The sequence below is a fragment of the Diadema setosum genome, chromosome 2, assembly GCF_964275005.1.
Source record: "Diadema setosum chromosome 2, eeDiaSeto1, whole genome shotgun sequence".
NCBI lineage: Eukaryota > Metazoa > Echinodermata > Echinoidea > Diadematoida > Diadematidae > Diadema > Diadema setosum.
Genome location: NC_092686.1, coordinates 37,458,022 through 37,572,730, shown reverse-complemented (window position 1 = coordinate 37,572,730; position 114,709 = coordinate 37,458,022). Strand labels below are relative to the sequence as shown.

General features: G+C 38.0%; 2 protein-coding genes across 2 annotated transcripts; one reads left to right on the top strand and one right to left on the bottom strand.

Moving 5' to 3' along the window:
- Window positions 1-7,152: 7,152 nt before the first annotated feature.
- On the top strand, window positions 7,153-57,653 carry LOC140242367 (thioredoxin reductase 1, cytoplasmic-like). The gene is made up of 16 exons (XM_072322107.1): window positions 7,153-7,323; window positions 23,510-23,570; window positions 37,900-38,117; window positions 39,043-39,115; window positions 41,324-41,392; window positions 41,907-41,957; window positions 43,281-43,423; window positions 49,597-49,712; window positions 50,516-50,741; window positions 51,635-51,727; window positions 52,873-52,949; window positions 53,975-54,128; window positions 54,506-54,613; window positions 55,324-55,419; window positions 56,345-56,479; window positions 56,997-57,653. Exons 1-16 carry the CDS (start codon window positions 7,222-7,224, stop codon window positions 57,057-57,059), a joined length of 1,785 nt encoding a protein of 594 aa, XP_072178208.1. The 5' UTR covers window positions 7,153-7,221; the 3' UTR covers window positions 57,060-57,653.
- A 5,257-nt stretch (window positions 57,654-62,910) lies between these two features.
- LOC140244776 (uncharacterized) lies at window positions 62,911-105,955 on the bottom strand. The gene is made up of 13 exons (XM_072324398.1): window positions 105,872-105,955; window positions 96,677-96,889; window positions 76,216-76,344; window positions 74,695-74,849; window positions 73,147-73,240; window positions 71,769-71,989; window positions 70,596-70,685; window positions 69,694-69,793; window positions 68,698-68,974; window positions 68,230-68,339; window positions 67,706-67,810; window positions 66,771-66,901; window positions 62,911-65,113 (listed from the first exon to the last, which is right to left on the bottom strand). The coding sequence occupies exons 1-13, from the start codon at window positions 105,953-105,955 to the stop codon at window positions 64,729-64,731; spliced, it is 2,094 nt and encodes a 697-aa protein (XP_072180499.1). The 3' UTR covers window positions 62,911-64,728.
- Window positions 105,956-114,709: the final 8,754 nt, after the last annotated feature.

The window sequence follows — 114,709 nt, the reverse complement described above, 5'->3', positions numbered from 1 at the left end:
TACGTTGATAAAGGAGCTTAGTCCAATCAGTGGTGATAACATACAAGCTATTCTGCATGCCAATTGCAGTTGTAGATATAAAATGCAGCTTTGTGTGAAAAATTGATAAAGAAAAAAAGTTTTTGATACTTTTTAATTGTCAGATAAACACTGTACACATTCAAGAAATGGAACAATTACCTCACTCTGTGAATACGTACAAATTTTAGTTATGAAATGCTGCTTCAAGTTTTTAGCATGTCTGAGAAGTGGTGCCTGCAAATTGTGCCTGAAAGGTTGTTCAATTTTTACAGAAGCTTAGATCAAGAAAAAATAGAAACAAAACAAGACATTGTCATGCAGCTGAAACTCAGATAGATTTTATATAGAAGAGAGCCTGTGGCTACTTTGAAATATTCAAAGATATCGAGGGAATTTTGATTTTTTTACTTCCTCGTGGTGTGTATTTGTGGTGATCTCATTTACTATTTGCCAATGGCACACTCAGGATAATAATGTCACTCACTCTTGCTCCTAAAAAGAACTCGAAAAATTGCCAGGTGGTGGGGCTTGAAAAATCAAGCGCTTTTCTATCCCGTTGAGTGTTCTTGTCTGTTGTGGGTAACAGTCTTTCCGAGTGCAGTGTGTGCATTGCTGCAAATAAGATGTACATAACAGAATTTCTATGCAAATTTTGTCTTGCAATGCAGTGGCGGATCCAGAGGGGGGGCGCAACCGGCGCACGCCCCCCTTTATTTTTCGTTAAAAACAAAAGAAATAAAAAGAAAAAAAAGAAATGAAACCCGGAAGTGGCACCAAAAATATTAGTCACGCCCCCCCCCCCCTCCTTTACAGAATTCCTGGATCCGCCCCTGCAATGTGATATATTTCATGGCAGAATCTGTCAAGTGTAGGCATGCAGAACAAAAATACAGCATGAAGAGGATCTTATGATAAGATCCAGACATTTTTTTTTCTGCTTTGTTTTTTTCTGTCTGATTTTGTATATTTGTTTTATGTAATTTTTTCTTGAAGTTTGCAGTGAAAATGCTATGTTGTGATATTTGTTTTAACTTTTACTTGATTTTTTTTTTATTGTGTTTGTATGCTTGCAGCTTACCTTTATAAAAAAATGCTCCTTACCAAATAGATTCATTTATATATATATATATATATATATATATATATATATATATATATATATATATATATATATATATATATATATATATATATATATATATATATATATATATATATATATATATATATATATATATATATATATATATATATATATATACATATATATATATATATATATATACATACATATATCCATGATTCTTACTTCTGCTGAAAACACAATCATTCTCTTGTGAATGCTAATATGTACTAATTTCATGGTGCCATTTTTATCAAGATATTCCAAAAATGAAATGTTACTTTCATTGTGTACCTGTCCTGAATGGCAGCATGTTGATATGATTCTAGGAACTAGGAAGGTAAAGTGACATCATAACTACCAGAAACTGAAAACAATTTGCTTTAGAGTGAGTGAAGAATTACATCATATTAGAGACTGAAAATGATTTGCTTGAACATGATTAGTGTACATTTCAGATGCTGATTTCAGGAATTCACATTCCAAGCAATTCTTCGTTTTTGTTTTTGTTTTTTCCAGTCAGCCTGCTCTTTTCTATCTATGTTCTTCTCAGTTTTTCTTCTAATGCAATAACTTCATTGTCTTTCAGAATGTTGCCTCAAAGTTTTGTGATGTGCTTGATATAGCATTATGTTCTGTCGTATTTGTTGAACATTGTTGTATTTGACCCAGCTCTGTTGTTCCGTCATCAAATCAGATATTTATGTCTAGTCGAGCATCAAATAGGGAACTGTTAAACAGTCAGAAATGTGGTGAAGTTGTCAGTCCCGAGTGTCCAATGTATTAACCATTAGTGTATGGTCATTAATGCTTCTTCCATTGGCAAGGAAAGGGTTAAAGGGATGGTACAGTATTGGTGGAGATGAGAATTGGGCTTTTAACTTTTTGCGAGATACCAAGAAAACACTTATGATATAGTACAGAGCATACCATTTTAAGAGGAATTCAAAGTTTATTTGATGAAAATCGGGTTTGGAATGAGTGAGACATCCAAAAACGAAGTAAAACAAAGCGATCATAATAAAGTGTGGGTCCCACACTTCATTAGAATTGCTCTTTTTTGGATATCTCAGCCATTTCAAAACCAATTTTCATCAAATAAACGTTGAATTCCTCATAAAATTACATGCTCTTCCATATTTCATAAGAGGATTCTCATCATCTCACCAAAAATGTTAGAAACCTGAAATTAGATCTCAACCAAAACTGTACGATCCCTTTAAGCCCTCTGGTACAAAGGTTATAACAAAATTTCCGTTACAGCGAAGTACAAATTCAGGCCTCAACATTATTCCCTCCATGTATTTTATTGCTTATTTTTTCGTCTGTAACAAAATTTTAACATAACAAAAGAAAACTGCCGGTTCCGAGGACTTCATTGTAATGGGAGTCCACTGTAGTGAGCCTCCTGAACTATGCTCTACGATGGAAGGGAAAAGAAATTGGGCTTAATCAGTCTTCAAATATCAAGAAAGAACCATTTTTGACTACACTGGATTGCTGCACCAGTTACCAATTCTTTAATACATTGGATATATTAATTTTTATGTACAAAGTGAACAACTTCAAAACTGAGTGACAGGTTGTTTTGTATAATGTGTTTTACTTGACCACAAGTGCATAGGGCAAAAACAAGCAATCAAAGAAAGATGAATATGGAAAGAGTACAACGTCAGACTCCCCTTCCTCTCGTAAATGTCTGTCCGTTCTCCCAAACTAAAAGCCAAGGTATTGCTCATTTTGATAACTCTGCGTCAGTTAATACATCACAGGGCAAGAGAGATTCAGGATCAAAAAGAAAGAAAAAAAAAAGAAAATATTTGGCATTTCTGATTAATTATTCTTGTTTGTGAAATTTTCAACTCCCAGCAGATTTTTTTTTTTTTCAATTGTATGGATATATGCTTGTAAAGGATTTCGCAGATTGATTAAATTACAGCGGGTTGAAGAAGGAAATGACTTGCCGGTAGTGAAATTTGAAGCCATTGTCACTTTCCTGGGAGGATTGTGATTAAATTTAATCATCTTTGTAGTAGTCTCACTTTTTTTTTTTTGCATAAAAAAAAAAAAAGAAAAATGGCTGAAGAATGGCATTTCATTTCTTTCATGAATGTTACTATATTTCAAGAGAAATTATTAGAAATCATCAAAGAATGTTGGTTATGGCTTTGTTGTGTAGTTTGTGAAGTAATGGCACTGCATCAATCCAGTATTTTGTCATACCTTAGCACATGAATATCATATCATCTTTCTCTGAAAAATTCTTACTCAATTACAACCAGATGCCAATAATTCCAGGCATCTTAGTCAATGCACTAGTTCATATTTACAAAGAAAAGCAGAGTAAACCATCATTGTGTTTGACATCTTTATACACAAGTATGAAAAGCATATAGTATGAAAATGTATGGTGGATTATGTAACTTATCAGTTCTGTGCTTACATACCAACTTCATCATAGTGTGTGATAGGCATATGATGGGAAATAGAATATAAGAATTTACATGAAAAATGTAAATCCATACACTTATGATGTGACTCCATTTAAATCTTATATGTGGTAATGTCTAAATACAGTCATTCAATGTATGCTCAATCTCACTTTTGCTGAATATTTGTGCTGTAAAGGATATGCCAAATGATATTTTAGGTTTCTTAGGTACAGTTCGATGCATAGATTACTATACGTTTTTATGCCTTTTTTATGTACAACAGAGACTAAAGTGCCCCAATTTGTAAACACATTTGAGAAATACATTCCAAATAGAGTATTTTGCTTTTTATAAAGAATACAGAATATATGATCTTATCATATGTATATGAATATATTATATTTGAATAATGTGCCTCCTGCTCCTGTTGTAGACTGTGTGATGTCAATCTTCACTGTGTATAATCAGTTTAATATTCTTCTTGAAATACTGCCATTGTATTGTCCAGTGTGTACATAGCAAATCTGTCAAAAGGATAACAGCATGAACTGTGACAGAAGCAGTAACATTGAACACACTATTTTCCTCAATCACTCAGCAATATATTTGATGATGTTGCTTTCAAATTAGGCGTACATGTGTTGTTTGGGTGTCTGAAATGATTCAAAGATTCTTTCATCCACATCACAAATATTTGTGTAGCATGTATATTTTGAAATATACCTCTTCCTGTGAAATATGTCTTACTGCCTTTAAAAGCTAGATCATTTGCTTGACTATCTTAATTCTACCAGACACAGAGACAGGTAGCTGCTTTTTTCTTCTGAAATGTTCTTTCATCATTACCAAAGGATATTCACTTGTATAAACAAAGGTATATACAGTACAGTGAACACCCTTTTGTTCTCAATGATGGATTGTGTTTTTGTCAATCTGTATACTCCTGTATGTTGTTGTGCAATAATGTACACTGCACAGGGATCCTTTACTGGTCTGTTTGTACATGGCTGTATCTCCGTATCGGTCGTCCTTTGCATAGTGTAATGTGCATTGTGTGTTATGCTACCTTAGAGAAGGTCTATCATACTTGTCTGAATAAAGCAATGACTCTATAGATTAACAATTGTCTTTGATGTGATTTCTTGGCAGTGCATTTGTAGTTTCTCCTCAATGACGTGAGCTACAATACCATAAGAACCTGAGCAGTTCATTTACCTTTTACATCTAGCATATTTATACCTCCGCCACAAAGTGTTCATGGAGGCACTATGTTTTCGGGTGGTCCGTCTGTTCTTCTGTCCTTCCATCCGTCCTTTTGCCCGTCCTTCCATAATCAATTTGTGGACAGTGTATCTTATAAACCAATTGAGGTATGCTAATGAAACTTGACATATGTATGTATAAGTGGATGTAGTTGCACCTATCAACTTTTGGGTGCACATGCTGAAGGTCAAAGGTCAAGGTCAAATTCTTGAAATTTCACGATTTCCCCCTATCTGTGCAGTGACTGATTTTTTTTTTTTTCTTGAAACTATGTGTATTACTGGATAAAGATTCTCTAGGGAAGGTTTGGGCCATGGGGTCAAAGAAAGATTCTCTAGGGAAGGTTTGTGCCATGGGATCAAAGATCAAAAGGTGAAGCAAAAATGCTGAAATTTAGATTCTTTCTCCATGCCTGGGAAATGGTACAAGGTATTTTCATGAAACTTTGTTCATAGGCATGTACTGCCTGACGATGATTCCTTTTGGGAATTATTGGGTCATTTGGTCAAAGGTTGAGTGTCAAAGATGAGGTTGAAGTGCGTAAGTTTTATTACATACATAATGCTGACATTACACTTTTTCCTCATACTTCAGAGGTTACTCGGTGTATAAACTTAAACTAGGTAGACCCTATATACATGCATTACATGGGGTCAAAGGTCAAGTAAAAATGTTGCAATTTTTCCATATTTTGAACAAAGTATTGTCATGAAAATGGATCCTACCATTTATCATATGAAAAATTTGGGCCTTAGGGTCAGTGGCAACAATCAGAACTCAAGTAAAAATAACCAAATTTTAATTTAACCATCCATCTAAATGAAACCTAGTTCAAGGAAAGTGAGCACTTAATTGCAACCGGGACTTGGCACACTTGTGACGAACGTGTCATTTATTTATTTATTTATTTTTTCCAATTACGTATGTGACACTGTCGTCTCACATTTTCAAGATGAATACTCTGGTCCTATTAGGAGAACCATGTGATGTGCAGGTGGTATACCAGTCGCCACAGTAAATTTTCTAGTTGTCTCCACTTTGGTTATAGATTTAAAAATAAAATCTGAATTTGAACCATGCCCTATTTGATCACCAGTAAATATCAAATTGTTTACACACCATGACAAATAATACAATTTTTTTTTTTGAATCAGCATATCTATTCTACATGATGCAATGAACCTAAAATATTGAGTGTTATGACTGTCATTTATTCTGTTTGTTTTTTGTTTTTTTTTTTTTTTTGCATTTTGCATTTTGCATTTTGCCAGCTGATGAAATCTGGAAGTGGCACTAGAAATATAAACTGCCCCTCCCCCCCCCCACTTTTACAATGCAGTGCTGGCCCTGATATGATATATAGGTCTACACCTACATATTAAAGATTACATGGATACAATTGAATAGTTGAAAGTTCACAGCAATTATGTAAATTGCAAAGCATATTGAGCAACTGAGTTTTTGCAACTGTTGAAATGAAATGGCACACCTGTTTTGGCACACTTCTATTTTAAACATTGAATGAATGAACAAACATAAGAAAAGAACTTCAAAAATAAAGAAGAGGCAGTTTCAATTAAGACTAAAAGGCAGCAAAGATGACAAATGTTGTTTTCATATGAATTCTAAATTTCTCTTTTTAATAGTCATTGGAGATATATCATTCAGATATTGCATGCATGTGTTGTGAAATACTAAGATGGGCCTTTGAGATTGATCTTCGCAGTACCCTTTTGACTATTTCCCTCCACTGGCTCACCATTATTGGATGAAGCAGTTTTCAGCAGCTTTTTTTTTTCAGGATAATTATGTTGTAAAATAAGATATAACGTCTCTGAACTGATAATCAAATAATATAAGTCCATCAGTGACAGTAACAGAACTTTTGACCGAGTTGCAGATTTTCAGTTTGGCGCGCTCTCTGTTCATTGGCCAAATCTCCCTAAAGTTTCTCCACATCCATGCTGCACGTGGTATGTTGTGTGCAATCCGTCTAATTTACGTACTCGAACCGCCCAGAAAACTCTACATAAGCTGCAATGCATGCACTGTCCCATCGCGCGCACCCTTCGTCGCCGCGCGGTAAATCTTGATCACATGGAAATGTACGATAGATGCATGCATATTCCGGCCGCCGAGTCTCAGCAGCAGCATAAGCTCGGAGACCGAAGTGTTTGCGTAATATTCGCTCTTCTATGCCAAACTACTGTGCGTGCGAGCTGGTTGGTAGAGATTCTACACTCAATCTTGAATGGATTGCCGCCGAGTCATCGCTCACTACCTTTGAGTTTTACGACTTGACAACTATTAATTTTAGCAAGGCTTGTGTAGCTGGGTGTTGGAGAAGAATCCGAATTTTCGCTTGTTTACAAGCGGGAGAACATGGCGCCCGTCGCCCGAGATTTGCGGGCGGTCCTGCTGGATCACATTCGGTCCAATGATGTTATGATATTTAGCAAGACAACATGCCCCTTCTGCGATAAGGTTTGTATCATGAATTGTGCGCATTATCACTGACCAGTCATATCATAATCAGGTCAGTCAGTATTATCTATTTTGTGCATAATTGTTAAAATGTTTCCGGATACTATATGTTTAGTAGACACTAGAATTTCTATGACAAGTACAATTAACGTTAGTCTTTGTAAATTTGTCGGCTAGGCTATTTATAGGTATCTTTTACAGGGCTGCTATTCTTCCATCGTGAGTTTACATTGTCCTTCAGTTCAGGGACTTGAAAGTTGTGACACTGTGAAAGAGCATAGCGATCACACCAAGGGGGGGGGGGGGGAGGGGGTGTCAAAAGTCGAAGGGGGGGGGGATGTTAACATCCCCGTCCAAATTTCTGCAGTTGTTGGGGATCTTTTCTTATTTTTTCGGTGCATTCTTTTTATCAGCACCTATCCGGTTCGGATGTGTGGGGTAAATTCACCCAGTAGGGTTGGACCTACTAGAATCTACTAATCGACCGCCTAATGTTTATTTGCTTGATAAGAATATTTAACACTGAAATTCACCTAAAAAACTTGACCTACGTGATTGAGAAAATCCAGCTCTATCAAATGCCGTTGTTCCCTTTTCGATTCGAAGTTTCAGTGCAAAAATATCGCCGACGAACTTGCGTGGCCTCGTTTCAGCTCCCCGCGGTAAATCGCGTTTTTAGGGTCGACCGCTGATTTTGCATTGACAATGCACGCAAACCGAGTTGTATTGAACACCGTGTTGTACGAAGCTTTTTAGAAGCCTTTTAGAAACTTCCATAGACATTACATTGTGCTGTCATTACGATTCGGTGAAAATATTCATTCGAAATTTTGTCCTTGATTAAAACCATTAATGAACAGTGAATTATCGCGTTTTCCCACACCATCCTAATCTACATTCAAAGCCAATCCATTTTTATGTGCTTTGCGCGCAGAGAAGAGCATACTAAGTGTTCAGTGCGCGAATTATACGCGGTCGGTTTCAATAAGGGTGGTCGATATGTAGTAGGGCTACTATACCACTACCAATGCCCAGAATTCAGTCACTCTGTCTTTACCTAACGTTAGGCCTACCGAATTCAGGTTTTCTGCAATATTTTTTTCAACTGAAATTATTGTAGAACATACTAACGTTAGACTAACGTGTTAAATCTAGAAAGCTACTAACTAACAGAAGTTAAACGTCAATTAGAAACTGTATAACCAAGGTTAGACTAGTCGCCACTTGCGTGTATTTCCTACAAACTATATAAAATTTTATGCACTCCCGGGTTTGCAAACTAACGACAGGTAGGTCTACCAGTACCATGTAATGTCACTTAAATGAATTATTCGCTGCCCATAGCACGGCAGATATTAAAGGTGCATGGTCCTGGTGTTTTTAGTCAAATGCGTACGCGGGCGCAAGGCGCAAGTTTCCTATAGAGACCTACGCTATTGACTCCTCTTTAACCACTTAGCGCTTACGCTTTGGCCCACTTCCCCGAGTCCGAAGAAGTCGATTCACTGTTGTCAGTGGTCGGATCACAGTTCGGCTCATGATTCGGCTGAGGGGGATTACAGCTTTATATAGCAAACTTCTTTTGTGATGTCATACATTGTAATAATGCACTTGTCAATGTAATGACTCGCCCCACTACCCCCGGACATGGGTGGGTCATTTCCTCGTTTGGTCCGTCAAATTTGTGACCCAGGTGTTCGTCATTTTACCAGCTTTGTCTGTCAAATTTTTGACCGAGGGGTGCGTCAAAATCCCATTATTGTCGGTCAAAATTTTGACCGAGGGGTGCGTCATGGTACGTCACTCGGCTATGGAAAATAACACGCATTATTTTGAACCGAGGGGTGCGTCATGGTACGTCACTTGGCTATGGAAAACTGCACGCATTTTTGCACGTTACCAGTACCGGATACACGTACCGCGAGTGAAATTACAGTGAGCGCTTTCCCGCGGCAAGTGAAAATCAAAGTCGGGAAGCGTTTTGGAATAAGAGGGAAAAATGCTTGCCAGAATCTGGCAAGCAAATAATTTAAAAGCCACCCATTTCTCCTTACATTTTCCCTCCAACAAACCCATGAAATCATGCGTACTCAATCTCAAACCAGGGACTGTTCAGCGATGTAACAACTTAGTTCAACCTTTTAATACTGTCGAACTCTTAGTGCCTATTGCATATTGCGATGCAACACCAACACAGATTGCTATCGAAGAAAGTTCGTTTACGTTCCAATACAATGTGCGTCTAAATGATGTTCTGTGGTGACAAAGGCGAATTTTTGACAGTAAAAGAAGCGGCAGCAGAAGAAACTGCCTGCCGCATGTCATTTTCTGCTCGCGGGATAGCCCGACCAGCAGACGCGCGACGCTGTTAGCTTTCTTCGAACCTCTACGTACAGCGACTGGGCTGTAGTTACTCGCGGGAATGCCGTGGCGTGGTGTGTACCTGCGCTGCAGCAGTATTTATCCACCGGACTAGCAATGCTCGCGCACACACAGCGCATCTGCACACATGTGATTGTCATGTATCGATTGCATGCACAGAATACATACTACTGTACGGAATATCGTAGCAGCAGCGTGATGTACGGTGAATGACGGTACGGTGCTTACAGGGCCATGGTAAGGGAAACTTGCCGAAACTTTTACAAATTATGTTTACGAACCAAAAGAAAATGAAATTGTTTGAATAAAACCTATGCAAAAATCGTTTCAGTATTTATGGGGGTGCATCAAATGTTTCGAGGATGTCTGTCAAAAAAGTGACCGAGGTGTGCCTCACTTTCAACGTGTTGTCTGTCAAAAAAAGTGACTGTGGTGTTCATCACTTGCAGCGTTTTGTCCGTCAAAAGAGTGACTGTGGTGTCCGTCAAAAACCCCGTGTGGTCAGTCAAAAAATGACCATGACGCACCCATGTCCGGGGGTAGTGGGGTGCATCATTACATTGACAAGTGCATAACAAGCATGTACGATTGTATGCACGCACCCTGGCATTTAATACTACAGACTGCGCGATGCGCAGAGAAGACAACAAAGGCAACGTTATTTAGCAACAGCTACACACTTTACTCTTAATGACAGCTCAACTTCGGTAATCTTTGTATCAATGCTAACGGTGATCGGCAGTATCATCAACAGCGCCCTCTACACTACCGGGACTACAAATTGTATGCGCGTGTGTTATACTACTTATTACTAGTACACACACTTCAATGTAGGTGATGCATTGTGCATCATCACGTTTGAAAAACTGTTAATCTGCCACCTGAAATCCATTCGAAATAAAAACATTCTCGCATTAAAATGGTTTTGTCACCTGTTACATATGGTAGAATACATTTGAATTACAATTATTTGTGTTTTTAATATGGAGGAAAAAGGTGAATAAGGAATGTCTTTTGAGAGCAATGAAATCCGTGTGATTCAGCTGATCTCTGATCGCGGCGCCCATTACATGCGATGTGAATGTCTGGCGTCTTTAGGTAGTGGCGACTTAATGGTGCATGCCACGCACGGACGAGAACTGTATACATACCATAGTTACGGGTAAATTCGTTCGCGACCATTACAGCATATTTTTTTGGTCATTTTCCTGATGTTCATTGATTTTGAATGTCCTCACATAGAAATAGAACTTTCACAAGCCGATGTGGGCTGCCATTTTTTTCCAGAGTGTATGTTACCATCGAAAAAATACAAAAAACATGAGAAAGCCAACAGTAACACCGCCACTACTGCAATCCCTGTTGGTGGTCGGTGCGCAAGCCCTTTTCACATGCTTTTGCAATGGGACTTGGTGCTTACTCAATTTTTTCATGAGCCAACACCAACATGAAAGGTAGTGAACTCTGACCCAGTGAGCTTTATTAGGAATCTGCAAACCCAAATATTAGATGTCACTTAACATATTTTTACAGTCTCCCACAATAGGCATAGATCTACAGTATGTCTTAGTCGTCTAAGCCATGTTCAGACATGATATATTTTTTTCATTTACTTGTGTAAGTAGGCTGCAAGGAAGCATGTCATAAATGTGGATAAGATGAATGCATTCATATTCCTAACTTCTAGATATTACCATAAGTGCACATCTTCATCTTTCGTGTATATTGTTGGGATGCAGCTTTACATATACTTGTAATACACCTGTGTATTTGGACATTGAGGATACATGTAGTTCAGCTATGCCATCCAGAGACTTGAAATTAAAATGTTGACAAGGTGTAGGCCCTTATAACAAGACAAGAAACCAAAGTGCAGATGAGTGCCTTTCATGAAAAAAAAAGTCTAGATCATTGCTAATGAGAAACTGCTGAGTTTATGTGAACAATGTATGCTTAAACAATAAATGCATTAGCGTAAGAGAGGGCTTCACAGCGCGTACCATAGAAACTGTCCTGAATCTGCCGAGAAAACTTTGTAATAGCTGGACAGAGATGTAATCACAGAGTGTGAACCGCATGTCCCAGGGAATACCAATTTTTAAGAAATACATAATAATCAGTAGAATTCAGACACTAGTCAAAACAATCAAAGTGACAGTTTTATTTGTGTGTTTGTTTGTTGGGGGGGGGGGGGGAGTGTGAGTTGGCTTCCACTTGGCATATGGTGATATCCTGACATCAGTTTTTATTTGTGAGAATTGTATGCTGACATTGTCCTATTGATGGGACCGGGGCATAATTATTCATCAAATGACCAGTGACCACCTATTTGATTGGTTAAAGGCATCAGCATGGGATGTGATACATTTGATGAATTGTATTTCAAACTGGTTGCCAACGGGATTTATTCATCATTTGACCCTGTCCTTCAAAAATGAGAAAGAGTGGCTTTTACATGCACAAATTCCTGTCTTCTTCAGAAATAGATTTAATGTACTGAATACACCACATGGACATAATAATTGAGTGGTTGTTTGGTGCCATACTTGCACAATAGTGTTATGAAGGTACTAAAAGCGATAAGAAATTTTATCCAATTCAGAAAAAGCGTCAAGATTATGCATGCATATGTGCATGCATTTAGCATGAAAGACATGTTTCTACTGCAGTTCTAATGCACCAATATGTGTACATTGTATACTACTACTAGACCCTAGTTTGTTTGTTCCCTTTCCTTGGTCTGAGTGAAAACCTTTCAGGCCATCACTCATACATCCCAAGTGATTCAGTAGGGAACTGGCCACTTGGCAAACTGTCTGTCTGAACAGTTTTCCTCTCTCTGAGGTCACAGTGATCCTGTTGAAAAAGGAACACATTATGTAATCGCAGGATTTCAGCACTGTTGCACAATACTAGTTTGTAGGTAAATTCAAATTACTTAGTCATTCTCTGCAATGTCCCTCACACCCATGTCTGTGTTTAATAGTAGATTGCAATGTGGTTGTCCAAGTTTCTGCTTTATATTTGCTGAAACTAGTCTCTCAGTGGTATCTAGAATCATGGTCGGAGACAATTTTACAAGTTTAAATCGCAACCTAACTTTTTGTGATAACATGAGACTTTCTAAAATCTAGGAATCTCAGTATAATGACCACACGTGTATATATCCCTCCCCCAATGTCAGTGTTAAATAGTAGATTGCCATGTGTTTGTCCATGTTTCTGCTTTGTATTTGAAAAAAGTATCTCAATGACAGAGAATACATGGTCATACTTGTGAGAGATGATGATGAATACACTGTATTTCAAATTAGTTTCATCCACACTCTTACTGCTGTTTGGTGTCGCCATTGCATCGTCATATTTTCTTCAGTTGGTCATTCTTTCTCAATGAAAAGGTAACCCAGATTCCTTGATCTTTTAACATTTGAAAATGTTATTAGAATTTGTATTTTATGAGTAAGATAGTTTCCCTTCGAGTACTGCATTGAGTCATAATCGGAATACAAAGGAGTGTGTGGGTACAGCTGATCGTAGAATGCACTTGTATGCAGGGTTTTCAGAGACATTTATAATCTTAAGATATGTACAAGTACACATGGTAGACTTAGCGAAAATTCTTCATTCCACAGCACAACACTTGAAAACTTTTTTCTTTGGTGGCCTCGTATGGGCCACTAAAATCTTCAACACGTGAAATTTTGGTGGCCTGAAAAAGAAATGCTGTGGCCTTAGATAAAACTGCAACATAGCAATTGCGACCATTTTAAATCTGGCCGCCAAGAGATAGCCTTTGCTTCTATTTGGTGGCCTGACATTAATCTTTTAGCGGTCCTTAGCCACCATTTATGTCAAGCCCTACTTTCATTGAAAGAGAGAGTAGCTAAAACCTTATGTCAGGTTTGCTGATTTTTAATAGAAACTCTGCTCTCTGTTATCTCATATGGTGTGTTTTGGTTAGAAATCTGTGCAGCTCTTATCACATCCTCCCCTCTGCTATAAAGGTTACTGTTGTCCAACCTCGTTCAATATTTTTACTATGCATCTCTGGACTATAAAAGGGAAGGGAGATGGATGCAAAGGACTAAGCTTTGAGTCTGCAATTCACAGAATGTGGTCGTATTTTTTTTTCTATCACAGCAGCATTCGAGGTTGCCATAATAAAAAGCTCTGTTGGCCTAACTTGTTGTTTGTTGTTGTTGTCTTTCAACTCACTTAGATATAATAATGCTACCATTGAGTGGCTTGGGTTTCAATTTAGAGTCTTTATCCAGGTTTTAATACTTTTTTTTTATTAACTTTGGCATTCAGATAGCTTTGCATATTTGTTGTCTATTAGTCTTTCTAGGATATTCCCATTTTGTAGGAAGGTGCTGAAAGATACCTGTCTGTACAATGAGATATACACATTTTTTTCTTCAATGATATTGCATTGTGCAGTTCAAGAGAAAGTTGCCCTCAAAAGGGAGAGAGCTGTTTGATTGGAAGATGGCCCTCAAATTGCAGTAGATCAGAATTAACGATTAAATTGTACATGTACATGTACTTACGTATGGTGCTTGGCTTGTATCAAAGGGATGTAAAAGAAAAAGACACCTTTGTCTCTTTACCAAGTCACCATTTTCTGTTCTTTGTTTATTTTTTTCCTTTGTATGCAAAGTGACTCAAATCTATGTTGTTTGTTTAGAAAAGAGTTAAGTTTTATGCAAGGAAATTCACTTGTACAGGAAGATACTGTAAAACACGATATATTCACGGCATGAAAATTTCGCGAATAGGAGCTGACGGTCTTTCTCTCAGCATGAAATTTTCTCGGCTTACCCCTGGCATCCAATGCATATTGCGTAGGCAAGAACTTTGGCGAATGTTGCTGCTTGCGAAATTCGCAAAATTGAAATGCACACGAACATTCCTCATTTTACAGTAGCGCCTTCAAAATGGTGTGCTTCACTTTTGATCACTAACGTTTCTATGGAGGCAAAGGAAAATCTTTGAATTTGTCATACTGTTGCATGAGCAATGGGTGTAATCTTTTACAAGCCTGGTAGCTACTATGTTTTCAGTATTACAGAACACGCATTGTTAGTTGACATACATACATTTGGAGTTGTCATAAAATTGCTAGGTTGCTCTTGTGATTCTTAAAGGGAAGGTAAACCCAAAGAGCAATGTGGATTGAGTGAAAGCAGCAACATTAGTAGTACACATCAGTGAAAGTTTGAGAAAAATCGGACAATCAATGCAAAAGTTATGAATTTTTAAAGTTTTGGTGTTGGAACCGCTGGATGAGGAGACTACTAGAGGATATGACGTATGAGTGGACAACAATACAAAGAAAATATAAAGGATATTCAACAAAAATTCACTTTTCTAGAATTATGAAAGAGCAGTGGACCAACCGCTTTGAGAAAGCAGGGGGAATAATTGCTACCCTTAACATATGTCAATATCAAGTTGATGGAATTTGTAATTTTCATGAAAAATGGATTTTTGTAGTATTTTCTTTATATTTTCTTGATATTGTAGTCCACTCATACGTCATAACCTCTAGTAGTCTCCTCATCCAGCGGTTCCAACACCAAAACTTTAAAAATTCATAACTTTTGCATCGATTGTCCGATTTTCTTCAAACTTTCACTGATGTGTTCTACTAATGTTGCTGCTTTCACTCAATCCACATTGTTCTTGGGGTTTATCTTCCCTTTAACCCTAAAAGGGCCGGGGGGGGGGGGGGGGGGGCGGAATCCGCCCCCCCTCGACGTTTCGCACTATAATTCTGTAACGCGAGAAGGCCTCGTCGCGAGGCTTCTTGACTTTCTTCGTTCAAATCTCGCGCAACTTTTGAGACCAAATTTGCAATGTCCGCGCATACTTTTGCGAAGCCATGCCCATTTTTGTAACGGAATGTCACCCCAAAACAGGCACAATTTTGTGCTTTTGTGTACATTTCCTATGGAAAACAGTGCTCTGTCATGAAAGTCATAAAAACCTTATTATTTTTACAATTAATCACTCTCATTGATTAATTTTGTGCTAATTATGGTAGAAAAGTGGTCAGTGACAATTTCCAATGAAAAAACCAAAAAAACACACCAAAAGTTGAAAAACAAAGAAATACATAACAAATTCTGAAAACAATAAAATACATAAGAATTGAAATGAGTCTTGGAAGTTTTTGTGATGTACAATTGTTGAATATGCTAAAACAGATTTACAGATCAAAAATTAGACTCTCAATGCTTTTGATAAGGCTGAAATATCATCTTGAGCTTAATTTGCATAATTAATTAATTAATATTAGAAATTTATTGTTTCAAAAAATCTTACGACACAATCTTGTAGATTATGACGCGGGTCTCACACATGCAAAATTTCATCGCGATCGCACCACCGATGGCCGAGATCTCAGGGGGGGCGGAATCCATCCCCCCCGGTCTGAGCATAGCCAAAAAAGCCCGGCCCCTTTAGGGTTAAAATATAATGTGTACGTTTAAGAAACAGCTTCCTCCTTCGATACATTTTCCTTTCCACTCCATTGAAGGTCACTTTTTGTTTCTATATATATGCATTTGTGCTGTCATTGTTACTGTATAGAGCTTAGATTGTAAACAATAGTTGAGCTTGTTGCTGCATAATTCACTCAGTACTGTAAAACCATTTGTAACGAAACAATTATCTCTTTATTATTATTGTGTTTTGTTTTGTTTTTTAAATGGGAAAACATCCAAGCTTATGATAAAGGGAAAATGCTAAATACTGTTTTAGAGGCTGAAATGCAGATTGTGTAAAGCACTGTGAAAATTTGAAGGCTGCTGGTTTACAAGAGAGATGACAGAGCACAATTTAAATCCTATTGAGCAAGTTCCATTCCACCCTGGTTGCTTTGCTGACGCAAATGGGATCCTTTAGCCGGCACGTTGGACCATTCAGGCGCACTCATCGTGATTAAATAGGACCGTCGTGGAGCGGTAGCGTGTGTGGCTAGAGATGATTGCCTATCATAACTTGACCAAACATGCTCACATCACAAAGGGAGTTTTGTATTTGTGCTATGTGGGGTCAGATTAGATGGGGTGATCCAAGTGAAAATTTTACAAGGCACTACTGCAGTACTTTAATACTGTATACCTGGTTAAGTCTTGAAGTACTGGTACACTTAAGTCTGAACCAGCGCTTTAATAGGCTTCTTCAAATAACTGGCCAGGAGTGTCACTAGTTGTAGTGATTGAGTTGCCCAGCCTTTTGGGGAGGGGGGTCTTTGTCCAAAGAGGCAAGTGATGTCAGAGGAAACTGAAATGGCAACCCCCCCCCCCCCAAAAAAAAAAAAAAAAAAAAAAAACACACACACAAAAAAACACAAAAAACAAAACAAAAACAAAAACACTGGAATGCACGCACCATTGTGAAATTCATAGATTTTTAATGTGAAGAATGTTTGTCGGTGCTGCGTAATTTAGCAGATGAATTAAAGAACCCCAGTCACGAGTATTGTCAGTGTATGTCACAAGGCACAGCACGAAACAGGCTGGCCTGCATGGGGCATGACAGAGCTGCAAGTTACATGTAGTAAGGGCATTCAGTTGCCTTTAAAACTAATTTTCTCAAATAGCCCCAGAAAGGGGGGCCCCTTGCCAGCGCTGCTGACCGATTGCGGGATTACTCAATGCCCATTGTGGAGTTACAGGGGCGCAGTCTTGGAATGGAGGCGTCAGCTGTTTGTGGGAGCAGCATGCAAACTTCCCTGTGTGTTGGCCAAAAGGTCATAGTCTTGTGTGCACAGTCTCCTCTTGGTTTTATATTGCTAAGTACTTGTCCACTCAAAGTCGCCCCTTGTACAGTATTATGACTGTTATCAAGATCCTACATACCTCTGAATTTGCTTGCCCCTTCTGGCCAGGATGTTTCAGATTTCACTGAAGTTGCTTGCCTGATAGGAAGCTCAAGTGACCTAGAGACATTTGATTTTCACATATGTTTAGTTACACACCCAGTATACACATTTATAAACTTTTGCAATTTCATGAAATTTAATATTTACTCTCAGCTTTTGCAATTTCATGAAATTTAATATTTACTCTCAGCTTTTGCAATTTCATGAAATTTAATATTTACTCTCAGCTTTTGCACTTTCATGAAATTGAATATATACTCTCAGCAAACATGATAACGATGATTATCATACTCAGAACTGCCAGCCGTTATCAAGCAACAGACACATACAAGTCTGTTTAGATATTACGATACTTTGTTTAGATTCAGGACACAAAAAATGCATTTAAAGACTCTTCGACCAGGAGAAATTGGAATTATTTCTGTTTATAGCATTTGTGTCATAATCATTTGGTTACTAGGATAAAATAGGTAAAATAGAAAAACAAAAACAGTTGTGCTTCATAAAAATGCAGCCTGTGTTTTAACGTCATTACACATTTTACGTACCCCACAAATCTAATTTCAATGTCTGCACCAGATACTTCCCCAGCATATATATCTGACATAATTAAAAAGATAGACTGTACTCCTAGCTCCCTCCCCTGCTAGTCTCTAATGGGGATGATTGTATGGTGCAGGCAAGAGAGCTATCTCTTTCCTTTCTACCTGAAATCTCTTCCTACTTTCTCCCCAGCTTTTATCATTCTCTCGCAGTCCAAATGCGAGCCAGGGTTTCTTCTTTTAATGGGCCGAGTTGCTGGCATTGTGGCGAGAAATTTCACTCTGCAGAATCGGAATCTAATAATGGAAGTTGGCTTGTCCACTTGCCTGGAAGGCTGCGAGAACCAGTGGATAGCTACTGCTAGCTTATGCTGATGGATACTGGCTAATGGTGCTCAGTTGTGCGGATGAGTGATATATCAATAGTTCGCTTCAGAGAACCTTGTTGTGCAAGTGAAAATATACTCCCTGTCACCATTAGAGTAGCTTGACATATTGTTTTGTTTTGTCTTATGTCTACACACCTCTGAATGACACATAACAAAAATCATACTGGACAGTAGCAAGCATTATATGTCAACATGTGCAGTCTTTAGGGGAAAAAAGTGTGTCAGAGACATTTATTAAAGTCTTGTCTGTTCACCCAACAAATGCAGCATAATCTCGGCCTCATCTATCTATCTATCTATCTATCTATCTATCTATCTATCTATCTATCTACAGTATCTATCTATCTATCTATCTATCTACAGTATCTATCTTTCTGTGTATTTTTGCATGCTGCTGGGCACATGCCATTACTTCTTAAATGACAGGTCCCCCTTCATATATGAAAAGGATTGAGAGAATGCAGCAATATCAGTAGAACACATCAGTGAGAGTTTGAGGAAAATTGGACAATCCGTTCAAAAGTTCTGAATTTTTGAAGTTTCAGTGCTGTCACCGTTGGATGAAAAGACTACAACAACTTGTGATGTCACCTGCGTAGAACAGTATAAGGAAAGTATAAAGAAAATTCTACATGTTTTCACTTTTCTCGAATAATAGAGCACATGACTTGTCACTTTCAAAAGGCAGGTGGAATAATATTACCTTTAACATACAGGTGTACATGTTTATCAATTTAGGGATTTGAGGGAATGTGCACTTAAAAAAAAGAAGAAAGAAGATATTTCATGGAATTTCTTCATATTTTCCTTGTAGCATTTAACAACGTATGTGACATCATACACTGTAGTAGTCTTTTCATCCAGGAGTGACTGTGCAGAAACTTAACAAATTATTAAACTTTCACATGGATTGTCTGATTTTCCTCAAACATTCAATGTGTTCTACTGATATTGCTGCATTCATGCAATCCTTAAAGGTGGACTTGTCTTTTAGAATGGACCAACTCATCATTTTGTCATTGTTGTTTGGCCCTATACCTGGCAAGAGATACAGTAAACATGCATTTATTTTAATAAGAAGCGTTCTTTCCATTATTGTGATATGTGCGAGTCAGAGCTGAACCTGTGTTGACACAGTGGCATAGGGGGTTGTGATGAATCACCCAAAATATAAAAAACAAACAAAAGACACAGAAAACAAACAACAGCACAGGATATACCTTGTGCCTTGTGGTATATGACAGATCCAATAGAGAGGAAGCTGCAGAGAAGCACCCTTCAATGTGTGAGGTAGGGAGTTGCAAATTATTTCTATTTGCAAATTTGTCTATCATATTGAGCAGCTTGTTGTGACCGATTGGTAATGTTTAAAGAGAAAATCCACCGCAAAAATAAATAAACTTCAAAAGAACGAGAAAAATATTCCCTACAGAACGACACAAATGTGACAAAATCAGATAAGAAATAAAGAAGATATGATATTTTGAAATGTCACATTTTTTTTTTTTTTTTGACATTTCTTGACCAGTCCTTATGCCTGCATCTATGTAGATAGTATTTCTCCATGTCGTGAATCATGCAAATTGGACTGTATACTGCAGTGTCAATCAAACACTGTCTCACCAGGGCACCTCCCTGATTCTCACTGCCAGTGAAAACACTGGCATATAAATCCATAGTGTGTGAGTATGATAGTTGCACAGAGGTCCATCTAAACTTAGTCCTGATGGCTATTTTTTTTTTCTCTCTCTCTCTCTCCGTACTGTCGCCCGAATTAATTAACGTGCCCAGGCCTTCCCCTTTGTGAGTGTCAACACATTCTGGTGGCGCAATATTAAAAAGTGAAGCTATATCCAGACCTAGTGTATAACTGCATTTTTTTTTTTTTTTTTTTTAAATCTTAGCCTGGAGGCTAGTGACGTGAGGCATTGCTCTTTCCGGTGGCATGGGGATGGTGGCCTTGGCACTTTACTGTTGTAACACCATTTGATTACAAGATAGCATGCAAACGTGGGCTTTGTAGAGATTTATAGCATCATTTTGCCTCTGCAATTTGTATTAACAGGGAAGGCTGGTTTAATAGACATCAGTCTGAAGTCATTTTGCCTACAGTTGATCAAAGGATACAGTGTCATTTTGTAATTTTGTTGGTTTGTAGTTGTTTTCTAATTTTTTATTTTATTCATTATTATTATTATGATTATTGTTATTTTATTGTTATTATTGTGATTATTATTATTTTATTGTTATTATTATTATTATTATTATTATTGTTATATATTTTTTTTTTTTTTTGCAGGGGGAATTACTGTCAAAGGTATTTGTGTCTGTGTGATTAATTCAATGTAGGGAACTGGACTAACATGTAATTTTCAAGTAAGATAGATTATGGCCGTATTGATTGTGATGTTTGATGACATACGTAGTTCATCATGCATATTTATTGCATCATGTAGAACAACTTAAAATCCCCAGTTGAGCCTTGGAGGAAGTCTAGGCCAGGGCTAAAAAAAGACTTCTTTGCCTGCCTACTGTATATAAGCTGTTTTTTTCGCGTACGGATATTTTCGCGAATTAGAAGGTTACAGACATTTTCGCGAGATGTTGTTTTTCGCGAATTGACACCAACACTATCTTGCATGCATTGTTACTCTAGTGTATGGCAACACTTTCGCGTGTTGTTAAATTCGTGATCCAACTGTGATTCGCGAAAATTAAACCCACGCGAAAATAACCACCTATACAGTATCTGTTGCTCTCAGTCTCCTTCTTCCACACACTCACTCTCACCATAAGCATTTAATCTTACCCTTTTATATAAATGGTGAGTAAGCTACATGTGTAGTATATGGCTGTATAATTTCTGAAAGGTACAGTGTAATTAGAAACACGTTAATAGATTTGTATTGACACTTAATGGTGCCATTAAGCAAGGACTTGATAGTTACTGCTATATCTATGGCAGATACACTACTCATATTAAACCATATATCACAGCGCTACTCTTATCTCAATCATTTCTAGCGACTCCATGAAAGGACATTTATTTAATCTTTTGCTGGGTTGATGCTCTGTGCAACACACTACTTGATGCCGCTGGAGGGACATAGAGAAGTACTGTATGCGCCAAATATTTCGCGAGGTTTTTATTTTCGCGAATTTTGCGAGTCAGCTGCTATTCGCGAAATTAAAAACATGCAAAAATTTGGACTCAAATACCGATATAAATGTGACGTACACGTATACATTTCTCTGTTCAGTACATGGCTCCACGATCTCGAATTTAACCACTCGCAAAATTGTTGGGAAGTCCCGATTTGCAAAAATTTAGACTTGCGAAATATATGGCATATACATGTATATATTGCAGGCCCTTGCATGTGTAAGCGTGCAGCTGATGCTTCACTATTAACAACAATACAGTCTAGTGGACACAATTTTTGACACAATGGGTATCAGTGGTTCAAATGTCATTCAGAAGGTGTACAGACAAAACCTAGGCAAAGAATTTCTACACATTTTGCATTCCATAAATTCTGATAATATTTTCTCTTCATTTTATTTCCAAAGAGATTATAGCCACCCTATAGATATTTAATTGGATTGCATTTTTAAAGTAAAACCAGATCATGAGCAAACATCTTCCTTAGTCCCCCAGTCCCTTTTAATTGTAGCTTGTTGATATTCAAGCCATGTGCATGCAGCTCTGATTAAGATACTTCATTGCAGAACTGTTCAATATGTGTATCATGTGCAGTTGTATCAAATTTTACTTCAAGGCATTCATTCTTTTTTACAAGCCCTTCTACTCCTTCATCTCAATTTATTTGTAAAACACTCATACTACATTACCAATTAAGATTCCATGCACATCTTTTGAAATGGCCTGAGGCATCTGCTAGTTTTCTGGAATACATTGTACTAGTATAAGAGGGCATAGTTGTAATATATGATGTTTCATGAGCATCATGAAGTGATTGAAGTATATACTGCTTCAGCTGCCATTTTTGTAGGATCACTCAGTCCCATTCTTCCGCAGGAACCTGGGATGTGGTTTTCTATACTGTAGGTGAAGCCTCTTCTCAAATCTGGTCTGTTTGGTAACCACCAGGAACATATTAAGAAGCTTCAATTTTGTTTTACATTTTGTGGGTGTAAAAACATTGCATGTTTGTAGGTTTTCTTATCAACAGTAATGTACAGTGAAATTACTAAAAGCACAATTACAATTAATGCCACCTTTTACAGACAGTAGAAAAAGTGTGACAGTGCCACATATATTTATTTGTGTCAGTGGTGCATAAGAATCTCCAAAATGAGGCCACCTACATGTATATGGATATTATATAGCTAATTGTATGTGTACATGTATGTACATGCATGTTTGAAATATTGAATGTACAGTTGAACCTCTCTTATCCGGCCTCCCTTTATCCGGATCTCTCTATTACACGGACGCAATCTCGCCGTGATTTTTTTTTTTTAATAATAATTACGGGAGGAAAGGGGGATTCCCAACTCCTTGAGAATTCCTACACAAACACATGAATAATACTTCCAACCTTAACATACACCTCTATTTTGGGGTCTGTTACTGAGTATAACAATGAAAAGGTTGCAGTATACACACATGTGGTACTACAATGGGCTACATCAGTACATGTGTATGTACATGTGTATATGTACATGTCTAAAGCATTGAGTCTCCCGTATCCGGCCAAATCCCTTATCCGGATGAGCCCCGGTCCCGACCTGTCCGGATACGAGAGGTTCAACTGTATATTACAAGACATGTGTACAGTATTTGTAACATTTGACATCAACATTGCTTGGTCAGTCATTCAGAGCAAAGTCAATTTCTTTCAATTATTATGCAGTCTCAATGGAGCTGGTTTAAAGGTCAAATGGGTATGAAAAAGGTATTCATTGTATGTTGAAGTGTTACTAAAAGTGTATTCAAAAATGTTTTCTGTATTTTTTCAGGTTAAGGAGTTATTCAATGGAATGAACGTACAGTACAAGACTCTGGAACTGGATAGTTTAGGTGAGTATGGTAGAGTTTTGTTTTAATCAAGTTCTAGCCCTCTTTTGTCATGCCTGAATTAGAGCTTTATACATACATTATGTATGTAGCTGTCTACCGTGACATTCATTTGTACCGGTATGTTTGTGATTTAGAGGGACAGGCTTGTACTTTAAGGACAAGTCCACCTTCATATACATAAGGATTGAGAGAATGCAGCAATATTAGTAGAACACATCAGTGAAAGTTTGAGGAAAATTGGACAATCCGTTCAAAAGTTACGAATATTAAAGTATCTGCGCAGTCACTGCTGGAAGAGAAGACTACTGCAGTGTATGATGTCACATGCGTACAACTATATAAGGAAAATAAAAAGAGAAATTCACAAAACTCAACTTTTTGAATAAAGTGCACATTTCTTCGACTTGCTAGTGACGTATGTTATGGGTAATATTATTTCCCCTGCCTTCTGAAAGAGAGAAGTCGAGTGTTCTTTTGTTATGCGAGAAAAATGGAAATATGTTGAATTTACTTTATTATTTCTTTATATCGTTGTACTCATGTGACATCACAAGCTATAGTAGTCTTTTCATCCAGCCGTGACTGAGCAGAAACTTCAAAAATGCATAACTTTTTAACCGATTGTCCGATTTTGCTCAAACTCTCACTTATGTGTTCCACTAATATTGCTGCATTCACTCAACCCACATGTCTATGAAGGTGAACTTGTCCTTTAAAAGTCAGTTTTTGTTGAGCCCACCAGAGGTGCTGGGAGACTATTAAAGGGATTGCCTGCGGCGTCTGTCTGTCCGTCGTCCGTCCGTAACGCTACAAAAACTTGAATAACTCTCTACTGAGGACTTCAATTTCAATCAAACTTGGAGGGAAGAGTGGTTATGCAAAGTTACACATTTTACTAAACATGCAGGTCACCTCAAGGTCAAAGGTCACAGGTAGGGGTCAATGAACTTTAGGGCCCAATGTTAAGTTTTTATGGCGCGTTTTGATTATGGCTCATAACTTTTGATGTATATGTCCGTTTGTGACCAGATTTGGATGTTAGATTTCCCTTGGGAATTTGAATGTCACCACCAGGTCAAAGGTCACAGACAGGGGTCAGCGAACTTTTAGGGCCCAATGTTAAGTTTTTACGGTGTGTTTCGATTATGGCTCATAACTTTTAATCCCTTTGTCAGTTTGTGACCAAACTTGGATGGTAGATGTCCCTTGGGGAGTTGAAGTTCATCACATGGTCAAAGGTCACAGACAGGGGTCAACAAACTTTTAGGGCCCAATGTTAATTTTTTACAGCATGTTTCGATTATGGCTCATAACTTTAGATCCATATTTCCGTTTGTGACAAAACTTGGTTGGTAAATGTCCCTTGGGGAGTGGAAGGTCACCACAAGGTCAAAGCTCAGAGGCGGGGTCAATGAACTTCCGGGAGTTAGAAAAACACTAATTTCTTCTACGCCAATGGGCGAGACACATTTTGGCACTTGCCTTGTCTTGTCAAAACTTATAAAGATATGAGGTTCAAAGAGAAGAGTTCAAAATAAACATTCAAAATTCACGCAATGATGATGCTTTTTCTCTCCTTATCACAATGTTTGAAATTACATTCTGTTTTTCAATTCAACTTTTCTGATCTGTGTCAATGCATTTAAAATGCCTGTAAGTGCTTAATAAATGTCATTTATTATCATCATAATCATCAATATTAATGATGATGAAGTGGTCATATTATAATGTGATTGGGAGTCAAGACTGTTTGACTATTCCTGGCCATGATGACCCCCACCCAGTGTTTTCCTCTGGCCATTGCCTAACTAGTGCGGTTGCGAGGAGACAGCAATACCAGTGGGAAAATGGATTGTCATGCTGACAAGCGACATTCTTCCAGGAGAGGTGGACAGTTGTGTATGAAGCCATTCCATGGGGCTAGATCAGGGGACTGTGGTACTTTCCAGAATTTATTATGACAATGCAAGAGATGAGTATAGATGATGATGATATCAGAGTAGATTTTTGTTTCGCTCTGCAAGGATAGACCATTATTTCCCAAGAGTGCATTCCATAAAACTAGAGAAGCACTCTGAGAGCGCAGACCTCCGCCAAGCATGCAGCTCATTTCCACCACTGATCTTGTTCTTCCATAGAGATTTCAGTGATTTCTACCCATACGTACTTATAGCATTGTGTGCTGAAAGTCGCCCAATTTCCCAATATAGAAGCCTTTGTTACGTCATAAACCCTCAGCTGCACGGTGCGCCTCGTCCTAGTAGAAACTAGAGCACACACTTTAGTGCGCGCATGCAAACCTCAAATACGTGCAGCCTGAACTCCCAAGTTCATTGACCCTACCTGCCAAAATATCAAAATATCGTAAATTCCCCCAAAATTCTCAGATCACTACCAAAATTTAATCATCTGTTACTTTTATCATTCTAAATCTTTCTTGCAAGTTTCATTGAAATCCGTTGACTACTTTTTGAGTTATTTTGCACAAGGACAAACAAACACACAAACCAACGGTAACGAAAACATAACCTCCTCCCTTGGTGGAGGTAATCATGACAAAGCAAGAAAAAGCATACAGGAGGCTCAGGAGTTCATGCTTCAATAGCCTTTGTGACCCTGTAGACAAGGGGTTTGCCTCATTGCCTACTGTATCTGTACTGTATTTTAGAATCGTGTAACAGGCCTTTGTGTTTGTTTTTGTATTGTTTTGTTTTTTATCCAAGCATTGTGACTGTTGCACCGTAGATATTAAGAGTTCTGGTCGAAGAGATGTTTATTGATGTGTTTGCAGAATTGCCATTGTTCAAAGTAACCTGCTATACCCTGGTATGATAAGAGTGAGCAATATTCTTGTAGACTAGATGGGGGATATTCCTTTCACACCAAAAAAAAAAAGAAAAAAAAGAAAAAAGTGCCTTGTCACAAATACAAACAATGACTTGACATATCTAAGCAGCAAGTTGACTTAATGCAAATATATCGGGGGCGATGTTCTGAAGTCTTGCTTGAAGTTTTACATAAGTGCAAACAGGTGGTAAACAAGATCGATATTGCCTAAAATATCAACCTCTGTTCCATTTTGAAGTGCTGACCTTTGCTCCAGTCTGCAAGGCTAACCTGTCAGAAGAGATGTGTCTCACCCTATTTGAAAAGGAAACTTTAAATCTATGAGACTGCTTTGAAGAAATGTGGGGATCAAGCAGGAAGAGATTGAGTGAAAATTTGATTAAGGTGTATTTCTGAAGAAAAAGCAGACAGGAGAAGGGTCTAAGTTGATTGCTTTTAAAATGAAAGAACAAAAGCAAAGCCTGTGGATACCAGAAAATATGGAACCCATTTAATGTAGCATTATCTCCACATTTCCCCCCCACAATAATACAAACAGACCTTTGAAAGATATTGCAAGAGGTAGTAGGAGATATCTCTATTTGCAAAGAAATAGAGTGTAGCGAAAAGTAATATCACTCTAGGTCTCATGCCCCCCCCCCCCCCCATGTACGGATTGTACCTACACATGATTCTGTTGGCCAGCTGAATGTTAAAGCGAATCCTATAATTGAGAATTAGTATAAATGGAGCTGGTTGAATGTTTTTGATTTAATTTGCACAAGATCAGCTGGAAAATTATATACCGTTGAATATGGTTCCAATGAAAGGGAACATTTTTATTTTTCGTAATTGGAATATACAGCAATAACTTTAGTATTTAAATCCAAAGATACTAGTAAGTAAGCTGTAGGAGGTTAATTCAACTTAAGTAATAATCATACAAAGGGGGGGGGGGTATGTACAGTACAATCATTTGTTTTAGTGTTTGATATTAAATTCCATGTACAAACTGTACTCTGTCATTTGTGAAGACCTTGGAGACCTACATTTACATGTACTGTGAGAACAAAAGAAAGCTACACAATTAGTTGAGAAAAAGCATGTACATGTACAGGTATAGTGTACTGTAAATGCTTCAGGAAGCTGTGCAGCATGGGGGGGGGGGGGAAATCAGGAGTATTTGTCACCCCATTTTGTTCTTATGTTATCATTATGGCATAGATGTTCTTGATACATACCGGTAATCACATTTCAGATTGTGGCTGTTGCCTTTTTTTTTTTTTTTTTTGAATAGGGAGCATTCAAGCTGTCATGGCCTTGATGCAGCCGTGTGTGTGTGTGTGTGTGTGTGTGTGTGTGTGTGTACATATATCTCTGTGTTTTGATAAACAGTGAACAGTGTTGTGTTTGTTTTGCAGAGTTTATAAATGTTGTATCGTACTACGTGGTGTAACATACATATAAAACATGGACTTTGAAGATGATCAAAAGATATCATTTTTCTTTCCTTTTTCATGTCATATGTAATTTGTTATATATTACAAAATGGTCAGTTACAAAGTGTGAGCAACTTTTTTATTAATATAGGGATTAGCAGAGGTATATTTTGTGGAGATTGTCAGAATTCAACTTGTTATTAATAATTGAAAGCTAGAAAATCTGCCTGAGTAAGAAATGGGTCAATCCACGTCAAATCATCCAATTTTCAGGAAAGTTGTCACCCGACCCCCTCCGATTTTCTTTAAAATCGCACCAAATGTTCCCCAAAGTGTCTGACGGAAAATCCCAAAATATTTTGCCCCAAGGTCAATTGGTTGCTAAGATACAGCCTCACATAGCAACCGGTGCGCATTCCAAAAAATTAGTTAAAAGAAAATTAGGCATTTTTGATTGACTGTTTTAGCTTGGATATTTATGCAAAAGTGTTCATTATCTGGAAATTGAGAGAAATTTATAGTCTTTGCAAGAAAAACTGACTGTGACGCGAAATTGGCTTTTCGTTAACGTGCACGAGGTCACCGAAAATGGTGTTAAACGTTAATTTTGAAAATTTTAATGCATATTTAGAAGCTAATATCTTCCACATTTCATCACCTCAGGTTCTAAAATATTATGCTGTTAAAGGCTTTGACTTGCTCAGTAATTTTGAAAAAAATCGGCGCATTCATGATCACCGTTTTTACGGAGAGCGCCCTCAAAGTTGACAAAAATGAAAAATGTGCCAAATTCAAGGTCACGGATCACCCTTCGTCCCATCTAGGAATACAAGTAGCATCAATTTTTGTATATTGATAGACATTTACCTATATTATCTTGGGTTACCAAAGAAATTTTGCTCCCGAAATGTTCAATGGCAAATTTACCCCACCGAAAATGGTCGTAAATGGCCAAATTCCCACGTACACATATCACATATTGGGTTTAGAGGACATTTCAAATGTCCACCCTTTCAAAATGAAAAGCACTAGCCCTGTGATATTTGCAGAAGGGATAGTCTGTTATACATATTTTAGTAATATATACCACAAAACACTTTTATTACATAATAATGACTTTGAAATTTAATCCAAAATTTGATAAAAAACAATAAATCGCTCCATTTTCCTCATTGCACTGCATGTAAATGTGTTTTGAAAGACTTTTCACAGAGCAATATTTCAAGAATTATGAAAGCTGACAGCCTACAATATTAAGGTTCTAAAGTATTTGTGCTCTTCTTTCAGATTTTGTGTCAATTTGATCATGAATGTTATACCCTTGACCTTGAAGTACTTCTAAAAATAGCTGTAAATTTGTAAACTACAAAGTACACACGACAGGACCTGGTGTTTTATGGCATGATACACTTGTGATTCTTCCACAAACACAATTAAGCTTTTTATAGTGTAAATGTTATATACTGGAATTAATCTATATGCTTGCAAGATATGTTCCAATCAGTTGCTTTGTTCTGACAATGACCCTCAATTTATGACCTTCAAAATCATGAGAAATGCCTATTCCTCTCCATAAAGACCTGTATTAAAGTACGTAATGATAATTGATAATTATGGACATTAAAAAATTTGTATTCTAGCCTGTGAAACGCACATTAACAGGACTGAGAGTCTTCTTTTTTGGGGAATTTGTTCTGTACCTAATGAAAACTTTCAAAATCATTTCAATTCTTATGTATTTTCTTGTTTTTGGAATTTCTTATGTATTTCTTTGTTTTTATTTTCTGCAGCATAACCATGTTTTGTTTTTTTATTGGAAATTGTCACAGCCCACTTTTCTACCATAACTAGAATAGAATTAACCAATCAAAGTGATAGATAGTAAAAATGGTCAAGTTTTTATGAGTTTCACCACAAGAAGCACTGTTTTCCATAGGAAATGCACACAAAATCACAAAATATTACCATCCCCATTTTTGATTGAAATTGAGGGTCATTGTCAGAACAGAGTAATTAATTGTAACATATCTCGCAAACATGTATAGATTAATTCCAGTATATAACATTTACATCATAAAAAGCTGTGTTTGTGGAAGAATAACAAGTATATCATGCCATAAAACACCTGTCGTGTGTGTACTTTGTAGTTTACAAATTTACAGCTATTTTTAGAAGCACTTCAAGGTCAAAGATATAACATTCATGATCAAATTGACACTAAATCTGAAAGATGAGCAGAAATAGTTTAGCACCCTAATATGGTAGAATGTCAGCTTTCATAATTCTTGAAATATTGCTCTGTGAAAAGTCTTTCAAAACACATTTACATGCAGTGCAATGAGGAAAGTGGAGCGATTTATTGTTTTTTATCAAATTTTGGATTAAATTTCAAGGTCATTATTATGTAATAAAAGTGTTTTGTGGTATATATTACTAAAATATGTATAACAGACTATCCCTACTGCAAATATCACAGGGCTAGTGCTTTTCATTTTGAAAGCATGGACATTTGAAATGTCCTCTAAACCCAATATGTGATCTTACGTGGGAATTTGGCCGTTTACGACCATTTTCGGTGGGGTAAATTTGCCATTGAACATTTCGGGAGCAAAATTTCTTTGGTAACCCAAGATAATATAGGTAAATGTCTATCAATATACAAAAATTGATGCTATTCCTAGGTGGGACGAAGGGTGATCCGTGACCTTGAATTTGGCACATTTTTCATTTTTGTCAACTTTGAGGGCGCTCTCCGTAAAAATGGTGATCATGAATGCGCCGAGTTTTTTCAAAATTACTGAGCAAGTCAAAGCCTTTAACGGCAAAATATTTTAGAACCTGAGGTGATGAAATGTGGAAGATATTAGCTTCTAAATATGCATTAAAATTTTCAAAATTAACATTTAACACCTTTTTCGGTGACCTCGTGCACGTTAACGAAAAGCCAATTTCGCGTCACAGTCAGTTTCTCTTGCAAAGACTATAAAGTTCTCTCAATTTCCAGATAATGAACACTTTTGCATAAATATCCAAGCTAAAACAGTCAATCAAAAATGCCTAATTTTCTTTTAACTAATATTTTGGAATGCGCACCGGTTGCTATGTGAGGCTGTATCTTAGCATGGACCCTACCGGGTCCATGATCTTAGCAACCAATTGACCTTGGGGCAAAATATTTTGGGATTTTCCGTCAGACAGTTTGGGGAACATTTGGTGCGATTTTTAAGAAAATCGGAGGGGGTCGGGTGACAAGCACTGGATGATTTGACATGGATTGACCCAAATATGTTGTGTTGACACTTTCAATTTCTAAAAGATATTGCAACTTGCCTATATAATGTAATTCAAAGTTTATTCATTCTTTGTTTTTCATTTGCTGTTCTACTGCAATTAGTTGCATGCAACTCTTCAGTTGACTGCCGTGAAGTCCTACTTTCTTTCAATTGCACTTGTACCATGCTCTAGAACGGTGTACACCAGAAATCAGTTATTACATGTATGGTATGCAAGTGACAGATTGAGGATTTTCTGTTGGGGTCTGGGGTCCAAGACTAGTTGCATCTCTCATATATGGATGCCACATCCTCCCTGAGTATTGGATAGAAGAGAAAATTAATACCTGCCCAACAAGGTCAGCTTGGTAAAGATGATGTGATTAGACTGGTGTTTTTGCCGAGCCATTGGAGCACACACACCCCTTGCAATTATGTCGCCCGTTTGGATGCTTGCGGGCGATCTGAGCAGGCTCTTTGTGAAAGAATAACAAGTTTCATAGGATGCAGCAAGAGCGGGCTTTAAAGGAGACTAACATCAAGACTGCATCACCCATTTTAAGTTAGATTTAGGCAGGTTTTGTCCTCTTGCCTTGTACCATTTTACATACTACATGTCCTTGAGATTCAGTCATGTATTAAAGGAAGATTACAGCAAGCAGGAGGTCATAGAAAATGACAATTTTGTAATGATTTTAATTCCTAGTAGTAGTAAAGAGGCAATCTTGCATTAGGCATACTCTTTGCTCCGTATCATTTGAGGTGAAATTTGCTGAATCATCAGCTGCGTCATGTTTTTATTAAATTATTTCATAAAGCGCTAAGTGAGAGTTATTCAGTGAAGGACTAGTCCAGAGGTTTATTGATTCAGACTTGCTCATTTGATTTCCAGCATGTTAGCTTGTAACTCACTGGGGGAAAAAAAAAAAATTGAAGTGTGTTCTATTATAGGCCCATGTGTACCACAGGCATTAGATTTGCCATCGTCCATGTACTACATGTAGGCCTACCACTCAATCTAAATGGCCATGTACATGTAGCCGGCATGTGCCATTAAAATGCACATTGTGTTTTGATCTTGTGGCCCCAAACATTCAAGAAATCCAACCCAACTGAAAAAAAAAAAAACAAAACAAAACAAAAAACGATGTACTAAGATTTCACTTATGGTAAACATGCTAAATTTAAGTCAGTGACACATTGTGAGTATCCCATTAGCTGAGGCTAACAGGGCACTAATTAACAAAATAATGCATGATAATACATTGTATTTATGTGTGTATACACTTTGACCAGTCTTGGGCTCAGGATTGTGACAGGAGCAAATGTCATGGAACCAACCTGGTATTGAATGGGAATAAGGATACATGTATCAGTGATCTATCACTAGTTTCAGAGTAGCACCAATGTTCTTTTTTTTTTTTCAACCTTGTGCAGTGGAGTTTGTCTGTGGTTGTTGTGATTTCCATGGTTTACTGATATACAGGTGGAGTAAATTTAACAAACTGTGGAGGTTACCGACATGTTGATTTCTGCTGATTTCTGCCACATGGTTTCCAGGGGGGTGTTTCATAAAGCTGTTCGTAAAGTTACGAACGACTTACGGACGACTGGTGATCAGTTCTTGTGCTGAATTTTGGAAATTCTGATAAGTATAGCGCATCAGAACTGATCACCAGTCACTCGTAAGTTCGTAACATTACGAACAGCTTTATGAAACAGGGCCCAGGATCAGCTTCATTTAGGCAGCAAATTAATAAATGGACATGCACAGCAATCACTACGGTACTGGTACATTCATGATATTCATTACTCATTTCTCATTGGTTCTAGTTGCTAGGGATTGTGATTTATGAAACAGCGAGAAATAGCAATAGTTATGTGCAATGTGGAATTAATTTGAAATAAAAGGAAGAAAAAGAGAAAAGACTGTTACAATAAACCTAAACAAAACTTTGTTTTATTTGTTTCATTGAATGTTAAGAATCTGAAATCAAGCATCATAATATCTATCTCAAATACTGTGATTAATATTTAAGAGTGAGGTGTACACTGTACATTAAAAGAGGCTGACACTTCTCCTTGAACATCTTAGAAGTACAGTAGTAGAAATAACAAACGGAAACAGAAGAAAACTGACCGGAAATGAATATAAGTTATTAGTGGAAAAATGAGCAAAGAAATGAATATAAGTTATTAGTGGAAAAATGAGCAAAGAATTAATGGGATTGTGTGAGACAGAGTAGCCGTTCAGAATGCACAAGTGTGTCCAGCATGCTTTAGAGCCATTCCTCCCCATTTATTGAACATGTTATTTTCCGTTGTTAGTATTATGCATTCAGAGCTAAGAGCCAAAATATGCTTCTCAATGAAATTAAGCAGGAATTTGATTAACAACCTGTACTTGGGTGCCAGAGGAGAAAGTCAGGTGACCTTTTCTCCATCCGTGAGGAATGCCAATCCAATAAAGTCATATCTGTCGCCTTCCAGGGTAGCGTTTCTTCTAATATTGTCGGTATCCATATTATAGCAGATTATGCGTCCAAATCCACACATGAATATCGGTGCCGTTTCCATGGTTTGCCCGAGGCCCTCGCTAGCTGTGCCTTCACACGTATTCCCATTCATGGCTTTTAGTTGGAAGCCCCCGAGCTGTATTCTTCAGCACAGAGCTTTGACCACACTCTCAATGCCATGTGGATTTTTTTTTTTTCTCATCCTTTATTGTTTGGTAGTAAATTTTTGTGATGCGGGCTTTTTAGTGCTCAGCTCTTTCTGACTTTGTTTTTCAGACTTCTTCCCCTCCACCCTGCAACTTCTGCCTTTAAAAATCATTATGAAAATAGAGTTTGCCAGTTTGGAAAAAAAATAACCCTCCACATATGAGGATTTAGCTATCCACAGTAGATGTTAAATCTGTCATTTTTTCCTCTGGATTGCTTTGTGTACGTGCTTTGTGTATATTTTTGTACCTTTTTTTTTTTTTAAACAATACCCCTCTCCCTTGAGAATTCTGATATAAGGCATTCTGTGTAATGAGCAAAAGTAAGTTTTTGTCCTACACTGATGACAGGACTTGTGTCCTGTAAAAAAAACCAAGACTCAATAGATTATCCAGACAGTAAGTTTATCAAGCCATACTGTCAATACAAAGAAAGACATTCACAGTCACTTAAAGGGATGGTACAGTATTGGTGGATATGAGAATTTGGCCTTTAACTTTTTGTGAGATACGAGGAAAACACTTATGAAATAGTACAGAGTATTCCATTTCAAGAGAAATTCAAAGTTTATTTAATGAAAATTGGGTTTTAAATGACTGAAACATCCAAAAACAAAGTAAAACAAAGCGATCATAATAAAAGGTGGGTCCCACACTTTGTTGAAATCACTCTGTTTTGGATATTTCAGCCATTTCAAAACCAATCCTCATCGAATAAATGTTGAATTCGTCATGGAATCACATGCTCTTTCTTATTTCACGAGAGGTTTCTCATTATTTCACCAAAAAATGTTAGAAACCTGAAATTAGGTCTCAAACAAAACTATACGATCCCTTTAAATTCAGTATTTTTGGCTACTTCGTGAACACTGTTCGCTACATCAGCAGCTATTTCTGACCTTTGACTGACATTTTGTGGTACTGAGAGCAAAAAGACTGCTACCGAGAGAAGTCAGTCCTGAGTTGAAAGTACTGGGCCCTGTTTTATCAAGATAAAGTTAGCGTTGATTGTGAAATCAACGCTAACTTTATCCAACTTGAAGTCTGCTATAACTTTAAATCAACTGCAAGTTTCCGTTTTACAAAGAGACTTAATAGTCGATTATAGTTATAGCTCATCACCATGACTTAATTATTGATTTAGTCAAAACTAAAAACACGGGACGAGGCTGGTTTCCGGTACTGTCTGCTTAAAAACAAAACGATACATTAAGCAAAACAAACAACAAAAACATGATTGTTTGCCATGGCTACGGATTCGTAGTCTGCTAGTGCGACGCAGTATTATTAGCGCTATACAGCCGCTGAATTAGAAGTATTAAGTTTGCAACAAAACCCCAAAATACGCCGTTTTGCGTTGTATTGAAAAAAGTAGGTCGATAGATCTAGCACATCCCGAGCTCAACGAAAATCTGCGTACGCGTGTACCGTAAAGATTCCGCACATACGTAGGATTACTTCAAGTCTTAATTCAATAGGCTGAAGTCCTGTGTTTACGTGTAGGATTATGGAAACTTGTGAGAGTGTGGCGATTACAGTAGCTTGTTTTTACCTCTACGGCGCAGATCGGCTTTGTAAAGAATAGATCGCAAGTCTACATCATCAACATGTCGAAATTCTAGATATAGACGCTCTAATCAGCAGTACGCCACTACGTGTTACGGTAAACGACTCGCTGAACGTTAAATCTATAACCTGGTGGGCTGGATCTCAAGTTACTGTGGTACTCGGTGCTATATATAGAATTAAACTCTTTATTTTCTGTATATGCCTACTAAACTCTTAATTAGTATCTATTGCCGGCTGAACTAGCTCTACGTAGCCCTACGCACGTCAGAAATCACTGGTTTCCTCGCATGATATGGGTTCTTTACTTTGGCAAGATATGCATTACACACAGACGCGGTTCCAGTTCCAGTACTGTACACTCGGTTACTTGCTTGCTGGCGGTAGCTTGATTGGCGGGCGGACGGCGTGCCGAGGCGCCGGGCGCGCAGGCTGGGATTGCGACTGCTGTCGAGGGTGTTTGCGTGCAGCAGTCGCGTAAGCAATGCGTGCAGATCGTGAATTTCATGCAAGGAAAAGACCATAATTACATGAAAGAAACGCAACAAAATGTTAGAGAAAGGTTAGCATTTAACAGACAAACATTTGTGACAAGACCCCAGCTAGACTAGGAAAGTGTGACAGTCATCTTTCTTCTGTAAATTGCCTTACAATTGAGTCTACCTAGACTGTTTCTACTTAAAGTTGATATTTATCACCTGTTAAGTTAATCATAGATTTGGAGCGGTTGAGAAAACTTATGTGTTGACTTTTTAGGAAGTTGGAGTTGATGTCAACTCCGGGTACCCGTCTTGATAAGACGGACTTCAAGTGGATTTGGAAATTAATCACAGATTAAGTGGACTTAGGGTTGATTTGAGAGGTTAATCATAGATTATTTTGACTTAACGTTAAATTTATCTTTTGATAAAACAGGGCCCTGGTAGCCAATTTGCTTTCTAATAGAGACAGTTAATAAAGTGACTATTACACAAAAGTAGCTGTGTACAGTGTAGGACGTGTATCATGCATTCAGTGCTCTAGTCTTTTACATTGCGAATAGACTGAAGCAAGATTTTCTGGAAAGGCCAGTTAGAATCGCCATACAGTTTTAGTTCCTTATCTAGTGTATGGATTGATTTTATTTTCTCTCTCATTACGTGGTACATGTTTGTAGAGTGGATAGTAATACAAGTGTGATGTAAACCTGTTCAGTGATAGTTTTAAAGTGAGAAATCTCCTCGCGTAAAGTGCTATACTCATCGTATCCACCCCTGCTAGCATTTTTTTTTTTTTTTCACAGGACCCTTTAAAGAATTCATGTGAAGTCTGTATCTACCTTTGATTCAACCTGCATATGAGTCATACTATAAGTGTGAAGTGTATTGCAAGTGTTCATTAATAGATATTGTGGCAAGTACACCATGTTATTACCGATAAATCAGTCGCATAGAGTACTTTCAGTATCATACCAATCCGCAGTATCTGCTTTGAGAATCACGTGTAGCTATGTAATATGCTATCAACAATTTTACCTCAAACGATTCTGCGTTTATACTATTCCTTCACATCCCATACAGTTTTATTTTGGTCTGTTTTTTCTCCTGCTGTAGATAGGTTGGATTTTGAAAACATCCACAAAACAGAGTGACTTTCCATTGTGACATGCATGGATGTGTAAGTGATTGCACTATGAGGTTGTTTGTGGAATTCAGTACTTGCTGTAGAAGGTGGCATGTGTGCCATTTGAACTGTAATTGCGTATGGGCTGCATATAGCGTTCGTGCCCGTCTAGAATCCCTTTGTATTAATGTAGGGCATCACACATGTGGGGCAGTTGTCAAATGCCTAAAACAGGCATACAGTGTATATGCACTCAATTTTCCTTTGCCGTGTGGTGTGTGTTTTTTGTTTGTTTGTTTGTTTGTTTTTTTTTTTTTCTGTTGTTTGCTAGGGCAAAGGGGACATGCAGTACAATATAATGGACTTTGTAGTACCAAGGGGAGTGTATTGTATTTGTAGCAATGCATTTTAGTGACAATGCCTTTGATATCATTGCCTTGATGCTTGATGAGTTCACTTGAAGTAGAAAACTAAAGAAATTGAATACCATTTCTAACTTGCATTTTGCGTACTTGGAAGCCAGGTGAAATTTTATTTTTACCATTCAGATTGCCTTCTTCAAGTCCTATGCTTCATGCAATAAGATTTTGAGGGATATGACCTGTCACCAGATTTTGATGGGGAAGATGTTCATGCGTAGACCCCATTTCCAGAATGTTTCCCTTTTAAGTATTCACATACCTTCATGCATGTTCCCCATTGATCCCACGCCCTTCAATAAAGAGCGAAGAATAGAATACAGCTGCTGTAGATCCCAATTATGAGAAATTGCATCTCAAAACTATGAACATGTTTGATAAGATGGGGAAATGTAAAGTTTCTCTTTCATAGTGATATGCTGCTACAATCCCAAGTAATGGCCTTCACTTTCCTTTTTCTCTTTCACTTTCTCTTTTTCTCAGAGGATGGCAAAGAGCTCCAGGCAGCTCTCCAGGAGCTCTCGGGCCAGAAGACCGTTCCCAACGTCTTCATCAAGGGCACCCACCTCGGTGGCTGTGACAACACCATCAAGGCCAAGTCGGACGGCAAGTTGGCGCGGCTCCTCAGCCCGCCGCCCTCCACGTACGACTACGACTTCATCGTCATCGGAGGGGGTTCAGGAGGCCTGGCCGCATCAAAGGTTTGTGTGAAGAGGGAGAGTAGTCCAGTTTGTTTGGAGAGGGTGAGGTGCCTGACACTTACCAACAAGGCGGGTCCATGACATTTGCTCCTGCGACAATTGCTCTCAGGAAATATGTGTATGCCAAGCCAAACATGAATTATAAAACATGCGTTTTACCTGCAAACATAACCCTAAACCTAAACCTAATCCTCACATCAAACTACCCGTAAGCCTAAAATCCTGTTGCAACCCTAACCCTAACCATTAAGTTTGTGGAGAAAATAAGAACTGAGCAATTGTCGCAGGAGCAAATGTTGTATCACTGACAAGCCTCATGTAATTTGCTTGTCAGTTTTCAGGCTCATTGCACCAGTGTACGTTATTGCTTCATACATGTAACTTTTAAAAGAAAATCAACAGTACAGACACAGATGTACAGACAGACAGACAGACATACATACAACCTGTACAGTTACACAGACACAGACACACACACACACATAAGAGTGCTGAATCATGAGATCAAATGCAAGAAATAATGTGACAGTTTTATTCAGCAGTTACAAGCTTTTGAATACTAGTCACTTCCTCTCTGTGTGTGTATTTGCATAATAATGGTTTTCTTATAACCTATCCCAGTCTTAATATCCATTATAAATGGAAGAATGCATTCTTCTCTGTCAGATATGACCATCTGTGTTGTGTATACTTTTGTTTGTACCATTGTTGAAAAAAAAAAGAGGCATTTTTAATAGTTGAGCACTGTGGCAGTGAAGAGGTGGAAATATGAAGTACAGGAAGGGGCATCAATGGGAAATATTTGGATATTTTTGATACAATGCAGTAAGTGGTCAATATTCATTGTGCCACATGTTCAGCAAGATACTCTGGGTGTAATTGAAAAATGAGACATATGTAGGATTTCTGTTATCTCTCTTCCCAGGAAGCAGCGTTGTATGGCAAGAAAGTGGCTGTATGTGACTTTGTCTCTCCTTCTCCAAAGGGAACAACATGGGGTAAGAGATGAATGATTTGACTTTGCATGAAACATTAACTTGAGATATTGCATAATGTTGTTTTTTCTCCCTTGCTTTTGGGCTGTCGATTTGACAGTGTAGCAAACATGTGGATGATCAAACTCTGAATCAGTAACGAGCCTGAGACTTGTCTGTAAAGTGATATCAAATCTACACCTGTTGTCTGATATTCAAGCATATTTATATATCATGTGACATCATATTCATTTCATTGTCTGTTTTCTTACACTTGAGTCGATAGCGTACTGTCTTGGTTGCATGGCCATATATGAGATATGACTATCGCAGCATTATACCATGTTGTACGTAGAAATAAAGGTGTACCCAGTATGCTATGTTTGTATGCGGTAAGGACAGATATGAGCACTCTGTATGAATCCCTCTTGCCCTGCACCAATAGTACATGTATTAAAGCTACCACTGAGATATTTGCCAGTTGATCAATTGCAAAAGAGCAAAAACTTATCTCACATAAAGGAGCAAATAGTTTCCGGTAACTCGGTTGCTTTTATCTGTGGAGTGTCGAGCCTGATTGTTTCATGGGATGCATCCTACATAGTTTTGTGGTCAGTGTGAACTTGCCGCTTTTATTGTAGGCGAATGGTTGTGGTGAATGATTCATACAGTAGGTGAACCGTGTATATTTATGCTGCAATTCAGACCCAGATATCACCACGCAAACAGATAATGCAACAGGACCTGGCACTACTCGCTTTTCTGTTTTTTGTTCTTTTGCTCAGCATAAAACAATTAGACTGCAGAGATAACTAATTCAGTGGCAGTGTGCCAAACTACAGATGTAGGTGAAATGCAACAAGAGAATCAATGTTCTTTTGTGTTTTCTGACCTATCCCATAGGCCAGAAACAATATTACTGTAAAATGTGTAGGGGCCTAACAAACATAGCAAAAATATACAAGTAGTGTATATATTTGTTTTGTATTTGGAAATGTACATTGATGTTGTCACACATGGTACAGAATGATCAAATGCAGATTTTAAACATTAGTATCCCATTCCATTAGAGTGCTGTGTAAACCCAACTCTGTTCATTAAAACTGATGGATCACACTTATGCTGAGAATAAAAGGCAGTTGGAACCGTTATTTTTCAAATTTGACCTTCCAAGTGATGACAAATGGGATCAATAAGGTTATTTTAGGTGAAAACAAGCTTATACATCCTGTAGTGACAAAAACATGCAGCTGTTTTCAGTGCCATGAACTGTTATCTATTGCTATGATTTCAAAAGGCAACAACAACCCATATTCCAGTTGCAACCCTTTTTCTCTGTGTTAAATTGTATGCTGTCAACATAAGAACATATTGCAATGAACATTTTTTACTCTTTTTAATTGAAGGAGTGTCCTTGTGTATTTCTTCACGTACCAAGTCAACCCCATTGCTTGCTATTAAAGCCAATACCTATTGGATGTTTGTGCCAGTGGTATGTGGTTTTGTGCCACCCACACACACTCTGCTCCGATGTCTGCCCCCAGATCTCAGCCCAGTTTAATTGGGCTCTTCATTATGATCTTGTTTGTGCAGGACAGCCCCAGTGAATTCTGACAGACCTTCATAGAATTTTGATAATGCAGTTCTCTGAGAGGAGCTGAAAGGAGCTGAAAGCAGTCATTGTTGCCACAAACATTTGATTTGCTAACCTTTTTACCGCACAAAAACAAAGGCAATACATGAAAACTTTAAATGGTGGAATATTCCACATCTGATAATGTAGAGCACCTGAATTCAGATTCCACATCTGAATTTATAGAGGCAGAAATAATCAAGGGACCATTATCATAGGTTGGTGGTAAATGTACTGCTTGCATTTGAAATGTATTATTATGGGTCATGAGGGCCAACCTTAATCAGTAAGCTGCAGAGCAGATATGGCATGGTTTTTGTACCCACTGGAAACAAAAACAATTTCTGCATCCAGTGGAAATGAACACAATTTTTGCATATATATTCTGGAGGATGCATACCTGCTTGCCCAATGCTCTGAGCAAGCAGTCATTTAGTTTGTTTGTCAAAAGTAGGTTGTAGGGACACTGGTTATGTAAATATTCTGGATACTTTACAGTGCTGGTGGTGAATGACATACTATATTTATAGTGCTTGTGAAAAGAATATTTGTGAAAATAACTCTGGATTGACTGTATGTTTCTTTTTTCCCTTCTCAAGGACTTGGTGGCACATGTGTCAATGTTGGCTGTATACCCAAGAAACTCATGCATCAAGCAGCTATTCTTGGTGAGATATCTAAAAATGAATTGCTTATAGTTGTTGAGTTGTTAGAAATGACATCTGAGTGTATTGGTGTGCCATTGTGGCAAGCGAATGTTATTATGATTGATGATTAGAGGAACATCTGCATTTAACTCTGATGGCTTTTATTTAACAACTCTGTGTCATAGAATGATACAAATCAGCTTTTTGAAAACACAAGGAGCTGACATGACAAGTAGTCTTTTGGATTCTTGAAACAGTCGCGCCCCCCCCCCCCCCCCCCCCGGAAATAAAACAAAACAAAACAAAACAAATACCAGAACAAGAACTGACGATTCTATTTTTAGGTTAAGTAAAAGGTTTGTATGCATACTTGATATCTTATTTACAAAGCAAGATTCATATTTGGAAGACTGAAGCGAGATCAGAAATTACTGGTGATCATATGACCACTGGAAGAGGATAATTTCAAACTGATATCCCATTACTTGTGAAGTCATGTTTGTTTTTGTCTCTTTTTCACTTGAACTGTGTACAGGAGAATCATTGCAGGATTCCAGACACTATGGCTGGGAGACGCCAGATAATGGTGAGCATAAACATGCTGTGTCTGCCTTCAAAATGTTCTTTTCTGTGAATGACTGCAGTGTGGATGGACATTGTTTGCTCAGAAGACCATTACGAGATAAAATGCCTTTCTTCTACTTTACTTTAATCTAATGGAATACCCCTTTGTAGAGAAGATGGGTTGGCCTCAGACTGCAATCTTGCCTGGCATTCTATTCCAAAGTCTGACATATCTACAAAATGCCAGGAGTATGGTATAAGCTATAATTTTCGCAAATTTCGGGAATCGCTTCTGGACCACAAATTCAACAACACGCAAACATGTCGCCATGAGCTAGGGTGATAGTGCATTTACGATAGCCTCTGTGTCAGTTTGCAAAAACAACATCTTGCAGAAATGTCAATGATTTCCTCATTGGTGAAAATATCTGTATACTATAAAGTAACAGCTTACACAGTATTTACCACAGAGTTTATGAGGTTCAGTGTCACTTAAATTTGATGAGGGTGTGGTAGGTCCCTCTAACTGTACCTCACATGAGAAAGTGGTTAGTGTCAGAGACTGTGTTATGCCATCCTATCTTTGTCCCTTCTATGATATCTGAATCAATGTTTGATCTAAATTCATGTCATTCTGAAACTGACAGCATGGATTTGTATACTATACTATGCTTGTGTATTACCTGGCATGGAACAGTGTTGGATTCCTAGAATGAGACAACGATATACACTTGAAACAAAGTATATTGAAAGCTTTTTTCAGGCACACCCATCGTTTACTGTGAAACCAGAGACATTTGCGGCATGAAACTGATACATGAAATGCCACTAGCATTTCGTCGCTGGGGCGACAAGACCTCGTATCTACAAAATGTCAAATGTTCAGGAGAGCCAAAAAACATGGCGGCCAAAGCACTGTGGTGAATGGGAAAGCCTTTCCTTTGACATGCCGTGGTGGCTTCATTTTTGGAGTAAGACGGTTGGGATTCAGACAGGACATCACTTAACCTATTATTTGACCGTTAATCATAAAAAGACATTTTCACCAAAATTGCAGATACAAGGTCTTGTCACCCCAGCGACGATTTAATGGTGTGTGTAGACAAGACCTCTTGTGCCTTTTACTTTCGTGAATCTTGGTTCCTTGTGAAATTTTGCAATCATACTTAATGCACACACACACACACACACACACACACACACACACACACATAAAATGGTTTTACAGTACTTGAATTTCAAGTAGTTGTGTAATAATCCATGCATTATTTTGCTAGTATGTTTCAAGGATTTAACATCTGTAGTGTCATCAAGTGTCATGTGTGATTTTGTCTGTCTTCCACAGTCCAGCACAACTGGGATAAATTACGGGACGCAGTCCAGGCCCACATAGGCTCCCTGAACTGGGGCTACAGGGTGGCCCTCCGGGACAAGGACGTGACCTACATCAATGCCTTTGCCCAGTTCACAGACCCCCACACCATCAAGGTCATTACCACTTACTTTTGTTTGTTTTGTTTTAAATGTCTTTTTTTGCCTCCGCCACGAAGTGGTGCCGGAGGCATTATGTTTTCGGGTTGTCCGTCCGTCCGTCCGTCCGTACGTACGTCCGTCCGCATTCGTTTACGCGATAACTTGAGTAATGACTGGAATTTTACCAAACATGGTTCAAGTATAAAGTATGATGGGGCAATTAATTGATTAGATTTTGGGTGAAATCGGCCAAAGGTCAAAGGTCAAGGTCAAATCATTAAATTGTATCTGTTTACGCGATAACTCAAGACTGGATTCAGCAAATTTCACCAAAATTTGTCTGAGGATGATGTATGATGGGACAATTACTTGATCAGGTTTTGAGTGAAATTGGACAGAGGTCAAAAGTCAAAGATCAAGGTCAAATCCTAAAATTTATCTGTTTACGTGATAACTCTAAACTGGATGAAGCAGCTTTCACCAAACTTGGTCCAAGGATGATGTATGATGGGGCAATTAGTTGAGTAGATTTTAGTGACATTGGCAAGAGGTCAAAGGTCATAAGGTCAAGGTCAAATGCTAAAAACATTGCTATTTCCCCCATATCCATGCAATGCCCAAAGGTATTATCTTGAAACTTATTGTAGACATGTACTACTGCATAAAGATTCTCCAGAGAGAGTTTCATGTCATAAGGTCAAAGGTCAAAAGGTCAAAGGTTAGGTGAATATGTTACAATTTCACTTTTCTTGCAAATGGTTCAATGTATCTTCATGGAACTTGGTACATACACATGTACTGACTGGCAGGGATTTTCTAGGGAATGTAGGGGTCATGGGTCACTAGTCAGGGGGTCAAAGGTCAAGGTTAACTCCTCAAAATGTTACTATTTCCCTCATATACTAGTATATGCAATGCTTACATTATTATTTTTAAAACTAAAACTTGATATATACATGTATTCCCTAATGGAGATTCTCTGAGAAATTTCTAGCCAGAAGGTCAAAGGTTAAGGGTCAAAAGTTAAGGGTCAAAGGTCAGGTTTAAATGCAATATCTATATATTTTATACTGTAATTACACTCTTTCTTCATACCTTGAAAATTACTCAATGCATAAACTTATAAAAGGGTAGGTCAGAAGTCAAGTAAAAGTTCTCAATTCCCCAAATACAGGTACCTGCACTCTTAGACAATTATAGCAAACCTAGTTCAAGGAAAGTGAACATTCAAGATATTTCTGATAAACCTGTCATTTCAATATTTTGTCAGTTTTGTGAAACTGTCATAACACATTGTGAAGACATTGTACCGTACACCTATTGGGAGAATCATGCATTATGGCGGAGGCATCAGTCGCCATAGCGACATTTCTAGTTTGTTTTGTTTTTGTTGTATTTTGTTACATGTAATTAGAAGAGTGCAGCTTTTGTTTATGTGTATTTACCTGTGCTTATTTGCTCCTTAGACATAGCACTTTAATTTTCCTATCTAGTTTTGATGTGTTTTTGTGTGTTTATGAATTTCGACATTTGCCAACTTGGCATTTTGTTGACATGGATTTGAAGTGCGATTTCATGTTCAAGTCGACTTTTTACATTGGGAAAGAATGAGATTGATAGTTTGGTAGGTATTTTCATTGAAATTAGGCCTGAAATGAGGAAAAGTTTTGGAATTGCTAAGATTCACATTGTCACTATTATGAAAAAAAGGGATAGTACTGCAACCACACTTGTGAATTACAAGAGACATGATGTCAGCAGCATGTCATAGCTGTATCATATTCTGGTACACAAAAATACCAATTGTTTCATGGTTTGTAATTTCAAAAGTATTGCCCTTTACCCCTGTAAAAGTCTTTGTCTCTAGGTTATCACAAAAGTGCAATATTTTTAAACAAAGGACACAAGTCATTAATTGATTTCATGTTGAAAGGAAAGAGCGAATTTATTTAAGATTTTATGTACAGGTTGGGGGAGGCTTCACATATTATATGTTCACTTTTGCTGGAGCTTCCGCCGTTCTTTTTATACCCCCGCCAAACGAAGTTTGAAGGGGGTATATAGGAATCAGCGGACGGTCGGTCGGGCGGTCAGGCGGTCGGGCGGTCGGGCGGTCGGGCGGTCGGTCCGTTGCAAATCTTGCGTCGCGAACTACTTCCTCAGTTTTCAACCGATTCCCATAAAACTTGGCACAGATGTGTGCCTTGGGTTGTAGATGTGCAAGACGTATTTTTTGACAGTACCCAAAAGTACGTTGCCATGGTAACGGCATATTATGGGCAAAAATGGGTACAAATCTTGCGTCGCGAACTACTTCCTCAGTTTTCAACCGATTCCCATAAAACTTGGCACAGATGTGTGCCTTGGGTTGTAGATGTGCAAGACGTATTTTTTGACAGTACCCAAAAGTACGTTGCCATGGTAACGGCATATTATGGGCAAAAATGGGTACAAATCTTGCGTCGCGAACTCCTCCCACAGTTTTTGATCAGTTTTTATGAAATTAGGTACAGATGTTCATCTGAATATGTTAATGTGCCAGACACATATTTCCGCAGTGGCAAAAAGTGCGTTGCCATGGTAACGGCATGTTATTGGTAAAATATAGGGCAAAATGCTTCGTGGCAAAACTGCTTCATCAGTGTTCTTCCAATTCTCATGGAATTCATATTGAATGTTTGTCTTAGGATATAGGTCAGCATGACACATTTCTTGACAGTGACAAAAAGTATGTTGCCATGGTAACAGCTCACATATTATGAGCCAAAATGATGGAAAATTTTGTGTTGCAAACTACTTCCTCAGTTTTTGCCCAATTTCCATGAAACTTGGTACAGATGTGTGCCTTTGGTTGTAGATGTGCAAGATGCATTTTTCGACAGTACCCGAAAGTACGTTGCCATGGTAACAGCATATTAATGGCAGAAGATCAAGGAAAGATCTTGCGGATTTAACTACTTCCTCAGTTTTTTGACCAAAGCTTATCAAATGTTGTTTTGACCAAAGCTTATGAAATGTTGTTTGGCGGGGGTATAACCAGTCGCTGTAGCGACATTTCTAGTTTCATTTGATTCTGGTCAACTTCATCATCGTTTGGAACTGTGAGTTACATAGTACAATACTGTATAACAAGAGGTGCATGGCGTGAAATTTTCACACACACACAAAAAAAAATGCCAGTTGCACTCAATGCATACAGTGTAGGCAAGAACTTTTGCAAATCTTGGCTCTTGCAAAATTAAAAGGCACACAAAAGTTTCTGGATTTACAGTAGTGCTTTTATTCACTAAGAATGGAGTTTCGAAGGCCACTGCCTCTGGAGTGTTATATACCACACTCTGTGGTCAAAATTCAGATATACAGTGTAGCCCACACTGCTTGCAGCAGCTGCATATTACATGAAGATTGGAGAAATGAGACAAACAAGTCTTTAATACATCTGTGTACCAGTATGTCTCCTAGCTAGGAGACTGGCTTCTTCATAATACCAGAGATGTTTATTTTAATTTTGTGGCATGCAGGACATTTCTCCCAAGAAAGAATTAGCATGCTTGCCAAACAAGTTGTTTTGTTTCTCACTTCCAATATCAAAGTTCCGAGGTGTAACCACTAAATTGATTGTAGACTTGTTTGTGATTGAAAGTGAGTAATGAATATTTACACTATTGTTTCGGTTCCTTTGTTAATTCAAGCCAGTCATATTAAGATATGCCCGCTTCTGTTCTTTGAGGGATGTATTGTCCTGAATAATTTTGCGAGTTGACTATGAGTGCCTGTTGACCTTCGGTTGCCATTTTATTTCAGTACAAATTCTGCATTGTCACAAAGTTTATGGGAGTTCTTTGTGGAAGAAAAGTTCGCTAAACTGAAGTACCCTTATAGTGATGTTGTGTGAAGAATGATTTTGTCCTTTCCTTGTGGTATTTTCATGTTTTTGTTGTTGTTGACCAACTAAATCTGTTGTGTCATATTTCTTTTGTGTGCAGTACAGGTGTAGAGATATGCAAATGTTTGAAATGGGCCGTGGCCATAATGTTAGCTGTAGATTTTTATACTGATGCTGTGTAGCGGGCGGTATTTGCTCTCAGTTGTAAGAGGGGGGGGGGGGGTGGGATGCACATTCTGTCCTCTGTCTCCTCTTCCTAGTTATGAAACCATGCAAAAATTGCCCCCCCCCCCTTTATAGCTGACACCACTAATGCATAGTTGCCATTGCTGTGGACTTTAAAACCTATTAGTGGTCACTGGGCATGTGGTCATTTCCTGTTTGATGAGTAGTAAATGCAGACATAGCGGAAGCCATTTAAAACGTCACGCGAGTAAATAGTGGTAGATAAACAAGAGAACACTTTCAACCTCTTTTTTTCCCCTGTGCATTCGGGTTAGATGTTCAGGACAAACAATACGGATTATGATAGATGGCAAGCTGTGCTTGGACAGATTGAGGTGATGCTGCTGTTGCTAGGCAACAGCTGATTTTCAATTCCATTAATCAGGAGCACCTGTGAATTTTGTTAGTGATTAGGTTTTCATGATAGTTCTTTGACTTGATATTGTGCCTGTAGTTTGTCAGCTGACATTTAAAGGATGAGAACTTACTGGACTTTGTGTTCTGTTAATGTCCTTTTTGCATCATGAACAGTTCTTAAATACAGGTTTGCTTGCCACATTATGGCTAACCAAAAAATTTAACTTATTAATGCTTTTAAAGTAATCATTTTGAAATGGCGGTTGATTTATAACCCAGTGAACATTGTCTCTCTCAATTCTTTCTTTTTTAGATTTTTCTGTTTCGAAGAGTAAGCTGTGAGAGTGATAATTTACCTCAGCTTTTGTGGCATTTGCTCTTAATTTTCACTAGGTTCACCTTTTTGTACAATGTATGATTGAAAAAAAAAAATCTTCAATGCACTGTATTTTTCAGTGCCTTCTGTAGGTACACTTGTAGTTGTTACGTGCTCATGTAGTCTTTGATAATTGTAATATCTCGGAATGAGTTTATGAACTTTGATTTCATGCATCCATTGCTCATTTGGAAATACTATTGTCTTGCAACAAATTGTCCTGCATGTAGACTCAACAAACCAAGAAAGTTTTCTATATTTTTGTCTCTTGTAAAGGGAAAATAACTTCAAAATTTGATTTAAAAAAAAGAGGAACAGATAGTGAAGGAACTCACTGCTAAGTTCTGCCCAACAATACGTGAGTTCTTAACATATTTGCTCTCTTAAACCTTCATTGTCCTAAGCACATCCTCAATTCCCTCTTCCATTTCCCTTACAAGTTCAGTAGGTAGGCATTCTCTTTCGTTCTTTCCTTTCTTTCTATTTATTCCGTTTTGCCTCATGTCCTTTCAGTCGTATAACCCAGAGTCAAGTCATGTCATGTTGTGTTTCTCCTGTTTTGTTCTGTCCTGTTTTAAATCATTTTGTGCTGAGTATTTGTAATTAAGTATTCTCATATTAAAGAATTGTTTGAGTGGTTCACAATATGCAAGCATGCTTTTAAGAGAATTGCTCAGTTCTTTTTTCCTCTAAACATAACTTTGTATATTGCCACTATGGATGCATGCATCTTTATTTGTTAATTATCAGTTATCTTTCGCATAGTAGAATCTATGCCTATGATATACCTTTAATTCCTGATTTATACTATGTTATGTTTTGTTGGAAAATAAAGAAAGATATAAATGAATTGCATTGAATTGAATTGAATAATGTAACCTTTTAGGAAACATTTTAAGAGTTGAGTTGTACCAGTGCCTTCTACTCATGGGGCTTGCCTTATTCTCTAATCTAAATAGATGGAGAAGTTCCAACTCTTAACCCGGTCCATACTGGATTCTGAAATCCCCATAGACTTAATACACATGCCACCAAGCTCCTGTATGGAATGGGTTAAGTGCAATATGCCATGGACAGTGTATATGAGTTTACTCTCTGTATCATAGAGAATTTGAATTTGATCTGATAGTATCGTAGGAACACGCAGAGATATACGTGTATGATGGCATGAGTACTGTGCTTGTCTTTGTCTGTAAGAATACAAACAACAAACCACTGTAATAGTCAGACACCGGAAGGAAGAAATCTTGTTCTTTTTTTTTTTTTTTTTTTTGGCAACTGACTTTTCTGTTTCATTACCTCTGTTCCAATTTTCCACAACTTCCTCCTCTTTCTCCTCAACAGACGGTGAACAAGAGGGGTAAGGAGCAGGTGCATACAGCAGAGAGGTTCTTGATAGCAACTGGAATGAGGCCTCGCTACCCGGACATTCCAGGCTGCAAAGAGTACAGCATCACCAGGTACTGTCCCCACCCTCAGAGCTCCATCTCTTTCTGTAGTGATTAGATGAGACGCCCCCCTCTTCCCCATTGGCGTCTCAGTGTTTGACAGTTCTTTTGATCTCACAGATATCATGCAGATAAAAGACTCTTCTGGTGCACAATGTCTGGGATGTCTGTTTGGGTTGATAGGGGAAAGGGGGAGGTTTGGCATTGTAGTACACATAGTACATCAACGGAAGCACACTCTTGTATGTTAGGGGCCAAATGGACCAAAGAATTTGAAAGTTTTTTGCTGTATGATGACTTAGAAATGTATCAAGGGCTTTAAAGAGTATTAACAGTGATGATATCTCTGCTTTTAATGTCAAAATGGTAGGGTAATTGTGTTTTGAGTTGTTCACTTTGCTTTCATTGTGTTTCGAACCATCTATTGAAATTTCATGGGGTTTAGGACTACCTGTGACGGAGGGCTGCCTTTGTTACCTTTAATAACTCCCAAACCTTTGTATGTTCTGGGCTCTCTCCATCTGGTATCTTACCTCAGTTTCCTTAATTTTTTGTTTTTTGTTTTTTCCTTTGGCTGCTTGCTCTTCCCGTCTCTCCATCTTGGATTTAAATTCAGAATTCTCAGTCAGTTTGTTGATCTGTCTTGTTACTCTTCCAGTTTGCCTTTCCCAATATGTCCTCATCTGCAATTTTCTCCATCATTGCTGTCTCCTGCTTTCAGTCTTTCATAATCTTTCCTTCTCTGCATATGAATTTCCTCTCTCTATTCTTCCGTCGTGACTAATGTCGTTCACCTCTCGCATCCCTTGACGCAGTGACGACCTCTTCTCGCTGCCGTACAACCCTGGCAAAACGGTGTGCATCGGGGCCTCCTACGTCTCGCTGGAGTGCGCGGGGTTCTTGGCCGGCATGGGCAATGATGTCACCGTCATGGTCCGCTCCATCCTGCTGCGAGGCTTCGACCAGGACATGGCCGAGAAGATCGGCACCTACATGGAGAAGCACCACATCAAGTTCGTCAGGAAGGCCGTGCCGACCAAGGTGAGTAGTTCGTAGAGGGTGGGCTTTCCGCAGCTTTGCGACCTGCCAAGCCACCAGTCTGGTATCGAGCACACACTTATCGCAGACCTACCTTGAATCATTGATGAAGGAAACTTTTACCTTTTGATACCTGTAAGAAAAAGAAAAGTAAACACATAGTCACATAGTCCTTCATGATCTGGATGATGAATATGAGAGAAAAACTTGACACAAGCTGATTTCTGTCTCAAAGTTCTTTTTGCTTTGTAAATCAGAGCTATCATGGATTGTGTTTGTGATGGCAAGCTCCCGACTCTAGGTTTTGTCATTTATATGAAAGTTAAAAGTTGGTCTTCATATCCAGTTTATAGTAATGAACTCTCCTCATCCCGAGACTTGTCATATTGTGTCCCAGCCTAAAGCTTGGAGGGAGGTAGTGTCTCTGTTTGGAAATCCAGTCACATGCCACTCGGGTCATGTCATTCATTCATTAGGACATCTTTTAACACATTTCGTAGACCATGAAATGTATAATGTCACAGTTGCTTGTTTTGAGCTCTACTGACATCGGAGAGTGTTTGTGTATTCCATGACCTGTAATAATTTGGTTTTTTTTTTGTTTGTTTTTTTCCTGGAATATCTCTGCATTCTGTGTAATCATTTTGTGTGTATTTCTTCAGAGTTGTTAGGCAGACCTCATGACCATGTGGTAAAGTTCTCATATTTACTTGTTTGGCACCTTCATGAAGTGCATGCATGACGGTGTAACAATTGAATAACCTATTCAAAGTTCTGTGCATTCATTGTGATGCAGTGTTGTGTTCATCTTGCTTGGTATGTTCATGATATGCCTGACTTAGCCAAATCAATTATATGAAATATTGGAAAAAGATGCACTTTCTGTCTGCACCCAGATTGAGATGGTAAAAGAGGGACAGCCCCCAACTCTCAGGGTTCACTACAAGAAGACGGAAACGGGCCAGGAGTCATCCATAGAGGTCAACACCGTGAGTATTTGTTGGCCTTGATTTCTCTCACATCTTTCTCCTATGTACATGCAATTTGGGAAATGCAACGTCCAGAGTGCATGAGGTTGATATCACGTCCTGTTTCTCCATATATGATTGTTTGTTTGTGTGTGTGTGTGTGTGTGTGTGTTTGTAAATAATGGGTGCACTCAATATTCAGCAGGAACAGATCAGAATTTTCTACTTACCTGGCAGTGGATATGTGTTAAATAGTAATGTATTTCATTATGTCAACATGAGACTTCTGTCTGAAGATTTATGAAACCAGATGGATACCGACCATTTTGGCTTTCGCTTTCAAGGACAAGTTCACCTTCATTAACATAATGATTGAGAGAATGCAGCAATATTAGTAGAACACATCAGTGAAAGTTTGAGGAAAATTGGACAATCGATGCAAAAGTTATGAATTTTTAAAATTTTTTGTGTTGGAACCGCTGGATGAGGAGACTACTAAAGGCTCGTGGTGTCATGAGTACAACAGTATAAGAAAGAAAATTCAACATATTTTCACTTTTTTCGCATAATGAAAGAGCACTTGACTTGCCTCTTTCTAAAGGAATGGGAATAATATTACCCATAACATATGTCAGTTAACAAGTCAAGGGAATGTGCACTTTTTTCAAAAGATTAAATTTTGTGAAATTCTCTGTATATTTTCCTTATATTGTTGTACGCATGTGACATCATACACTGCAGTAGTCTTCTCATCCAGCGGTGACGGCACAAAAACTTCAAAAATTCATAACTTTTGAACAGAATTTCCGATTTCCCTTAAACTTTCAATGATGTGTTCTACTAATATTGCTGCATTCTCTCAATCCTTATGTTAATGAAGGTGAACTTGTCTTTAATAGAGTTATGCTGAGTTTTTGAAGTGAGCAAGACATACTGCAGTATCTCTCTCTTTTTGTTTTTATCTCTTTGTTTTTGATACAAATTGACTTTGAATTTTCTATGTCATTTCACAACTGTATAGCTATGATGCTCACTGAACACAATGTTATGGTAGTCACTTGACTCATAGGTTACCTGGGTGATATATCTCACTAAATTGATTCCTGCGCCAGGAACTGCATGTTGTCTTCATTTAAACGGTCAGTGTACTCTTCTATGTCCACCAGGTCCTGATGGCGATCGGTCGGGACGCGTGCACGGACAAGATTGGGCTGGACCAGGCAGGAGTCATCGTAAATCCAAAGTGAGTCTTACATGGTCAGGCATTTGTCAGGGGAAGGCACCATTGTTTTCGAAAATCATTCTCCCTGATCTTTGTGTCAGTATTTCTTGCACTGTGAAGAAGACAAATGTGAAAGCAAAGTGGATTTATTGCATGTGAAATCTGTAGTCAGAGTCCAGTGGTGTCCACAATTTTTCTCATACTACGTACGCCCTCCTGTGTAGTGATTGTAGGATGAGGTTGGCTACCTAACATGGGGTAATTGGGCAAGACTAGTCAAGTGACCAGCAAAAAGGTCTTTGCTGATCAGTAAGGATATCTAAACTATGCCTTTCAATTACCAATTTTTGGTGCCTCTGTTGTGGTGGCAAAGATCACAGCTCTTGAGGAGAGTGCCATCTGGAGATATTCATGCCTACGCATTTCATGTTGATGGCCAGTGGGTGAGTTGAGCAATTTCAGGAGTAGAACTGACTAACTGAATTATTAATCAGTGGGAGTGGTGCGTAGGACAGACTTTCTTCCGACCATGAACAGAAATTACATTCACACACCTCAAAAGGCTGTCACACTGATGCACTTGGCATTGACATTCCAGCTCCGCCCCTATGGCTATAAGTGCGATCAGTATCATGGAGGCTTTTAAAAAAGGTTTCTGTGTTGTGTTTCTGTTCACTCTGATCTCACACAAACACATAATGTATTCAAGCTGGGAAATGACAACTTTTGCAAAGGCAGACTTCACATTTTCAGTGGAGTTGAATTAAAATTGGCAGTTGAACTGGAAAAGTATAGCAAAAAGTTATACACTTTTGGTTGTACACTAGATGGTTCAAAGGTTGCATCTAAAGTCTAATGTGATCTTTAGAAACTTTTCATTTTCATTTTTTGTTGTTGAGAATTTCTTCCACTTTCATCATTTTTTTGCATTTCTTCAACCCGTTGAAGATGAGTCCTGAATGTACTCGGGCAGGTGTCTATGGGAAATGCGTGTTATAGCAAAATCAGTCTGTCCTCAACGAATTAAAATCCTTATTGCTTTGAAGGAATGGCAAGATCCCAGTCACCAACGAGCAGACCAACGTGCCACACATCTATGCCGTTGGGGACATTCTGGAGGGTGGGCATGAACTGACACCAGTGGCCATAGAAGCAGGGAAGCTCCTGGCTAGGAGACTGTACAACAACCACTCGAGACAAGTAAGCACCTGGGACCAGTGTCCAATCACTGAATAGTGCTGTTGGAACCTGTGATTAGAATTTCAAGTCTGCACAAGTATCTCTACATGATACTGGAGTAATTGTTATAATAAATGAATCAGTACTGAGAAAATTTATATTTCCAAAAAATGACTAGAAATTTGAATACCAACTTAAATCAGAATTTAGATAAAGTAGTGATATTTTTCTTATGAACATTTACAATGCCAGCTGATTAATGGTAATTTTAGCTCCAGAATTGAGTGGGAAAATGGCACTTGAAGTTGTCGTTTTTAAGGACGATATTATTTTTGGACTGCACACTATAGGGAGAGTGCACTAATGCATTATGTGTCTTTATATCTTCTCTCGTGTAGTGTGACTACGTCAACGTTCCCACAACTGTCTTCACTCCGTTGGAGTACGGGTCATGCGGCCTCTCGGAGGAGGACGCCATCTCGAGTTTGGGGGAGGAGAACATTGAGGTAAAGAGCAGACATTCTCTTGATGGTGCTGGGTTGCCATGGCAATACTCATTATTGCTTAGGTGGATGATGTTGTGGGAATGCCTTCTACATCCTTTGAACTTTGTGTAATTAATTCCAACAATTTATGTATTATTCAGACCTATTCAGTTTGACAACAGTCTGTTATGTCCGCCTTAACTGGGGGCCTTCCAAAATGAGAAGAAAAGATGATTCAATGACTTATGCAACGAGTCAGATGCATTGCTGTGTCAGTCAGCTGGTGTTGGGTGTACTTCAAGCAATGATCTACCCCCCTCGTGTTGTGCCGGAAATACTGTAAAAGCTGTTATATTCATGAGAATTTGATTTTCATGAATTTTGCAAATCACTGTTGGGCCACAAATTTAACAACACACGAAAGTATTGCGAATGGACAGGCATTAGTGCACGTATGATAGCCTCGCTGTCAAATCGCAAAAATTTTCCCGACCTCATTCACGGAAATATCTGTTATCGAAAATAACAACTTTTACAGTAGACATTAACATTTACAGCAACACCTAAACCAAACAGGTCTCTGGTGTTAGCTACTGGCTTAATTTCTTCCCTAATGGATTCTTGCCCATAGCTGACGCTTGTGCTACCATGTTTTCTTTGCAGGTGTACCACACATGCTTCCAGCCCCTTGAGTTCACTATCTCACACAAGCTACCATGTTTTCTTTGCAGGTGTACCACACATACTTCCAGCCCCTTGAGTTCACTATCTCACACAGAGAGGCCAATGCCTGCTATGCCAAGATCATCTGCGAAAAGAACAAAGATGTGAGTTGAGTCGCTGCGTAATTCCCTCTCAAAGTCTAATTGCAACTTCGGGAAACATTCTGGGAACCCCCCTCAAAAAACAAAAAAAAAAATAAAAAAAAAATAAATGAATAAAATGAAATAAGTGAATAAATAAATAAATGAATAAATAAATAAATAAGATAAAAAGAATTAAAAAATGAATAATTAAATAAAATAAATTCATAGAAAATAAAAGAATAATAAAATAATAATAAAGATAAAAATAGGAGTAAAAATGAAAAGGAAATTGAAAGTAAAAACTTAAATATATCTTCTTTTCATCCGCTGTGTAATATCTAAAAGTTTGCAGGCAAACCAAAACTTGACTTTATTATTTCTGAAATCAGCAAAAATATATACTGTATGTAGATTTTTTTTCTTTTACATACCGCGTTACATCATTGCATTCTCTTTCATTTGGTGATATGCAAATTAGTGATATTCGTCTTATTTGTTATATTTCTCCTTTCTCCGACATTTGTAATAATGGGAATATGCAAAATATACAAACAGAAATTGTGAATTTACAAGTAAACTAGCACCCACATTTTAGGTGAACCTTTATATTGGAAGTAAGTCTTGAATAGCGTGAAGACTCGATGCAATGGTTGCCTGTCAAAGCAGAAATTAAAGATTTCAAAACCACATTCTATGAAATTAAATACATTTAGAAGCACCAGATCAATTGAAAAGCCTGTTAAGTAGGTCCACATGAAAAAAATCTTTACTAATTTGAATACATTATTGATCAGGCAGTTCTGCAAATATTATGACCCTCCCCCCCCCCCCCCCCCCCGGAAAAAAAGAAAGAAAAGCCAAGTGAAACTTGACTAATTATGAAGCTGGTGCCATATTCTCCTAATGCTCTGATACGTTTCTTTTTTCTGTCTAACTGCACATGTAGGAGAGAGTGATAGGATTCCACGTCCTGGGTCCTAATGCTGGGGAGATCACACAGGGCTTTGGAGTAGCCATGAAGGCCGGTGCTACGAAAGCCCACTTTGATGCCACAGTAGGCATCCATCCCACGTGTGGAGAGGTAAGCCCATTTCCCCTGCTACTCCAAGGTATTTTCCCCCTCCTGGTATTATTCTGTCCCTAATAACTGTCGTGGCCTGCTTCCCATTTTTCTGATTGTAGGTAGAAGTTGAACTTTGTGGAAATTGTTGTATGCACAAAAAACACTGAGCTTGTCAGATACGGTAACAGTATGATTAACCATTTGTAAAGATGATGCTTATGAACAGTTTGATCTGGGTGACTACTTTTCACATCATGTGTTATTGCACAGGTAAGATCAGGAGCAAAGACAAACCTTTCCCAACAAAAGCAGTCCTGTTTGGTTCACTCAAGATTGAGTTCAAGTGTATTTGATGGTATGATCTGAATGTCCTCTATTCTTTATTCCTTCTTGCATACAGACTCTCTTTAAGAAATGAAATAATGCTGATAATGATGTAAATGCTGAACGTGATTAAAAAGCTAGTGTACTCCTTTAGCATAAACTCGTATGATTCATTGTACTTTCCTCCCTGTCTGTTTCCCCTCTCCTGCAGTTGTTCACGACGCTGCAAATAACTCGAAGCTCAGGTGAAGACATCACCCCACAAGGTTGCTGAGGTTAAGCCCTACCGCGTTAGTTCCCGCGTCATCAAACTAATCTGCCTGAGAATCCAACAACATTAAATGTGCTTGCATGAAATATCTGCCACTGTGCTCTAATCTGTGTACATGGGATCTTAAATCATTCTGTTTCAGCTAAACATGCACTGCGTTTTCCCCAGTGTACACAGTTTATTATGACCTGGAAACTTGGTTGGAAAGTCCAGAAGCTTTCTTTTTTTTATGCTCTTTCACTCAAAAGACGAGCAAAACGCTGAAAGGTTTTACTCTCGTGAAATGATGCGCAAAACTTTCATCAGTGATCAACTTTGTTTTAACACCAATGAATGCCCTCCAGTAGAGAATATGTGTTAGTCTTCCTGAATCCACTGATATTGTACAAATAAAGGGTAAGGGGATGAGGATGGGTTGAAAGGGGACTATTGTGGAAATCCAAATAAACACACACGAAAAGCGCATTTGTATTAAGCAATATCAAGCACAGTGGATGCGCAGTTAGTCTCTTGAGAGTGGTTGTTAGATTGGTAGGCAGATTTGATTTGTTGACGTGGGAACTGTAAGCGGTGGGGTTACTCCGTCTTTCTCATTTTTTTTTTCTTGGATGGAAGCTGTGTTAGATTGGGCACTGGAGCAGTGTGAATGCCCAGCATGATGACGGCCATCTTTGTAAACCCATACTCAGGGGCGAGGTTGGCTTGACGAAACCCTCTGGCACAGTTTCTAAAGAAGTTATTTTTTTGTGTATTATTTTTTTTTTTGAAGGAATTTACTTATATCAATCCATCTGTAACACATTCCTGTGTCTTGTGTAGAATTTTGGCTCCATTTCCCTTGGAACGTGAAAAGTATTTAACAGCAAAAATTTGACAGAGCCAGTGGAAGCAATAACAGGTGACTAAGTTCTCTCTGTAATTAATTCGGGGATTACCCATGCTCGTTTTTCGAACTGATCACAACAGGGGAAGGAAGAACGGATCTCAGAAGTCCAGGAAGTGGTGCGGCTGGATTAGATATTTGAAACAACCTTTTTCATGCTTGAGTCTGTGCATTGTAAATACATGAAATATAGTATCTCATGCAATGGAGTTCTTGACAGCCAAGAACCACATGTGAGTTATGTCTGTACAGAGTTGTGTGGCACAGTGTGTTATTTCTACAATAGAAATTTTCATGTTTGTCAAAAGTGTACCTGTATTAATTTCTCTTTTTGTTTTTTTGTGTTTTCTTTTTTTTTGGGGGGGGATGTTTTGATTTTGCTGTGTTTGATTTATTTTTGGAGTCTTACAACCCAGCAGTAGCAAGCAAGGGAAAATTCTGTGTAATATTTACCATTGTTATGTAACTTGTGTGCTAATTGTGTGCAAGTTTTTCACTGTGTCATCTATGTTTTCTGGGGTTTTTTTTTAAGATAAGCTGGTCCCAAGTTCGACTGCCATGACCGTAAAAAGGCAAACTGAACTTGTAATTGGTATTGTAGAACATATAGCAGCTAATATGTGACCTTCAAGGTAAATTTCAGCTCACTCTTGTGATGATCAATACTCTGCTTTTGTTGTGTGTTTTTTTTTTCTTTTTTTGTTTGTTTGGTGATATGAGAATATAAAGGAAAGTTTTGCAGCAGAATGGGCTACATGGCTCGTGCATGGTTTGTGCTCTGCCATTTAACCTTTCTGTGTGTTGAGACATTGAAGGTTGTTACTCTTGATACTGTCCTGACAACCGAGGCTCTGTCTGAATTCTTGTGAGGGGCATTCGAAATGGAAAAAAGGGGTTTTGGGGTTGACAGAAGACTAGTGAGTGGAACAGACACCACATACCAATGGCAGAGTGTTGAGCATGTGCAGAGTTCAAAATACCTGTTCCAAAAAGCAACCATGTTTCAGTGAAGACCCCAATTCTTCAATTAGCTTGCATCTGTCAATATTCCCCACCCCCACCTTTTTCCGGGGGGGGGGGGGGGGGGGGGGGGGGGTGTTACCTTACATTCTTTATCAGTGACGTGCCTGTGGATGTGTGAGATGTGTGATGCAATGCGTTTGGTTTGGAATGATTTGTTCTATACCTGTGGTCTGAAACTGAAAGGACAACAGTAGCAAAAGAATCAAAGCAATGTTTGTGTTTGCTTGAAGTAATTTTGTTTCTGAAGTCTGACTTGCATGCTGTTGTGAGCCTGTGCATTGAATATTTTTGAGTGGTACCTGCTTACATCGTCTTTTATTGAGTGAATATTTGTACCACGTTTGCCTTTCTTTTCATCAAGTGTTATGACAGTTGATTTCTGCAATTGTTGTCGTGATGCCTGTTGAATACCATTACTTTTCTAGGACCATGCTTGAAACTGTCTCTTTCCATCATCAATACTTTGTTTGAAATCAGGGTGTGTCAAGCTCATTGAAGCTGTGGATCAAGTAAAGGAGTTGATTGGATACTTCAGACTGTATAGGGTTGAACAGAATTACGTAGCTAGAATGAAGTTGTGTAGGTCAGTACAGGACCCTTGCAATATTTTCACAAATATAATTGCATTTACCAGTATTTAAAGTGTTGTATTTTTGTATGTGGCCAATTTTTGTTTTGTTGGTCATCTCTCAAAATGTCTCATGCATTGTTTATATGTTGGAAGATGAAGAATGCCTGTTTGATATGCCTGGATTTGCTGGTGTCTGGCTGTTTCGTTCCAGTATCTTTCTATCTCAACAATCCTGTATCAAGTGATGTATTCAAATTTGTGGAGATGTGTAGGTGACGGGCAGAGTTCAGAACTGGTCTAGAACAGTTGGGTTTTGAAAAGAGTGGCTCGATATTATTTGTTCGTCATGCAAGCAGGTGCTGTGTGACAGAGTGTTAGATTTGAAATCTAGTTTTTATAAAATGGTTTCTCAGTTCTAATTGAACAATTTTTCTTATATATACATCTGTACTTGATGTCAAGCGGTCGTGTCAGAATAGTATTTCGTGACATGACTCACTAGAATGATTAATCTGTTTTTGCTTTGTTTTTTTATGCCTCCTCCACGGAGTGTTGCCGGAGGCATTATTTAAATTATTTTCTTGTTGATAAGAGCTCAAATTTATATATCAAGATTGAAACAAATAGCGTATTTTCAATTTATCCCAAGGTGATATCGGTGGATTTTTTGTTTTTTGTTTTGGTGTACCATATTTTGAGGAATGCCGTGTGTCAAGGAAAAGTTTGTGCTTGTTCATTTATTCACTTTGATTTGAGAGGATTGACCACTACTACTAGTGACATCAGTTGACTATCCATGCCTAGGCAGTGCTGCCAAGATAACGCACAGCTAGGACTCAAGAAAGGTGTGTGAAAAATACCTGAAGTTATTTTTTTCCACATTGATTCAGTTTGGTTAAATTATATCCAGATACTGTTCTTGTGAGAGGTTGTTGTATTTTTTTATTTTTTTTAAAGGGGATATTGAATAAGTGTTTATCCTGTGCATGTATTTCTGTTTTAAATACATTTATAACCAAGATGTATCACTCTGACATATATACCCATGTCCTTGCTGTCATATGTTTGTAAGGTTTGCTGTATTTTTTTTCTTTTCTTTTTTTTTTTTTCTGTGTATGTGCCTCAAGTGCGACATGTCTCTGTTTTCGTGTTTTCATTTTTTAGCATCTGCTGCTGTACAGGACACTATATTTACAGGTATTCTGTAGTGTAGAGTTCGGATTAAAAATTCTCTGCACAAATCTTATACCATACACTTTTTTCGGGGTACAAATTCTAGCGTGTATATGAGAGTAAATGCTTTTTGCAGACAAGCAGTATGTGTATATTCATAGGTCATGATTACGCTCTTGCAACTACTGAATGAAGAAAAAAATGATGAAGTACAATAAAGGATAAGACACCTTGTACAGCCAGTGTCATTACATTCGTATGTGCTTTCTTTTGACTCCTACAGTATATTTTATGTGTGGTGTGTGTGTGTGAATGGGCTTAACCCTTTGAGGACGGACTGATTTTACTACAACACTCATTTACCATAGACACCTGCCCGAGTATGCTCGAGACTTGTCTCCAACGAGTTAATGACAGGGTGCCAAGTCCATAGTTTGTCTTGCCCCTCACCCAGGGTCAAAAGAGACCCGTTGGCGGTGGTGGCAAAGTTCAGTGGTGAACAGTAGCCATTGTATCCAGCCAAGAAAAACTTGCCGGGTGACCAGAGATGAAAGTGAAGATGGTATCAAGTTCCGAAACCCAAAGTAGTTGTACAATGTACACTGTATATACACGTAACTACAATACAGCGAATTGGATGAACACCAATTGCAGGCTTTTTTGGATCAAGTACATGCATATTGCAGAGAATAAAATTTAGTTTGCAATGGGCCTGTTTGTACTTGCTGGGCATGCCCTCCACTGTATATTGAGATTGCAGACTGCAATACTGAAAATACATAGTAACGATAGGAGTCTTCTAAATACACTGTCTGTTACACAGTTACACTCCTGGCGCAGAAAGGCGGGACCTAGATTTACAGTGATTTTCATATACCTCGGTGACCAAAGGTTAAAATTTGGACTTCTTTGAACAGGGTTCCTGCACCTTTTACAAAAATAAATCCAGAACTATGCCATGACTTTTCCAGGCCTGGAAAAAGATTTTAAAATTTTTGACTTTTCCAGGTTTTTCATGACTGCAGGAACCCTATTTGAACCTTGGTGAAGTAAATGCATTGTAATCTTTACTTCCATGATAAGTATGTTTACGTGATGAAAACTGCACCAAAGGTGTAAAACAGACTTGTTATAAAGTCTGTACATGTAGTTTACAAATTCATTAATTGTAGGGTAACTTCTGTACAGCCACAGAGAAAAGAGAGAGAGAGAGAGAGAGGAAAAAAAAACAACTTAAAATTAATGTTGCAGATTGCAATGTGAGAAATTCTAGGTTGGTAGGTTGTATTTAGCCGTGTCCCCCCCCCCCCCCCCACCAAGTTATGTATAGTTATCTTTCATGGTGTCCCAGATAAGTTGAAACATGTCATCCAATCAACCATTCATGTCTAATAACTCTACACACACATTCAGCCTCTTTTATGTGGAAGTGGGACTATGTGTAGGAGGCAAGCTGTCTCTCAAGATTTTTATTGCATGGATAAGTAGTTAGATTGCATGAATCTCTTGCTGTTTGTTTGGATGTCTATGTGCATGTGTGTGTCTGGTTTGTAAGTCTCTTTACTTATCCTTGTATGATGCACCAGGTAATCCATTATGATTTGCGCCTCTTAGTTATTGCCATAAGTAAGTGTTCATTGCAACTCGTCTGTTGAGAATGAGAAGGGCGTTAAGTTGTCTTGAACACTATGGCCCGAATTCACGAAGGTGGTACAAATGAAACCATGGTTTAAACCATGGACAAACACCATGGAGCGCCAAGTGCCGCACTGAATATTTCGTTACGAAATCAGTCATTTCATCGATAAAATGATTATTTTGTAACAAAATGACAACATTTTGTAACTAAATGAACATTTCGTCCACGAAATGATAATTTTGTTAACGAAATGGTCATTTTGCCGACGAAATGACCAATTTCGTAACGCAATATTCCGTGCGACACTTGGCGCTCCATGGTTTTTGTCCATGGTTTAAACCATGGTTTCATTTGTACCACCTTTGTGAATTCGGGCCTATGGGTTTAGTGGTAACTTTAATAGTGCCCTTATCATTCTCAACTATATCATAATAGTGATAACAATAACACTACACACAAGACAACCCTTTCAAACTGTACAATGTACAGCACAAATAAAAATCATTTTTGTGAATACATGAGACTGTAATAAGGAAGCTTCTTCTGAGACTGAAAATTTGCTTTTGGTATGAATGATCAAATTCCAAATTTTAATTTAATGAAAATAGAGATATAAAAACAGGTATATACATATACAGCTGTAGGTCACACACAACAACAATGTCGAATTGATGTACTGCACACTCTGTGGAAACTAAATATATGGCAGATACATTTTCTTTGGCCAACTAGACCACACAAAGATTTCTCATATGCACATTTATACATAATGTTTAATTTATTCATTACAATCATTGATTGTGATTACAGTAGGCTGAAAGACTGGAGGAGTTGTATTGAAAATCAGAATTTAAAAAACAAAACAAAACAATCAAGGTAATTCAGCATGAACTGAGTACCTACGCAAGTATTTACAATATAGATATGTGTGACTACGATATGGTACTACATGTATCACAAATTCAACACTTCACTGTTTTGTATACACAATATACAGCAATCTCACAAACAAACCTAAGGGGATGTTTTAACAGCGAGTATAGCTCCATAGAGCAAATGGACGGACTATTCTTCTTGGCACCCTCTTCCCAGCTGTTTTGAGGTGCATTGGACGCTTTTCTTTCTTTCTAGCGAGGCTTGTCAATCATGGGCTGCGTGTCAGGTGACCACAGCTCTCTGTACTGTGTCCTGTGCATTCACTGACCACAACTGACCGGCATACAGCAGTGAGACAAGACGAAATCTTGTCAAAAAATTACTGCAACAGACAACAAGACAGCAAGGTCAGATTACAATTAGACAAAGTTGTAAAAACTTCACCAGAAGCAATTTTGTGTAACCAACTAGACGATAAGAATACATCTTTGTCCACGTTTCATCTACCCAAGGCACATGAAATTTGTTCTTTGCTCTGCAATAATTCCAGTCTATTACTCGAAACTACAAGTACTGTGTATATCAGAATGCATGTGCACCCACACGGCACACAAACTTTTTACATGTAACAAGCAGCTCACCACCTGTGAAATGGTTTATTAATTTATTAAATTATCATTACCATTAAATCATTCAATCAAATTACTTTGAGCATTGAGACATATCAGTACATCCTTGCACTTTTTGCATATTGTATTCTCCCTAACTCACATGATGTAGCCCACAAAGCTTTTGTGCCTTTTTTTTTTTTTATTTGAAAAAAAATCGTAATTTCATGGTTTACCTAGAATACAGTAAAAAGGTAGATCAAGTAGTACTATCATCAACTCTTATAGTCTAAACTGTTCATTTCTTAAATCCCTCTTTACATGTACCGGTATATGACTACATATACAACAGTCAAAGAGTTATAAGTCATGAAGGCACTCAACACTTTAGATCTGGTACCGGTACTTGCTGGTACCGGTACCAGATCTGGATCTGGTACCGGTACTTGTTGTTTATTCACGTGTAATTCAGCAAAGAAGAAAATAGGCTCCATGATTTTGACAGCTTCTGTTTCAATGAATACAAAAACCTCTGTTCATAATGATCTGGAATAATAATTTTGTTGACTGAATCTGTGATTACAACATCTTGCCCCTGCTGCATAAAACTCATGAGCAGAGAAAAACTAAGGTTAACTTTGAACAGAATCTTACTGGTGTCACTTCAATGGCAGTATCTTACCACCCTGAGTTTACAGTTCTTATCACAGTTTTTCTCAGGTTAAGCGTTTTATGCAACAGGCCCTTGACATGATCTGAGCTGTTAAGATGGTAGCATAGCTGTTGCTATGATACCGCTGTTGAGGTCACACTTTATACAGCAGTTACCACACAATGTGGTCTACATTGCCAGTCTTTATTTCTTGAGCTTGGGTTGCCTCAAGCTATTATACACAGAGCTACTCCTTGAAGGGTAAAGGCGAAGCAACCTTCTCCTTGTGACGCTCTCTCAAGGAGCTCTTCGACCCTCCCACATCATCCTCCGATCCGCCCACCGCTCCGCCTTTCTGCAGCGACCCTGTTGACCCCCCAAGGGCAGCCTTCCTCTCTTCGGGTGTCCAGTTCGGAACTGTGGTCTTGAGCACATCCAGAGTGGAACCTGAGTTCTCCGAGGACGGGCCTGATGTGGTGGCCTGGTCGCTGCTTTGCAGGACGTTGTTGGGGAAGCTGGGGTCTCTGAAGACGGCGATGCCCTGGTCGGCCATGTTCCAGGCATCTCTGTCGCTGCTGTTGTCCCGCATTGTGACCAGAATTTCATCCAGATGAAGGTCCTTAGCTTTCAGACTGGAAAGAGACAAACAACCGCATAATTCTTTTACTGGATATTCCATTTCAAAAGATGTTTATCTACTTATATGAAATTGAGGATTAGCTTCAAAATGAGCTACAGCCTGGGCTCTGCCAACACTCTTTAAAAGTGCCACGATGCTTGTGCAGACCTCACTTTTCTATTCCATCCAGGCACAGAAAATAACACCTGAATCAGGTCAATCATCTCCACACACATCTAGCTCATTCCTATTTTAGTTGTCCCATCCTGACCATGATAGAGAATTTTGCATTTTTCTACCCCCTCACTCAATCACCTCTTACTGAAGCAGTGAAAATAAAGCACCCACAAATATACATGCACAGAAAAACACAAATTTCATTTGGACCTTTTTGAACAGTTTGTTTTTGAAAGATTTACTTGCTATCAAAATGCTCTTTTATACCATCCCTGCTAAATATTCCAGCTTTCTAATACAATAGATGTGCAATGACATCTCAATTTCAGCCACACATTCTTGGGGAGGGCAAACACAAAATGGGCACTAGTTTCCCCTAGTAATCCAGAGAGCTTGCTTTAACCCTAACTAGGCCGGGGGGGGGGGGAGGCCTCCGAGGCCCCCCCCCTCGACGTTCCACATGATGTATCGCTAACGCGAAAAGCTATCGCCGCGACGTTTCATGACTTTTTTTCTGTCGAGTCTCCCACATCTTTTGACACCAAATTTGCGATGCCCGGGCGCATGGTTCCGACGTTTCGCATAAATATGTACGGGCATGTCAGACCAAAAATTGCTCAAAAACGTGAATTTGTGTACAATTTCAATGGAAACTGTGCTTACAGTCAAATTTCATAAAAGCATGATTATTTTGGGGTTTTATTGATTAAAATCAATTAATAACATATTTTCTTGTTCGGAACAATGTCGCGGACAAGTCTCATAAAAAAAAAAAAAATTAAAAAACATAAAGTTGAAAAACAAAGAAATACATAAGAAATTCAAAAAAACAATAAAATACTTAAGAAATTTTTTCGGATGGCTCTAATTTTTTGCTCTTATATTTGCTTAGGACACTAAAAAGAATATTTACACAAAAAATGTGCTCATTTTGAGCTTTAGTGATTTATACCAAATTGTCTGATTTCATGCATCATTATGCATAAATTAGCATAATTTAGCATAAATGATAATCTTTTTAAAATCTAACTTCATAGTACTTTAGATTACATCATAGGCAATGTGTGTGTCAATTTTCGTCACGATCGTGCGGTCGACGGCCGAGATCTGGAGGGGGGCCTGGGAGGCCCCCCCCCCCCCGGCTCTATGATCTACCTAAATAGCCCGGCCTAGTTAGGGTTAACATTGTACTGAAACTATGAAGTTGTGCTTTGATAATTTTTGATGCTCTAATACTGCTTCACATTCTGACACACAATAATTTGGTATATCAAATATAGAAATCCAATAAACAAGACATTGTCATCATAATATCATTTCAAGGATATCAACACAATATGCTCTCACACACTTGGAATTCACAGCAAAATATTCCAAGAGTGCGAAAGATATATCATTTCACAGTACGAATATTTTATTCTTGAATGGTTCCTGGAAACCAGACAATACTTTCAGGAAAAAAGTAAAATGTTGATAATTTGCCCCAAACTTACGCCAAATCCCTCTCCTCGGTAGCAGACATGATGATCTTGGCAACGACCTTCTGCAGCGTGGGTTCCTTGGTCTGCACAAACTGGGTCAGGCTGGTAGTGAGACTATCCTCCTCCAGCAGTCTGCTACATGCCTGGTTCAAGTGCAACAAAACCATCACAACTGTTCTTATAAACTCACAAACTATTATGAGTTCAAATTCAAAATGGAACACATCGGAGAGCAATCATACCCTAAGCCTTAAAGTGCCCATGAACTTTGTTATTATTCACCAAGCTTCTTCATTGCCATTTGATTAATTTCCAGTCAAAACTTGACTATGGTAGACAAGCTGGACAATCTGTTATCATTCATGTCACACAAAAACATACATAACTATGCCCAAACACATACAAACACAAAGGCAAGCTCATGTGGAAAGGACAGAAATATGTGAGAACAGCACAGCTGATACCATCATTAGCACTTCTTCATTTGATTTTCTTTCAGTCCATGATCAACAAATCAGCCAATGCTGATATCTTTCATGTTCATGGCAAGGTCAATTCCTTGAAATGAGATGAATTAAATTGCACACTGCGGATTTACATAGACACAAAATTCCGTCAGTCACAAATCTTTCTGACTACTGTAAAACCAGAAATGTTCATGTGCAATCTAATTTTGTGAATTTCACGAGAGCCAAAATTCATGAAAAATGTGCATAAAATTTCTTGTCTTCACTGATATGGACTGAATGTCGGTGGCGATTTGCAAAATTTCATGCCGTAAACAAGGCTGTTGGCTCCAATTTGCAAAAATTTCATGCCGCGAACATATCTTGCTATACAGAAGTCCTTTGTTAAAAATGCAACCAACTGGTGCAGATCTGAGAAAGCAACAAACTTAACATCACAGCATCATGTCATATGTATGTCATTGTCTGAACTATTCCTACCTCAGTGTTTTCAGCAAAGTAGAGGAGAATCTTTCCGGCCAGCAAGTAGATACCTGCGTCCAGTGAGTTACTAGTGATGTCCAGTAGATTGGGCAGCAGGTCATCCTGAGAAGATGAAGGTGAGTAAACAAAATAGAAATCAAAATATGCCTATGTCCTCAACTCTCTTTTTTGTTCAGATTAAAGCAAGAATTAGTGTTGTTAAGGGTTTCAGGTCAATTATACACAATCAAAAAATTTGAAAAAAAAAGATTATTTAAGATAAAATTGTTGTTTAGAGTAAATTTCTGAATTCATAAGGATGCAAAATTGTTTTGTTTTTTTATTCTTTATAAATGACCATTTATTTGTTTGGAAATAAGAGTAAAAAGTAACTTATTGTATACTTATTGATAAAAATCCTTGTTATACTAATAAGGCGATAAGGAACAGTTCCAACCATAATACTGTCTTTGTCATGTTTTCTTTCTCGATTCTCTTTTCTTCTTCATTGTTCATTCAAAGTGCCTGCATATGAGACTAACCTGTTCAAGAATGACATCTGAACTCTCAATGGCCATCAGCTCCAGAGTCTGGAGAGCCAGTCTCAGAGTCTCATTGTCTTGGCTGGTGCAGAGGGAGACCAGAGCCGCAGCTGAGGGATTCAAAATCAAAATAATTGTAATGTTACAGAAAATACTGCAAAGTTCAAAACAATTCATTTTAGCATGAGTTTGAACTAATATTAAAATGAACCAAACTTTTAAGATATTAGAATGTTAAATGACATAAAATTTAGCTATTACAAAAAAAGGATTCCAAAGACCACCTCTTTCCAATGAAACAAGAAGAAAATTATTAATAGTCATAACAACCAGCAACAAATAATGAGTTATCTCTATTCTGTCTTCCCTTGAGCTGATGTCTCTATTAATTGCCCTAGCTGACAACAGCATTTGTTATTCTTTCATATTGGGCTCCAAATCTTTTTTGATTCCACCCCTAAATCTCACATGGAGTCAGCATGCTAGCCATCTGAGTCCTGATGTCTGCGCTGAAAGCCAGGTCCAGGTAGATCCCGGCCACATAGCGCCGTGTCACATCCGATCCCGTCTTGGCCGCGTGCGCGAGGTCCTCCAGCCCGCGGTCGGCGATCACGGCGTGCTTGTTCTCCTCCGAGTCGGAGACGATGTAGGAGAGGGCTGTGATGGCCTCCTGGACCAGCCGAGGGTTGCGGGAGTGGAGGAGAGTGGTGAGGGTTGCCACACCCCCATTCTCTACAAATTGATCCTGTCAGAAAAAAGAAGTTTCATATCAATTTTTGAGATTTCCTCGTATCTGTACTCCTGCAGTTTTATATATAGGTTGTTTGTGTAATGTATTCAAATTCTACATATTCTTTGTTCACAAAAGATTGCCCTAACAATCACAAAGATTGCCTAACAATCACAAAGCTTGCCAGATGCTTGCCCTGTCTACTAAAAACTGATGAATACTATGTGAATTCCTGCAAAATAAACTTAACTGGAGGGAGCAGGTGATTAAAATGATTTGCTACTAGGCTGTACGAAAAGAACCATCTATGAATTTTGATACATAACATTATACAGGGATATCAGTTGAGAAAGAGGATGTCACTGAAAAATATGACCTGAAATACATCTAAATGAAGTGACTTTGGACACAAAAGGGCCTGAATTCATACTTTTGCATGAAAACCGGCATCCCTGATTACAGAAACAGTCTTTGGTTCTTAGGTACGTAACGTCATAAATCCACTATGACCACGCACTCAATGATTTCAGTTCTTTCCAAATATCAGTTCATATGAAAAGTCACTCAAATAATCATTAGCCATTACACATACTGGCATGAGCGTATTATTACACTGCATCCAGCTTTCATTTAGACCTAGCCCCACATGCAGTGTTTCACGTCAAAAGTAGAAAACCAGAGGCCAGCTAGCTCTTGTCGGTCAAGCCTGGCCTGTTGGCCGCCATGATCCTAACCTGGATTGCTGGAACAATCAGAAGTTCAGCGAGAGCCTCAGTGGCATACTCCTGGATGGCTTCATCTGTGGACAGGCCAAGTGAGATGAGTACCTCCAGACTGCAATAAATGAGTCAATCAAACATTAGTCCTCTGATGCAGATAACGTTAGGTCACTTAAACCTTTGCTCTTTCCTTGTAGTCATGTGGATGGAAAAAAAATGCAATATACTTTTTATATCACGGTTAAGGCAACAAAGTTGCGAACAGGCCAAAAACGTCACAATTAGTTATTTCTAAATCTCACTTTTGCAAGGTGGTATAATGAAGAATGAACTGGACTTGACTTTTACCAACCACTTGATAAAAAATGTATACAACAATTGACTACATGAATTGTTTTGAACAAAATTTAGCCTGTTTCTGCAAATTAACATTCACTTTAAAAAACAATACAGAAAAGTGTGGAACAGCTGCACAATACAATGTGTTCACATCACAATGATGCCACACTGAAGCTCAATAGAGCAATGATTGCGAAGCTAAAAAAACCCCCACAAGGCACTTCATCCTATTTGCCTGTAGTAATATGGGGGGGGGGGGGGGAGGGGCGGTTTCCTGATTGCATGCTTCTAAGCATTCAACACTTCCTCTGATAGCAGTAACATAAAAACATAAAAAATCAAATGTAATAATCTAAGTGAGTTGACATTTTGATAGCTGTTGACAATTGGCATAATTCATATGGGGACATATAGATGTCACTATAAACAATAATCAACGGAGGGATATATCTTGAAATATATTTCATCTAGTGTATTTCTTCATTAGTAAATAATCAAAACATGCATGATGCTAAGTACTTCTACACTGAAATAAAACAGGGCCATAGATGTTCACAGGGAGTTGAGTGATATCTTACCCTCCTTCAGCCACAATCCTAAACTTGCTGTCGTCTCCTGCAGTGGCTAATGTTGCCAACTCAAAGGCTGCCTGGCGTTGCTCCTTAAGTCTAGGAAACAAGGGAAACAACATAATTATTTACAACCTATTTTAAAATTCATAAACATAACACACACATGGAATTAAAAAAGTAAAAGAGCCTTTCCTAGTTGTTCACAGTAATGTGTACTAAACATATGATATATATCGAGTATGACCATACCTTCAAAAGCAAAATTTAAATTGTGCCTTCTGATGACTTTATTTGATGAACACTGTTATGTCACAATACATCATCTAGCAAGTGATAACCCCAAACACAGGCCCTCATAGGATTTGTTTTTGCCTTTGTATTTTTTCTTTTAAAGTTTGATGTACATCAGAGTGATTACTTGTCATGTGTAATACAGAATTTGATTTGTAGTGTCACATGGATTGTATTGCACTAACTTCGTCTGCAACATTTAATCCTTGTCATCCTGAGACATGAAGATATTTTGAGCGCTCACAGGAATGAGAAGCAGATTTCAGGAGCACTTCTACCTTTTACACTTGTATCACATGGCATAATTAAAAAAAATATATATTATTATTATTTTTTAAATAGATTTGTCATGCACCATCCCTGAAGGTGTTATCTCACTGTCCCAAAAATGACACAAGATGGTAATACGAATGTGGAATTTTCAATTTTGGACAAAGTTAATCCTGAACATTGTCAAATGCCAATCTACAGCCCCAGTAAATACAGAATGTTACACAATGGTACCCAAACCACACACAGAGGCTAAATGAAGACGTGAATCTTTTTTAAGGAGTATACCTGAAGGACACACAAATGAAACACAATGGCTACACAAAGACTTTGCCAGCACTAACAAAGTTGCTGCTGGAGCCTGAGAAACTCCACCAGTGGTCATATGATGGCTCAAGATGCCCTCATGAATGACATGATGTTTATACGATATGAGACAAATTTGAACATTAATTTCCTTATGTGTCCATCTTTGCTCAAATTTAGGACACTGATACCTGCTTAATGGCAAATTGTAAACACTAAAGTGTGGTGTGATACCACAAGCATGATGTGATCTTATCACAAAAGAATGCAAACACCTTTCATAGCATCCACAACAACTGGCATTTCCCTCACCTCCCGTTCTTGGCCATCTCGACGACCTTTTCAACGTCGCGACTCATGACGAGGCTCTCTTCCAGGAAGTCGCCGATCTTGAACTTGAAGTTGTAGAAGAGCGTCCAACCTGCTGTCCAGATACCAAAGAGGTAGATGACGTGCAGGCCATAGTAGATGAGTGAGTAGATGGCATTGACGTAATCGACGGTGCAAGGTTCTACCGTTGTGCAGTTGAAGTTCTGTTGAAGTTATAGGGAGTACAATGAAAGTGGAAGATAAGGTTTAGGGGGATGCAACTGGATCACTTGGAGCCAGGGGGTGAGGCACAGTCACTTATGAAATATGGACAGCACTTAATTTCTCACGAATGCACACCTTGTTTTTTGGAATGACCAGTTGAGTTTGGTGCTGGGCAATGGTGTATCATGGGCGAAGATAAACAAACTATTTTTTCTCTCCATACACAGACTTAACATATCTTAATACATCTGTATTTGCATTTATATCTACACATAACAATTTATATATTTCTTTATCTACATAAACATCTTTATATCAAAATATACCTTGGTAAATGGAAAGATGGCCAGATAGATGTTCACGCAATAGCCTGTCCTCATTTAAGAAATTTTTGAAAATATACCTTCTAGCAAATCACACATAGTCATAGTCAATTTATCATATCATTTGTCTTATGGTTTTGTTTTGTTTTGTTATGTTATGTTTTGTTGTATTTGTTGGTTTTCTGTCCATGTATACACTTTGTACCTTAAAAATCAATTATTTTGTGCATAATCGTAAGGGAACTTACTTCACAAGGCCTTTTGGCTTTTCTCAAGTTCTCTTTTTTCATTTTCACTGTTATATGTAAATGATTGATTATGTTTTTGTGTATTGTAAAATCCAATACTGTTGTATTGTTTTATCCGAAAATGAGATGAATAAACGAATTGAATTGAATAGATGGACAGTAGGTTGATGTAATTATGTGGATCTTGATTCTGCAGTCTTGCATGACAACACGTTGACAACTTTTATCTCTTTTCGATTATAGCCACGAACCCATAATTTGGAATCTAACTTTTGACAATATTTCCCTCATATGCAAGTTATCTAATGATATAATTAAGCATTGGTATTCTCGGTTGCGTAGTGCGAGCATCTGATCCAATACAAAACATACATCGTGCAAAAGTACAGTGTACTTTGTCTTCACTGTACACATTAAGAAGGTGTGCACAGCCACATTTTATGCATAGCACTGCTCCTACTACACAAGAGCATTCTCTCAGTAGTGTAATATGAAATCCTACACTTACACTCGTATCCCCATCCCCTCCTTCATAAAAAAAAAGATGCTGTTTCTGATACAGCACCGACAACCAGCTGCACTTACCAGCACAGACAGAAGGCAGAGAACACCAAGAGCCAGAGAGGCCGCCCAGTTCAGCATCGTCATGACATTGAAGATAGCCATGAAGAACTTGGGCCTGGAGTGGACAAGGATGGACGAGGTCTATAAATTCTTATAGTAAATAGGTAGAGTGAAATTTGCGTTGTGATTGGTTGGATAGGATCACATGATTGTGGGAAAATTCCGGTATAGTGGCACGACTTACCGAACGCTTACAGCGCATGCATTCGCTTTATGTACGCAGAGATTCGCGCAGGGAGGGACGTACTGTAGTAGGAAAAGGCCAAGCACTTCAATGTATGCGCGTGTAGAGCATTGGACGCAGAATGTAGGAGTTTATACGCAAGTCTGCTCTGTGATGTACAAAACGCATACGCGGCTGTACTAGCGTCACGCGCTGTGCAAGTAAACTACAGTACAGTAGGTTGTGGTTAACTCTGCGTGCAAGAAATCAGTGCCGGTACGGTGAGTCTAAAGTTAGATCTAGGGCCCAGACCTACGGAAAAGACAGTTAGATCGAGGGACCTATTTACTATAACAATTAGTGCATGTTCTATTGATGCACCAGTACTGGACTTATAGAACTCCAAATACTAAATTATCCCTCGTGCAGTTCTATTCACCTCGGCCTGCGGCCTCGGTGAAACAAAACAGCACTCAGGATAATTTAGTATTTGTCGTTCTCTAATCCAGTATAGTGCATCATAGAGCATGCACTATTTGTATAATATTGACTGAAGTGAGGGCCCATGGTGCAAATGGATGGCCCACATTCATTCTGACTGATGTGCCATCACTAACAATCAACATGGCTCACAAATTTGCATGTATGACCGAACCGATGAAGCAGTCAATATTATGTTTAAATGGTCTACATACAGCTAGATACTGTCAGAAATGCATCATAATGCAATCACAAGAATACTGCAGAGGGTAGAAATAATTGAATTGTGAGCAGTGTTACAAGTCACATCAGATAACATAATCAAAGAATCTATCTAAGGTGTATGGAGCAACAGTGACTGTGATTTCTGTAGGATGAGGTGAGCTAGAGTAATATACCATATAGAAAGTATAACATATATTTCTTTGTCTATCATCATGATACAACATTTGACAGTCCCTTGGAAGTTATATTTTCCACTGAGACAATATATTCCCTCGGCATCTCACACTTCAGGAAAATATCATATCGTTGTGCGCATGGCAGATTGTCGTTAGCGCGCCTCCGTGCGCATGGCAGATTGTTGTAAGAGCACTTCCGTGCGCATGGCAGAATGTTGTTAACCCTACGCGCACTCCCACACCCTAACGACAATCTGCCATGCGCACTCCCACGCTGTAACGACAATCTGCCAGGCGCAGGGAAGCGCGCTAACGACAATCTGCCATGCGCACGACGATATAATCTCAGGAGGAGAAGGGGGAATATAACTCATGCAGGGATATTGAAAAAGCTGACTTTTAGAAAATTAGGAACTCTAGATGAGCACTACTTCTATCAAGGATCTAACAATGGTCCACACTTACCACAGGCTAGATGGTCCAACGAAGCCTGCCTTGTGGGAGAAAGACGGGCACTGGAGCAAACCGTAGAGGGCGACAACACCAGTCCAGAGACCAGAGTACCAGTAGGTAGTGAAGAAGGCAAAGAGAACAAAGAGCCAGTTGATGTAGATGGAAGCCTGGGGAGGGAGAAAGAAAATACAATAATTTCCAAGTGGCCACCAATAACACTTTGTCAAATTGGGGGGGGGGGGGTGTTTAATTTCTTTGCTTGACAAACTTGTGTCATTATGTTTACCTGTTCTGGCTGAGTTAACGATAAAAATATGTTTACATTTTGAAAACCCTGGTTTGGGTCTGTCAGCAGTAGTAAAGGAGTGTTAGTGCCTAAGCACAGCAACCTTCCTAGTCATGGGGGAGGAGAAAGGAGATTTTAAGGACTGGATTGCTCCCTGTTAAAGTAGCCAGGTAAAAATGGATCCAAGCTCCAATCTCTCATTATCAATTGGCTCCCCCTGTTTGCTTCTACAGCTGTACCTACAGCTGTATACAATTTAGTTTACAGCAAACTTGGCAAAACCAACCTTTCATTCTTTTTAGATTACATTCTTTCTTCAGGAGATGCAAATAATGTCCAAGATTATGCTTTAATAAGCAAACACTTCAGTATAGTGAAGATGTAAATTCTATCAAGGTACAGTTGAACCTCTATTATCCGGCCTCCCTTTATCCGGATCTCTCTATTATCCGGAAGCAATCTCGCCGTGATTTTTTTAAAATAATTACGGGAAGAAAGGGGGATTCCCAACTCCTTGACAACTCCTACCCAAACACACATGAATTACATATTACTTCCAATATGATTAACATACATTGCATCAAATTTCCTTCCAAATTGCTTACCTTCAGACATTTCAACATCCCGAAACATCCCCAAATGTAACAATGAAAAGGTTGCAGTATACACATTACTACATGTGGTACTACCATGGGCTACATCAGTACATGTGTATGTATAATGTACATGTATAAAGCATTGAGTCTCCCGTATCCGGCCAAATCCCTTATCCGGATGAGCCCCGGTCCCGACTTGTCCGGATACGAGAGGTTCAACTGTACATGTAGCACACATTTTCTAAAAGGTAGTAACAAAGCAGCAAAGTATTTTAGTTAATATTTTTTCTTCCTCATCAAAATATCCAACAAATAATGAGATAAAGTGAATGCTCCTCAAAATCTCAATGGACAAGCGATACAAATGTAGGCTAGAAAAGGAAATGATGCAGACAGTTCTATTATTAGTCACTACTAAGACATTGGGAACACATCTTATTAGCTTACATGTATATCACGACACCAGGGATGGTATTTGCAGATTTGACCGCAAGAAAAAATTACTACTACTAATTTTCATTATTATTATTATTATTATTATTATTAATATCATTGTTATTATTAGCATTATTATTATCGTTATCATTATAGTAAATGCTGATGACGATGATGATGATAAAAATATCAATAATAATAATAGAATTACCATACCCTGAAATCTCGCAACAAGGCCTCTCTCCACCTCAGTGCGGCCACTTCCTTGATGAGGGCTGTCCTTATCTCTTCTGTCTGCCCCGCCCCCAGGTCATTCTTCGCCTTCGTTGCCAGGTCAACAAATGACTGCAACAAAATAACATTAGAAATATGAATATGTGTGCCTGGGCTGTACTCATTCATGGCTTGGGACATTCTTTCTCTCTATTGCAAGTTTATAAATGACACCTGAAAACAGAAAAAGAACATAGATCAATGGCATGGTGTTGTACTGGCATGATTTTAAAGACTCTTGTATAATACTGACATGAAAAGGTGTCATGAATCCTTTTTTTTTTTAATGTTTGACAAAACATGCATGGTAGTCTTGGACCAAATTGTCACAGACCACTCATAAGCAGTAACCTTGGAGATCACATTTTTGTCTAAACTGGGAAACTCAAAGAGAAAGGCTGTAACACCTCAGTGGATAGATATCATATTCTTATGAGTGGATAATAATAATACTAATAATAATAATAATAATAATAATAATAATAATAATAATAATAATAATAATAATAATAATAATAATAATAATAATAATAATGTTAATTTATTGCTTTTACAGGACTTTATGGAATAAACAGATTTTAATTCACTTCGGATATACAGCTTTGAAGTCTACAGATACTAAACACACAATGTACTAAACATACATTGTACAATGTACACAAGTAAAATGTATTTTTACAGGAAATGCATTTTGTACTGTATGTCACTTCTACCACATGCAATGATGCAAACTTCTGTGCAGTGAACAGATCAAAATGACAAATTGCACACTCAGATGATTCCATCTGTGTAAGACCTGCTCTAAAGATGATTCAAACAATCATCACATCTTTACTAATTACAGTACATTGTGTACCTGCACATTCTTTTTTCTAGACTTTAGAACTATATTTTTCAAACTTGGAACACTTTTTTTAAAAGTTGATGTTTTCTCTAATCTATATACTAAAAGGACACTAACTTACATAGTGTGCAATTCTACTTATTAGCACTAGTTAATAATATATGATATGCTGTTAGTGTAGCATACAAAGTATGCAGCACCTAGGTATAAGCTGCTACAACTCTACAAGTAAAAAGAAAAAAAGAATGAATTCCCCAGGTTCTTGTCATCCCATAATCATATCTGTAGAACTTTACAAAAAGACACACAAAGGACACTTTGCTCACATGTAAGTGTATTAGAAATTAGAGAACTGTGGAAAATGTCAGACTCATGTGACACGGTTAACTCAAATAATCAAACCCTGAAAGTGTTTATATGACCACTGTTAATCTTCTTAAAGGATAAATCAAGTTTGCTTTGTACAATAGGCACTCCTCTTTTCTCTTGAGGGATGATGTAATTGAACTGTTTACTGTATGACCATCATATTACAGGCATTCTGTATCTGTTTCAATGAGTAAAATCAGTAAGCATGCATGATGGGTGTACCCTACTATTACAATGTTTGTAAAAATGTCTCTGCATTCAATTGTAATACTGTATGGAATACCAATCAAGCATTCTAAGATCTGATGTATACTTTTTAAGATCTGGCAAATGTAGGTGATTCTACAAATTGTTAGAGGCGAAGGCCAGATGGGCAACTTTGACAAATACTTCACCACTCGTAAATAGCCAATTATGACCAATAAACCAAAGTGACAAATTATATGTGAAAAAAAAAGTAGAGGAAGAAGAAAAAAATAAATATGTATGTATATCAATAACATACAGTGAAAACATATGAAGGTATACATTGTACACATGTTGTAGTAAGTGGAATGAGCAGTGTCAGAAAGCAAAAATTTTTAAATAAGTAGCATAACTAATATGAAAGACAAGTTGTACCTACTTATACTTACATGTACTTTTAAGGCAATAACTGCTCCAGGTAATACAATGGAGTGAGAAGAAAACTTGTTTTGCAAAAAAAAACATGGAATTTCTTCTACTGGAAGTTAGACTCTTTAAATTTACATTGTACATCTATTCCTAGACGCCCTTCTAAGTGGAAATATCAAAATAACCTATACTTCCATTCAAGAATAATAGGTTACAGGTATAAACAGAAAGAAAGAAGGCTTTTGAGGCATGGAATGAAATGAAATGATTATATAAATGTTTAAAGGGTGTGTACAGTTCTGGTGGAGGTGAGGATTTAGCTTTTAACGTTTTGCGAGATATTCAGAAACCACTCTATGAGATGTCAAAGAGCATGCAGTTCTAAGGGGTATATCAAAAGTTTATTCGATGAAAATCGGTTTTGAAATGGCATGTAACAATCTTTGCCTTGTCATTTATTTTACTACCACTAGCAAGCATTCTTTCCATACTTCACATTTCCTTTTCCAAACATGTGTAATACATTCTATTGTAGGATGATGTCATATTCTGTCCTAACTACTTGTAGAAAAACAGAGAAGAGCATCACCTGTAGACTTATTATATATTATGTTTTTATGATTTTTATGATACATTCATACTGTGTTTGTTTGTGTAATTTGATTTATTCCAGCATTCACTCAAACACAAATTGAGTAGACTTCAAGAGCATGAAGACAAAGAAGTGCAGTGAATCCTATGTAAAAAATAATACAAGAAAGATGAAAATTCAGGAAACATAAATTAACTAATCATGTATCATGCTTTTTGATACATCAGTGACAGGACCAAGTCCTGTTAATGACAAAGGTGAACTATGTATCTACAATTTTTTTGTGAGTGGTCTAATTTGTTATCATGGAGTACAGCAACAGATGGAGAAAGAGAGAAGTGCATGCATCCATTTACACAGAAAAAGCCGTTTCAGAGGGGAAAAATGATGATAATTTCTTGCAGCATTACAGCAATAGAATCGCTCAATCGTTCATAGTTTCTCAATGTCCATCACAATTGATATTGATGATAAAATGCCACTTCCACAAGACTTTTATCATCTTCTTTCAATATTGTTTTCATAGTCCCCACACCTTCCACTTCAGTGATGTCTCTTTGAATCTCAGTTTCTTCTGTTCAATTGCTAACTTTTTTTTTTCATCGATGCCTCATTACCACTAAAAAGATAATCACATTGGCACACCAGTCTCCCTCTACAGCTCCCATACTGTTTGTTTTTTTTCTTCGAGTTGTTCACTCAATTCTACCTTTCTATCTCTTGAATGGAGATATAACAAACTCATCACTGTTGAATGCACAAACTTGATAGCAATAAATGGCCTATTAAATTTACTCTATACTGACAGTCATGAAGGAAACAACAACAAATGAAAAATATGGGTGCTATATGACAAAAGCATTGTTAGTTTGTTTGTTTGATTTTGGGGTGTTTTTTGTTTTTGTTTTTGTTTTTCTAACTAAAGGGCATCACAATATCAATGCTGTCTTTGGAATACAGAGAATAGACAGCTAAGGCAGAGACTCCAACCCCAAGCACATTCTGATCTGGAGATTCTCCCGCCTGAAACCCCTTGCAAACGGGAGACTCCAAGTTGATGTGGGCGAAGCACGAAGTTCCTTGCGGCCGGGGTCCAGGGCCCGCTTAAGGGCCTTGGAAGCTCAAAGGATTCTAGATCGATGCTCTCTCGTGCTTTCTAAGGCTTATTTTTCAACATACAATGGCAATAAGTAAGAAATCCTTTGCAACGGAGGACACACAGCCACCTGGCAGGAGAAATTAAATCTCAAGCGGGAGTACAGGAGATTTTACAAAAATGGGCTTTCGGCGGGAGATCTCCCGTCGAAAGCGGGAGAGTTGGAGTCTCTGCTAAGGTTTAACCAAGGTAAGATTGATAGTGATATACATACGTACAACTTGTATGTAAATAATCAACCACATGTTGCAGGAACAGCATTTCAATAATATTTTACTGTTGTTCATTAATGTTTAATAACACCTTGTTATTTTTTTTTTTTTTCAGTGATCTTTTTATTAATTCCATTTCCTTTGAGAATATAACAATTTAAAAAAAATTACACACATTCTACATAACATCTGTCATAAATCATGTAGATATTCCTACAGTTATGAGACATAATCCATAATCCATAAAACAAGAATAATCATTCAATTCATTTTAAGGCAGAAATCAAACAGAAGAGAGGAAATAGAATGAATTATCCGATCATTCCTTTTTAACTACAAAACAAACAAGCAGAATTCATATATGCAATTGTGAGCAATTTAGCCAAATACTAAAAAGACAGGAAATGAAATTTCTATTATATCAAAAGAACAATGACAACAACAACACAAACCACCCTCATTCCCACCTTTCCACCATACCCAACCCTCAACTACTCATAACTTTAAACTTTAACCCCCCCAAAAAAAAACAACAAAAAAACGTCCTTCTCATCCCTAAACCACCTCCCCACGCTCTACACCACATCCACCTCCTTACCCGAGACAGACACACTCCCTCTCATCCACCTTTCATCCACCCACCCATTTACACACCCACCCTGCACACACATCCACTTAACACACACACCCACACACACACACACACATCCACTTAAACACACATCCACACCCCCTGCACACACATTCACTCAACACAACACACAGTTATTTCTGCTCGCATTCAGAACATAAATAATTATGCTAATTATGCTTAGGATATATGCTGCATACTCACAATACATGCATGCACATACACATATCATACACACAATATACATTGTACATATCCACATACCTGCATATATATTTTATATACACAATACTTATCTCTGAACTTCAAAACATCTAAAGACTAGAAATGTCGCTTTGGCGACTGGTATGCCTCCGCCATAATGCATGATTTTCCCAATAGGTCTACATAGTACATGTGGACAATGTGTGATTACATTTTCACAAAATTGGCAAAATATTGAAATGACAAGTTTGTCACAAATGTGTTGAATGTTCACCTTCCTTGACCTAGGTTTAATTGGATGAATAGGAGAGCATGTATCTAGGGATTTAAGGACTTTAACTTGACTTTGACCCATTCATACATTTAGGCATTGAGTAATTTTCAAGGTACAGGTGTGGAGAAAAAGTGCAACTTCTGAATTAAATAGTAAATTGTTACCATTTTCATCTGGCCCTTGACCCTAAAATTCATAAGATAATCACTTTCAGGTAGAACATGCATAATACGTACTAAGTTTCAAGATAACTTGAGCCACTTCGAGATATGGAGGAAAAAGTTAGTTCAGCACTTTCACTTGATCTTTGACCTTTTGACCTTTGAGGCAAAAAACGAAGAAAAAAAAAAACTTTCCAGAGAATTTCTATTAGGTTACACATGCATACACCAAGTGTAAAAAAATAATAACCCTGCTGGCATTGCATAAATATGAGGGAAATAGTAAAATTTTGAAGTGTTGCACTTGACCTTTGACCCCTGACCTTTGACCCCATGAACCCTACATTCTCTAGATAATCACTTCCAGTCAGTACATGTATGGGTAATTCCATGGGGTTGGGACTGAAATTGTGACATACAAGTTGAAAATTCAAGTTGGGTAAATTGAAATTTCCTTTTTCCCCCTGATTTGTTACTCCCATTCTTCAACTTATTCCACTAGAAATCTGTTTATTACTTCGCATACTTTCAGTCAGCATGGGTAAACAGGTATGGCAAAATACCTATGTTACACGGACTTCATTTGTTGACATCCTTCATAATTTTGTGTTCTGAAATGATAACAATGAACACATCCACGTTTTTTTCGTCCATAACACATCAACATGTTATTTAACAGGCGCATGAGATCATTATTAGTAAGATTGTATGTTCTGATGTCAACTGCAAGCCACTTTTATTAACATGTTTTTTTCTACAAACCATTAACAATTTCAATCAAAGGTTTAACTTTTTCATCAAGAGTGACACAATGACAATATTCTTAAAAGCACCACAATTGAAGCAAGTGATTTGTATGGGTATTCAAGTGAAAACATGATTTTATTGTTATAATCAGGGGTTTTCAGTCAACAACCTCGCCCACAGTGTACTACCTATGTTACACGGACAGTATGTCTTTGTAACATAGGTACACTACGACATATCAACTAATTTCCTTTATTGTGGTGTGAGATGTTAAAACCTACACATATAGACTTTATGTATGTTCCCACAAATAACACTATTGTAACAGTTCTTTGGAATTATATCTACTGCACACCTGTGGAACAATACCTATGTTACACAGACTTCAATTCTTTGTAACTCTGGTATGAAAGAAGGCAGACTTAATCAGAAGAAGAAGAAGAAAGTGAAGCTTTACACAATTTGACCTTATATACACTAACATCATCAACTAGTTGTCAACTAACTAAGAAAACTAATCAAGAGAAATCAGACAAGTCTTCTTGTCTTCTCCATGTTCTTTGTTTGAAATTAATTTCTGCTCTTTTGTCCAATGTCCATTTAGCCCTCGATTTTTGTTTTTCTTCTGTCCATTTTCCCTCTGTGCAGTTTTCTTCTTGTCTAGTTTGTTACATTCGTTTTCTTGGGTGTTGCTTTGTCGGCTTCCTCTCTGTTTGTGGAGTGCTGTGGATGTGTCCTTGTCACTCTTTCATGTAGTTTAAAACGTAGTGGTGGCAGAGGAGGAGCCATGGCAGATTCATCGACAAACTGAACATAAGGTGTAAAGAGAAATAGAATAAAAAAATTAAAAGAACATTTTTGTCGGGGTTGACTATATATTCCTGTTGATGCATCTGTGTGTTTATGAATGGAATTAAATAATTTCAACAATTTTGCTTTCATTTCTACCTCTTGGCATACCCATTAGCTAGAGTTCCATGTGTACCTCCCACCAAAATTGGAAAAAAAAAATGGGTTATGCTTAAAATGATATATATATTAATAATAATAATAATAATATAGCATGTAAAACATAGGAAAATATCATTTTCATACTCTATGCTAAAAACTCGTTTTGATGTAAGCTAGGAAGGGCAGGTCGCTGCCCCCAGTGTCCTAGCTAAGGTTAGGCTAGGGTCAGGGTTACGGTTACGGTTATGGTCCTTAATAGAATCCCAAAATAATACTAGGCCCTATTTTATATTCATCCCCCATAAAAATTGTCGCCCTCTTTTTGAATGATAGTGTAGAGCAATAATAGTCCAATTTTGATTGGGGTTCATAATTTCATTGAAGCCTTTCCTACCCACTACCCACCCAAACTGAATAGGACACTGGCATTTTAGCTTTGAGACTTCACAGTGGGTGAGCATGGAATAGAAATGGTGAATCCTTGTGAAATGTTAACAACTTCATCAGAGCATTTAACAGGTCAGTGAAATCTTGGAAGGAAAACATTGACATTTTTGAAGTAAATCTGTTAAAGAGAAAGAATTTCACAGCTCCTAGTTCTCTCAATATCACCAGCAAAATAAGGCAAACTCTATTTCTCTAGTTCAGATGCAGTCTGGACATCTACGTTTTCCAACTAGTATATAGTGATGAATACTAACTTTAGCACGTCTACCTTGGTAGATACCTTATGACAAAAGGGTCCAAAAATTCACAATAATCAGGAGGTAAAACAAATTTATATTGCAGTGAAGATACACTGATATACTTTTGTATGGTTTTCTAAGAGAGGAATTATATGCTCCTTTTGCAGAGACCGGCATGGACGGAAAATTTGGCGATCAAAATTATGAACATGAACCAGTAACAAATATCTCAGTATGTGGGACTACAGTATCATCGTCCACAGTATTTTTGGCCAGTTCAGAGGTTTAGATGTCGTTTTTTTTCCTCTAATAGAATTACAGAATATGACAAATGTAATTATTTTCGTAAAATAGCGTAAAAGCTTACCAATTGACTTCAGAAACATTAAAACTCCTGTACCTACGTTACATGGACAACGGCAGAAAAACAGATCTTGCGCTGTCCAGGTAGGTGTATATTGGCTGTGAGTAGTTTTTCTGCCATTGGGGGAGGACTGCCAGTGACATGAATACGATTGCTGAAGTTAGTAGCTCTTCTTTTTATCGCGAGACGCGTCTTTCCTTACCTACGTTACACGAAGAGGCCGGACATCGTACTGAAGTACAGTGATATGTTCTGTATTTTCTCGTTTATTTGGAGGATTTTGATGCTAATTTTTGGATAAGAATACTTCTGAAATATAAATCTCATTATAGAAATAAAGTTTCTGATCATATTATGATTGGAAGTGTATGTAAAACCATGCTATACCTATGTTACAACAAAAATTGCCATGGACATCGTTTGTAACATAGGTATGAGGTTGCTTGAAGATGCTCTGGTGTTCTTATTTTGTTACAAATGTTTATGTGCCTTATAGTCTTTGTAGAAGTCACCTTGCCTCTCTTAATTATGATAGGCATAATGCTGAAAGGTTGTATATTCCTGTTTTACATTGCCATGAAAATGGCATATATTTATGTCACAACATAAACCACAAAAAACCATGGGACATCATTAGTGAAACAGTCATGGTAGACAAAATACATTTGTACACAGGCTTGTTTTTTTTTTCATCAAATAATTCTTCACACATTTCTCTTCAAGAATAACTGCAAACCACAGACAATTATTTGATAAATTTGTCAGAATATGACTTTTATTCCCTACACAACATGAAAATCTAGAGAAGACCCAACCCCATGGAATGACCCATATATACTATGTTCCATGAAGATACCTTGAACAATTTTCCAAGGCACGGAGAAAAAAAAAGAAGTTTTGATATTTTTACTTGACCTTTTGACCTTTGACCTCATGACCCAAACTTTCACCAGAGAATCTTAATTGGGTAATACATGTACAGTATATACTAAGTTTCAAGAAAATATCTTCAGGCATTCAATAGATATGGCGAAAATAGTGAAATTTCATGTATTTGACCCTGACCTTTTGACCTTTGACCTTTGACCTCATGACGCAAACTTTCACCAGAGAATCTTAATTGGGTACTACATGTATACACTAAGTTTCAAGAAAATATCTTCAGGCATTCAATAGATATGGTGGAAATAGTGAAATTTTATGTATTTGACCTTGACCTTTTGACCTTTGACCTTGAGCATGTGCACCCAAAAGTTGATAGGCACAACTTCACCCCCTAATACACATACATGCCAAGTTTCATTAGGATACCTCAACAGGTTTTGATAGTTACCTTGTCCACAAAATTCATTACGGACGGACGGAAGGACGGACGGACGGACGGAAGGACGGACGGACGGACGGACGGACAACCCGAAAACATAATGCCTCCGGCACCACTTCGTGGCGGAGGCATAAAAAGAAGTCAGTAATCAAACACACACAAAAGGGGGAGAAGTACGGGTGCATAAATAAACTAATCCTTTACAAATTGTTTAAACATTCCCATTTCAGCAAATGCAAACCCGGTTTATTTCTTCTAATGGCAATGTCATTCTCTTCCTTTCGACATGTCATTAATGCCTTTTTTAATTCTACCAATGTCGGTGTTATTAACTGTGACCTCGCTTTATATAACATATGTTTAACTATAAGAATAAGAGTGTTGTACAGTTTGATTATGTGAGAAGTTCCTTCTAAACCAATATGTATATCCCGCCAAGCTAAATTACATGTACGTAACTCTTCTAACTGAAAGTACTCAATGAAATCATGCCATAAAGATTTAACTTTTTCACAGTTCCAAAATAAATGCGAGTAAGTTTCAGAGCTTTTTCCACAAAAGGAACATACAATGTAAATTATCAGCCACAAAACCAAATTTTAGGAGCTGTTCCTTAGTATAAATCGCCCCGTGTAATAACTTATATTGAAATTCTCTTAAATCTCCAATTAGAGTTGAACTTCTGGGCCTTATAAAAATATCTCTCATACTTTTATCAGCGAAAACAAATTTTTGGTGTCCATCTCTAATTTCTAAACAGTAAGACTGCTTTAAAAGAGACACGAAATGTGAATAAATCTTCCTGGATTGTATCTTTTTTAAATCTGTAATTTGGCCAAAAAACTTTAAAGGTATATTAAAATCACTGACATCTACTTCATACCAATTGCATAAAATTCCATCATATTTCCCACTTTTCAAAATGGACTCACAAAGACTCCATACATAAGCAATATTTTCACTTTGTAAGCCTAAACTTTGAAAATAACTAATTGGTCTTATGGATTGTTTATCAAATAATTGTTCTAAGTGATAAACCTTCCGCTCGTATAAATCTGCATTAAATATCATTTTCTCTCTCAATAAAAAATCTTTATTATTAAATATAATTGGATTAATTTTCCCTTCTTCAAAACTTCTGCAGTTATATAAATCTTCCCAGGCAGCTAACATTTCTAAATAAAACAATGGTGCCTGAAGTGAAAGTTTTTTAGTCTCATAATTGCAAAGAAATAAAATTCTACCTCCTACAGCTTTAAAACTGTGATCAAAGTATACTTTCCAACTCATATTTCGTTCTCCATACAAAAGTCTTTTTACCCACATCACCCTCTGAGTTTTCAAAAACAATTCAAAATTCATCATTCTCAATCCACCATCCTTATAATCCTGATACATAATGGCTCGTTTGACGCGATCCTTGCCCTTCCACACAAAATCAAAGCAACTTTTTTGAATTTCATCAAATAACCATTTTGGAACAACAGAGGATGACGCCACATAAATCAATTTAGATAAAGCATAAGTTTTAAGTAAGTTAATTTTCCCCATGATGGTGAGATCTCTTTGCTTCCACCAACCTAAAAGTCTTTTAATTTTACTTAATATTTCTTTATAATTAACTTCCTCCATTCTCTTCCTTTCTAAAGCAAATGTAATCCCTAAAATCTTAATTTCTGTAACTATACTTCCAAACTGAAATTGTGCTACATTCTCTTCATCCTTACCAATAATCAAAACCTTCGTTTTATCCATATTAACCCTTAAACCACTGACTTCCGAAAAAATCTGAAATAAATTTTGTAGTAACCTAACTGACTCTTTATCTCTTATAAAAATTGTCATATCATCAGCATACAGTATCTGCTTTACTTCAAAATCACCAAGATCAATCCCTCTCAAAGTAGTCTCATTTCTCAAAGCATGTGCCAAAATTTCAATGACTACTAAAAATAAATAAGGTGATAATGGGTCACCCTGACGCACACCCCGTTCTATTCTAAAATAACCGGTTGAAAACCCCTCATTCATTACACAGCTGCTAATATCAGTATAACATGTCTTTATCCAAGCACAAAAAGAAGGGCCAAATCCAAAACTTTTCAAAACGGTCAATAAAAACGAATGAGATACCGAGTCAAAGGCCTTCTCAAAATCAACAGCTATTAAATAACAACCTATATTATATGACAGACAGTGAAAAATCATATCATCTATTAATCGAATTGCTTCCCCAATATTTCTGTTTTCCATGTATCCCACTTGATCCATGTGTATTATCTCACTCAAAACTTGTTTCATTCTCTTCGCCAAAACCTTTGAAAGAATTTTATAATCCACATTCAAAAGTGTAATCGGTCTATAATTCTTAATATAAAGAGGATCTTTACCATCTTTTTCTATTAATGTAATGGTCCCTTGCTTCTGTGATACTGATAAATTACCCCTATCATACGCTTCATTCAATGCTTCAACTAAATGCCTGCCTAAATATGGCCAAAAAATGATATAAAATTCCACCGAAAGCCCATCATTACCTGGAGCTTTATTATTTTTCATTTCTTTTAAAACTTCATAACATTCATCTATAGTAATCTTTCCTTCACAAAATTGTTGACTTTCCTCACTTAACTTTGGAATACTTTTGAAAAAAAAACTTTCATTTGAAACATCTTTTACTGCACCCCTCTTCTTTGAATATAATGTTTCATAAAAATTTCGAATTAACTTCAAAATTTCATTTCTATCTTTTATAACAGAATTATCTTCACCATATAATTCATATATTATAGTTTTCTTTTTATTTGATTTTAATAATTGTTCAAAATATTCTTTATTTCTTTCCCCGTTCTCTTACCAGGCTGCTCGTGATCTAACTTTAAGTACTTCCTATGATCTATCATATAATTCACTCAACATTTTTTTTCTTTTCAACATATTGTGTATTTATTTCTAAAGAAACAGCAGCAGTTAATAAATCTTGCTCTAAAATTTTTAATTCCTTTTCTAACTTTTCAATATTCATTCGCCTTTCCTTTGCTTTTCCTTTCGAATATTTTCTTGCATATTCACTCATCTTCATTTTTAAAAAATCCCAAAAAACTAATTTATCATTAAATGCATCTTCCCACGTTTTCATAATACTTTCTATTTCCGTTATCATTCCTTCTACAAATTCTTTGTCATTACACAAACTGTTATTAAATTTCCAATACGATTTGCCCCTACAGTTATAACTTTCCGGAACAAGTTGTAATTCTAATCTAATACCGGAATGATCAGGAGTAACAGATGTCATAATTTCACAATTTCTTACTAATCACACCATGTGGTCTGATATGAACCAATAGTCTAAACGAGTTTGTACTAAAGGGTTTAACTGTTTGAAAGTAAATTGCTTACTGTCCGGGTTTCTTTTCCTCCATATATCTAACAAACTATATTTCTTAAGAAAAAAATCCAAATTCTCTATAAATTTACTCTTTGAGGGTGTTTTAGGCCCTATATAATCCAAAGTTTCATTCAAAATTGCATTAAAATCTCCTCCTAGAATAAGAGAACATTCACAAGGACAGAAATCTGATATACAGTAAGTGCATCTATTTTTCCCAAAAATTCCGTTTGTTCCCATGTTTTATCTCTTGTTGGAAAGTAAACATTACCTAATAACAACTGAGAGTCAAAAATGTTTCCTTTTAAAAAAATATAACGACCCATATCATCAACTTTTATTTGATCAACTTTGATATTACCACCAGAAGCTATTAAAATTAGAACACCTCTGCTGTGACTTGAGCCGTGACTAAAAAAACATTTCACCTCCCCAATCTCGTTTCCACAAATTATCTTCGATATCGGGTGAACTATACGTTTCTTGTAACAATACAACATCCCCTCCTTTACTTTTAGCCCATTCAAAAATTCTGTTTCTTTTTTTCCTGTTCCATAAACCTCTAACATTTACAGAAATTAAAGTTAAACCCGCCATTTTGAACAAATAATTATTCCCAAATGTTGTGACCTTATTGCCCAAACACCATACAATCTCCTTTGAAAATCTTGTAACATCATTAACTTTGATACCGGGCACCTCCACTCACATTCAATACGGGGCTTGTTTTTATCCAAACAAACTGCCGATTTAATACACGCTTCTGAATGCGAGCAGAAACAACCACAACAACACCCCATACAACGTATCAGACATCGAACTACACCAAAGCCCTTAACCTTACAGTCCCTGACATATACCCTAACATACCCCCATCCCTCCCTCCTATTACAGCCTAAATTATCCCGATCTCTAATTCGGTGACAGAAGCCTAATACCCATGTACAACATATACCTACCCAGTACACAACTTCAAACATTACAGAAATAAGCCTCCAAACCAAAACAACTAACCAACTTTCCATAACGCAAGGAGATGATTGAAAGCGGCCCTCCACCATGCATCTCCGTACAGAAAATGAGTTTCTGCAAAATCTGTATACTTTACCCCAACATAACTTTAAAAAAAAAAAAAAAAAAAAAAATTCCTGCGTAACATGCATGCACTGATTTGACCCGGGTGGATGATAATGACTTCCTATATTAACTGCCAACAGATTATTCAAGTCATGCATGATGGATGTGAAACCTGCCGAACCAAGAATCCGTACCGGGTACATTTTGGGTGTGGTGCAACACACTACCAAAACCCAGATCAATGGGCAACAAACGTTGTGTGAAATTAGTGTCACACTTAAGCACCACCCCCAGAGCCTGAAAATTTACATGCATGGTATGCATAATATCTGCAAGAAACTGGTTCAGTCCAGTTTAGAACTACAGGACTGTCTGTTTAAACATTTAACCCGTCATGCACAACTGCCAAGAAACTATTTTCTCCCTTTTGTTGAATATAAATAAAAGTATGTGTCACAAATGTACACACTAGTAGTTATGTACATGTATGATATAATGTATGCATGACTGTTTTAATGTGTATGTACACAGGTGGACCAGAATAATGGAGAACATTCTATATGATATAGATATAGTACATACAGGCTGACCAGATCAGTGGAGAATTTTCTACGTGGTACAAAATGTAGCTACAGTACATGTATGCATGTGACAGGAAATACATTATAGCTCACTCAATCTAGAATGATTTCACCCATTCCAGAATATTCTGGGAAGTGCTTACATGTATTTGGCTGAGTGAGGCACTGTCCCTGTAGCCCAATGTGATTGGTAGTTAATTTTGACAATGATGTTATGCATATAGTTAGGCAGTGAGTCATCCAGGATTCCTGGAATTTGGACTTGCTAGTATGTTCAGGTATGTGGCCCCAGGTTGGAGAAAATTACAGAATGTACTAGAAAGGGGTGAATGGATAGTATATAAGCCGGAGAAATTCTGAGGTAGGCAGAGTACCCAACACCTCTGCTCTGAGAGTTACGTCACTTCTGGCTCTGAAGCGACTTGTTATAGTCAGTCCTGTGTTACCTGCTGACCTGCTATACAAACTGTGTTTGTGGAGATAAGGCCTGGGAGACATTTTGCCTGCAGAGAATTAATTTGCCTACATTGGAGAGAGATTCCATATTTTAGTGTCAACGGACATTATTACGGCAAAGCTGTGACGGGCTGGATTCCTTGCTGGACATTATAAAGTGAATCATCATTCAACGCATCAACTGGACGTGGTCGTCATAACATTTGGATTCTGCCCGTTTCCTGTGGATTCTGCACGTTTCTCTGTGGACGTATATCCTGGATTTTTACCCCGGATTAATACCAAGGATTATCACAACCTGCGCCTCTGGATTTACGTCTGAGGTATCATTCATCGGTGCATCGCGGATCATTCATCTGTGCATCGAACATCGTATCTGGACACTGTCAAAGGATTACTTGCTTTCAAATTTGGCTGTACTACGTGTAAGTGATTTCATTACCGATTTGTAATTGTTTCTATTGATCATTATTGTACTGATGTGAAAACCGATTACCAGTCTGTACCCACAATATCACTGTTAATAAACCGCCTGAACATCAGTTGTTTCTTTTGTGCGATTATTCTCAGAGTGATTTTGGTCGTAACATATGCAATTTAGATCCCACAAATTGAGACGGAACTTCCATCTGCGGTGCTATAGGTGAACTGAAAGTCCATAAGAATTTGACGTAAAAAAGAGAGAGAGAAAAAAAAAAACCACCATTAACCTTTAAAGGGTGTGTACAGTCCCGGTCGAGGTGAGAATTCAGCCTTTAGCGTTTTGCGAGACATCCAGAAACCACCCTATGAGACTCCAAAGAGCATGCAATTCCAAGGGGTACCAAAAGCCTAACCGACGAGAAACGGCCTCGAGATGGCTGAGATATCCAAAAACAGGTTGAAACAAAGATATCCCAATAAAGGTGGGGCATGTCGCCTTTTATTATTATCACTTTTGGGGGTATCCCAGCCACCCGAAAACCAACTCCCATAAAAAAAAAAACGTTGAAACCCTCTCAAAACCACACGCCCTCCCACACCCCACAAGAGGCCTCCCATTATCTCACTTAGTAATGTTCAAAACATGAAACCCCACCCCAACCACCACTGTACACAGTCTCTTTTAGACCCCGTTTACAGTGCGAGGCTCGGCCGCGGCTCGGCCGCGGCCGAGTCCAGCCTCGCTTCAGTGTAAACGCGCAAAAGGCCAAATGCGAGGCCAAAATTGGCCTCGCATTTGGCCTCGCTCTGGAGGTGGTCTCGGCCGCGGCCGAGCCGCGGCCGAGCCCGGCCTTTTCTCAGTGTAAACGCAAACTGGGCCAAATGCGCGGCCAATTGCGCGGCCAATTTTAGTCTGGCTTCCAAACCCTCTGCTTGTATCTTTCGCTATTCAGGATATCAACCCCCTCAACGTCGAAAACCAGTATAGTTTAAGGTGGTTTTGTCCTGCAAAGTATTCTTTCCTTCGGCAAAGGCCTTTGCCCGAACGGCGACTTCGTCGCCACGGAATTCATTTGGCAAAGGGTCTGAAAACCAGACAATACCAAATTGCATTTGTTTACAAGCAGAGCGCCACTACGACAAAATATTGAAAGGTTTGAATTAAAAGCGCGGCCGAGCCCAGCAGTGTAAACGGACAAAATTGCGAGGCTCGGCCGCGCAATTGAGGCCGGGCTCGGCCGCGGCCGAGCCGAGGCCGAGACCGGCCCCGAACTGTAAACGGGGTCTAAGTAATAAGTGTCTAAGCATCTTTCACTACATCCTCAATTGTACAATGTAGTTTGCATACAAAATGCATAACCGTGAACACATCAGAGCTATAAACTACAATATGGTAATGCCTGAACAATTGCCCACATTCTGGCGCCAGAAGTTAGCCCTTCCGTGAACATGCCATGTACTGAGCTGCTTTACACCAGCTGCACAGCAGAAAAGAAGAGGGAAAAAAAAACAGGCTAGGCACGTCTACAATGTAAGTGTCTAAACATCTTTCGCCACGTCCTCAACTGTACAATGTAGTTTACATACAAAATACCTCACCATGTAACACATCTGAGCTAACTGCAAGATGGTAATGCCTGAACACTAGAACCCACATTCTGGCGCCAGAATTTAGCTCTTCCGTGAACATGCTGAAGCTGCTTTATACCTGCTGCACAGCAGAAAAGAAAAGGCTACCTTCAGTAATGTCCTGTTGTCTGCATCGTCTGCCCTCTTATTCATCCAAAAGTGATATTACCCAAAAAAAAAAAAAAAAAAAAAAAACCAAAACCTTTAACCTTGAAACTTATCATGTGACATTCTGCACAGTATTTCATAATTATGCCATAATTATAACATTCTATAATTTTGTCAAAAAAAAAACCATGAATACACCTTAGAATTAACGACCATGCACCAAAAAGGGGCATGACCCAGCCTTGTCTCTGGATAGTTCTAGCCTTGCGATGAAAAAGGAAATATTGTGCATATTATTCTGACAATAATGTTTACAGAATATTATGCGAAACCTTTTTCTTTCTTTTTTTCCTCTAGATACCGAGGTCTCTTATGGAGACAAATTCCAAACATCTTCTTTAATAACATAGAAAAAATTAGCTATTTTCTTCAGCTTGAAAAACCTCTCTTTTCCAGACTTTGAAATACCACAGAACTTGCACAACAGCACGACAGCATTTGAATTACGGCTGCCAAGAAAACTAAAGCAAATTTGGTGCAATTGAGTTACATACTCTGGGAAATTTCTTTCGTCCAGTCATTTCACCCTTAAAAGCCCTATTTTTTTCCCCCTCTACTCTATGTAGATACCGGGGTATACCGAGCCTTAAAACCTTTTTTTTTTTTTTCCTCTAGATACCGAGGTCTCTCTTATGGAGACAAATTCCAAACATCTTCTTTAATAACATCGATAAAGGTAGCTATTTTCTTCAGCTTGGAAAACCTCTCTTCTCCAGACTTTGAATACGTGGTGCCACAGAACTTGCACAAAACAAGAACTGGCATTTTGATCTACATTAACGACAGCCTTTCAATTGCGGCTGCCAAGAAAACTGAAACAAATTTGGTGCAATTGAGTTGCATACTCTGGGAAATTTCTTTCCCAGGGTCCAGTCCCGTCATTTCAGCCTTAAAAACTTTTTTTTTCCTCTAGATACCGAGGTACCGAGGTACCGAGCCCTAAAACCTCCTTTTCTCTTTCTTCCTTGCTTCCTTTTCCCTCTAGATACCGAGGTCTCTCTTATGGGGACAAATTCCAAACATCTTCTTTAATAACATAGATATTTTCTTCAGCTTGAAAAACCTCTCTTTTCCAGACTTTGAAAAACCACAGAACTTGCACAACAGCACGACAGCATTTAAATTACGGCTGCCAAGAAAACTATTAAGCAAATTTGGTTTTCGTCCAATCATTTGACCCTTAAAGACCCTTTTTTTTCTTTTTTCCTCTAGATACCGAGGTACCAAGCCTTACAACCTTTTTTTTTTTTTTTTTTTTTTTTTAAAGTTAGCTACTTTCTTCAGCTTGGAAAACCTCTCTTCTCCAGACTTTGAATACGTGGTACCACAGAACTTGCACAAAACAAGAAATGGCATTCTATATACCATCTACAATGACAGCCTTTCAATTTCGGCTGCCAAGAAAACTGAAACAAATTTGGTGCAATTGAGTTGCATACTCTGGGAAATTTCTTTCCCAGGGTCCAGTCCCGTCCTTTCTTATTGGGACAAATTCCAAACCTCTTCTTTAATGACATAGATAAAGTTAGCTATTTTCTTCAGCTTGGAAAACCTCTCTTCTCCAGACTTTGAAATGCCACAGAACTTGCACAAAACAAAAAATGGCATGCTATATACCATCTATATTAACGACAGCCTTTAAATTACGGCTGCCAAGAAAACTGAAACAAATTTGGTGCAATTGAGTTACATACTCTGGGAAATTTCTTTCGTCCAGTCATTTCAGCCTTATGAATAACACAAAACTTGCACAGAACAAGAAATGGCTCATTATATTTCCTCCATGTTAAAAACAGCCTTTAATTATATCATAGACTCTAGGGCTGAGAAAAAAATAAATTAGGCCATGTTTGTGAGATTCCAACTGAACAGACTTAACGGATAAAGTTTACATTCTTGATCAAGCGCTTTCTATCCTTTTCGCAAGACATTCAAATCAATTTGACAGTCGACACTTAAAAACGCTTCTCTGGAGTAAAAATTTTTAATTTCTTTTTCCAAATCATTCAGAGTAATATGAAGGAATTGATACTTGCGGATTCCTCATTCAGCTTATTCCTCAACCAAGTTCCAACCAGTTGTGCCCTTTTCCTTGCTTTGAAGGATCAATTTGACTCCTTGCAGCTTGATTCTTGTCGAAACACCTTTTTCCTTCTGAAGTTTGTATGCTCCATTCGCTAGAATCCCCCGGCGAATCTTGAGTGCAGGCGGCAAATCCGTTCTCACAGTGATGCGAGATGGCGGTGGCGCTCGCTGGTCCGGCGCCGCTCTCTGGGGCTGACGCTGCCGCTGCTCGAAAGCCGAAAGCACCTCATCCCGGTCTGTCATGGAGAGAAACTTGACGATGATCGGCGAGGGGCGCGGCGGGCGTTGCGGTTCCTCGGGTCTCCCAGTATCCCTGCGAGCCGGTAGCCTGTGGGCGTTCGCGAACTTGATATTCTTGGCTCTGCCGTCTTCCATCCCGAGCTTGTCAAAGACATTTTGGAGCGTCTCAAGAATGTTTTCGTTTTTCTGCTCTGGGACCACATATAAGAGAAGATTCATCTTTCTATTATAAATCTCCATTTAAGCGTCATTTTCTCCTCTAGTTTTTTTACTTCGTTTTCCAGAACACTGCGCACGTTTGGTATCTCCTTCTCCACATCCGAAATTTTAGCATCGTTGAACTCGAGGGACTTCTCGATTTCAGTGAACTGCTTGTTTATGTCACTGATCTGTTTGTTCAACTTGTCAATTTTCGTGTCTATTTGATGGTTCAGATTGTCTATTTTTGAGCTAATGGTGCTTGAAAGATTAGCAATGTCCCTTTGAAGCTCTGCATTGCTGGGGCCCTGACCATGCGGTGAGGAAGCCCTGTCCCCCGGGCCCGCGCCGCCTGGCGTGTGCTGCTTTGATGATGTAGCCCGAGTGTAGGGGCGTGGCTGAGACATTCTAGCAAGTTCCTTGCTTATACGGTATCGAACGCGTGCTGTGGTGGAGGGCCGCTTGAGAACACGTCCTTTCACGACGAAGTCATACGACGAAGTCCTCTTGTTATGCTTGTGATGTGACACAGAGACTCACACACACACACACACACACACACACACAAACACACTTTGTACATAACAGAGCATGCACACAAAGCAACCAAGATCATTGTACTCTCTTGCACTTGAGGTTTGTCAAGGAGGGATATGATCTTAATACACATACTACCATGCATGTATCTGGCCAGCCATATGGCCATCATTTCACCCAAACTCGGAAGGTGCCAAATGCCACAAAATGAGCACATCCTATTTTTGTGCTGAAACCAAATGTGATCGAGACCAGTGGCAATATTTTTGTGTGTTGTTAGATTTGTGATACAACTTACATTAAGTACAGTGATTCACCAAAATTCATGAAAATTTAACCTTCGTGAAAACAGCTTTTACAGTATTTTGGGCCAGTTCTGGTCATGTTTCCCAGAGTTACCCCCCCCCCCCCAAAAAAAAAAAAAACAACTGCAAAACAACTTACAGTCACTGCGCTGGGCAGTCTTATAATTTAGGTCTACATACTTACCTCTTGCCGCTTCGCCATGGGAACCATCTTGAGGATGCAGCGGTCGGCGATGCGATAGTCGTCCAGGGTGTAGGCATCCCGCAGGTACTGGCCCTTGAAGCGAAGCCGGAACTGGTGGTCCTCACGCCCCATCACATAGAGGATGTGGAGTAGCTGGGCCCTGATCCTGGCCAGGGTGTCTAGGGCACTGCATTGCAGCACAAAGGTGTGCACCTGTGTCACGATTGGGACAGGGAATAAGATCAAAATTAGCACCACCTGTTTTGCAGCCAACATGGATGTTTGCAAATGTGACCTGCCATGTACAACAAAAGGATCCTAAAGTCGCTGATGGCTGAGCCAAGAAAATCGAATTTGAAGTCACATCACCAAAATTGGTCAAAACAATTGGATTTCTGTTTTTGGCATAGTTTTGTAGTCTAATGTTTTGTCTATCATCTGCCGAAATTTCGAAGCTAAATGATCAAAGGAAAGGCAAGAAATCAGCGTTTTTCTGGGCCATGATTTTCCAACTTTCAATGTAACAGAAACGTGTCCGAAGATTTGGATTTAGCGCCGCAGTTAGACTCCGCCCCTGGCAACAAGGGAGTGATCTTATTGGTCAGTGCGTGGCATCCTAATTACTGATTGGTTGTGCGTAGACCGCTGGTGCTAAGCTTGAATGAACATCGCGGAGGTCGCTAGGAGCATGCCTTCTATTGTCAAGCGGTGAAAACTGTCTCGCCTCCACCTGATCATGATAGCGTCGGAAGGAAAACTTTGAAGGCATTTTTCTCGAAACTCTGATTTGCTCAATCACTTGACATGCGCTACTAAAATCATCGATATCCCTGCAACCGAGTACTTATATGAGTCGTATTATATATGAAATTAAAGGAGAAGAGTAGGGGAATAATGTCACGCCATTTTCAGAAAATTGTCCTCCCCCGACTTTCGGATCCTTTTGTTGTAGCGGGTCACAAATTGTTTTGAGTTGTATGCAGTACATGTATGTAGGATGGCCGTGCCACGTTTATACAATGTACGTATGTCAAATATTTGAATCAAATACGAAAACAAATGCAGAGTACAGTATACTGATCTTCTGTAACTTGTCTCTTAAGCAGCATATGAAACTTGCAAGCAGGATGGTTGCTTCATCTCAACTTGTGAATTTTGTGTCAATGGGTACAAATTGGCTAAAGAACCATTGGGATATAATACAGTGTATGTAAACCATACAAATTTATGTAGTGTCATTACAGAATGACTTTGATTAAAACCCATCTAAGCATTGTACAGTATAAGTGGATTGAGGAAATGCAGCAATGTTAGTAGAAGGAAAGTTAGATAATCTGTTGAAAATACTTAAAGTTTTGGTGTTGCCAATGCCGGATAAGAAGGTCTACATTCTTTGATTGTATGGACTATGACAGAAAGAAAATATAGAGCCTAAAGATTGTATATGGACTAGAGGATCTACATGTATGACATAAAGAAAATATAGGGCCTGAAGAAAATTTAACATGTTTCCATGCACTTTTTTCGCATAATGAAAGAGCACTTGACTTACAGACTGTACTGTACAGGTACCTCTTTCACAAGAAGCAAGGGGAAATATACAGTAATCAACATAAAATCTAGTATTACAAGATGAGGGAATGCCGACTTTAACCTTGCTCCTTGTACACAGTTACATGGGAGCCCCAACGCGAAGGGCTCGGGCTGGTCGTAGTTAAGGGAATGGTTACTTTTTATACAAATTGTAAGTTCTTATAGACATATACAGTCAAACCTGTCTATAGCGGCCACCCAAGGGAGACGGAAAAAGTGGCCGTTATAGACAGGTAATCCAACTTTGTGTGCATTGCTTACATGTACATGTATCATCGTTGTATCCTTACATGTACAGTGTATGTGTGTACGTATGCATACACCGTGTTTCATGCATTTAACCATGCCGGTGTATATGATATTGTTGCACAGTAGCATGTTTATTGTCGTGAAGAATCATGCATTATTATGACTGAATGAGGGATGAATGCAGCGGTGGCGATCACTGAACGTTGCTCGCACGGCTACCAAACAGTAAAATACGCTGAATTATCGGCTTGGCTACGGCTCCATTGGGTTTTTGGCTGCTATAGACAGGTTAATATCTCCCGCGGGAAACAAAATTTGTGGCTGCTGGCCGCGTTAGAGAGGTGGCCGCTATACACAGGGTCTTTAACAGGGCTTTTCTCTCGGGGGGATTTTGCAGTGGCCGCTATACAGGTGGCCGCTATAGACAGGTGGCCGCTAAGGCAGGTTTGACTGTATTCATAAATCTCTTTAAGATTTATATTTTCTTAATAATCTCTATCAATATGTCATGTCACAATTGGTATAGCGACTCCTACATGTAGCTCCTACATACTAGTAGTCATCTCGTTTACGTTTAGCAATGGCAATGGTGTCATGGAAACAAAAATTTCCAAGGTACATTGATTCTTGGATTTTGGAAGGTAATTTTACACATTTTACTGAACGACAAAACATAGATCTAAATACACACACACCCACTCATATTCATGATATTGTATGCACACACAAATGCATGGGTGATCTTGGAAGGTGAAGTAATAGATTAAATATTACCTGGTATTAAATTTAACAGATTAAACTATTCACAACTCGTTTGTCATACATTTAATCTTGCATGATTTTAGAGTCTCACCGTACCGGTACTAACTAGTTTTACATCTACTGACTACTGTGTACATTGTACACTGTAGCATCTGTGTGTTCACAGTCTATTCGCTAGTCGATGCACACAAACATGGGCCGGCTCCTCGGCACTGATCAGTTTTCATGGTCTTTACTTACGATAAATGCGCTGCTCTCGATGTAAAGAAGCATCTTTGCAATCTCTGTAGGATCTGTGGATACTTTACTTATACACAATTTGACTTGCTGTTCTATTCAGCTCCTACGCGATATAATTCCACATAATTTTGGCTATCGTCTGATCGTGATTCGATATGCTTGGCTCAATGCTTGCTACATATATGTAGCTATGTTTTAGCACCAAAGATCCTACACTAATACATGTAATAGCACCATGAACCACCACGGGTTGAATTACGAACACACTACACACAACACCAGTAGTTTCTCCGCTGCAGTCTGCGCTGCGGTGGGTGATCAGGCACTTGTCGCAATGATGGTCCACTCAATTATGCTAATCAGCGTCACTGTGACGTCATCGGTCCCACGGTAACCTCAGAGCTCGCGTACAAATTTGTGCGCAACGTTGAGGTCGTGCAGAATCACTACACTGCGGTTGAAAAACATATGTATGCAGAATGCCAACCAGGAATCACGCTGAATCACAATCTTTTGTCGGCTCCGGGCTTTTTGAACAATGTTTCACACTATACCTATTCAACTATGGTTAAAAGAAATCATAGAAAAATATCTTATTTCTTGATCACCCTTTCATTCAAAAGCAGTGTACTATTAAATCGTTCTTTCCTTTTTTTTTTTTTTCTTTTTTTTTTAACTAGCGAATGGGGGTCAACACCCCCCCCCCCGTGCTCCCTCCCTCCCCTCCTTCGTAGTTACGCCACTGCTTTTGGGTGAAATAATTGGACAGATTTCTAACAAAAAAGCAAGAAATCTTTTCATCGCGGGAATTATGATTGTGTGGGGCGGGTTCAAATGGTGCGCTTCCCTTCCAATATTTTTATGGGGGCAACATTTTTGTTTTCTCTCAAAAGCAAGAAAATCTTCTCATTTCGGGAATTATTAATTATGGGGGGTGGGGGCAAAATTATAATATGCTTAATATGCTTGCCCCTTCAATATTTTTATGGGGGCAACTTTTTTTTTCTGTCAAAAAAAAGGTAAGAAAATCTTCTCGTCTCTGGAATTATGGAGGGGGTGGGCAAAATGATACGCTTGCCCCTCCATTGTTGTTGTTGTTTTTTTTTTTAATGAGGCTAAGGCTCGCTCTTGGGCTAGCAATATGGATTGGTCAGAAGTAACGTACATAGACCCCACATACTTGTAAGTAGCACACGTACATGCAAACGTGTACGTGCTCCGTACCGTACGGATGTACAGTACGGTCGATAAATAGTAAACACTGTATAGAATACCAGTAGATATGTATAAAATCAGTGCTGCCAGAACCAGGGGTGCGAATTGTTTTTGCCCACGACTTTTCTTTTTTTTTTTTTGTCCCTGGTGCAAAAAAAAAAAAAATAATAATTATTATTATCATTATTTCTCGTCCGCGGCGTTGAGGTCGCTCGCAGACTGAAGTTTTTTTTGGTTTTTTTTTTTTTTTTTGAAGGGGGGTGCGTTCGCACCCAACGCACCCCCCCCCCCCCCCCCCCCCGGTGACGCCCATGGATCATCACCCAAAAATGAGGTCATCCATGATGAAATACACTCCGAAAACACCGATTGCGCTGTTGTGGCTCAGTGGATATTGGACAACAGTCTCGAAGTTTGTGGTTCGAGTCTTCTGCTGCGACTGTTGTGCCCTAAGGCAAGGCACTTTATCCTCATCGCTCAGTCCTTGGGTCTCGTGGTTGTTTGCTTGTTAAGCATTCTTAAGCTGTCAAAACATTAATAGATAACATAATGTCTAACGTAATAACGGAAACCTGTACGAACGGCATTATTTATTCAGATACATCCGACCATCTACCAATTTTTATGATTAATGATAAATCTGTAACAACCCCAATACGCCACCAACCCAAACAATACTTGAAAATGCATAGAAACGTAACGCCACATAATATTGATTCATTGAATCAAGATTTATTTGAAGAACAATGGAATGACGTTTTTGAACTCCAAGATGTTAACTCTTCTTATGAAATTTTTTTTACAAAAATTATTAGATTATTGTGATAAACACATTCCTTTAACTCCCAAAAGAAATGGAAGGAAAAAGCTCGGCAACCCTGGATTACTCAAGGTCTTATATGTTCTATTCTCACTCGAAACCGTCTTTATAAAATATCTCTGAGAAAACCTACTCCTGAAAACGTGAAAAGGTATAAAATATATAGAAATAAACTAACTACTTTGATTCGAGTTTCACGTAAATCATATATTTCGAATAAACTGAAATCTAATAAGGATGATAAAAGTGCTCTTTGGCGGACCGTTAATGAAATACTGAAAAAGAAACCTACGGAATGTCCTGACAGCATTACTCACAACGATAATGTTATTACCAATCCTGATCAAATTGCAAATATTTTTAACATTTTTTTTTGTTAATGTCGGTCCTTCTTTGGCAGCATCTATTCCCATAAACGATATAAAGAATTATAAAGATTATTTATCTGAAAGTAATCAAAATTCTTTGTTTTTTACTCCAATTAATGAATCGGAAATTATTGATACTGTTCGATTTTTGAAATGTAGTAAATCCTGTGGGCCTGACAACTTAAGTGTGAATATGTTGAAAAAAATAATTTACCCCCTAGCAGCCCCTCTCACCCATATATTCAATCTATCCCTACTCAACGGAAAGTATCCAGACTCCTTCAAAACGGCCAAAGTTATCCCCATTTATAAAAGAGAAGATCCCTTAATGGTGAAAAATTATAGACCCATTTCATTGTTACCTGCAATATCGAAAATTTTAGAAAAAGTAGTCTACAAGCGTCTCCACTCGTTCATGATTGAAAATGAAATATTAAATGCGAATCAGTTTGGTTTTAGGAAAGGATTTTCTACCGATTATGCTATAATTAAATCTGTTGATAATATTATTGATGCGCTTACTAAAAAGGAGCACATAATTGGAGTTTTTATGGATCTTAGTAAAGCGTTTGACACTATTGATTATGACATTTTACTTGAAAAATTACATAATTATGGTGTGAGAGGGATTACTCTGTCGTGGTTCAGAAGTTATTTAAGTCATCGAAAACAATATGTTGCATTTAAATCCACTCACTCAACATATTCTAACGTGTTATGCGGTGTCCCTCAGGGGTCTATCCTCGGGCCCCTACTCTTTTTGATTTATATTAATGATATTATTAACTCCTCTCCTCGTTTAAATTTCATCTTATTTGCAGACGACGCCAATGTTTTTTATTCCCACAGGGACATTATAACACTGGTTGATACATTAAATACGGAATTAAGCAACATCTCGAAATGGTTTAGAAGTAATAAGCTTTCATTGAATGTTGATAAGACATGTTTTATACATTTTCATACGTTGCAATCCCAACCCACCCTTCCTCAAAGCATTTTTATTGATGATATAAACATTGCTGAGAAACATTCAACCAAGTTCCTGGGAGTGACTCTAGATAGCAATCTATCTTGGAATACTCATGTTCAGAATATTACAACAGCAATATCTAAAGCAACTGGTGTTTTAAGAAGAATAAAATATTTAATTAATGATCAAACTTTAATTATGTTATACAATACTTTATTTTTACCATATGTAATGTACTGTAATATTGTATGGGGCAACAGTAGCAAAACAAAATTGAATACAATTTTTCTTCTCCAGAAAAAGGCTCTTCGTATATGCACACATTCAAATTTTTTGGCTCACACTGATCCCATATTTTATCGCCTAAAAACTTTGAAAGCCCATGATATACATCTATACCTAACTGCCATATTTATGTATAAACACACTCGAAATTTATTACCATTTTTTCATAATACCCTAGTAACCAATGACCATATTCATTTATACCCTACTCGTCGTTCCCATGATTTTCATTTAAGTAATCCGAAGCTTTTACTTGCTCATAAGTCAATTAGACATCAAGGTCCGAATACATGGAACACTCTTCCTGAGGAGTTGAAACAGTGTGCCTCCTTGTTTTCATTTAAAGCAAACTTAAAGAAGTATATTTTATTACAGTATACTTCAAATACGAACTAAAAACAAACAAATTATACAATTAATGTTGGTCTTCCGATAGCAATAACGCATATCGTCCCCTCTTTCAGTAAACCAATTTTATTATTCTAAATTCCAGCCTATCTGCCATTGTGCACCTTCAAGCACCTGCACACACATTACATTCACCACCACCACCATCACACACTAGAGTTTATTTTCCCCTGCTACTTTCGCAGCAGAATTTATATCGTTACGAATCTAGTACGTCCTTATCTTTTCCTCGGGCCGGCCATCTTTTCAAGCAATGCTTATAATGGCGGCCCTCTGCATAATCGTTTCTTAACTATAAATGCTATTCTTATCACTGCTGCATAGACATGCATATTGTATATTATATTTCTTTCATATCGTTGTTTATGCAAGTCAAAAGACTGTGTTAAATTTATTTTATATATTTCCTACATGTTCATGATTATGTACTTATATGTATCGTGGTTTATGCAAGTCAAACGACTCTGCGTTGAATTTACTTTGTATACTTCCTGCATCTTCATGATTATGTAACTTATGTATATTGATTTGCAGAAAATAAAGTATCTATCAAACAAACTTCATCTAACCATCCATCCATCAATCGCAAGACATATCAAACTAAACCAAACCAAACCAAACCAAACCAAACAAAGCCAAACAAACAAACAAACAAACAAACAAACAAACAAACAGACCATTCCCGAGGTAAGATTAAGAAGTTGACATAAAAAGAAGACTTACGTGTTGATACACGGATACAGAAGAATCCTGAGAAAAAGAAACAAACACCAAATTTCTCTTATTACATACTAAAATTCGCTTCAATTAACCTTCATCTAATTTAACTTGACTGTTTATTTTAAATCATCTTCAATTTTCCTTCGCGACATTATACAGTAGACTTGTTGCATATCTCTGTTAAAAAAAGAAAACTTTTTGTCTCGACTACAGTTTAAACTTCGCCTCAATTAACAGTAATCAAATTAAAGTCGGAAGGAAATGGCACTGTTTCTTTGACATTCTTTTTTCTTTTTTTTTTTTACTTATCCGTCCGGGCATATACACCATGCATGTACGTATATTTCTGTTCACAGGCATATATATAGCTAAATCTTTATGCTTGTGAAGTTAGATGCGAATGATGCGAATCGAAATGGAATGTCAAACTTATCCAACTTTCTTTTGCTGTTGTAACTGATACTAACTTTCAGGTTATATATAAAATGGCAGCTGTACATAAATATGAAATCTTTCACATCTGTCACACTCACAATAGTGACGTAACAGTTGCGGCTGAAATAAAGGATTTTTTGCAGCTCCTGCGCCGCGTTGTTTTTAGTGTAAAGATACAAAGCAGAGCGGTGCATCGATGGAGAGTAATTATTTCTACTTTATGATCATGTCCAAATTTTCCTTTAAAGGTTCTATTTACCTTTGGGAGCAGTGATTAAAAATGTTAAAGATATCACATTTGATGCATAAATATGTGTAGGTCCGTTGTATCACAAAACATCGTACCATATAATGTTTTGCAATAAGCCTAAGATATAAGGAGATATAACTGTTTTTCTCAATAAACCATAACTGTAGACGGTTTACTCTGGAAACATTTTTATTATAACTATTGTTCACATTTTGTATATTTAACAATACTTAACATGGATTATACTGATTCAAATTTTTACATTGGTAGTTTCTAACTCTAACTCACTTTTTAGAAATATTTTGAAGCACTAATTCTGGGGTTTTGTTTCATCTGCAAATGGTAAAACGTGCCTTTAAGGTCTATTCTAAAGTACTGAGAGGCGATAGCATTTTTGCCCCTTCATATAAGATTGTTAGAGTTATATCAATGTTACACTCCTTTAATTATAGCACTGTCGGACATGGACGTGGAGGTTCTAATAAAAGATGAGACCCACCTCTATTATTAGCACAACTTTGTTTTACTTTACTTTGGGATATCTCAGCCATTTCAAAATCAGTCTTCATCAAACAAACTTTGAATTCCTCTTAGTAATGTATGCTCTCTAACTTTTCATTAGTGGCTTTCAATAAAAGACTGGTAGAGGCTTTTGTGGCAGCAATCTGCGAACAAGTACAACCCAGGAGGTATACAGGGCAATTGAAGTGGACCTTCTTCAACAACAACAAAAAATCACGTCTCTCGCCGAAACAGTCGATAAACTACAGAAGAAGGTCGATCACCTCGAACGAGTTTGTGAAGGCCGGTGAAGAACAATCACATACAGCCGCAGGAATTGTCTGCTCTTCCAAGGAAATCTGGAACACGTGGATACGAGGACACAAATCAGCTGGTCGTCGACGTCGTCCGGGAGAAGCTCAAGATCAACATCGCGCCGCTGCATATTGATCAGAGTCATCGCGTCACTCCGCGAGAATGGGAGGGGCAGAAGATGAGGCCGATCATCGTGAAGCTAACGAACTAACAAGAGAAGGGAATCTACGAAACGCACCGACGTCAGAGGAACGCGTATCTACACCCACGAAGATCTGACGTCCACGAGACAACGGCTCATCGGTGAGGTGCGAAAGCATGTGAAGGTCAAACGAGTTTGGACCATGGATGGCAGAATGGTTCTTAGAATGGTTCAGAATGGTTCATGGTTCTTACCAAGGAGGTACCTCCTTGTTCTTACCAACGACTACGCAAAAAGTGTCCATAACCCCTTGCGGATCTCGAGAAGCTGGGACGCAGACACATGTTAACTGACTGTAAATGAAAGTCAAGTGAGTGTATCTCTGATAATTATGCAGGTTCATTTTCCCACTGAAATGTAGTTTGCACACACGACAAAAAAAAAGACACTTGTGTTGGTATGGCGCAGACCGTCAAACTCTGGTGTGGAACATTTTCAGAATTCATGTATTTACGAGGTGAAAATAGTACGTTGATGAGTTCAGAAGAGGTTGCCGATCGATTTAATGTTTCCTTTAGTAAAGTTGGTCAAATCATCTCCATAGAGAGGGGAGTTCACACATGATAGTAATAATGGCCACAGGATGTATGTGGCAGTCAATCAACCAAACTTTAGTTTTCAGCAAATTTCTGAATCAGATGTCGAAAAAGCGTTATAGGCTTTACCGAGAAAACAAATTAAGTGTGTGTGTGTGTGGGGGGGGGGGGGGTACGCTACCACTAAGTCTGCTAAAAGCCGTTTCTGAATATAATTGCACCACTAGCCCTATAATTCAGTTTGTCCATTAAAACTGGTAAAATTCCGACTCCATTGAAACTTTCAAAAACCATCCGTATTTATAAAAATGGAAACAAGACAGACGTTAATAACTATGGACCGATCTCCATTCTGCCAATCACTGTTTAAGATGCTTGAAAAGATTGTGCATAGTTAAGTTTACTCTATCTGTATTCAGTTGACGCCATGAACAAAAACCAGTCAGGTTTTTGCCTACAGCATTCAACGATGATCACACTCCCGAAAGTTACAGAAAATTGGCTCTCCTGTATGGATGATGGTAGGATGACAGGAATTGCCAGTATATGTATAGACTTAACCCTATAAAGCCCAAGCTATTTTGACCCCTTCCAGGCCCAAGGGGGGGGGGGGGGGCACATTGCCCCCCCTATATAACTTTTTTATTATATGATGTATGACCGTCATATTTGGCACATGGGTAGAGCAACTCATACTCTACATGACCCAACATTTGAAATTTCTCAAGGTCATCCACTGAGGGCGCTATTTACCAAAATATACAGAAATACATAGGAAATACGCTAAAATCATGTTTTTTCTTTTTATTTCTTTATCCCCAGTATATATGTTTTTATTTCATATCAATCATTTTCATATTTACCAAAAAGGAAAAACAAGTCAACCTTCACTATTTGTTATGGTTGAAATTTCTCAAGGTCAACACGTGGGGGCGCTACTCGTTACAATATAAAGAAATATATGAAACCTATGATGTATTGCTTGGAATGGGTACATATATTGGTATCACATTTCATATTTCCAAAATATTGAAATTTTGAGTTTGCAGATTGATAATATGATAAAAAAAATGATATTACAGGCAAAGCTTGTGTGAAGATATCACAAAATAAAAGGGTAGTCTTTGGAAAATGCTGTATTTTTGATTATTTCTATCATATCTATTGTTTGATGCCTATGTCATATAAAAAATAAAGGAAATAATAAGAAGACCATTTCAGGGTAATTCACAAATATAATTACTTCACATTTTGGTCCTTCAGCAAATTACAGCCAAGAAAACCCCCATTTCATCCATTATTATACTGTTAAGTGAAATTGGAACACAAAATCATTCAAAATCTGACTGACATGGTTGTAAGTTTACGGTTGCCATGGCAATCAGCAATATCGGACATAGCTAAATTATATATCAAAATGTTTGCAGTAAGATTTTAGGAAAAGTCACCAAATTTGGTTGAAATCGAGTAAAGGGTGTAGGAGTGGCAAACGAAAATATGGTGGGGGGGGGGAAATGTGCCCCCCTTGGGCTTTATATAGGGTTAAGAAAAGCCTTTGACACAGTGGACCGCGCAATACTGGTAGATATTAAAGCCGCGAATGGTTGGTAATATGTTCCCACAAGCCTATGAATAGTTTAAGAATTGCCTCAGCAATCGCACACAATATACTCTGAGGTAAATCGTTTTCAATCGAAATCACTTGGCGTAACACGTGGAGTCCTGCAAGGGTCCAATCTTGGCCCATTGTTGTTCACAATCTATAATATCAACGATGTGCCTAACCGAACTGCAGTATACAACGTTCATCGGTTGCATTATAATGCTGACGACAAGTGTATTTATGTGTCTTGTCAAAATGTGAAACAGATCGAAGAAATTTTAAGCCATGATATGGCCGGTATTGCAGATTGGCTATCGTGTAATCTATTAACTCATAAATTGGAGAAATGTGAAACTATGCTGATGGGTTCTAAGAAAAAGGTTGCACAAGTAAATTTGAATGTGAGGGTAAACGATGTAAGAACAGCTCAAGTTCTTTATTGTAAATATCTAAGTGTGTATATTGACCAGTCTCTCAACTGGAGCCATCATACTGAATATCTGTGTAAATGCACTTTAAAGAAATTTATATTTCTGAAAACGAATACGACTTTTCATATCGGTTGAAACGGCGATTCTAATTCATAAAGCAATCATCCAAAGTAATTTTGATTATTGAGATGTTATGTGGTCAAATATTAAACGTAGTTATACTCAGCGTCTTCAAATTCTCCAAAATCGGTCTCTGAGAACTGTGCTGCGGGCATAAATTCGAGATATCCAACTAATTTGTTATACTCACAAATTAATGTTGACACACTTGAGATGAGAAGAAACAATTAGTTTGTGCACAATGTATAAAGGCGCTTATAATTTAACCCCTTCATGAGTGAGATGTTTGAGTTGAAATGTGTTTTTATTATAATTCAAGGAAAACAACATTAGTATTGAAGTTAGGACAAAACCTGCTTTAGGCAAAAGAGTTTTAATTACCAAGGTTCAAAATTATGGAATACATTGCCAAGATGCATAAAACAACAAACAACTTTTAGCGGTTATAAATGGAGTTTAAATTTGTATCACACACCACAATTATTTTGTATCACTCCCTCATTTGAGTAAATCTGAGTGTGAATTCATTTTTTTCTGTAAATATCTTTTTTTACTTATGCTTTTTTGTTTTATCCGATCCTATGTTGTTTATACTTTGTTTGTATGTACATGTAGGTGCCTATATATGTTTCGAAATACTTTTATATATAATTTTTTACACCATATGTTTAACTCATGAGGAAGAACAGCTGTGCTGGCTGAATCATGTGCCTTGCTGAAATACATGAAACGAAATCTGAAGCCTCAATCTCAACTACAACAGTATACCATCCCTTTAAGACGATCGAAAATAATTATGTTATACTTTTATTTCTTTTTTTTGTGTTGTTGTCAATGCATACGCCCTTTTTTCTCTTTATACCTTAACTTCGGTTGTTCCTTTTCTTTGCCAAAATTATGCTCTCTCTCTCTCTTTCTCTCTCTCTCTCTCTTCTTGACAATATTGCATTGTAACTTTCATGTGCTGCTCTATGTTGTAAGCCGATATGATTATGGACTCACATCTAAAAGCCCGCTGGCTGATAGTGGTTTTTTAAATCGCATTGAAACAGATAAAACAAAACAAAACAAATGTAAATGTAATCCGCAGTGGGGAAACATTAATCCGGACAGATGGAAAATTCCTTTAAGAGCTGAAAAGTTTTTCGGTATGACTGTGCATTAGTCGGAAAATATCGGACGATCTTTCCTGAGGTTCATGAATTTAATCCCTTTCAGTGTAGCGAAAAGCAAAGTCGTTATTTCTGACAAACAAAGCATCAGGGAAAGTCATGAAATTGAGATGATATATTACGCACAGTTGATCAATACTCATATCAGTTCAGTTCAGTTCAGTTTTTATTTCTGCATTTCAAAATCAATACAAATCCACAAATCAACAAAATACTTACATAGTCATTTACACAGCTAATATTCGTAACGTTTGGATCTTACATACATTTTTTTTTTTCAAGAACGAATATCATATATGAAAGGAAGCAATAGGAAATGATAAAAATGAAAATAAAATAAAATAAAAATATATCAATTTCTAATGGTATATCGATGGTGATGAGACTTTTACAGATGGATTTTCCTGACAAAATCAAGCGGTCTATTTCTTTTTCTGGCTCAGGTAACTGCAACAATATCAATATTTGTGTATATGCCTTATATCACTTTTTACAAGTGTAGCATAAATAAGTCGATTAGCAGTGGAACGGCCGTGGTGGAAATGGGGTACAGTATTCAAAATAACACGCACACACAAACAAACAAACAAACACAAACGTCATATTTTGAACAGCAGTACAGATGCACTATTGTCACGCCGCGTCGCCGCATTTAAAATTGAAGAAAAAAAAGTGCCAGTCAGCAGCATTGCAGGTGAATACAGACAATTTCCGGTGGGTGGATACCGCATGCAGTCTGATAAAAGATGCGACAGAGATCCGGGTACTTCCGGAAATAGCATGTTCTTGCCGTCAGTTCCGGTCAAGGTTAGAAGGGGTGGGGAAATAGTATATTGTCACAAAACGAAAAAAAAAAAAGAAAAAAAAAGAAGGAAAGTGCTGAACTCTGTCATGATTGCTAAATTATAATTTTTGCTTGTTGCGATTACACTTTAGCATGACAGGGGGCTTACTGTATCACGTCAAGCAAAACGAAAGTCGAAGAAAATTCATTCCGCGAATGCCAAGAGCCTTTCTTATACTAAATCGTATACTAAATCGTACACTAAATTGCCTAATACCCATGTGAAAGAGAATCCGTCCTCGGGCGATTTGCATAAAACATGTCGACTATTATGTTGAATAGGAAAGTGCCTTCCCTTTGTTTGTGTGTGTGTGTGTGTGTGTGTGTGTGTGACTCTGTACACGGTCTCCGAAACAAAGTTCCCATTTTCTTTGCTGAGAAAATGTATGGAAAAGATTCACAGTGATATCAGAGTTGATATTCTCCAACCGATATCCAGTCTAAACGATGACGGCCCTCGGACCTCATGGGCCTCGTGATGGCATTGATCATTGTGTAAAATTTGATCCTGCCACTGAAAACGATTTGCTGAGAATCATAATGCTGTAAGGAAAGTAAATCATGTAAGTATGAAGTTAATCACACAGCCTTCCGGGGATCCCATTTATATCCTATAGCTGATATTGTTGAAGGAAAATGTTCTTCACCTTCTCCCTGTACTAATCAAAATCATCTCATCATTTTCAAGATGCAAATTTCCATCCGCATTGAAACCTTCAGAATCGTGCCTCGTCTATGATAAAACTGGCCAGAAAAAAAAAGTGTTTGGGTTTACATTATTTTTGGAAGATAAGTATATTACTTAAATGCTCATTTCTCATATAAAAGAATTACATTTATGTTTGTAAATTTCAGTAAAAATCCTGAGATCTCATAATCTTTTTTAAACTATGATATTAAAGAGGCAGACTGTAAATATTGCAAAGTGGAAGGGGAAATTAGGGTGCGATTTATTGGATGTTTGATTTTTAATTTGACAATGCAAGTTGCTGTATCATACCTTACTATTTTTGTTTGATGCTAATTACTGTATGCTTTTTCCTTTATTTACGATATCAATTAATGATTAGACTATAACAACTGTTATTTCCAAATCAGTGAAATCGGAAGAAGAAGGATATTAATGTACTTTAAAAAAAAAATATATATATATTCCAACTGTTGTACGTGAGAATGGATACACACTGAAGTTGCTGTGACGTCACGGTAGTAATCTTGTCGGAACAAGTTTGCGGTTTCTTTCTTTTTTGCTTGTTACGTTTTCTCTTTTAGTATGGGTAGTGTTATTCAATATTATAACTTGAGACTACTCAGGCGTTGACTTGGTTGATTCTCTTTAATTTATTTATATATATGTACTATATAAAGAAGATGTTTACCGTTCTGGTCTCTGGTGCGGAATGCCATACGCATCATTCAATTCTAAGAAGAACAACTTATTTGTGCAATTCATTGATGTTTCTTGATTATATCTCAATTCACATCTAGAAGTTACCACTAAACTCGGCATTTAGATCTTTTTTAATGCAACATTTTTATAAAATATTACAATACGCTACACAATATTTCGTCTGATAAATCCTCTCTTTTCCTTCCCTTTCCATATTGTAATTGTTTGCGGGAATGTGTCTAAAATCTCCAGAAACACATCTCTGCACACTATTTCCTATCATTTAACGAATGTCATCTTTCTTAATTAGGTAAGACATTATAATTATTATTATCATAAATCAACGTCATGTATGTCGTGCCCCCACTCTGGAAGACCTCTGTTTTCTTATAATATTTTTTTTTTGCCTCGTATCTGCGGGAGTATTAATTTGCTATCCAAACTGAAGTGACCTATAGCTATTCTTGAGTACAAGCGAAAATTCATCCTATTATCATGCCGAAGTTTGACCCTATAATCACAAGGAGTTGAGTAAAACTTCATCACTTCGTAAAATGTTACAACTTGTTTCTCTCCTCTTTAACCTTGGCCAGAACTGACAATAAGAATCTTCTCTATCCGGAAGTATGCACATCTTTTATAAAACGGAAAATATTCTTTATTCAACTATCAACGTGAATTGCTTCGGTCTCATTTTTTTTTTGCTTCAATTTTAAACAAGTACACAGGCACACACACACACACACACACACATACACACAAAGAGTAACAAGCAAACCAGCACATCTTTCAACCTGGTAATTGAACGTGCTAAAATGTTTAGGCCTATCTTCATAATATACTTATCATTGTCCTTTCAAAAGTAGTACTCTTCAGGGGATATAGCAAGATACTTGATGATAAAACTGAAATAGTAAATTGATAGTGGTGATGATGTTTTAAGTGCCAAAGCGTCTTTTAAGTCTTGTTTCGTATTTGTGTTTGTATGTATTAGAGTTTTAATGAGAGTATTATGAGATGCATTTTGTTCTGTGTTTCTGCCCTCAGTGGTTTCGCAGTTTGATAATTATTACAATGCGTATGTATATATATATATATATATGAGATTAAAACCTAAAATGGCATTAAAACGCTTTATCCTGGCGAGGAAAGCGCATGTTTTTGAAACAAGACACCAAACAGGTTAGTCATCGCATTCTTCATCAGCGACCAGGATGCGATGTGATGTTAGATTAAAAATCCGTTTCTGAAGCAGAACATACACACAAGGGTATACGTCTGCTCCTGGTCGGACGGATTTCAAAACTAACCTGCTTGTGATGGAATGCGTCTAAACTGGTGGTAGTTGTTGCCACAGTGATGGTAACCGCGCAGTTTGTATGTGCGCGTTTGGCGTAGCAACGACGCATCCATGGACTGGTTCCCTCCACGAAGAGCCAAAGATGAAAGGATGAAATCAGTTTAAAAAAACATGACAAACATGAATCCCTGATAGCTTTTCAATGGACTTACATTGCCAACGTCATGCTCCGATTTACTATCACGAAGATAAACGGTTCAGAGACCCACCTCATCTTGTCTTTCACTGACGCAAACTCACACCTCCGGCCCCCATAGAGACATCCCAGCCAGTAGTTGTGCCTTGCCCGTGATGGAATACTGTATCAGACTTTCCTGATAGTCAACGGTCTTTCCCGTAGTCAATCAGACTTTTCCTGATAGTCAATCAGACTTTACCTGATAGTCAACCAGCCTTTCCTGGTAGTCACTGATCAATAACGAACAGAAGTGAATGAGATTAAAACCTAAAATGGCATTAAAACGCTTTATCCTGGCGAGGAAAGCGCATGTTTTTGAAACAAGACACCAAACAGGTTAGTCATCGCATTCTTCATCAGCGACCAGGATGCGATGTGATGTTAGATTAAAAATCCGTTTCTGAAGCAGAACATACACACAAGGGTATACGTCTGCTCCTGGTCGGACGGATTTCAAAACTAACCTGCTTGTGATGGAATGCGTCTAAACTGGTGGTAGTTGTTGCCACAGTGATGGTAACCGCGCAGTTTGTATGTGCGCGTTTGGCGTAGCAACGACGCATCCATGGACTGGTTCCCTCCACGAAGAGCCAAAGATGAAAGGATGAAATCAGTTTAAAAAAACATGACAAACATGAATCCCTGATAGCTTTTCAATGGACTTACATTGCCAACGTCATGCTCCGATTTACTATCACGAAGATAAACGGTTCAGAGACCCACCTCATCTTGTCTTTCACTGACGCAAACTCACACCTCCGGCCCCCATAGAGACATCCCAGCCAGTAGTTGTGCCTTGCCCGTGATGGAATACTGTATCAGACTTTCCTGATAGTCAACGGTCTTTCCCGTAGTCAATCAGACTTTTCCTGATAGTCAATCAGACTTTACCTGATAGTCAACCAGCCTTTCCTGGTAGTCACTGATCAATAACGAACAGAAGTGAATGAGATTAAAACCTAAAATGGCATTAAAACGCTTTATCCTGGCGAGGAAAGCGCATGTTTTTGAAACAAGACACCAAACAGGTTAGTCATCGCATTCTTCATCAGCGACCAGGATG

Bases quoted from the DNA above. Each gene is read 5' to 3' on its own strand.
- LOC140242367 (XM_072322107.1), top strand. From the start codon at position 7,222: ATGGCGCCCGTCGCCCGAGATTTGCGGGCGGTCCTGCTGGATCACATT. The intron at 23,571-37,899 runs GTGAGTATGGTA...TCTTTTTCTCAG, and splicing joins TCTGGAACTGGATAGTTTAG to AGGATGGCAAAGAGCTCCAG. The intron at 56,480-56,996 runs GTAAGCCCATTT...CCTCTCCTGCAG, and splicing joins TCCATCCCACGTGTGGAGAG to TTGTTCACGACGCTGCAAAT.
- LOC140244776 (XM_072324398.1), bottom strand. From the start codon at position 105,955: ATGACTCTGATCAATATGCAGCGGCGCGATGTTGATCTTGAGCTTCTC. The intron at 68,975-69,693 runs GTTAGGATCATG...TTTTTCTGACAG, and splicing joins TGATTGTTCCAGCAATCCAG to GATCAATTTGTAGAGAATGG. The intron at 67,811-68,229 runs GTTAGTCTCATA...TCATCTTCTCAG, and splicing joins CAGATGTCATTCTTGAACAG to GATGACCTGCTGCCCAATCT.